Genomic DNA, 140,068 nt, shown 5'->3' with positions numbered 1-140,068 from the left:
GCTTGGCCCCAGGAGGCAGCCGGCTCAATGGGGAGGGGCTGCGTGCTCTCAAGGAAGAGCTGAAATCAGTGGTCATTAACTACCCCATTTCAGAGAGGGACAAACTGAGGCGCTTACTGGAAACAGAGCTAGCTGCTAGATTTTGTCTTGCCCCAGACACCTGCCTGCCCTGTGCTACCCACACAGCAGGCAGACCATGGACTGTATTCTTCCCTTGGTTTTCCAGCACGCCATAGCTGTACTGCCTCCCATCACTCTGCTTAGATTTACACCTTAGTCAAAATTAATTTCCCTTCTTTAGTCAGTATTCACCCATGAGCACTCCAGAGGGACCCATCATGTGTACCATATACCTGAATAAATAGAAATGCTGGTCGTTACAGTATTGTTTCTCTCTCTCTCTCTCTCTCTCTCTCTCTCTCTCTCTCTCTCTCACACACACACACAGAGAGAGAGAGAGAGAGAGAGAGAGAGAGAGAGAGAGAGAGAGAGAGAATAAGAATGTGTGTGTCCGCACACACATATGGGATTGATGTCCACATGCATGTGGAGGCCAGAGGACAACCTTGGGTGTTGTCCTCACAGGCTTCTCATAGTAGGCTAGTCTCGCTGGCCAGTGAACTGCAAGGATCTGCATGCCACCACCACCTCCCAAGTTCTGGGAGTCCAAGCCTCTGCCACCAAACTCATCGTTTTTTGTTTGTTGTAATCAATGGTTTCTCGGGATTAATCTCAGGTCCTCATTCCTTCAGAGCAAGCACTTGTCCAACGGCGCCATCTTCTCATCCCTGGACTTATTATTATTATTGTTATTGTTATTATTATTTTAGAGTCTTAGAGTGATTGACTAGAGCCTTGGGTTACTTGGAGAGGAACCATGGTGGAGCTGGGTCCTGACCAGTAGAGGGGTGTGGGACATGGGTGAGATGTCTCAAGAACTGCAGAGAAATGGTGTGGTTGGCCTAAAGTGGGGGTAGTGGGCAGAATGGAGGCGGGGCCCTGAGCATTGGGCAGGGTGAAATCCCTCTGCACACAGAGAAGACAGTACAGCTGTGTCTCTGGGGGATGGTGGTATGCTGTGTCCCATTGAGCTAGGAATAGGTTAGGGTTGTGTGGGCCACCTCAGTGAATGAGGTGCTAGGGAGAAATTCCAGGCTGTGGGGCCCATATCACCAAGTTCCACAAGGCCACCCTCAGGGCCTCTGTGGGTGTCCCAGCCCTGCTCCTGCTCGAGCCACTTGTAGTCTGAGGGTTCCTATCCCAGGCAGGCAGCTTCCCTCCACATAGATCATTCCAGCCCCTGTCGCTCACTTCTCCTTTAAAAGAAAAAAAAAAAAAGAAAGGGGAAAAAAAAAGCTCTTTTTTTTTTTTTTTTTTTTTTTTTTTAAGATTTTATTTTTAGGATAAGAGAAAAAAAAAAAAGGTTGGGGGAAAGGCTTTTTCAAAAATTCCTTCGGCACAGAATTAATGGCTTGTGAACATCAGGGCGGGCTGCAGGAGTCAGTTCCCAGCCTTTCCACAGCCTCCCCTCTCACCGCGGCCCACAAATCACCCCCAGCCCAGCAGTGGCTTTGCCTTTCCCAGGACCCGCACCCTGGCTGGACGGCCAGGCAGGGCTCAGCAGAATGCCCAGAGCCAACCCCGGGGTCTCCCAGAGCTCACATCCCACAACAGGGGTTTACAATTTTAACTTAAAAAAACAACTTATTTAATGACGCAAGTAAGTAATCTGTATTCAGTGAAAGTTATGTAAGCTGTGGGAGACCATGGTCTCAGCGGGATGGGACAGCTGTAGCCCTTGTGGTGCTGCAGGACAGCTGGGGAGGAGCCCAGCCTTGGGGACAGCTCAGAACCCACGGCTAAGGTCATCTTAGCTCAGATACATCCAGGACAAAGGCAAGTGGGTTGGGGCTGAAGCTCAGGTCAGGAATCAGAGTGTGCAGTGACTCTGTTTGCACAGTCTCACTTACTCTCGGTCAGCCAAGGTCTAAGAATATTAAATGGAAAATTCCAGAAATAAACAATTCATGATCTTGAAATTGCTTGCTGTGCTTAGTACCACGATGAAATCTTGAGTAGTCCATCCCTACCCTGCATCTGAATCTGGGCTCTGTCCAGCGTTTCCACCCTGCCTAAGCTACCCACCTGGTAGCTGCTCGGTAGTCATGGTTTCTGATGTCCTGTCCCCAAATGCCAGAGCTTTGTTTGCATAGCCCTTATTTTTCTTAAAGTACAAATACATGGTGGTGGCAATTTGATACATCACAAGAAGCTATGACAAGCCCGCCTTGGGAGAAAGGTGGAGATTCTTGAGTTGAGCTGCCGAAGTGTGTGGTACAGTAAGAGTGTGAGGCAGAGCCCACACTCACTGCACTCCGTTGTGGTATTCAGCGAGTGTTCCGTTATCGCCTCTCAGAAACAACTGATGAACTCTTACAGGGAGATGAGATACATATGAGACCAAACTATGTATATGGGACTTGGTCCTTGTGTTTTCTAACATCCCCCAGAGGACTTGGGATGTGTTCGTGTCAGGCGCCTCTGTGCAGCAACCTGATAGACAGGGAGAGAGATAATGGCCCTGAAACAGGACTGGCTTGTGAGGTATAGATACAGGTTAGATGACTGGAAGAGAGACCTGAGTGAGCTGAGGGCTGGGGTCAGAGAAGCCCCATCGAGGCGGGCGAGGCCACGGGCTTAGGAGTAGGCAGCTTCTGTGTGCTGGGCAAATAAATTCTGCCACTGAACTTATCACAGCATCTCAGACTCCACCCATGTAGGAGCGTGTGTCTGGGGGTCAGAGGACAACTTTCAGGCCTCTGTTCTTGATGTCCAGGTTGAGGAAGTGACTCTCTTGTTGCTTATGTGAAGTTGGGATGAGTCTCCTATCTCTGCCTACCATCTCTCCATAAGAGTTCTGGGGTTAGGATGTAACCAACTTTTTGGAGTCCACTGACACACTCAGGTCAAATTAAATTTTGACACACTCAAGTTAAATTTTTTATTTAATTTCATACAAAATATTTTGATCATATTCTTTCCCCTCCCCAAGTCCTCCCAGATTCTCCCAGTCTCTCTACCCATCCAGGTGTTCTCTCACTAGCTTAGAACTCACCAAGCAGCCATGATGGCTACCTAGTAGTTCCCAGGGAACCCACCTGTCTGTTCCTGCAGCATTGGGATCCCAAGAGTGCTACACTGTATCTGGCTTTCAAACTCGGTCATCATGCTTGTGTGGCAAGTCCTTTTCTGACTGAGCCATACCACAGCCTTCAAATCTCTTCTGTTATTGGATTAGCACCAGTCATATGAGACCGGAAGGTGTCTGGTCCCAGCACCAGCTGAAGACCTTGACCTCTGCAAATTCAGTCCACCATGGAGCTTGTCCCAAATCCATCCCCCCCCCCCCCACCAAGGGGAAGTATGTGCACATGCCCATTTTATAGCTGAGTAAACGGGGGTTCAGAAAAGCAAAGTGACATGACAGGGTCAGCCATAGCGACCCTCCAGGACACAATTTGCCCATGGATTTTAGGCCAGGGCGCCTCAGCCCCAACCCGTATCTGGGTGGGATACAGATGCTAGAACTGTGGGGAAACACAGTGGAGATGGAGGAATGCCTCTTGGGTGTCACTTCAGTAGTGAACTAAGACCAGGATGACCTCAGTGACCAAATATGGGCTCTTTTGGCCTCTCCGCTGAGTCTGGCCAGGAGGAATGATGTGGCCAGGTATGTGGCTCTGCTGTATTGCTCAGGCTGGGCTGAAATTCCCAGGGTCAGACCAGCGTCTCCTGCCTCAGCTTCCCCAGTATCTGGGCCTGCAAGTGTGTACTCCTGTACCTTTAGTCTCTTAAAAGCCAAACTGACCAGTCCTTTGGCCAGCCTTCCTTGCCTGCCTCCCTCCCTCCCTCCCTCCCTCCCTCCCTCCCTCCCTCCCTCCCTCCCTCCCTACCCACACCCAGTCTAGAACCCACACACTTTAAACAACAGCCGGTTCCTATAGCTGTGTCACCCAAGGTCAAGGCTAGACCCAGGTCGAATTTGGGGATCTTTTTAGCCGGGCTTCTGCTTGGAGCGGGGTGTTCAAGCAGGGTCTGAGAGCTGAGATCTGTCTGTGTGGACAAGCAGGGAGCCATAGAAGGTTCCAGAACTGAGGTCTAACCTGCCCTGTCTCCACAGCTGCAGCCGGAGCAGCTGGATTGCGGAGCGGCCCACCTGCAGCACCCACTGACCATCCTGCAGCCACTGAGGGCATCGCCCGTGTTCCGTGCTCCAGGGCTCACAGCCGTGGCTGTGGCCAGTGCTAACAACTACACGGCCGTCTTTCTGGGCACCGCCACAGGAAGGCTCCTCAAGGTAAGCATGCACGACGTGAGTGCCTCAGGAAGGGCCACAGAGGACCAGTCACTCTGCTTTCTTCAGTTTTCCCTCTAGGCTCCCACAGCAGCCTGTCATGGAGGGAGGAACTGGCCTGAGCAATGTCTGCATCTGCTTTCAGCATCTCCTAGCCTGGGGCCTGCTGCCTGGCCTGCAGCTTCTTGACCTATGCAATGCACATGGTCTCTCTGGGCCTCTGTTTCCCTACTGGATGCAGCTGTTGGGGGATTTCATTGAGGGAGGCAACAGCACTGCTGGCCACCACCTCAGAGGTCCAGTTTCTGGGTTGACCATGAGGCCTACCACCTTGCAAGTTCCAGAGCTAAGGAAGGGCAAGGAGCTGCTTCTCTTACCTCAGAGCAGACTGGACACCCTTGCCCACTGCCTCTCCACGACTCTGGGGAAAGTCAGCCTTCCAGCCAGGTCCAGCCTAATTGACTCAGAGTCCATAATCTAATTCCCTTTGGCAGCTGCCTGGGTGGGATGGGGTGGGGCTTGGGCCCCACAGGCCTAGAACCACCTGTGGTGCCCAGGGAGCACGCAGGGCCCCAGTGCCTGCTGGTTACCCAGCTTCAACCCATCCCGGCTCAGGCTCAGCTTTGCGGTCAGAGGAGTGGCTTCTACTTTTGACGGTTACTGCTTGCTGTGTGACCTGAGGACATAGCTTGTCTCCTCTGGACTCCAGGCTCTCTGTCCATTGAGGAGAAATGAGGCAGAGCAGGACTGTGGTCAGAGCCCTCTCCCCCTTCTACCCGAAAAGCTGCAGTCATTAGGCACCTGCTGTTTACCCAGTACCTCAGGATACATCACAGGCACCATATCCTTTAGCTCTCACACCAAGCCAAGGATTCTACTCCAAAGAAGCAGGCCACTGAGGTCCTTCGAGAGAGGTGACCACCCCCAGAGTGACCAGATAGCCAGAGATGGGGTCCTAGCTTTTTATTTTTAATTGATTTCTATGTGCCATGCTTGGGATGGAATACAGGGCCTTAGTGATGGACAAGTTGGTGTCTCTCCTGCCAGCCCTTTCTGCGTTTGGACGTCTATCTTAATCCTCAGCTGGGGTCCCAGGACTCAGTGACTCTGAGGAAGTGGAAATGAGCTGGTGTCTGGGGTAGGTGGGCATGGTGTGAGCCGTGGTCAAGCCCCTCCCAGCATCCCTGGAGGCTTCCTGGCAACATCTCAGAGGCCAAACCTGAGTCTGGGGGAACCTGGGGAGGGCACAGTGTTGACCTGGTACACCCTAGAATGAAAAGGATAGAGATACTGGCAGGAAGGCATGTGGCAAAGGTGAGGCAGGCCTGACTGGGCCAGGGTGGATAGTGTATAACAATGGGAGCAAAATGAGAAAGGGGTGGGGGTGTGGCTGGGGTGTGGCTGGGGGTGTGGCTAGGTGGATCCTCAAGGCATGCAATGCCACAGCCAGGTTCTTGCTGCAGGGAACCTCCGCAGGTTTTAAAAACCCAGAGGAAGGTGAGTGGGCGGCCCCAAAGGGGTCCAGACCACCAGCCTTTGCCCTCCGATTGGCATCTTGGCGCCTTGAGCACCCGGCCTGCCGAGATGGGAGAGGAACACAGACAGCAGGGCTTTGCCAGTCCTTGGAGAGCCACTTGGAGAGCCAGAGGGGCCTGAGACTGCGCCCGGGACTCTGTTTGTCTTATCCCCACAGCCCTGTGGAACGATGACCAACCTGACTCTTATTCACTGGGGGAAACTGAGGCTCAGGGAGGGAAAACAACTCATTTGGATTATACATGAGTGCATGTCAGAAACAGAATTCGAGTCTTGCTATTAGCCATGACAACCAGCAGCCTCCCAGAGAATGGTTTGGGAAACTACAGCCTACACACACACACACACCTAGGGGGAAATGTTGGAGTCGGGCAGGGAGTTAGTTCCTGGTGGGGGCGCTGTTGAGTCGGTGAGGAGAGTATGGCACCCACGCATTCCACCTAGGAGCCCTGGTTCCCCTTTTACCCAGGACCATCTGAGCAGGAGGGGAGGGGAAAGAGGCCCCAACCCTGGAGCAGCCTGACCTTGTGGGTGGCAGTCCCAGGCACCAGAAGATGATGGCCTTTTCTTCCACAGATCAGCCTGAACGAGAGCATGCAGGTAGTAAGCAGGCGGGTGCTGACTGTGGCCTATGGGGAGCCCGTGCACCATGTCATGCAATTTGACCCCATGGATCCTGGCTACCTGTACCTGATGACATCCCACCAGGTAAGGAACTGTAGCCAGCCAGCTTTGACGCAAGGCCTTTGCACATGCTGACCCTCCTGTTGAGGCTTCAAAGAGGCTATGTTTCCCCCACATGCCCTCTACTAATGCCTCCAGCCTTAGCTACCCTAGCCTCACGAGAGAGGGGTGGCTCCCTTGCTCAACTGGACCCCCTCTGCCTGCAGATGGCCCGAGTGAAGGTGGCGGCGTGTGAGGTACACTCCACCTGTGGGGACTGTGTGGGCGCAGCCGATGCCTACTGTGGCTGGTGCACTCTGGAGACCCGGTGAGGCCCCTGAGGTGATGGCAGGGCAGGGAGGGCTAGGGGACAGTGGCTTTGGCATAGGACCTGACCCCATGGTGCCTACAGGTGCACACTCCAGCAGGATTGCACCAACTCCAGCCAGCCGCATTTCTGGACCAGTGCCAGTGAGGGCCCCAGCCGCTGCCCTGCCATGACAGTACTGCCCTCTGAGATTGATGTGCACCAGGACTACACAGTGAGTGGAGCCACACCAGCATACAGTCTGCAGTCACACAGAAAGAACAGTGGCAGCCAGGCTTTAGGAAGCTCACCACAAGGACCAGGCACCATCTCCATTGCTGGGCCACCTCTTTAAGGTTCTGCCATGGACTTCTGCAGGACCTAGTCTACAGTTAGGACCATGCGACCCCGAGTACATGGCAGTACACAGGGACACTGCTGGTGTCTAAAGGGCAGTTTCTGAATGTGCTAACGGGGGACACTCAGATAGAGAATAAGCCCTTCGTGTCTTCTTCCTGGGAGTGTTAGTGACCGTCACTTAACCCTGATATGGGACAGTCAGGGGTGGTAGCTAGTGTCAGGAGAACCATCCCTGCAGCATGGTGGGTGGCCCTGCAGCCTGGGTCCCTCCCAGGTCCCTCCTCACTGACTCCTCTAAGGAAAGAGCCCTCCTGTGTCACCCCAAGGGGTTCCAGTGGTTCAGCCAGTCTACTCCACCAGATCACATATCAGTCCTGCCCTGGCCTCGTCCCTGGGCAGCCTGGGGGTAGGCATGGTCGTTCATCTCCTCATTCATTCACATCGTACTAAGCACTTATTGGGTGCCCTGTGTGTACATACTCTGGAGACCGACCGTTGGCCTGGGAAGAGGGAGAGAATATGACAGATAAAATGTAGAGGTGAACAGAGTGGGGTGGGGCACAAGGGTAGGCAGGAAAACAGAGCAGACCAGCCTTGCTCTGGGAGAGTGTGTGGAGTATGAGGAGGAAGAGCTTCATAGGACACTACAGTCCAGGGGCCCTAAGGTGGGAGTGAGGTCCACATGGACCTGGGAGTGGAGAATGGGGTCATAGCAACCATTTGCTGCAGAGGCCTTCTGTTTTTGAGACACCATATCCCAGTCCAGCCTTGAACTTGTAGCAATCCTCCTGCCCCAGCTTCCCAGGTGCTGGGATTGCAGGCTGTGTCGCAATGCCTGGTTGACAGAGCCCGTGTGACCTCTGAGACAAGGAGCCTCAAATGGAAAAACTAAAACCCCAGGGTGTCTTACAGGTAGACAGACTTGAATTCCCTCAAGACAAACCGTTTTCTGAGAGACACTCTGGCGGGATCAGACAGATGCTCTTTTGCAATAGGATCTGTAAGGGGCATGACCTGGGCCTCACCTGAGGGCATCTCTCCCCCAGGGTATGATCTTACAGATCTCAGGAAGCCTGCCCAGCCTCAGCGGTATGGAGATGGCTTGTGACTATGGAAATGGCGTTCGAACAGTGGCCCGAGTACCCGGCCCCGCCTATGATCATCAGATTGCCTATTGCAATCTCCTGCCCAGAGCCCAGTTCCCATCCTTCCCTGCTGGCCAGGGTGAGTGCCTGGCTGTGATGCCAGCCCAAGGGTGGGATCCTGCCACCATCACATGCAGCATCACATGCCAGCATCACATGCAGATGCAGACTTTTATATCTCTGATCACTTTCCAGACCATGTGACCGTTGAGATGTCTGTAAGGGTCAAAGGACACAACATTGTCTCAGCCAATTTCACCATCTACGACTGCAGCCGAATTGGACAAGTCTACCCCCATACAGCGTGAGTGGACCATGGGACGGGGAACAGGCCTCAGCTTGGAGAGCAGCTTCAGACCCTGGAACACACAACAGATAGGACCCAGTGCACACAGCAGACAGGATCACACATCCTTCCCTTGCCAGGAGCAAGCTTTGACTAGCCAGGCTCTACAGACTGACACCACACTGGCAGAGGCAGAGGGAACTAAAGAGTCTACCTGTTTCTCCCTTGCATACCTCTCATTAGTGGGAAGCTCACTACCTTACAAGATGGCCCATCTGCCCCCTTTCTCCAAGGCACTAGGATCATCCTTCTGGGGCCCAGCTAAGGGTGGGCAAGCAGGGATCTGAGGGGCTCCCTTGTCTTCCAGCTGTACCAGCTGCCTGTCAACACAGTGGCCTTGCTCCTGGTGCATCCAGCTGCATTCATGCGTCTCCAACCAGTCTCAGTGCCAGGACTCACCAAACCCCACGGTAAGCCTTGTCTCGGGCATACCCCCTCCCACGGCTTTAGTACCCACTTCTGTATTTAAGTTACCGTTGTCCTGGCGTTGCACTAACAGCCAGGGGTGGGGTGGGGCAGGGGACTCATCACTGCATGTTCAGTCAATCCCCTGTGACTGGACGAGCTGGTTGCGTTTTTTCCCTCCCCTGCCTTTGAATCTCTCTGGGTTATTACTCCAGGAAGGCCGGTTCTTAGAGGCGACACTTCGGGGCTACAGTGTGACCTTCTGGAAAGCCTGAGCCAGGCTGACACTGTGCCCTATGTGCCAGCTGCCTCCACCCTCCGCAGATGCTAAGGGTGGAACATTGTCATCCTGTGTTTTCAGTTTCTCAGACACTTCAGGCATTTGTCCCTGTGGCTTTGAGAGGAGGTGGCTTCTTGAAGGCTACCTACCTGGGGAGCAATGGGCTTGGGCCTTGAACCCAGCTCCCCCTTGCCTTTCTTCAAAATTCAGAGTTGGGTACTAAAGACCCAACTAAGACCAGGATACCCCCAACCCCAGAGCCACAGGGGTGATGGGCCTAGACTAACTGTATCCCAACACCCAGCTCTGGGGTTGGGGGCATCCTGGTTACGGCACGTCCTTACCTACACCCCTAAGCTGCATACACAGCAGGGACTTGGTGACTGCTAAAGACTAGACATGTCCATTGCATCTGGCTGCTACATGCCCACCCTGAAGGGCCAGGTCTCCTTACAGTCTAACACTCACTGAGTGCTTGTTGTATACTTGAGTCTGTGCTAAGCACTGAGGAAAAGCCAATTAGATATAGTTCTGTCGTTTCTACCACAGGCTCAAAGCCTTAGCTCTGACCTGGGGCTGTGTGATCCCAGGCAAGCTACTGACCCTTTTTGTGTCTTTCTCCCTCTGTAAAGTGAGGCCCAGAGCAAGGGCTAGAGCAGAGATCTGGAATTACTCCAGGAGGCACCAACCCTGTGCTCGGCACATAGATGATTTTATAAACTGTGGCTACCGCGCATGGGTGACCAAGAGAGACATCTCTTAAAAGGATTTTGTGTGGGGTCTTGACACCTGCATAGGAGCTCAACAGCTGGGGGGCAGGATGTCTGATGCTGGCAGTCAGCCTGTTCTCCCCAGGTCTGTAGCTCTCCCTCAGGGCAGGAGTGGGCCGGCCCCAGAGGGGCTGTCTTAGAGCATTACTGTAATCTGGCAGGAGAAGAGGCAGCTTCACCAAGGCCTGTGCAAGGTTCTGAACCAGTGCTCGACCTGGCATTTAATTAAGTGCCAGTTAGCTGTGGAGGCGCCAGGCCTCCCGGGCAGACGGCTGGCAAGAGGGTCTGCATGTCCTCCAGGACCTCTGGCTCCTGGAAAGGAGGCCCTGAAGGTTGTGCTTGCAGCCACGTGTGCATGGTCCCCATGGTTCCCACGGGGAGGCTGCTAGGGCTGGCTCCGGGGTTGGGATGAGGAGAGGCAGCAAGGTGCCAGGTGTTCTGGGGCCAGTGCTGCCTCTCAGAGCATAATGCTCCCAGGGCAGCGTGATGTCAAGCTTTGGAAGCAGGATGGGAAGCGGTAGCTGGATCAGAGCCTGGCGTGTTCCAAACCACAGGGCGGCACAGTGCCGGAGCCAGTGGCTGAGTGGCTTGATGGGTATTGACGGCCATCATGGACTGTGGGCTGGACCACAGCAAGTGGCAGCAGGCCAGGGGGCTCCGGTCACAAAGTCTATTGATGCTTGTTGGCTTGGGATGCCAGCACTTGCCCCCTTGAGCTTGGAGACACTGTAGGAGTTCTGGGCACTCGCACGGCTCCATTTTTCCAGGAGCACGTTTGGGATCCTAGCCACCTAGCTTTGTTCCCTGGCAGTTCCAGCACGGTGAGGAGAGGTCCGTGCCAACCTGTGTGAGCTAGAGCAGGCTCTGCGCACAGCTGCATGATGGTAGCTGCTGACCTCTCCCCCTTTCCTGTGCTCTCATCCCTGTCCTATGTGTAACCATACACAGCCTGCAGGTCAGGTCAGCAAATGGGAAAAGCCATCTGAGGCCTAGAAGCCATCTGATGGCCTGGAAAGGGAAGCCCAGAAGGGAAGAGCCCAGGCTGGCTCTGGTCATTGGAGTTAATCAGCTACTGCTACTGACCAGTCATCTTCAGGCACCACTGGACCCAGGAGTTCAACGGTGGTATAAGGGGCTTCTCAACAGGCTCTTCACTGGGGCTCGCTTGGTCGGGGTCTCCCTTAAGGGGAATGTCCCCTGTGTGATTAAGAACTAATAGTAATATGAAATGTCCCATGGCTACCTACCTGTGATCTCAGCATCAGGGAGGCTGAAGCAGGAAAAGGCAAATCTGAGGTCAGCTTGGGCCATGTGCCAAGCACTTAGCAGGTGGAAGCTAGAGAGGCTGATGGGAGTTGTAGTCCACATGTGTGACCCCAGTACCTGAGGCCAGCCTGCCCAAACAGCATACTACCTCCAAAGAGAGAGGGCAAGGGGGGAGAACAGAGGAAAACCAGTACCCCAGGAGAAGGTGTCCTTGTCCCAGAGGGTGATCTCATGTACACACAGGTGTCCTAACTCTAATGCTTTCCCTGATAGATGTAACCAGGAGACCCCCTGGCTAAAGTGACCTTAGGGTGCATGGCTGCCCCTGGTCCCTATGACCTCTTGCTCTCATAGGTCAGATATCAAGGCGCCAATAGGCAGGACTTGAAAGTTCCAGCAGATATGGTTCCCAGTGTTCTGCTGAGGAATGTGGAGAAAGCGTAGCCATGACCCTCACTGTCTCTGCTCCTTCCTGTGCAGTTTCTTTTGTACAGTGTGGTACGGTCTCTGAGAGCCCAGGTCTGGCCTAGTGTTATGTGTTCTGGAAGGTTGAGTCCTAAAGACCCCAGCCACCAAGGGCTCCCCACCACACAATACCCAGGCACTCTGGGTCTAAGGAGCACATTCAGGAGGAAGACTCCGCCTAGATGGAACATTTTACCTCGCTTTCCTCATTTAGAAAGTGGGGCTGAAGGCATTGCTATGGAGACTGTTGGCACCCTGGGGAGGCACAGCTGTCTGTGGGGATGGGGGCTCTGAAATATCCTATTTGAGCCCCCTCCTGTGTTTGGTCTGCAGAGTCCTCAGGACTGTCCCCAGATCCTGCCCTCGCCCCTGGCACCTGTGCCCACAGGTGGCTCTCAAGACATCCTGGTGCCTCTGACTAAGGCCGCCTTCTTCCATGTAAGTAGAGGCTGAGCAGGGTCTTTGTGGGTTTCAGACTATCCCAGCGCCCATAATGGTGGCCCAGCTTTTCTCTCTGAGCCCCATTCCAGCTGTGTAAGACTTGGAGCAGGGAAGCAAGGCTGATGGGGGACAGCAGGCAGCCAACAGCTGCCAAGGGAACGCTGGCCCAGGCCCCAGTACTCCTGCCCTGGAGGCTCCCTGACATAGTGGCCCAGCCCCCTGCCTAGCACCCCAGTCCATGGGTATGAGGTCCATGTGGGCCCTGCCTGCCCTGCCTAGGCTGAGCAAGACCCTATGAGTCCAAGCTCTGTGAAACATACTGGCCCAGTTCAAGGCTCCCATGTCTTTCCCAGGGATGGCCAGAAGAGGCCATGCCCCTAATTCCCATGGTCTAGAGAGGACACTGAGGGAGAAAGTGTTCTGGGGGAGGGGATGTGGCCATCTCTGCCACCCCCCCCCCCACCGGAGGAGTGTGACAGAGGGGGGTTGATGAGTTTTGGAAGGATGCCAGCTTTCCTAATTCCTGGGACATGCCATCTGTCACTGCCACGCAGGAGTTGAGGCCTGTGACGGTTGTCACACGTGGGGGCCACGTGCCAGGCATCTGGGATGTGTCAGGGAGCCTCTGTGGGGTAGGGGCTCTTGAGAGCCAGGGTAGAGCTGCCTTCCACCAAAAAGCCTACCCTGCCAAGGCCTGGTGGGTCACAGGAGCAGAGTGGGAAGGCTTTTGCCCCAGTTTGGCCCTGGCTGATTCTCTCCAGCTGTGTGGCACTCTTGGCACAGTCTCTGCTTTTACCAGACACAGGAATCCCCACCCTCCGTGCTACCCCACCCCTAGTGCTGTCCGCCTGCTCTCCTCAACCTGGTCCATGCTTCTGAATCACTGGTGGTCAGGACTAGGGCCCGGCCACTGAGCAGCCCTGCTGCCAACTGCTCTGCCATGTGCTTGGGGAGGGGACCCACCTCCAGCTCTGCACACTGGGAACAGAACCAGCATTTGGCCCTGTCAGCAGCCTCTTTCCTGTGTTAGCTTCCGGCTAGGACCCCAGGAAGAAGAGGTTGACCTGCTTTCTTCTCAGGGTGTCACATCTGCCAACGGCAGGGACATAAACAGGAAACATGAAACCCAAGTTTATCACTCAGTAAATATTTATTGATATGACTCTTGAGGGAGCAAGATGAGACTGAGGAATTAGACCTAACTTAATGTGTTAACATTTATTGAGTACTTCCTGCAAGCACACATGCGGCACCTGTGTATGCAAGCCTCTGAAACACAGGGCGCTTACTTTGCCCAGCAGACCTATTCACATACCTGCATGAGGCCACGCAATGAACACGTAAAGGTGGGATTTATGTGAGGTTGAACCCAAGCTTCCCACCAACGTCTGCTGGTCTTAAGGGTATATAAGGGGCCTGCAGTCAGCTAGGACCTTCACCTAGGTGCCAAGAGATAGGTGCAAGCAGACTAAGCCAGTGAACAGGACATTTGACCAGCAGGGCAGGGCAGGCTTTGGGAGTAAAATAGGTCCCTCAGCTCAGCCCCCTACTGCTGGGGACTGGATCAAGTGTGAGGTGTCCTGATCCAAGGGGGCCTTGGGGATCCAGGGGCTCTGCAGCTGGCATTTGGACACTGTGGTGATTTTCACTGGTGGCAAAAGGTGACCAGCCCAGGCAGAGGCCTGGCACATGCCACATGGAGGTTGATGGGGTGCCTAGGGTTTACCTCTGCAGGGCAGAGACCAGCGAGTCAATCCAAGGGCCTGGCAAAGTCTCCTAGATCTGGGGCATCAGGAACTGGTTTAGGCCACTGGTGGGTGGTGGGGAGCCTGTCAGAGGCCTCTTAAATGACAGCCATCATTTCAAACACAGAGGTAACCCAGGACCTCATAGCCCAGGCACTGGGAACAGTCAGGACTTCCCATAGCACAACTGTGGACACAGGACAGCACAGTGAGCCTGTAGCAAGGCATCTCCGGGGTCAGCATCCATAAGGTTCTTGGCCAGCTCCTACCTATGCTGCCAGGGTTCCCAGTATCTGTGCAGTCCCTGACATGATGGCCAGGAAGGAGATTCTGGCAGCAAAAGCCTGGTGGAGTCCCTAGCCCACTTGTCAGCATAGAGGTTGCCATGTTTTGATGGAGGTATAGGGACGGGTGTGAGTGAGTCTACTCCGCTGTGTCTGCAGGGCACCCCCCTCGAGTGCAGCTTTGGCCTGGAGGAGGGCTTTGAGGCCGTGTGGGCGAATGAGTCACTGGTCCGCTGCAACCAAGTGGTGGTAAGTGGTATGGCCCAGCAGGGCAGGAGAAACCCACTTTCTCCTCACCTCGCCTGCTTCTGCCTCTTGGTCCCCTCCCCCTGCTCTCATCCATCTTGGTGACACCCTTGCCCCCTCGAAAGGCAGACCCCACCTTTGCCCTTCCTCGTTTTGCAGCTGCACACAACTCAGAAGAGTCAGGTGTTTCCACTGAGCCTGAAGCTGAAGGGGCCACCAGACCGATTCCTAGACAGCCCTAACCCCATGACAGGTGAGTGTCCCATCTATCCCACATGGCCAGTGGGAGGGGCCCAGCCTTTGGGGGCTCATTGGTAGCCACAAACACCATACCCCATAGGTGGCCAGCACTCACTGAGATACCTGAGCCAGCCCCTCTGCTGTGGCCAGCCTCACACCAATGACCTCCAGGACCTTTCCTCTCTGAACCCTGTTGTCCCTAAGTCAAGTGAGGCCTTAGGCCTTTACCACAAGACTGACCAGGACTCAGTGAGCCAATCCCTATAAATCTTGTCTATAAAATGGGGGAAGTCAGTAATTCCTCTGCACGGGGTCCTCATGAGGAGAACGAGTGTTGATGAAGCTGGGAGCTGGACACAGGGTAGCATAGGTAGGAGCTGACCAAGAACCTTAAGGATGCTGACCCCAGAGTTGCCTTGCCTCGGGCTCACCGTGCTGTCCTGTGTCCACAGTTGTGGTCTACAATTGTGCTATGGGTAGCCCTGACTGTTCCCAGTGCCTGGGCCGTGAGGACCTGGGTCACCTCTGTGTTTGGAATGATGGCTGTCGTCTGAGAGGGCCCCTGCAGCCACTCCCTGGCACCTGCCCAGCCCCTGAAATCCGAGCGGTAAGCACACGACACACCAGGCACACACAGCATTCTTGGCTCATGGGTTACCTCCCAGGGCTAATGTCTTAATGGGGCACAGACTCTGGGAGGTGGAGGTGGAGGACGCCGGGCTTTGATCCGTTGAGATTTCACAGTCACCCAGGAAACCTCTGACCTGGTGACCGTTGAGGATTTCAGCAGTTCAGCAGCCTGATTAGTTAGGGAGAGAAAAAAAAAAAATCACAGGGAAGGATTTTGATTGGCTTAGCATGGGCCAAATGCCCATCTTTAGCCCAATCAGCTTCTGGCTTAGATGTTGAATTCTATGGTCAGGCATGGCCACCAGGAGCCACATGGCATCAGCCTTGGGACCCATGCAGGCCAGCCACCAGTTACCCCAGGCCTCAGGACACTCTGAGCCAACATGTCCTCTGCTAAGCAGAGGGTCTGTGTCCCTACCTCCTGTGGGCACATGTGACAGTGAGAAAGACACCCAGGCCTCAGACCCTCACTTGTTTTGGTTCCCCCTCCCCCGGCAGATTGAGCCTCTGAGTGGCCCCTTGGACGGTGGGACTTTGCTGACCATCCGTGGCAGGAACCTGGGCCGTCGGCTCAGTGATGTGGCACGTGGTGTGTGGATTGGCAATGTGGCCTGTGAACCCCTGGCTGACAGATACACAGTTTCAGAGGAGTAAGTGTCAGGCATTGCCAACCTAATCCTCTTCCCCCCCTCCCCCAGCCCTGTCTCCTACCCACCAAAGCACATTGCTGTGACTGGGCTTCCCCACAGTCTCTGCCTGAGTCACTCCTTTATCCTGCCAGCTCTCAGCTGCCTCCTCTGGGAAGCCCTCGGGGCTCTGCCTCCTGCCACATAAGCCTAGCTTTGATGAGAACCATTTGCTACTAGTAAAGTTTGGGGGGCCCTGATGGGGAATAAAGGTCAGGTGCAACAGCTGCCCTGACAGGGGATGTCTGCAAGAAGGTAATTAGCTGGGCTTCCTGTTGGAAGACTCTGGGCCAGGCTTGCAGATAAGGGCATCAGGTGGCCAGCCAGGCTAGCTGGGCAAACTGCCTGGTGATCAGAGACCATCTGAGCCAGTGATCTGGAGGGACAGCAGAGTGGCGTGCCTCTCTTGGCCAAACCTACAGTGACCATCTTTGGAGAACATTGTTGGTTCAGCATTCTGGCCCCAGTGGGAATGGGAGGCAGAGGCCCTGGCGGATACAGGCACTGGCTCACCTTCTGCCCGTATGCCTGCCCGCCCTCAGGATCGTGTGTGCCACAGGGCCCGCCCCAGGGGCCTTCTCAGACATAGTAACCGTGAATGTCTCCAAGGAAGGCAGGTCTCGGGAACAGTTCTCCTATGTGGTAAGTAGGCCAACCCTCCTCACCGTCCAGCTCACTCCCTACAAGCCTGCAGCCAGAGCCTAATCCCTTTCCTTCTCTCTAGCTGCCCATGGTCCACTCGCTGGAGCCTTCCATGGGCCCAAAGGCAGGGGGTACAAGGATCACTATTCACGGCAGTGACCTCAATGTGGGCTCCATGCTCCAGGTCCTGGTGAATGACACGGACCTCTGCACTGACCTTACGTAAGCCATACCCATAGCCTGGCAGCTGAGCATGCTCTGTCCCGCCTTGGCTTGGGGTGGATCTGGGAAGAAGCTGGGCATAACCCAAGCCAGCACGTGGCAGAGGGAAGGAGAAATCGTACAGAATCTGAGAACACAAGGCTGAGGCACCTGCAGTGGGTGAACAATGGGGAAGGACCACACTCATGTCACCTGTTTGTCACCCCCCACAGGCGCACGGCCACCAGCATCACCTGCACTGTGCCAGGGGGCACCCTGCCCTCCCCAGTGCCTGTGTGTGTGCGCTTCGAGAGCAGGGGCTGCGTGCGTGGAAACCTCACCTTCTGGTACATGCGGAACCCAGTCATCACGGCCATCAGCCCAGGCCGCAGCCCCGTCAGGTGAGATCCAGAGCCACCCCTGCCCACTCTGTCTCACTGCCCGGGCTGCAGGGAGCCTGACAGGTCCTGCTGTTCCCTCAGTGGCGGCAGAACCATCACTGTGGCTGGCGAACGTTTCCACATGGTGCAGAACGTATCAATGGCTGTACACCACATTGGCCGGGAGCCCACGGTAAGGGGGCGGGGTAAGTGGGGGTGAGGAGGGGCTTTGGAGGTGAGATGGTCCTGTGCGGCCAGGGTCCTGAAGTTCCTGCCTGTCTGCTCCACTTGCCTTCTCCCTCTCTCTCTCCTTTACCCTTTCCCTTCACTTCTCCACTCCCATGATTTCATCGTGACCCGCCCTTGCAGTTCTGCAAGGTTCTCAACTCCACGCTCATCACCTGCCCGTCTCCTGGAGCCCTGAGAAATGCGTCGGCACCTGTAGACTTCTTCATCAATGGCCGGGCGTATGCAGACGAGGCGGCCGAGGAGCTGCTGGACCCTGCAGAGGCACAGCGGGGCAGCCGGTTCCGCCTAGACTACCTCCCCAACCCACAGTTCTCCACAGCCAAGAGGGAGAAGTGGATCAAACATCACCCAGGAGAGCCGCTCACCCTCGTCATCCACGTGAGCACCTGACTGGGAGGACGGGTAGTGGGAGGAGTGGGCAACTGACCTGGGAACCCCACCCCCATCCCAGCATCCCATGTACACCCACAGAAGGAGCAAGACAGCCTGGGGCTCGAGAGCCATGAGTACCACATCAAGATTGGCCAGGTGTCCTGCGACATCCAGATCATCTCAGACAGAGTCATCCACTGCTCAGTCAATGAGTCGCTGGGCACAGCTGAAGGACAGCTGCCCATCACAGTGAGTGGGTGGGGCTCTGGGGGTGGGCCCGGTTTCTGGGTACAGAAACCACCGAGCGTTTCATTATCCGATAACTCTGGCCAGCAAAGTAGAGCGTTATATCCTTGACAGATGGAGAAACTGAAGCCCAAACCATTGGTTAGTGCCAGAAGCTATTAAACAGTTGGCTTCCATGTGTTTTGGTGTCCCACCTGTAGAGTGGCCCACTAGTCATTGTGAAGAATCCTCGAGTAGAACAAGACAGCCCAGGGGGTGGGGTCGCTCTGTATGACCTCTGCTTTATACTTCCTGCTGAGTCACCCCTCACTGCTCCAGGACAGCATCTCTGAAACCCCTCCTAGGCTGTCATTACCACAGCCCTGTACTAAGTTGGCCTCTGCGCCAAACTCTGGATCACAGTCTGCCACTTCCTCTTTGACCGGGAGTCACTGTGGTCATCTGTGGTCTGTGAGGCTCAGAGTACACACCAGTGAGAAGAGCTGAGGCATATAGCTCCAGCAAAGCCTGATGGGCTGCCCCACCCCCACTGTGCACAGATCCAGGTGGGGAACTTCAACCAGACCATCGCCACTCTGCAGCTGGGAGGCAGCGAGACGGCCATTGTGGTGTCCATCGTCATTTGCAGTGTCCTGTTGCTGCTGTCTGTGGTTGGTAGGTAGCCTGTACTTAGGAGAGTTTGGAGACCATATCAGAATCCCTTTGTGAGTGGCAGTGGGTAAGGGGTGGGTAGTTAGGCACCCTGGGGTAGGACAGGTAGGAGGTGGCAAATATTGATAGGGTCCTCTGTGCTCAGGCCATTGGCTTTGGATGCAAGGCAGAGGAATTTGGGGCCTACTAAAGTTTGTCCAGGGAAAATGATCCTGTGTGTTTAATGTACTCAATGTGGCATAAAGAACAGAGCTCCCCTGTGGTGCTGGGGGGACAAAGGTACACTGGCCTCGGGAAATGGCCTGTCAGTTCCTAAAAGTCCTTAGGTTAGGTGTAGATGGCCTGGGTATCTACTCAAGAGAAAGAAAACATGTCCACATAAAGTCTCGCACACAGAGGTTTGTAGCAATATCACCTACCCTAACCAAGAGGTCACAACAGCCCAGTGGCCATCAAATGATAAGAGGGTAGTTAGGGTGTGGTATAGCCATACAATGCCGTTCTCAGCCGTAGAAAAGAATGAATTGCCAGAACAGCCCACAATCTAGATGGGCTTTGAAAACATGGAACATGAAAGAGATAGACACAAAAGGATGCCCTTTTATTTTGAAGGTTTTATTTGAAGTTTTCGGAATAGGCAAATCCATAGAGACAAATCGATTGATTAGCGGTTATCTGGGTGAGAGAGGTAGGGACCCACTACCTACCGGGTAAGGATTGCCCTTGGACAGTAAGAACATTCTAAAGTTCTGTGGTGCTGATGGTCACATGGTATGTGAGTGAACTCAGACACCTGGCCTGGAAATGGATGGATTCTACAGTATGTGCATTTGGAAGTCAGAGGTGTCGCACCTCAGTGTCTGTCATCTGTGTTTTGAGACAGGATCTAGCTGATTTTACCTAGGCTTGCTGGACAGCGAGCTCCAGGCGTCTACCTTTCCATCTTCCCATCACTCAGATTACAGGTTCATGCCACCATGCCCTGCTTCATATGAGTCCTGGGGATCCCCAGGTCCGCACAAGTGCTTTGCCAAGTGAGCCAGCTCCCCTGCTCCCACATCTTGTTTTAATTTAAATTACTATGTTCAATATAAAAAAGCTATGAGAGAACACAGGAGGAAGAGGAACACCCTGGGTATTTTGTTCCTAAAAATACTATTACACATATATATGATATTATACACACACACACACATACATATCAATGGATATACTACACCCCTCCCAAGAAAGGCAGGTTCTGTATACTGCTTTGAAAAAGTTTAACTCACAAGTACATCAGGGCAGAAGAAGCAAATTGCCCATAATTCTTCTACCCAGAGAAAGCCCCCAATGAGTGCCATTTGACACGTTTCTTTTTCTTTTTTCTTTTTGGTTTTTCGAGACAAGGTTTCTCTGTGTAGCCCTGGCTGTCCTGGAACTCACACTGTAGACCAGGCTGGCCTCGAACTCAGAAATCTGCCTGCCTCTGCCTCCCAGGTGCTGGGATTAAAGGCGTGCGCCACCACCGCCTGGCACATTTCTCTTTCTAAGAGACATCAAGAGTTGTCCTGCTGGCTGCTCCCCAAGCCCTGTTGTCAGGGAGGGACAGATAGCAGAAAGGCTAAGGACACCTGCTTGCCTCCTCCCCAGAGGCACTGAGGACAATGGGTAGAGCCTGTCCCTCCAGGCTCGTAAGCTGCATACAGCAGGTGCCCACTGATGCCTTCTCATGGGTCCTGGGGACCTGAGCCGCCCCTCTGCTGCCCACAGCTCTGTTCGTCTTCTGCACCAAGAGCCGCCGTGCCGAGCGCTACTGGCAGAAGACCCTGCTGCAGATGGAAGAGATGGAGTCTCAGATCCGAGAGGAGATCCGCAAAGGTAAATGTGTGTGTGGGGTGGGGGGTGAGGGGGGCACTGCGCATGGCTGGGCAGGATTGCTCACAGTCGCTGGTCTGTCCCACAGGCTTTGCGGAGCTGCAGACAGACATGACGGACCTCACCAAGGAGCTGAACCGCAGCCAGGGCATCCCCTTCTTAGAGTACAAGCACTTTGTGACTCGTACCTTCTTTCCCAAGGTACACACGCCCTCCCACAAGCCGGTCACCACCGTCACCACCGGGAGTTGGATCAAGGCACCTTTCGGGGGGCCTGTTCTCCCGGCCACACCAATCCTGGCTCCCTTTCTCCCCCACTTTCTTTCTCTGCTTATTTGATGCTCAGCTTTCTGTATAGAAAGCTGCTTTCCTGGCCTCCGTGTTGACCTGTCTCTCCCCTCACTGAGGGAGCTGAACAGTGAGGCAAGGACTCTCCCAGGCCCCTGCTAGACTTCTTGGTCTCCATGTTCCCTTTTCTTCTTGGTGGTCTAGGATCTGTGGGCTAACTGTGCCCTGTGCAATAGCCCAAGGAAACACGTGGCTTTACCTTTTTTTTTTTTTTTTTTGGTTTTTCGAGACAGGGTTTCTCTGTATAGCCCTGGCTGTCCTGGAACTCACTGTGTAGACCAGGCTGGCCTCAAACTCAGAAATCCACCTGCCTCTGCCTCCCAAGTGCTGGTATTAAAGGCGTGCGCCACCACCGGCTGTGCCTTTACCATTTTAAAAGCCACCCCCCAGCTTTTCCGAACTTCCGAACATAGCAGCTTGCCTGCCACATTTTCAGTGGCCCTTGTTCACCCCTGAGCCTCGAGTCCCTTGCTAGGCTACACACTGGATTCATGGCCACCGTGTGGCCCTGCTACACTTCTCCACGTGTGGCGACTCCAGCTGCCAGGCAATGTGCAGCGCTAAAGCAGTGGTTTCTCTCTGCAGTGCTCTTCCCTCTATGAGGAGCGATATGTGCTGCCCTCGAAGACCCTCAACTCCCAAGGCGGCTCCCCACCACAGGAAACCCACCCACTGCTGGGAGAGTGGAACGTGAGTATCCTGGCCCCAAGGGCTTCCACACACCCTGTGATCTGAATCATTAGAAGGTAGTTAGTTAGCCTTCCTTCCCTTCTAGGAGGCATTCACTCAGCGTTCAGGGTGCTGTCCTCCCACCCTCAGACCAGCTATTCGCCCGCTAGTCACAAATAGAAAGTGATACAGAGTGGATGTGGGGTTCCCTGCTGCTGTCCTTGTGGTCATTTGTCACCCTGCTGTTCCGCTGGCTCTCCAGCAGGAGAGGTTCAGGGGCACACATCGTGGCAGGTAGTGAATGCCGTATTCCAGGAGGCATCTACACAGCTGGCACGGGCACTGGGGCCTGCTGGACACAAACCATCGCGTGTTTCTTTCCACTTCCACAGATCCCTGAACACTGTCGGCCCAGCATGGAGGAGGGGATCAGCCTGTTCTCCTCGCTGCTCAACAACAAGCACTTCCTTATCGTCTTTGTTCATGCTCTGGAGCAGCAGAAGGACTTCGCTGTGCGTGACAGGTCAGGCTGAGAGAGAGAGAGACACACAGGGACACAGGGGTCCCCAGCTGTCACCCACTGAGAGTCAAACTGCAGGCTCTGGGACCCCCCCCCCAGGCATTCCTCATTGCCCCACATAGGCTCCCAATGTGGGCAGAGTCTTTTGGCCATCCGTAGGAGCCGCCATGGAAGGCCACTCCGGTCCAGCAGGGAGGCGGCTCAGCCTTACTGACCCTGTGCCTGCAGGTGCAGCCTGGCATCCCTGCTGACCATCGCCCTGCACGGCAAGCTGGAATACTACACGAGCATCATGAAAGAGCTGCTGGTGGATCTCATTGACGCCTCAGCGGCCAAGAATCCCAAGCTCATGCTGAGGCGCACGGAGTCTGTGGTGGAGAAGATGCTCACCAACTGGATGTCCATCTGCATGTATGGCTGCCTGAGGGTGAGGCCCCTCTCCGCCCAGAAGCCCCACCCCCTACCGGAAAACCTAATTTCATTAAGGCCTGCGTCTTAATGGGACCCTGAAGGGAAGGGTTGCGTCTTGCCAATGGGACCCTGAAGCATGAAAATCGGCTGGCTGGCTGCGGGGGCACACAGCATTCCCAGGGCAGACTGGAGGCTGCCTGGGTCTTGTCCTGTAGCCTTAGTCCTCAAGCCCTCTGGGGGGGAGGAGCAGGGTCTTAGGAGGAGCATCAGGTCCCTGAGCTTTCCTCTCCTAGCAAAACTGCAGTAGAACAGAGCTTGGTCCAGTTTGGCTGATGGCTCTGGTTGGGAAAAGCCAAGAGGTTTCCTGGAGCAGGTGACTCACCCTGAGCCCCAAGGGAGCAGTGGGAAGGAGACAAGGGTTCCGGGCCAACAGTGCAGTCCAGATGTAGGGTACATTGTGGGCAAAGATCAGGATGAGGAGACATCACAGAGTTTTCAGCAGCTGAGGCCTCTCTCTGGAGTAAGGCCTGTCAGGACATTAGCAAGCACAACTCAAGGGCCTGCGCCATAGTGACAGAGGGTCCAGTGGTTACCTGAGGATCCTCTAAGAAAGGCAAAAGCCTGGGATAGGACCCAGAACCAGAGCCCTAACTGTTCTGGGTTTGTGACTAGTCTTGGCTGCAACCTGGCTGTGAGGTTCTAGCAAGTTATTACCCTCCCTGGTCCTTAGTTTCATTTTGTCAAATGAGGGACAGAGAGTAGAAAAGAAATGGGGATCCTAGGAGAGAAGCCAATGTTCTGAGCTACCAGGGTTTCTCAGCCACTGTGGGTGACCTCAGCCTGGCCTTCCCCTGCCAGACAGTGGGGTACTGGTGACTCTAAGCCAGACCACTACAGCAGGAAGCAGGGCGGCAGCTGCCGTGGCACTGCTGCCAAAGCGTTATTACAAATTTAATTTTTCCTCCAAACCTATTCGCCATGGGTTGTTCTGTACCCCCATCCACAGAACAGCTGGGCTAGAGTGGTGGGGAGGGCTAGCCTGGGACTGCAGTGATGGTAGTGGCCATGGCAGGAGGTAGGACGTGAAGCCTGATTGGACTGACGATCCCTAAGAGGCATTCATCTTGGGTTTCCTGGAGGCTTCTTCCTGGTCCTGCTTCCACTCAGCTATATCTGGGCAGGCTCCAACTTTGTAGAAAGACTCCATCTCAGGCATAGGAGTCCATGGGTCAAGTCCCATGTTACTTGTTCCTTCTGTGCATTGCTGTGCAGGGTGCTTGCCCTCTCTGAGCTTCAGTGATAAGGGCCAGTCCCTGGGTGTGTGGCTGGGATGCGGCAGAGACACCCTGGAGTGGATGTGGGTGTCAGCATCTGTAGGAGGGAGCATGAGAGACGCCAGCAGGCCAGCACTTGGAGGCTGGAACACAGAGGGGAGAGTGGTGAGATGAGGTCCTGACCCCTGACCCCTGCTCACAGGAAACAGTAGGTGAGCCGTTCTTCCTGCTGCTGTGCGCCATCAAGCAGCAGATCAACAAAGGTTCCATCGACGCCATCACAGGCAAAGCCCGCTACACACTTAATGAGGAGTGGCTGCTGAGGGAGAACATTGAGGCCAAGCCCCGGGTGAGCCAGGGGCAGGGCACTGGTCCTGGGTGGGTGGGTGCTCTTAGCTGGGCCATCCTGAGCCTCCCCAGTAGATCACCAGGCCTCATGATGACAATGGCCCTCACTGACACCCCCTCTCTTGTGCAGAACCTGAACGTGTCCTTCCAGGGCTGTGGTATGGACTCCCTGAGTGTGCGGGCCATGGACACTGACACGCTGACGCAGGTGAAGGAGAAGATCCTGGAAGCCTTCTGCAAGAATGTACCCTACTCACAGTGGCCACGGGCGGAGGACGTGGACCTCGGTGGGCAAGGGCGGGCACCATGCCTGGCAGCTGGCTGCTGCAGCCTCTTTCCCTGTGTTAGTCAAGGCCCGGGGTTTCCCATGAGGAAGAAACCCTTGTTCTGCAGCTGTGGGCAACAGCAAAAAGAGATCAAGAAAAGCTTCTCAAAGAGGGTTTGGGGGTTGGGTTTTGAAGGATGTGTAGGAGTCATGGTCAGACCGTTTACCAGAAACTGTTCCTAAAGTTCACCCTGAACCAGGCCCTGCCCTGTACTCTGGACTCTGTTGGGGTGAAGAGCCGGGCTCCCAGAGGGCTGTGGCTTGCTTCTGATTCTAGGAGAATGGGAAGTTTCTTTTGCTAATGGCTGCCTCTGGGGCCACCTCTTCCGTAGTCCTGATGCCTCTTTTCTCCTCCAGAATGGTTTGCCTCAAGCACCGAGAGCTACACCCTCCGGGACCTGGATGACACGTCAGTGGTAGAGGACGGCCGTAAGAAACTGAACACGCTGGCCCACTATAAGGTGCCTAACCCGACCCAGCCGCCCTGCCACCTCTCCTCTAAGCTCAGACCTCTAACCTCATCCCCTTTCCTCTGTCAGATACCTGAGGGCGCCTCCCTAGCCATGAGCCTCACGGACAAGAAGGACAATACCCTGGGCCGAGGTATGGCTTGTAGCTAGGGAGGTGATCCAGGCGTGGCGTGAGAGCGCTCCCTTCTTGGGCCCTTTCTGAGCTATGCTGGGGGCAACTGAGGTTTGGAGAGGGGGTCCTCACCTCCATTCTGCTGGAGCAAAGATGCTTGCTTTCAGCAACTACAGCAAGGCCGCAGGAGGGCATATGCCCTTCCAAGAGGCCTGGGCCATGGTCAGGTCTGAGCTGGTTGCATGACCCTTGGGCTCCAGGCCACACCTCTGCCTCCAACTCTAGACCATATCCTCACAGGCCCTAGGCCCAGATCCATGGGGGTCCCAGGGTCCATCCTGAAGTAGAAAGCCAGATCTTGGCTCTCCCCCAAGTCTTCCCCCTTCAAATTCCCCCCACCATGTGTGCTTGGGTTACCTTCCCCACCCCCCTCATTTGTTTATCCTGTGTTTCCCTTTTGCAGTGAAAGACTTGGACACAGAAAAGTATTTCCATTTGGTGAGTGCCCAGCCTCGGGGCTCTGGGGAGCAGGCTTTGCTGGGCGGGGCTTTGGCTTTCTGCCTCCCCGAGCCTCCAGGAAAGTGCTCCTAGGCCCTGGGAAAAGCCAGGGTGGGTGAGGGAACAGGGGTGGGCCTGATGCCGAGTAGTACAGGGCAGACTTCCGTGGAAGAACTAACCCTGCCCACCTTGCAGGTGCTGCCCACGGATGAGCTGGTAGAACCTAAGAAATCTCACCGACAGAGCCATCGCAAGAAAGTGTTGCCAGAGATCTACCTGACCCGTCTGCTGTCCACCAAGGTGGGCCCATCCTCCATGTCCACCCAGTAGGGGCTCAAAGGGAGCCTCGTGCTCCAAGAAGAAGTCTGTGTATTCTTCCCGCCATCCAGTAGGCAGCAGAGGACCCAGGGGGTACTTTCACGGCCTCAGGTCACAAGACTCAGACCTACACCCAGAGGCCACATCCCTGCTACCCAAGTCCCACCCACTCCTCCAAGAAAGCATCACTGACACAACTCAGTCAAGAATCTTGAGGCTCAAAAATGTCCTGAAGCTGGGCTAATGTCTCACATCTTCCCTGCAGGGCACGCTGCAGAAGTTCCTGGATGACCTGTTTAAGGCTATCCTGAGCATCCGAGAGGACAAGCCCCCGCTGGCTGTCAAGTATTTCTTTGACTTCCTAGAGGAACAGGCAGAGAAGAGAGGCATCTCTGACCCTGACACCCTGCACATCTGGAAGACCAATAGGTGGTGTCTGGGTCAGGGAGGCACCAGGGGGTTAGGGTACCAATGGTATGATGGCATCACTTAGCCAAGTCAGGGCCTGGCCTGGATGCTTCCTGTCAGCTCCTACTTGACCATTTCCCCACTGTGTGGTCCCGGTGAGAGACTTAGCTCTCCGTGCTGCAGTGTCTCCTCTGTGAAACCAGGAAACATCATATAGGCTTGCCTTTGCTCTCCCTCACGCCCCATCATACAGAGCGAAATGAAGGCCCATAGTGCAGCAGTCATCCAGGCCCAAGGGCACACACTGGGAAGTGGCAGTGCACATTGTTGGTGACTCCCATGCTTAATTTGTAGCTTCCCTTGAGGCCCATCTTAGTTTTCTGGGGTCACATACTACCCCACCAAGAAGGTCCCAGAACTCAGCCTGGCCCTCAGAGAAACAAACGCCCGTGCAAATTCAGTTGCAGAGTCTCTCTGCTCAGGGTGAGGGTGGGGGTGGGGGAGCAGGCACCCCAGGCTCTGCAGGGCTGAGCAGGTTGTCCCTAACCCTCTCTGGCCTCCTGAGGACAGCCTTCTTCGTGCAAGGCTGAATGGGGGAGGAGCGTGGATGCAGGCAGCAGGGTGGGGGCTTCTAATGAGAACCAGGAGTCTGCGTGCGAAGGGGAGGAAGGCACGCTGGAGTGAGGGTTGGCCCCTAGCTAGCAGGGGAAGGACTACATACCCAGAGGCTGCAGGGGCTGTGAGGTTCAGCATTGTCTACTTCTCCAGCCCTCCACTGAGCTCTGAACCCCACTGTCCTCGCCCCCACAGCCTTCCCCTGCGCTTCTGGGTGAACATCTTAAAGAATCCCCAGTTTGTCTTCGACATAGAGAAGACAGATCACATCGATGCCTGCCTGTCTGTCATCGCTCAGGCCTTCATCGATGCCTGCTCCATCTCTGACCTGCAGCTGGGCAAGGTTAGCTATTCTAGCTCCTCCTGAGTGGGAGGGGGGTTGTGTGGTGCCTGAACTCTGCAAGAGTCATTCAAGATGGGCAGAGAGCAGATGGCAGGCCAGAGGGAGCTCTGCAGGCACCTGCCAAGGGCAGAAGACATGCTGGTTCAGTGGCTAGAAGCCATAAAGGCCTTCTGAGAAGAGAGGTGACCTAGGTAGCCCAGAACTCCGAGGCCATGAGCACCCATGGGGTCACAGAGCTGGGCTGGCTCTGTGGGGTGAGGGCAGGCCTCAGGAGTCTCAGCCCACAAGGGAAGTGAAATGTCACCATTTCACACATGCATTCCCGTGACAACACAGAGCTGCCAGCATGCGTCTTAGCACATGGTGCTTTTGGGGTGTTGGAAGTGCAGGGTGGGAACCATTCCCAACCATCTCAGCCACCAAATCCTATCACCCTAATAAGGGAGTAAACAAGACAGGCTGCGGGCTGCGTGCAGGGGAGGACTGCTGGCACTCGGCCTAGGAGCTCTTCCCATCAAATCAAAGTCCCCATGTGGGTCACCATCCTGACAGCTCCAGCATGGTGGGGCAGGGCCTCTACGCAGGAGGGAGGGAAGGAGGGCCAGAAGAGACCAAGAGACCCTGGTCCAAAGTCTGACTGAATGGGGGTTGTTTAGCCACGGTTGAGGATCCACCAAGGCCCTCTAGGTGGCAGTGGGGACAAGTCCCATCTTTCAGCCACCCAAACTTCTGGGCTCTCCCTACCCAGGACTCACCCACCAACAAGCTTCTATATGCGAAGGAGATTCCCGAGTACCGGAAGATAGTACAACGCTATTACAAACAGATCCAGGACATGACACCACTCAGCGAGCAGGAAATGAACGCACACCTGGCCGAGGAGTCTCGGGTAGGTGGCCTTTGGGGCCTAGGCCAGGAGATAGTAACAATATCCTTGGCCTTGAAGGGTAGCCAAAACCAGCACCGTTAGGATGCGGCGGGAGACAGTAGGAATTTTTGGAGCCATCTCCGTTTCCCACTTTTGCCTGCACCGTCATCACAATGTATGTTCCTAAAGTCCAAGGATGAGGTGGGATGTGCTCCTGAAGACGTGAGAGTTAGAATCCTGGGTCCAGGAAGCCAGTGTGTGCCTGTGTCGGAGGGGCCTAAGTGAATTTTGTCAACAGGGCTGTGGGAAGGAGAGGGCTGGATCCTCATCTATAGGGGTAAACCTCCCCTTTTGCCAGTTGGTGGTGGCACACACCTTTAATCCCAGTGCTTGGAAGGTAGAAGCAGGTGGATCTCTGAGTCCAGGGCCTTGGTCTACAGAGCAAGTTTCAGGACCGCCATGGCTATGCAGGAAAAACCCTGCCTCAAACAAACAACAAACAAAAACACCTCCCCTTTCTTCTTGCATCACTTTTATAGAAATACCAGAATGAGTTCAACACAAACGTGGCCATGGCTGAGATCTATAAATATGCTAAGAGGTATCGCCCACAGGTGAGTTCCCCCTCCTAACATTTGCCCATTTCAGCCCGTAAAAATGAACTTCCCGCTTTCGGTTTGTCTGGGGTGTTGGCACTTGGACGAGGTCGCTGGTGGGTGACCTCCCAGGATCTCAGGCATGGCACACCTGACTCACTGCAACTCCCCTCAGATCATGGCTGCCCTGGAAGCCAACCCCACTGCCCGCAGGACCCAGCTACAGCACAAGTTTGAACAGGTGGTGGCTCTGATGGAAAACAATATCTATGAGTGTTACAGCGAGGCCTGATGCAGAGGACTGACCAGGAACTACTGCCAGGGCGACGGCACGCAGGCTGCTTGGGCCTCCACTTGGTTTCTTCCCCACACCTCTCACTTGGGCTGGGAACTGACAAAAGAGGAGCCTGCTTGGCTAGGAGGGGGGACACTGCCCTCTTAGTGCCTGGCTGCAGAGCTCTCAGCCTTGTCCCCTGGGGCATCTCTGTTCCCTCCACCTGCCCAAGACCCGACTCTAGGACGAAGGCCTTGAATATCGATCGCTGCCAGTCCCTGATAAGACTTTCCCTGCTAACCAGGACCGCCTGGACCAGGCCTGCCTGCTCACTTTGTTCCAGGCTGCTCAGCACACATTGGGAGAGGTGGCCATTTCCCAGAACACTACCTACCTCATCCACCTGGCAGGGGGGACTTCTGCTTCAGCCACCAAGCAATTGTCTATGTCCCTCATCCAGAGGGGGCCCTGGCCACCAACAGTTCCAAGCAGGGTCAGCTGTTAGCTGGCCCAGTGGCCAGCGGCAGCATGGGCAGTGCCCATTGACCACAGAATGGTGGAAAGAGGGGGACAGGCTGGGGGTTCCTGGTCCCCAGGAAAGGGAGGAAGGTGAGGATGCTGGGCTATAGCTGGACTACTCAGTCTTCCTGGAAGTGTTTCTAAAGAGCACCACTTTTTTGTTTTTTAAGAAAAAAATCTTTTATATATTAAAAAAAAAAAAAAACTTATGCACCAACTGTGAATAGCTGCCGCTTGTGCAGATCCCCAGGGGCTCCCGGTGACACACTGGAAATGACTGTTCCAGGGGACAGAAAATACTCATCTGTCCCCAGCACAATCCCCTCCCCCCCATTAGCTACTGGGACTGGCTCACTGCCCAAGGGGGCTGGGCTGGAGGGGAAGGCTGGGACTCCCTGGAACATTCTTTATAATAAAAGCCTGCCGGGAAAACCTACTATGGGCTTCAGCCTTTGTCCTGAGATGGCGACGAGGGGAAATAGGGCTGTCTCTGTCTGTGGCGGAGAGGAAGTGCAGAGCCTAACCTCACACCCTGCCTCAGACGCAGCCTAAGGGAAGACCTCTCCCTTTTGCCTGCCAGGAGTTTGTGGCTGCACCCTGTGGACACACAGCTTCATGGACAGCCCTGACACCTAGAAGGATGTCAGCACCTCATGTACTTTCCAAGTGGGTGCCCCTCACGTTTGTGCTATATGGAACATGGAACCCAGAGCCCTGTGCTGTCTTGAGTATGCGAGATCCACTGAGCTGCACCCAGCCCCCACATCCTGGTCTTTATTCAAACCTAAGGGAGGCAGACATTTTGTCCTCATTTTGCAAATGTAAACAGTGTCAAGGGTAATGACGGTTTCAAGAGGTCACACAGCCAAGAAGGACAAAATGGGGGCCAGACAGCTGGGTCCCCTTCTCTCAGCCAAGCTCCTCCAGGCAAGTCTCTACCTCCAAAATGGAAGGGGTTCCAAACTGACCATACTCACACCCCCAAATCTTTCATCTAAACTTAGGACAGCCACCCAATATTTCAGACAAGGACACTCACTTTCTCCGAGGCCAGCTATGACCTGCACACTTCTCAGCAGAGTCGGCACCTGACCACAGCACATCTGACCTGGGGTGACACCCACTGTCCCGCCTGGGGCCCCAGTTTCTCAAGGCTGAGTCAGTGAGGTTCTCCCCAGAAGCAGGACGTGGCAGGGCCCGCCTGAGTGATGGCCATTCACATGTGCCCCCTCAAGAAGGAACGTCCACCTCGCGCTGGCCAAAAGTGAGCCAGGACCAAAATTCCCAACAACAAAATCCAAGACCCAACCTCAAATTCACCAGCTTCACAAAAAAGTGAACAACCTCTCCAAAACCTCCTTTGCAGGCCGCGGGCAGGGAAGCCATCTTTATCTCCCAGATCTCTGCCGCCGAGGAGTCTTATTAAGGAGCAGATTTGCTAATTTCAATTATTGGCAGATTTGATGGTTTGGATTTTTTTCTTTGATGAGGTGTGACTCCAGAATGAATTCATAAAACCCTGAAAAATCCAACTGCCAAAAAAAAAAAAAAAAAAAAAAGCCCCGAATGCTTGCGGGAACACTTACCCAAAGCCCTGGCCACACACAAGGCCAGGGCTCCTTTCCCTTAGTGGAGCCAGGAGTGAAGATGAATCAGTCCACACTGCATTCTAAACCTGACTTTTCCCTTGCACGACAATATGTCAGGAACATCTTTCGAAGTCATTAAGTATTCTACAGTCTGGCTACACGTCTCATTAACATACAGCTCCTCACTGACGTTCAGAAGGGGGTCTATGCATAGATCTAGTTTCCAGGGTCACTAGCTTTGCCAGGTGGGCAACCTTCATGAACTGCAGTCTTTTCCTGGGGCCCCAAAGACATGCCTGGCAGCCATGGGTACCCAGGCAAGGACCCGGATGGAGCATCCTCAAGCTATGGTTGCAAAGTGGGCGAGACCCACACAGCTGAGGGCTGATCTCCCAGTTCTCTAAGATGGGTGCAAGGTCTAGTCCCACTCTGTCACGGGGCAGGGCTGATAGGTCCCTAGCTTCTGGGGTCAAAAGGCTACAGGCTATCTTCCTCAGCCTCGGGCCTTACCATGCAGGAGCAGAGGCAAAAGCAGAGCCTCTGCTTGAGAAATGCCAGCCTGCCATCTGCTGGGTGCCCCTCGGGGCCTGCTGACAGGCACATTATAGATACCCCAGAGAGCCAGCAGAACTAGACAAAGCTTCCTATGGGACTCCAGAGAGAAGCTGTGGACAGCATAGAGGCCTGAGCCCCATACTGGGCACTTGGTTTCCCTGGTGCTGTCTGGTCCCTTCCCAAGCAATCCATACCCCCCCACCCCCACACACACACACTGAGAATGCCCCTCAGATGTACCTGTTCCTTTGTGCCACCTTCTTGGCCTTGGCAGAGTCCCCACCTCACCAATCAGACCCAGAACTCTGGACACAGCTTTGACCCTTTTCTCCATCAAGCTACCACCAAGCCCCATCTACCATATTGAAGGCCACCTCCTCCCTCATCTTGCTACAACAGGGGAGCTCTGGTGGGCTACATGCTTCTACTATGCTCCTAGGGCCCCTCCCTCCTCCTGTTCTTTGATCTTTCCTTACAACCATGACAGTAAACCCACAGAGCCCATCCTTTGTGACGCCCTTCACGGTGCAGTGCCTGCCAGCAGCTCTGTCCTGTGAGTCCTGTGAGTCACGTCATTTCAACGTTCAGATACCAAGAGTAGCACAAGCAATTTGCTTAGGCATTTGTCACGGGGACATTGTCCATTTCTACCAGGGGTCAGCAGGGAGAGATGGAAGGTGGCACGTGCCTATGGCAGCAGTGACCAGCTCAGCAGGACTGAACTGGATGCCTTGGCTCTCCATGGGTGGTGTGAGCTTCCCTACAGTCTATGAAAATACAAGAACCTCCAAAAATTAAAACTACCAATGTGCATGTATGCGTGCATGCGTGCGTGCATGTGTGTGTGTGTGTAGGTACACTTAGCCTATTTGTGTATGTGTGGAGTCCAGAGGTTGGCACGGGTGGCTTTCTCAATCACTTCTCCACCTTGTTTGCATCTCAGTAGGCACACATGGAGGGTACATGTGCAGTCCCAAGGTTGATGCTAAAAATCATCCGTATTCACCAAGGCAGTCTTAATCAAATGCAGAGCTTGCTGATATGAGTAGTCTTTTTAACCAGCCTGCTCTGAGGGTCCCATCTAAGTTAAGGTTTCTAATGCTGTAATAAAACACCATGACCAAAAGCAACTTGGGGAGAAGGGGTAAGTATTTTAGCTTACAGCTTTACAGTCCATCACTGAAGGAAGTCAGGGCAGGAACTCAAGGCAGGAACTGAAGCAGAAGCCATGGAGGAAAATCTTATTGCCTTGACCAGCCTGTTTTCCTTATACAATCTAGGACCCCCAGCCCAGGAGTAGTGCTTGGGTCCGCCCTCCCATATTGATCACTAGTCAGGAAACTTCCCCACAGGCTAATCTGGTAGGGTTGCCCTCACAGCTGCAGCTGTGTTTTCCTCTCAGGTGACTCTAGCTTGAGCTTATGTTAATGTGACCAAAGCTAAGAACAGAGTCCTACAAGCCAGGACCCAGTCCCCACCTGCTGAGGCTGATGTTAATGGGGAGTTCAACACTCATCTGGCACTTATGTGGTTCTGGGGGAAACAAACTCTGGTCTCAGACACAGCAAGTGCTTTTGCTGCTATAACCACTGAGCCACCTCTTCATCTCTCCACTTTTTTTGAGTCTTTCACCTATAGCTTGCTATTTCAGCCTAGGCTATTTGGGTAGTGAGCCCTGGGGATCCTCCTGTCTCCACCACCTGACACCCGGGGTTACACACATGCACACTACACCCAGCTTTTTATGTGCGTGGTGGGGATTTGAACTCTAGTCCTCATGCTTATGTAGCCAACACTTTACCCACTGAACCATCCTGCCTCCTTCTGAAGCTGAAGTGTTGGATGTGCCCTGACCTTGCCACTGCCCTCTGATCAAGCAATGCAGAGCTCAGACTCAGGACAAGGGAATCGACTCCACCCATTCATGGGAAGTGTCTCAGATGATTTTAAAGCAGAGCAGACTTTATCCCCATGACTTGTCTCACCCTTTGGCCACATAAGGCGTGCAAACGTATCCCTGCTGGAGGGCCACTGGTGGATTACCAACTTGAGCAGATTTGGAATCGCCTAGGGACACCCCGCTGGTTGTGTCTATGAGGCCATTTCCTTCCAGAGATGTGGGAAGACCCACCAGAATTTTGGTGGAACCATCTTGTGGGCTGGAGTCCCACACTGAGTAAAGAGGAGTTGACCCAAGCACCCCATCTCTTTTTCTGTTCCCTGACTGATATAAGGCAGCAGCTCACACGGCTGCTGCTGGGCCTTTTCTGCTGTGATGGACTATGCCCCTGGAAGCCATGAGCTTTATAAAATAAACCCTCCCATGATTAACTCTCTTATGTCTGGCATTTTGTCATAGCAATATGGACAGTAATCAATACAGGTCCTTTGTGACCTCCCCTTCTCTTACTGAATATGCTTCCATCTAGACTTGGGGTCCTGCTCAGCACCCTCCCCTACCTAAAATTGCACGAAGGGCTAGCAAGATGGCCCACTGGACAAAGGTGCTTGCTGTCAAACTCAATACCCCAAATTCCACGGGGCTCACAAAGTGGAAGGAGAGGACCCCCTTCAAATTGTCATCTGACCCCCACGCATACACCATGACACATGTACACGCGTACATACTAAATAAACCACAGTTGCAGCCAGCACTGTGCTCCTTGGCAGACAACATGCTGGTTCCTCAAGCCGTAGTCTGCCTGCCTCTCTGGGCTGAGGCTTGATGGTCATGCTCAGGAAGCTTACAGTGGTCTCTGGCCCCTCAAGTCCTTCATCCTTCCTGCAGACAGGAGGCTCTTTGTAAAGACATCAACCACACCATAGCCTGCACTGTTCCCTGGCTCCCAAGTGCTCAAAACCCACCTCTGCCTTCCTGCCCACAGTCCAGTGTCCAACATACCAGTGTGTGAATACAAAGAGACGTCTTTATTGATAAATAAATTATGATTAAACATTATGACATTTTTAGAGAATAAAAGCTTCAGAGTCGCCGTCTCCCCAACCCTGACCCTAGCTACTAGCCTCAGCCTTCTTGCTGGGAGCTTTGGATGAAGTCTTGGGGGGTAACTCAGGTCTTTTGGGGTTCTCGGGAGTCTTTGTCTTCCTGACCCTAGGTGTGGGTTGTGCTTTGTGTCCCATGTCCTGGGAAGGAATGGGCGCTTTGGTCTTCTGTACTGTCTTAGCCCCCTGAACAACTGTCTCAGTATTGGCGAGAGAAGCAACACTATTCTGGACCTGTAAGAAAGCAAGCCCAGTGTCGGGGAGATGGCTCAGCCAGCAGAGTGCTCACTTCATAAGCACAAAGGCGCAAGCTTACTTCCCAGAGTCCCACATAAGCCTGGAAAGACTTGAGACTCAGTGGGCAACAGGCGCCTACCAACCTTGTTGGCCGAGGGCTTTGATTTCTCACACACACCTTTGGTTTTCCCACGGGCATCTGCTCCTGCAAGATGGAGGGAGTAGTGAGGCGCAGAGGATCTACAGGCTCTAGCGTTCTCAGCCTGCCTAGATCACAGGTTGTCACCTGGACACCTGAAGGCCGTGTGACCTGGGCCAGCTATTTTACCCCTAGTCTCAGGCCCCAATTTGCAAATCGGACAGGATGTTCTCCTTACACAACATGGGAAATTAGCTTTGTTGCCTACCTGCCAATGGTGGTACTTTGATGGGATTTCTGTTTTGGTTTTTTGGCAGGAGGGTAGGGTTGTTTGCAACAGAGTCTTATGTGACCCAGGCCAATTTCAAGCTCCATATAAGGGTAAAGATGTTGCCTTGAACTTCTGATCTTCCTGCCTCTCATCCCCAAGTACTTTGGATTATGGGTGTGCACCAGCTTCCTTGATTGTCATGGCTCCCTGACAGAACCCTCTCATGGCTGCTCACTGCCTTAGGATGAGCCTAGACTCCTCTTTGCAAAACCCCCTTGGGTTTCTTCTGACCCCACTGCAGATAGACACACCCACTGGCAGCTCTTCAGCCTTTATTGCACAGATGCTTCCTCCAGGAAGCCTTCCTGACCCTTTCTCAAGGCTGCTATGGGCTCTCCATTCCTTTATCCAGGTCTAACACTCAAGGCCCACTTCCTAGGAAGGGAAGCCCCTCCCATCCTACCCTGGGGGCTGCTGCCCCCCCCATCCCTGCCACCCATTCACAAACCTACCTTGCTTGCTCTCACTGTGTTTGACCTTCTGGCCTTTGCTGGTGAGAGGGTCCCTAGCAACTTTGCCTTGTTTTAGGGGGGCCTTTCTGACCTCTCTTGGTTTTGCCTTGGCTTTCTTGGGCGCCAACTCCAGCGTAACTGCTGAGCAAGGATAAGCCTTCCTCTTCTGCCCGGGTTTTAGAGCCGCTTTCTTGGACTTGCCGACTTGGTCTTTCTTCAGCAATCCAGATTTCTTGGGGCCTGTCTCCTTGGTGCCTGCAGCTCCCCTGCAGGCTTTCGGGGCACAGGGTTTCTTTTGCTTGGGCTTGGAAACTAGCTAAAGAGGAAGTATACAAGGGTTAGGGTGAGAACAGGAGCTCTGGATATCCCTATACCTCATAAAGGACACCAAAGGGGCCATGCTCCCAACAACAGGGTTAAGAAGAGGAGAGGTGAGAGGAGACACATCCACCTCATTGCATTCCACCTGGGGTTAGTCTCTTGTCTCCTTGAGGTGCCCTGCTGCTCACTTCTAAGGATCTGTATCTTGCCCTCTGCCTATCACTTAGCCTCAAGCCTCACTCTGCCCTGCTCCCTGAAGTCCTACCTCTTCTTAATGTCTCCAAGAATACAGGCTGAGAGATGACTGATTTCCCAGCTTCCCATGGGCCTGTACAATCCAGGCTCTATTGAGCCACCTGACCCCCCCCCCCACACACACACACACACACTCCAACTAGGCCCCAGTAGAGCTCTCTAGGCTTCAGCAGAGCTCCCCGGTATTGGGACTTTCTGAGATGGACACCCCAGTAACCACAGGTATCATATGAGGTTAGTAGAGACAGCCCCACAGTGCTCCCTGGAAGCTGTGGATCAGTGGCTGTGGTGGACACCAGCAAGAAGCCACACACACAGACCCTGATACTGTGCAGGCTTCTCACACCACACAATATGGGTCAGCAGAGGGCTGTGGAGATGTGGGCTGTGGTGAGAAGCAGCATGTGCTAAGGGTCTGGTGTCTAAACTTTGCACCAAGGCCTCCCTCTCCTTGTCTTTAGCTCACTTTGAAGCTGCCAGTGGCACCCTTGGCCTTGGAGTTGGCAGGCCTGGTGAGGAGGCCGCGACGCACGCCGGTTTCCAGAGCCTGCTTCAACAGGTACTTGAAGCGGGTGGTGTCCACTGTTGGGTACTTATGTTGGATGTAGACCTTGATGGCTACGACTGATGTGCCCTGGCGCTTCTCCCTGGCCCTTAGAGCCTCCAGCACCATGCGTAGCATCGTTGGGTTCCGTTGGCCTACTTGGATTCTGCTGCAACTTGGACCTGTGGGGGGAGACAGAAGGGTATCACCCAGACTGCCCTCTGCCCCAGTCAAGGCTTGCTTTGGTGGGGCGGAGCACACGCTGAGAACCAACTTCCTGTGAGCATCGCTGGCTGCCAATCTGCGAGTCTTACACAGACCACTGTCCCTACCGGGCTCATCAAGTTCTCTCCTTTCAAAGAATATTGTCCTGAAGAGGCAATCCTGGGTAAGTGAGCTGCCCAAGGGCATCACAGCTCTAGCTGTACTGTACCCGCAGAAGCAAATCAGGAAGCTCAGCGAGGCCCACATTGGCTTCTCTTACACACAAGTCACCTCAAAGAAGGCACCGAAGTCCATGGGGACAAAAACACTTGAAAGCAACATCTCTGTCAAATACCACAGGGCCCTGTTCAGACTCTGAAGGACTTAAAACAACCACCCTGGAAATCCAGGCATGGTGGAGACACACCTCTTACCCCAGGACTCCAGACACTTAAGTGGAAAGATTGTTATTTCCAGACCAGCCTGGGGCTATAAAACAAGATGGAACCTCAAAAATAGGACATACACAAACTCAAGATCCAACTGGACAAAGAAATAACCAAATATTCATAGGTGCTGGGAGGAAAAGGCAGCACTGAAGTGTTGTTTATACTGCTCATGACCCAACCCAAGGCTTTGCGCACACATGCCAGGCAAGTAGTCTAGTACTGAGCTGGACCCCAGGCCTGACAGCGCTTTCTTAAAGGTTCATATCTTTGGAAATCAACCCTGGACTATTTCCAGCTGAAATGCTGGGCCTGGCGTGTGTCTGAGAAAAGCCGGTGGGTAAGCAAAAGCAGCCACAGCTGAGGCCACTGAGCCTGAGGGGCACAGGGGAGGGACACAGCTGTCCCCAGCCCGATTTCCTCTCAGTCTGAGAAGTTTTCCTAACAAGATATTAGCATCATCTGTGAGTCCTAGACTTTGTAGATATAAAGTCTGTGTCCACAGCTGGAAAGAAGGTAGAAGTGAAATTCTCTGGGGAGCAAAGGGGTGAGAAGGGGGAGGGGAGGAGGGTTTGGAGGAATATACTCATACGCAAAGCATATTGTATGCGTGCTTGTAAAAGGCCTCTTGTGCAGAGTAATAAAGGTGAAAATCAAGGGAGCCTTACTACGCAGCTCTCACTAGCCTGGAATTCACTCTGTAGATCAGGTTGGCCTTGAACTTAAGAAATCCTCCTGTTCCTGCAAGTGTGAGCCACCATGCCCAATCCAAAAATGTTTAAAAAGACGTATTTGGGGAAAAGGAAAAGTAAAAACAGTCACATTCCTAGAAACACGCCCCCCAGAAGTGAAAATGGAAGCAAAGGCATGCATGAGGGTGAAAGAGCCTGGTGTGCCAAGCACGCCTGAGGCCCCGGGCCGTCCCTAGCCTGACCAGCCATGTGCATGGGTGTTTCTCCCCAACAGCCCAAATGCCCGTGACCACGGATGATACGCTTACGCAACGGAACACTACTTGGCCATAAAGGACTGAAACGTGAGGGGCTACAGCATGGAGTGTTTCTAAATATAAGCCAGCAAAAAAGCCAGTCACAAAGCGTTGTACGAAAGGATGAGAGCCCACAGACACAGGTGGAGTGAGGCTGGGGCATGACTGTTAATAGCACAAGTCAGCGTTTCTTCTCAGGAAATGACTCAATTCTGAAACAGATTGTGGCGCTGGACACGCATGATGACACACTAAAGGTCACTCCTCGTTGAACTCGGGAGAGCGATGCCATACAGGAATGTTTTGAGATGGGCTGTTACTTTTGAAAAGCAGCAAGAAAAGGGAGGATTTGGGAGAGAGAAATGGGAGAACCTGTCAGCCACAGGTGCATGATTAAAACTCAGAGTGAAGCTATAAAACTTATTTGCAAAATTCAGACTCAAAAGTAGAGAAGTTTTTAAGCAGAAAGAAAAAGCCATCGACTGGAGAGCTGGTTCAGTGGTTAGAACACTGGGTGCTGTCCCAGAGGACCTGGGTTCAACTCCCATCACCCACAAGGCAGCTCACAACTGTCTGAACTCCAGCTCTCTGTAATTCTAGTTCCGTTGGGTCCAACACCCACACACAGACATACGTGCAGGCAAAACACCAATGCATGTAAAAGAAAAACATACAAAACTACAAGCCACAAGCCTAAGAGAATCCTAGAGCAGGACCACATGGCAGCCTGTACCTGACACCTGACGAAATCCTCATTGTGAGTCCCAAACCAGGAAATGGGCTCATCCTGCTTTATCCCCCTCCAGGACTGGGTCTTCTCTTCCAATCTGAGTGGTGGGAACCAGCCTTTACAGCAGCAGGCACCTTCTCAGCTGCTGTCACCGGGTTTCCAGGGACCTTGGCCTAACCTGGAAATTCCACTCTGTTGCTTACCTGGCTCATCAGCCCCAGGGAGCCCACATTGTCCAGAAGGTGATGTGTCCGTGGAGGGAGAACAGGAGGAGGAAGAAACACTGGAGACACTCCCTGGAGCCATGGCACAGGCAGCGGCAGGCCAGGCCGGTGCGCACTCAGGTGGCAGCTGCCAAACCTCCTGCCTTAAATACTTAACCAATGACCAACAGGCCTACCACCTGAGCAGCTGAAAGCTGCCAATCAGGCCTAGAGGGGAAGACTCACTCTGAACACAGAACCCACCTCAACCCTGTGAGACCTGAGGCCATGGAAAAAGTAGGGAGGCAGAGTCACTGTGGCCTACCTAGCCAACGGAGCCGGCATAGAATGGGAGACACCTGAGTTGTGGGGGTGCTAACTAGGCCCCTCCTAATCCCACCAAATGGGCAGGGGTCTGTCTACCTTGTTCCAGACTACTGCTAGCCTCAGATTTCCACAAAGTAGCGACTGTGCCCAAGAGAGGGAGCATATGGAGGCAGTGTCCTCTCCTGAGCCAGGACGCTGGCTCTCAGATCTCTTCCTTCTGTGTCATTTTAATGTTTTAGATTAGAATGCAGTTTGAGATGCAGGGAGGGGAAGGTGTGCCAGGGTCTTTATATGGCCTTGGCTGATGGCCACTGTCTTCAGTGTCCTTGGCATTCAAAGACACACTGGGACAGACATAAGTCACTGTTTTCCATCACATTACCCAACACTGGCTAGGGTGAGGGAACCGGCCAGCTGCCCCACCAGGGCTATGACTTGGGAAGGGATCTCCTGAGCCCAGCCATTCCGCCCCTTTCCTAGGAAGGCTGAGTCATCAAGATGAAAGACAGACGTGACTTCTCAGTGGAACCACACGGGCCTGAGCAAATTACTCCATCGCTGTAAAACACACTACAGCCTTTATGACAGGGTCTGATAAAGACCCAGTGATTCGTGCTTGTTCCCACACTGGGGAAACTGAGGCAGGAGGCTAGGGCATTTGAGGCTAGCCTAGACTGCAAACCCCTGACTCGAAAACAGTCAAACCAAATAGAAACAAAACAGAGTGGATTGCAACAAGCTGAATCTCTCTCCTGGATGAATGAATGTCAATATTGCTTATGAAATATAAGAGAAGCATTTCTTGTCGTGACTGTCAAGGATATATGGAAATCACACAGAGGAGATTTCTGGGAGAGCTGATAGGCTAGCCACCTGAAAGGCAACTCAACATTTTATGGAGCAAAGACAAACTTGCTCCATGGCACAGCCATCCCTCCCTGGGGAGAAACAAAGGAATTAACAAGCAGGAACTTTGCCCCAGTATCAGCAGAAATCCAGGGCAAACTAAAAACTTATCGGGTAGAAACAGGTTAAGTCAATTGTGGCCTGTTCACAGTGGGATAGAACACAGCTGCGAGAATAGAGAGGCCAGCTCTGACTCAGGCCTTCCTCCTCCTGTGGTAAGGCTCACTCAGGATGGCTGCATTTACAGCAATGCCTTACAGCCCTGACTCTTGAGCTCTGTGTGGATCAGGGCTGTCTCTGGCACCTAGCCCCAATACTAGCACACAGTAGGCCCTCCAGACTTGTGGAAGTATGGCTCTAAGGAGTGAACGAAGACCTGCAAATGCCCAGTGCTAGACAGGGGAGGAGCTACGGGAGGCGAAGAGGCAATCGGGAGCTGGCACACAGGGGGCTGCAATTTTGATCCATTTGTGGGGCGTTTCCAAGAACTGAGAAATGCAGAGACTCTGTGGTGTAAACATTCCCACGAGCTTTGCTGAAACCCTGCTCCCAGGCTGTGCCAGGATCGAGTTTTGTGTCGGGAAGGGAGTTTGGGAAAAACTCAGAGATCTAAAAATTCTCAGGGGTTTGCCACTTGACAGGGAGATGAGAGCAAGTTAGGGAGACTGCTGGCTGAAGTGTGGCCTCTGCCAGCCTCCTGACTTCTCTGTGGGGCCAGGCAGGGGGTACTGCCTTCCTTCTGGAACCTTCTCCTCCCATCTTAGGACATGCTTCATTTTCAGAGATACATGTCCTGAACTCTGAGATGACCAGAGAGTCTCTGCTTTGTATGGTGCGAGCTCCTGTGCCATCAGGACATTGGGACATTGATTTCCTAATCAGTGCATCAGGGTGGAGTGAAGTTGCAGCCACTGGCATGCCTGTATAAACTGTATAATTGATATTATACAGTTGTATAAATTGGCATCTTCATCATTTTACACATGAAGAGGCTGAAGTCCAGAAGTGTGGCCCACTCCACACTCAGATCCTAGGCTGCATCCTGGAAGCCCTCTGTACTAAAGAGAAGTGTGGTAATCCCCTCTTGACGCCTTCCCTTCAGAACGTCTTTAAGTTGCCCTGGCTGGTAAAGCTCCAACTGTCGAAATAGCCTTGGGGAGCCAGACCCTGTCTCTTCTTTGACTTAGGGCCCATTTCATGATCCAATAATACTGTTGCAGCTCCAGTCACTATGATCACATTCCAGCCAACAAGGAAAGCAGAGGAAAGTAGAGGGCCTTCTGGTCTCCGAAGTTCACAAGCCAGAGTCTGCATGCTTCTGAGCCATGGAAGAGGAGAGGGTGACAGTGGTAATGCCATCAGGTGCCCAGCTACAACATCAGAGAACATGACCAACAGAAGGGAAAAAAACCAAAGCCGAGGCACCTAGCACTCTTCCTCTTTCCCTGGGTCCTCATCAAACTCTGCATGTGCCCCTCCTCTTCCAGGGCTGCTGCTTCTGAACACTGCCTCATCCCTAGGCAGGGAACCTGTGTGATTGAACAGCTGCTGTCTGAAGTGCCATCCATACTGGTGTCTTCTTGATCCTTCAGACACTATTTCTTAGGTTCCGGGTCATAAGTCCACACAGGACACTACTCCTGAATTTGGGGTATGATAGAAACTCTAGGAACAGTAAAAAGTTTCTGAACATACAAAGATCAAGAAGTAATTCAAGGGGAGGCAAGATGGCTCCTCTGGAGAGGCATTTCATAGCAAACTGGACGACCCAAGTTTCATGCCTGGGATCCATGTGGCAAAAGGGAGCTGACTTCCAAAACCTGCCGTCTGATGTCCACATTCACATTGTGACGTGCATGTGTTCCCTCTCCTCTGATGGGTACAATAAACAAAAGGTAACACAATTTTTTACATTAACTCAAAGTCAATGAATCTGAGGTGTTTTGGGTGGTGCTCACCAGTGTTGAATCATGTGGCTTCACAAAGCCGTGGTTCTGCACGTACTTGTGCACTTTGGACTGCACTTGCCTTCGTACCCCAGTGCCAACAAACTGCCTGAACGACAGCGCAGATTCCAGACTATTGGATGCTGTGAACTACAGTGTTTTGTTTGGTTGTTTGGTTTGGTTGTACACGCAAAGTTTTTCTGTGTTATTGGAACAATAAGAGTTGAATTGTGGAAAAGAAAGACTTTCAATGCTTTCTTACCGTCACTTCTCAGCATGTAAGGATTAAATTAGTGTATTTTGGGGTTGCATTGTGTTAGAATGTTTGATCTTTAAAATTGCTGTTTGAATGGCTGACTTGAAGATGGGAATCATTTGCTCGGGAGCTGGGGTGGTCAGGAACACTTGCTGTGCATGGATGAGGACCTGAGTCTGGAACGCCAGCACCGTGGAAAAGCTGGATGTGGCCCCATTTGTTACCTCAGCTTTTCCACTTTCTTATACACAGGTGACAGCACCTCCACATATACGTGGGCACACGGGTATATGCACATATGCATGCACACACACACACACACTGTTCAGTGAATTTCGGATTAGGATAATGAAACAATTTCCAACACTTTCTGAAATGGCCTAGACACACTTCTTCATGTTATGCTATGTATTTATGCAAAGAGGCATTCTCAGCATGGATGATTATAAAATCAAAATATCAACCAACTCTAAAGAATGTTGTATATGTCGTGTCCTATATCATTAAATATTCAGCTAAGATCTATTCCTTGTGAAAAAGCAAGCAGATCCATCTCATTAGCATGCAAATTTATTTTCATCTTTAATCAATTGTAAAATTGCATATATACCAAAGACTTATTTTACATTAGGTTTCTTTATGATTATCAGTAGGTGTTTGACTTTTGCTCTTATTTAATTCCCTAGATATCAGGGGTCACACTCAATGTTCTCAGAGGTAAAGGGGCCATGGGTGGAAACAATTACAGAAATAAACCTTCCACCAGCTAAGATGTCTCTCACTTTCGGCTCAGAGCCATGGCCTGTGTAGTCCAAGGACTTACCCTGGGACTGGTACTGTGTTTCTCCAGAGCACCTCAGGCTACCTGATACCCCAGATGTCTCTTTATTGGGGTGACAGCCCTGTCTGACCTGTGATTGGCTGAGTGCACTGTATGCTTCACAAATGCTGCTTGCTTAGAGCCTGGCAGGTGACCCTGTGGGGACTCCAGATCCCAGCTCAGGTCAGGAGCTCTTCCATCTACACTCACAGTGACTTCCAATGGGAGGCTGACAACAAGAGCATTCTGGTTCTAAAGGGGTAATTTTTCTGGACAAGAGAAGGCAGGAGTAAAGGTGACACTCCACAGGTCAAGTGAACTGGGCATGGAGGAGTGAGACAGGACAAGGCCAGGCAGATAAAGTAGCCTACCAACAGCCACTCCTGGCCCATAAAGCATGAGAAACAACCTGAGGTGTGGCAGCCATGGAATCCCCTTCATCCATGACACCTAGAAACCTTGTCTAGCACCCAGTCCCCACCCCTCTGGGCTGGTCCCGATCCTGTTCCCCTGGTTTTTTTTGGGAAACACATCCTACAGACTCCTTAACTATGTGGAGTCAACTTTATCTTGTAGTGTAGGAACACATGATAAATGAGGGAGGTCTATATCAGTGATTGGTGAGAGGTGATCATGTGACTCAGGTCTAGCTAATCAGAAGAAGAATCTCCATCTCAACCATGGTGATTGATTTAGAGGTAACCAGGTGACTCAGCTCTGGCCAATCAAATGAATCTCTATCTTAGACATGATGATTGGGCTTAAAGTTAATCAGGTGACCTAGATCTGCCCAATATGAACCTGAACTGCCACCACTATTATAAAGGGAAGGAAAGCCCTTTCTGGAGGGATTTCTGGCCCTGGGACTGTTGCAGACAATTCTGCTACCTCTGGGGATAGGCCTGTGAGTAAAGTCAACACAGAAGAGAGACACAAAGGGTTGCAGGTCTGAGGTTTTACATCTAGCCACCCTGAAGTGGAGGGGAGCAGGGTTTCATGTCCATAAGCCAAGGAGATCAGCCTCTGTTGCAGCAATTGGGGTGAATTTCTTGTCACTTGTGACAAAATGAAACCTCACTCATGGAGAGAACAAGCAAATAACCTTTTGCTGTCACCTACCCTTGCCCAACATAGCACTGAGGGGCTTTCATCCCAGACCCTGGCACCTTTTCCTCCATGGAAGATGGTGTCACTCCATATTTGAGGCTCCATCCCATTCTTTGCTAAGGGGGTGGGGGGGTTGTCCTGGTAAGGGCAGCTCTGAGCCAAGGTCTAGAATACCAGAGTGTGCCAATATCTTCAGCATGCTAGGAAGTAGGCTGGCCACATAAGTCCCTTAAATCTCATATAATCCCTTCAAGGGCAGGTCTAAGCTCCTCTTTGCAGATACGGAGGCTTAGAGAGGTCACCATGTCTCTATACTGCTCAAGTTGGGTGTCTAAAACTGATAGAGCTGCTCTATCACATTCCCCAGGGACTCTGGACTGCTTGTCTCCACATGGTCTACTCCTCCCTAGCCAGGGATCAGGGAAACTTCTTAGTTTCCATCCATTTTGAAAGAGCTTGAGAGCAACAGACCACCACTGCCACCAAGTGTAGGAGCTGAGCTTTTAATGCCTCTGTTTGCCTTTGTCCCCATGCAGAGCTCCTGTTGGCCTCAAAGCCAAAACTTTCTGGAATAAAGAAAAGACCAAATCCCAAGGAAAACAGCATATCCATCAAGGGATCTGGGAACTGGATCCATGAGTATCCTAAGGTTGAGGCCTGGTCAGGTCTTGCACTGTGTTTCTGAGCTCTTCAGAACAAGGGTGGCATCAAGGACTCAGCTGCTCCCTGAAGGTGGGCATATTGGCATGGCTTCTAAAACTCCATACTGGCCTGGAACTGTTGCCACATGGTTGCTGGTGTAGAAGAGCAAATATATCCAGAAGCCAAGAGGAAGGGCTGGGTCTCTACAGGCCAAGTAAGCTGAGAGACATGAGCCAAGGTTTCCATCCTGAAGGGAGGACCTCGGCCTTGCCTGAGACCTCTGGTCTCAATGTGTTCTCGGTCCTAACGGTTGCAGCCCACATTGCTGTCACTGTCATCTCTGTGATCCAGCTCCAGCCCTGCACAGGCTGAAGGCCTGGGTCATTTGCAAAAGCCTACTGAGACTGGGGGAAATACCTTATCTGAGTGCTTGGGCATTGCCCAATTCCCAAGCAGTCACTAACAAGCAGAGACCATTAGGATGGTTAATTAATTATATTAGTTGGTGTTACTTATAACACAACTACCAGCTGTGCTCTTTATACGCAAAGTGTTTGCACACACACACACACACACACACACACACATTTTCTGTGTCTCCCTCCCTCTATCCCTCCCCCAGCTCCCCCCCCCCCATCATCTCTAGCAGCCACATTCTATCAGGGCCCCAGATTTGGGAGAACCATCTGGGGTAAGGGTGGGGGCGGAGAAAACCAGGGCGGGTATATAAAACTGCTTATAGATTCCAGCCAAACATGACTGGATCTGCCAGATTGGGCACCTGAGGACATCTGTGTTCCCTTCCATGAATCTCTTCATTCGTATATCCACCCATTCAGTCACTCATTCCTCCCTTCATCCAGCTAGCATTTATTAATCAGCTACTATGTGTTCCATTCTGTCCTAGACACTTAGCCCTAAGCCGGGACACTTGTCATGTTCCTGAGAGACAAGCTGAGGGGAGGGGTACAGATCCCACTGGCTCCCCAGGAATAGGAGACTCCTACAGTCAGCCACAGTCTCTGGCCAGGCTTAGGCTGGAGCCACCTGGCTGGTCTCTGTCTTGGAGACAGTGGCAGAGGCCTCGTCATCTCCCAGTGGATTCTTGCCGCAGCAGAGCGTGGTGAGCATGCAGTTCCGGAACTGGAAGACAAGAGGCACCAGTCAGGACAGGGCCCTACCACTTGCCTAGCCTCAGCCCCACCCTCCAGCATGTCCACTCAGTAAGCCTGGCTCTCTGCGGGAGCTTGCTAATGTATGTTGACCCTCAACCAGAGATGCCAGAGAACACGGCACAAGGGGTTTTGTCAAATGACATTCCGTGTGTCCTATGGATGCATAGGACCTTCTGAGAATGAGCTCATCTCACTCGAGAGTTTGAGATTTGGCCCTTCCTATAAATAGGAATACCGAAGCCCAGATGGGGAAATATCTGACTCACCCAAGGTCACCCAGCCTGAATGTGGCACAACTAGAACTTGAACCCAGAGTCTAGGTCCAGAGACCACATCCTTTCTGCAGAGAAACTGTGGCTTTTAACAGTGGCTTAATCCATCTTCCCAGAACTAGCAATTTTTTTTTTTTTTTTAGCAATTTCTTCAGCTTTACAGTGAGACCATTCTATTCCTAACCTTGGAACTACTTGATATTTTCTAGTTGCTTCTTGAGACAGACTCTCATGTAGCCCAGGTTGACTCCCAAATCACTGTATGGCCAAAGAAAACTTGGAATTTCTAATGTGCCTACCTCAGCCTCCTGAATACTGAGATATAGCAGTGGTACTACGACAGCCTGTTTTTTGGGGGGGAGGAGAGCACACATTCACTATTTAGCCCAGGCTGACCTCGAGCTCAAGATCCTCCTGCCTCAGTATTAAGATTACAAACATGTGCTTCTAGCTGACTCCTAAAGCAGACTTCCAGAACCATTTGGTCAAGCTGTATCTCATAGGAGTGAGTGCATGGCAGGTCACCTGGAGGACTGACTCCAAGAGATTGGGGGGTTGCCAGCCCAAGAGCTCATGGCAGGCCTGCCAGCAGTCTGAGTGGAATGCCTTCCCTGCCCCATCACCCCCCCCATTCCCTCCCTCACTGTCCACATGCCCGGCCTCGGCCCAGGCACCTGCTTGTTCAGCATGATGTAGATGACGGGGTTGTAGATGGCAGACGACTTAGCAAAGAAAGCCGGTATGGTCATGAAGATGGGGCCAAAGTTGGAGCCCTGGTGGGTAAAGATGTAGATGGCCACACTCGCGTAGGGAAGCCAGCAGATCAGGAAGAAGATGACCATGATGATGACCATGCGGGTGACCTCTTTTTCTGCCTTCTGGGTAGTGGCCGACTCCTGCTGCTGGGCAGCGGCCTGCAGGGGTACAGACTTGTGTCTAGCTCACGGTGTCCATACAAACCCTGGCACCCAGCTCTGGTCACCCAGCATCGGGCTGGGGAGACCCCCACTCATACCTCCTTGACTGTGAAGACCAGCTGCCCATAGCAGAAGAAGATGATGATCAGAGGGATGGAGAAGTGGACCACGAACATGTACATGACGAAGGACTCGTTGTTGACCTCGGGCTTGAGTGTGTAGTAGTCAATCCCACATGAGCACTGCATGCCCTCAGGGATGTACCTGAGGGTCAGTGTGAGGGACGATAAAGCAGGAAGAAAAGCACCTGCCCAGCCCGACATAAGGGTGGGCTCCACTTCTGTGGGCCTCAGGAAGCATGGTTATTACCTGCTGGCCCCATCACCAGGGGAGACTTATCCATCTCTGGCCTTGGACAATTCTCGAGCTCCCTGTCACTTGACCACACAGCTCTCCTCCATCAGCCCACTGCCCTTTGGTGGTTAAGTAGGCAGAGGATGCTGTGGAGGGGAGCTGAGGCCTTCCCTGTGAAGGCTGCAGTTTGTGCATGTAACAGCAATGCTTTCTACAATGAGGGTGGGCCTGCTGCTGTCATCAGGACCGTGTGCAGCTTCTAGAGGCAAGGATGTTGGGATGATGATATCTGAGGACAGTGACATTGGGCTGCACTCAGAAACCAGAGTGTCCATTGAGTGTGTTTGTAGAGGCCTGTCAGGTGGGTGAAGGTAAGGGAAGAAGCCAGTGAGGAATGAGGGGCTCTGACTCAATCAGGGCCACTGGGTGGGCTCTTGGGATGGGGAAGATGTGGCCAGAGAATGGAGATTCTCTGAGGCTCTGTGTACCTCATAGTCTGTCCAGGTGTCCAAACCACTGTACCCACCCTCTCTCGGAGGCTAGATGGGACCCAGCTCCTGGGGCTGCAGTGTCACCATGCATGTTGGGGAGGTTCAGCTTCTCCAGGGGCTAAGGTCCAAGGTGTGTGTGTGTGTGTGTGTGTGTGTGTGTGTGTGTGTGAGAGAGAGAGAGAGAGAGAGAGAGAGAGAGAGAGAGAGAACTGCCCATGCCCAGAACTCAACCAAAGAGGATTGTGGTTTGGCCTTGGCTTAGCTGAGGATTAGGGACTTGGCCAAGGTGAAGGGTTGGGATATCCAGGGCCCTCCTTGCTATGGGGCTCAGAGATGGAATCAGACTCTGCACCATTACAGTCCCTCTCTTCTTCCCTGTCTTAGACCTTAGCCAAGGAAAGTCACCAGGATGGTTTTAGGGGGCAAGACCACGTTACATTATGCCTGGAACCAATCTGAGGCCTCTGTGTTCTGAATGGGAATCCCACAAAGACCTTGCCAGACCCAATATTCTGTGCTATTACCTGGACCAGCCAACGAGTGGGGGAACAGCACAGGCCAACGCCATGACCCAGGTGAAGGCCACACCCATGATGGCATGATTCTCCCCGAAGCGGAAGTTGCTCATGGGCTTGCATACCACCACGTAGCGCTCAATGGCCAGGACCACCAGGGACCACAGGGCGATTTCACCTGCAAGGCAGTTAGTAGCCATCAGTCCTCCAGCTCTAACTTCATGCCAGTGGTTTGAGACTTGAACCAGGCCTCAGGGATTGCAGTGAGCTTGGGCTGGCCAGGAGGGAGGGAGGGGCGAAGAGCCCATGGCAGACAAAGTGAGCAAAGGAACAGAACCAGAGTCTTCTGTTTGGTTAGAGCTTTAGGCTCACGAGAGACACCGCCTCCCTGAACACGGGGAGATAAGACAGCACCTTTGGGACTCATGCAAACTAGACCCACCCCTGGCTTTGGGCTTTGTTACACTCACTTCTCCTGTTTCCTCCTACGTCCACTGGAAACATTTCTGAGTTCCAGCCAGTAGATCCGGCTCTGGCCCTGGCCCTCCCATATCTCTAAATGTAACTTTTGCCTGCTCCCTGCTTCCGTTCTCTCAGCTAAAAAGGCTCCATTGTTCCTTGAGATAGCCTCACTGATTTTCCAGTCAAGTGAGAGAAAAATGTTTGGAAACACCTGGTGTAGCATAGTGGTCCATGCCTGTGATCACAGCACTTGAGAGGGTGAGGCAGGAGGATCACGAGTTCAAGTACACCTCAGCCGCAGAATTTAAGGCCAGTCTGGACTGGACTATGTGAGACTGTGCTGCACTCCAAAGATAGAAAAAGAAAAGAAACGGATGAATCCTTTGAGATTCCTGGTGTATGGAGCATGCTTTCTGGTAGAAGATGACAGAGCTGGCCAGGCAGTTAGATGTGCAGTCCACTGAGCCAATTTTTACCTGGACCAGGGACAGTTCTAAAGGACCTAGACCTATGTGTCTTTTCTAGCTCACTCCCAGTGCTCAGTCTACCTCAGCGCCAGCTCAGCTGCCTCAGAGGACACCCACATACACTGTGACTCCCCAGTGAGTCCTTGGCCTCTCTGAACCCATGTTTCTTGCATTACTCAAACTGAGATAGATGAATGAACGTTCAGTGCCTGCTTTCAACAACAGCCTAGCTTGGGGTCACAAGTGTGTGTCAATGAATAAGCTAGGCCTTTAGATGATACCATTAAGCGCTTGCTCCTAAGCTGCAGACCCTCCCCAGGCCCTTTCATGTCCCCTTGGCTCCCATGCTCATACCTCCAAGTGTGGCAAAGAAGCCCTCAATGTTGCAGCCCGTGGGGCCGAAGACAAAGTAGCCATGCAGTGAGGTGTAGAGGGTGGTGGTGAACCCTCCGAGGACCATGAAGAGGTCAGCCACAGCCAAGTTGAGCAGGATGTAGTTGAGTGGTGTGCGCAGCTTCTTGTGCTGTACGGTGACGTAGAGCGTGAGGAAGTTGATGGGGAAGCCCAGCATGATGAGCATGAACATGTAAGCTGCCAGCATGGAGAACTGCCACGGTTCTGCCAGGTAGTACTGAGGCTGCTCAAAGGGGCTGCGCACAATGCCCGTGACGTTGGAGAAGGGCACGTAAAAATTGGGGCCTTCTGTGCCGTTCATGGCTGCGGCCCTCGAGGCTGCCCCACGGGCTGTTCGTAGACAGAGACCAAGGCTGCCTGGCGAGCTCAGCCACCTACGGCTCCCACAGCGCAACTCCACGCACTGACCCCCCCCCAGACCCTTATAAAGTGACCTTCTCCCCCTAAGCCAGAGGCTGATTCAGCATCCGGGAGATATCATACTAATACTAATCCCACTGCTTGCCATTGGGGCCTAATTGGCTTGCAGAGGGGCCAAGGTGACATCAGGTGGAGGCCCTTAGGTAAAGAAAGGGTGTCTCATCTTGTCTGCCCCAGAGTCCCCCAGGAATTCCTCCCCATGTCAGTCTGGTGGCCTCAGACTGCGACTGGAATATTTGGGCCCTAAATTCACTTCTTCACATTACTCCAGTTGACAGTGTCTCCTCCTGAACTCACCCATCCCACCTCTTCCCAGGATACCCCCTCCTCCAACTTACCCGGTCCCCAGGCCCTGACAATAGCTCGCTTGACAGATCTTTGTGTACAGTCAGTTCAGTCCATCACCTCCAGTCTCACCCCACCCTCGGCCCGGCAGCTCGATAACTATTTGTTGTGTTCAATTGGAATTTGCTCACTCACTTGTTCATTAAACATTCATGAGCCAGCCACCTGGGAGATGAAGGAGGCGCCCATGGCCCAGCTCAGATGCTTCTAGCTTGAGCAAGACTCAGCCAGGGGAGGAGGAAACACATTCCGGTCCAGGGAGGGATGACCATGGGCTACGGAGATGGGCTGGGCTGCTGGGTGCGGCAAGACACTGTTCTTGCATGAGGGAGCAGGCTGCCAGGTTATTCAGGAGAACATGTGGGGCCTGGAGGCCATGGTGAGGGGCACAAGAAGTTCTGTCTTACCTAGAAGGCAATGGGCATCCAGCGGGGTGAATCTCAAGGGCAGAGAGGATGACCAGGGACCTGGGGCTCTGAGGTTTCAGAACTCTGTGTAGGCTGAGGAATGATCCTACTGGCCTGTTGGGGATGCCAATCTGAGGAAGAGGTCCTGGGCTAGGCCTAGTGTCTGAGAATGTTAGGCCAGCATCTCTGCCATGTAGCTGTGATGCCCAGAGCCCCCCTCTCCCTCTCCACCCCTCGTGAAGGATGCTTCAGAATGACTGTCAGGCTGATATATGTGTGGAACATCCACTGAGTCCCAGAGGAAGGATTTGATTCTGGGGGCCCAAGGGAGACAAGAAAGCACTGGATGCAAGAAGCCAGCACCCTATGAGAAAGATGGTTCTAAGTAGTAGTTAGCAGGGTAGGCAGGGAATAAAAGAAAAGTTCCCACTGTGGAGTTACACTGCACAGCCTTTCTGAGAAGGTAAGGTTGAGCTGAGAGCTGATGGTGGGAGAAAATAGGTTGCCCCTTGACACATAGGTATCCAGACAGTACAAAGACCCTGGAGACTGGGCACAGGCTGATCAGGGAAGCACTCATCTCTGAGTCTCGAGGCCCTTAAGCACTCCCTTGCTTAGTCTCCTCACTCTGCACCTGGGATTCCTATATGTTTGCTTAGAAAAGCAACCCACTTCCTTCCATGCAGGCGTCTTGTTTGAAAAAAGGAACACAGGGCAGGTATTTGTGTCAGAGACAGGGAATGGGCCTCTAGCAGTTTAAGGAGCTTGCCTTGGTGATTAAGACCAGCGTTAATGAGGTCAAGGTGGAGGTTTTGATTCTGACATGACCCTGGTGGTCACCCCAAGATCTACCCTGTCCCCTCTCCAGCTCAGCAGTGCCTCAGCAGCCTCTGCAGCCAGCTTGTGCTTGAGATAGCTGGGAAGCTTCATTATGGTCTCGGAGACTTTGCCCATCTCCTAGGCTCTAATGTGAGCCTGCAAGGTGGACTGGGTATATAGCAGGTAAACATCTGTTGACCCAGTGAGAAAGTGGGCAAGCAAGGTTACCTCTGGGAGCACTGCCCTTCTCTAACTTGGGTAACAGAGCTGTCACTGAGTTGAGGGGACACTGGAGTCTGTACAGGGTGTTGGGTCAATGAGACAAGCTCTGGGTGAGTTAAGAGCGTTGTTGGAAGTCATTAGCTGATTGGCTGGCGCTGTGTATCTGCACTTGAAGAGACTGAGGCCTAGGGTCTGCAGTGGGACACCAAGGTCCCATATTTAGCCAGTAACAGCCAGGGTTATAACCACACAGTCTACAGAATTCTACTGCCATTCCCCGTGTCCCCCTTCCCACCCCCCACCGCCCCCCCCCCCAATCAAAACATAGTTCTTAGGAGAGGGTTGTCTGTTGGCCTCCTCAAAGCAAGTCAGGGCCTAGAGGTCAGGGCCTGGACTGGGTCACATGGACTCAGATAGGGCAGTGAGCACCCAAGGCAGAGTCTAGCCTGTGTCTCTGAGTCACCCTGATACCCTGGAAAGCTCTACTTCCCACTCTGGGCCTCTGTTTGCTGGGTCTGGGGAATCTGGGGCATCACAGTCTGTCCCTCTCAGTGCAATTAAGGCCGCATGGCTTGTTTGCATGACTTGATTTCCCACTCAGGCCCTGAGCCAGTGCAGTGGCACCCCTTCCTTGAACGCTTGCCTCTGCAGGCTGATAAAACTCACCACCTCTCCTTCTCCCTTCAGGTCTCCAAGGAGAGCCAACCCCATCAGGGCCCAGCCCCACTGCATATATTGTTTGCTAACTACGTTGACACCACCTAGACCATTTTGTTGCCCTCCTGATCCACACACATTTGTGTATCCAGAATGCTGGTCAGCTGAGCCTGTTTCTCTGTGTTCAGCCCTTGGTCCATAGCAGCGGGTATTCAAGACACACTGTCCCTGCAAGCCAGGAACCCTCAGCAGAGGTGCAGCTTGCACAGTCTAGCTGACATGTAGTTTGAGTTCTCTTTAAGTCAGGGTCATTGAAAAGACCAGTGCTACACAGGAGTCTGGTCAGTGAAGAACTGTGAGGTGCTTGGATGCTGGGGCCTGAGAAGCTGTCTCTGAGGTTAGCTGCAGCCATGTTGGCCCTTCAGAAGCAGGGGCAGTCGCAGGGCATTGAACGGAGGATTAGGGACTTAGTCACCTACACTAATAGCTCTTAGACCTCAGAAGGAAAAAGTGCTGCTGGGTCAGCAGGCCCCTCCTTTCTCCTCACCTGTGGCTTAGTCCTCCCGGTTGTGTCACCACAGCCTTGCTGAGGACGTCAAGGGACGTCATTCCTTTCCTTCCTTACAGGCCTGATGCTTGCTACACACACTCTTATTAAGTGTGGTGGCATCTCAGGGCAGCAGACAAATGAACAAGAGAGAAGCAGCAGTTAGCTCCCAGCTGTACAAGGCCTGCTCGGCCCCGTCTTCAGTGTGGAACTGAGCTAGCAAAGAGGCAGAGCTGAGGGACACTAACTCTGAGGCAGAGCTGAGGGACACTAACTCTGAGGCAGAGCTGAGGGACACTAACTCTGAGGCAGAGCTGGGGGACACTAACTCTGAGGCAGAGCTGAGGGACATTAACTCTGAGGCAGAGCTGGGGGAGGGGGGAGGAGGGAGCTTCTGGCCTCAGCAGCCTTTCAGACTCCGTGGAGATGGTAAGTGTCACAGGAGTGAGCATAAGTGGCCAGGAGGGCACATGCAGACCTCAGACAGGTAGCCCCAGGCAGGGCTTGTGGGCAAGCCCACGAGTCTGGGGGCTGACTGGCTCACACTGAGAAGTCACTGTGGGTCCCACACAGAGGAGGAGAAATTGCACCTGTGCTCTAGGCAGGTGCTTGAAGTCTGGGTGGAGGATGGGGAGCAGATGGGTTAGAGCCTTGCCTGGTGGTGCCCCAATATCCCATCACACCTCAGTCATTACTATGTAAGCACCAGGCAGGGGAGAGGCATAACAAAGGGGTGTCAAACCTCTGAGGCAGAGCATGGTGGGGGCAGGGCTCCTAGCTTCAGCAGTTAGAGAGGGATGGTTAGGAAGCAGACCCACAAGGACAACTCACTCACCGGTTGTGACCCTGCCAGTCATCTCCCACCTTCCTCTTCCTTACTGTGGTCAGGACATGTAGGACGCAGGCCCTGACTAGTCTTTCCAAGCTGTGTGCTCCAGCAGTCACCTGTCCCTGGTCTCAGCCTCTTCCTGCCAAAGCTCCAGGCCCCTGTCCTAACTGCCTTCCGTCAGGGTCACTGAGCTCCACTCAGATGCTGGCTATAGCTGAAAACACTGTATTCAAGCTGAAGAAGGGCCTTGTGTACCGAGTGCGCTGGGCTGAGTCCAGGTAGGGAAGAGAGCAGAACATGGTGCCCAGTGGTCTGCAAATGGGTGTGGGTCCAACTTGGGTTCAGCATGTATGCTTGTTCAGTGACGCAGTCACTGAGCCTCAGTTTCACTGTCTGTAAAAGGGTACCTCTAGAGGCTGCTCGAATCATCAGCAGATATTGGAGCTGTGGCCAGGCTCAGCCTCAGGGCCTTGGCTCCCCGCAGGAGTCACCTGAACTTTTGTGATGGATTGAGAGGATGCCTGCCGGCATCTCAGACAGCCCCCCTGCCTCCAGCCAGGGACCATCTGATCTGTCACTGTGATTGACGCCTGTTGGGTAGCTGGCACTGTTTCCTCCCTCGCCCCATTTTTTTCTCAGCCATATGCAAATGATTTCAGTTCAAGGCACGTGCTAATGGAAATCCTAACACATTAATAAATGTTTAGTGGGAGAGAGAGCATGCATGATCATAAGCAATCAGACACTTGACGGAGGAGTTGTGTTGGCACAACTGTCTGGCTCTCTCCTTCATTCCCCCATCATCTCCACAGAGACAGAGGGGGTGGGGAGGGCCTGGACCTTGCCTGGCTCCCTCTTTCATCTCCACAGAGGCAGAGGAAGTCTGGAAGGGCCTGGACCTTGCCTGGCCTCTGCCACTCACTCTGCCCTCATCTCTTCATCCCAGCAATGGGCATGCTACCACCAGCCTCACATGGGGATCTTCAGGATGGCTCCTGGCTGCTCCATCTCCCTGTTTCTTCTGCTTAAGACAGTGTGGGAAGAGTGCCGTGTTGCTGTCTGTCCCTGGGCAGGTGGCATGCGAGAGGACTCTAAGGATTACAAGTCTAGGTGCTCTCCTCATGACTGGAAGCTTACAGGCTCTAGAACCCGCTGCTCTTCCAGTTATAACCAACACAGGGGCTATGGCTGAACAGTTTTCCAATGTGTGTGAGTTCTCTTTCCAGATTCTGCCTGAGGCCCACAGCATTCTGTGGATCCCAACTGGCGCCCCCATGCTTCATGCCCTGGAGAAAAGGCTGAGTACCTGGTGGGAACACTCCTGAGGCTCCAGGGACGAGACTGTCAAGATGGATCCTCATTAAACCAAAATAAATAAATAAACAACAACAAAAACACCCATGCCCCCGCCCCTTCCCATGGTGCCATTTGATTAGATTACATTTTAAGAGCACGAAAAAGCAATGTTCCTTTCAGATCAAAATAGAAACAGGTGCACTTTTGCATAAGGAAATTAAGTTGCAGACAATATGAGGGTTTGCCGAAACACAGACACTGATGAAAACGAGTGGCCCTTTTATTTGTCGTTATTGAGGCAATCTGTTGGCAGAGTGTGCACGGTGACGGTCTGACGGATCCACGAACTCCAGCAGGCTGCTATGAACACATGAGCCCTTCTAAAAGTAACAGATTTTTTTTTTCTTAGAAAATATATGTGCGTTCTCTTCCCCATCTCCTGGTGCTATTTACAAGGAATGAAATGCCATAAATAGGAAATCTGTGGTTATACAAGGCAAGGCCCCTCCCCAAAATACACACTTCATCTGGGCAGGAGACGTGTTCTGAGGGTTTAATTCTTTCTCCCCAACAGTTTAGGGACAGCAAAGAGACCATGGGAGCAGGTGATCCCAGAGGCTGTCACTGCTCACGGGCCAGTGTCGTCGATACGCCTTCGGCAGTAAGGGCAGCAGGCATGCTGGAGCACCAGCAGCTCATAGTCCTCTGAATGGAACATCTGAGGAGAGACAGCCCATGACACAGGGAAGCAGGGCCATGTGCCCCTCAAGCCCTGAGCCTGGGCTGGGACATGCTGCCCTGAGAAGCAGCTGTGTGTTGCAGCAGCAACCGCAGACCTGCAGTGGGTTGACCTGAGGACTGGAGGGCTCTTTATCTGAATGAGGCTCACAGGTGCAGCACCCCTCATTCAGGGGAGTGCAGAGCAGGAACCAGCTAAGGTCCACTGCAACCAGCTGGGCAGATGCAAGTGAGAGGGCAGGCTGTGGACAGCTCACAATTCCCCCCACATGCCCAGCTTCCTAAGGGAGATATGGAGAACAGAGGAGCAGGAGAGACCACCAGCTGTAGGCTGGGTACCTGGAAGCAGGAGGGGCACATGGTGATGGAGGCGTCAGGCAGCAGCGAGCGGAAGTACTGCCATTGCAGCGGCGGGGGCCAGCGCTTGATGAGAACATCCCTTCGGCTCATGGAGCGGAGTACCGACCGGTTCACCACCACAGGCACAAACTCAGAGCTGCCTTGCTGTGAGGGACGGGAGGTACCTGGGAGTTATGCCCTTGGCCTGATCCACCACATCTTAACTCCCTAACAGTGACATGCTCCACACCAGCACTGAAGTAGTCTCAGAACCACCCCGTCATTACAGAAAGCTATCTCGTTCTTTCTCACTGCCATGTCTGAGGTAGTGGCTGATTGCCACACTGAGGGTCCCTGTGTGCCTGGGGAAGCACTGGACGCATCCCACCAGGCCTCACGCATTGTCTCACCTCAAAGCTCAACTTGGCTGTAAATGGGTCATCTTCTCCTATGGAGTCTATGGTCTCATCCAGCCTCAGTGTCTGGGAATCTGGAAAGTTCTGGTCAAGGATGGAGCTGGAAGTCCAGTAAGGCACAGGTATCATCAACCCTCCGGCCCACACATCCACTCCCTGGAGCTCAGCCAGGTGTTACCTCTCACAGACTTGGGGAGACTAGTACAGTGTCTGGACGAGGAAAAGAGAGAAGGGCCCTATCCTCTAGTCACACACAGCAAGTGTCCCTCCAAGGGTCCTGAGGGGGTGGAGACCATAGGCCTAGAGCTGCCACTTAAGAAACTCAGCAGTCACAGCCATAGAGTGAAGGGCAAGAACCATCACAGAACCCAGTCTTATCAGCCTCCCTCTGCCCAGTGGTGATAGAGCTGGCTGAAACACAGTGGGGGAGGTCCTCACGTAGGGACTAGGTGGGTGTGGCCAACTGTCCATCGAGGACCACAGGTGTTGAAATACCTACCACCTGTCCTAGAGCCATATCACTGGTGTCCACCTCTGTAACTGCTATGGAGGTGGGATGAACTACCCAAGGAAAGCAACCAAGGGAACGTAGAGGCCTTCGGGACAGTGGGATGGGCACCTGGGAGCCTCACACTCTATTTTCCTCAGCCTGAATACATGCTGTCTCTGCATGAAAAAGCTACCTGAACAGAAAGGTAGAGATCCCCCAAGTACATATACTATAGCTTCTGCTGAGCTATGAGCCAGAAGCAGGGTAGGGAGTCCTCACAGGAAGCTGAAGGTGCCACTCTCCTCGTGCCTGCAGGCTCTGGCTAGCTCTCTGCCCACCTCTGATGTTGGTCCTCATTGTGTGGGGACCTCCCCAGCCTTTCTTGATCTTATCCTTTTGTCCTTGCCTGCTGCCACAGCACATGCTGCATCCCTCCCCGCCTCCCCATCCCCGCCTCCCCATCCCCGCCTGGCCCAAGCCAAGAGCATTGGATACTGTTGCTTGAGGTCTCCCGCCATTTGCCCTCCCTCTTGTGTCTTGGTGCCTCCAGATCAATGAGGGCAACAGCTTCTTCATCAGTGATCCCCTCTTCCAGGTAGAATTCCACCAGGTGCAGCACCTCTGGGGGGATAAGGAGGGGCTGGGGATGGCTTCAGGAGAGCTTTGAGACTGTCACTTACACCGGGCAGTGTGTGAGCAGGCAGAACAGCCAGAGCACGTCCCCTTTCCCAAGCAGCCTCTACGGAGGCAAGGGGTGCAGTGCATGTGAGACGAGCAGGTCTCCAGCAGCCCCGCCCCACAGGGCCTGTTTTGGAAGAGTTGGGTCAGGACAGCTCCCTCAGTCTCTCTGACTGAGCAGTGGACCCCAGGTGAGGCTTCTGGCTGGGGACATGCTGGGCTTTGCCTCTGTGGATTCTGACAGCAATTCTGCATCTAAGGCATGGTGGCATCACCTTCTGTACAATGTCACATGTCTGTAAAGCCGTGGGGTAGCTCACCATAGGAAGAGGCAGAGAAGATGAAGGGCTGGCGGCAGTTGATGCAGACGTTGCCAAGGTTGTTCAACAGTGGGTTGTTGGTAGAACAGCGGTAGCACAAGGGCACCAGCTCCTATAAAACAAGGACACGTCTGCCAGGCTGAACCAGAAGCGTGCAGACCTCCCCCTCCGCCCAGGGACAAACACTGCATGCTGTGGGGAGGCTGGCCAACGGAAGACTCCACCTAGGCTCACTAGCCCAGACACCAACTCCAAGCCAGGCCTCAGCAGGATGCTGTCTTCACAGGGACAACTGTATCCACTGTCAACTCCTGCCACTCACCAGGTTCTAGGCACTGTGTCAGGCACATCATTTATGCTGCACAAGTACCTCCTACCACCTGTGGGGAAGGGGGTATACATACCCACCTGACAAAGCAGGAAACTGAGGCACTGAAAGCCTAAGGCACAGCTAGGAAGTGATAGAGCTGGGATTTAAACCCAGTCTATCCCAGTGCACTGACAGGGGAGCCAAGAACAAGCAGCCATCTTCTAACAGAACCCAGACTAGGTTCAAGGGCATGCCCTTACCTCACTGTCATGGAAGGGCTTGGAGCGGATGGTCAGGGTACCCAGCTCAATGGACTTCTGGATCCTGGCGGGGATCTGCAGCCCCCGTAGCTTGTCATAGGCATGCCGGGCCAGCTTGTAAGCACCCAGAGCCTTGCTCTGCTTGGCCAGTGTGAACAGTGTATTCCTGCCATTGGCAAGGTTAAGGACAAAAGAGGTGTGACCTGGAGCCAATACACCCACCCCTGGGCTAAAAGGCATCTGGTGTCAGTAGCCACTTCTGTGTTTCTATTGGACAGCACCAGGGGAGGCTAGCACCCAAGTTAACCAACCTGTAAATCAACAGAACTTTTGGGACAAGTTAGACTCAGGTACCAAGGGTAGCAGGGATGGCTCTGGTGGCTCCTTTGGTGAGCCTGACCTGCTGGTCAAACGGGTTATCACAGTGAAGGCCATCTGTTTGGGGTGTTTGCCCTGAAGAGTAAATAATGGTCTGGACCATCCAGGAAATGGGTTCTTAATGGTGAGCTGGGGTGCTTTTCTGGGGCAGGTTCCTACAGGAGGAAGGCCGGCCGGCCAGATGAGAACAGCGAAATGAAATGACTTTCAGGCTTGTGAAATGCTGGACTATTTCTCCTCTGTGCTTCGGACCTTTCTGTAGCTCTGTCAGAGGAGAAGCAGACTCACAGGACTTGAAGTGCCCCACATAGGAGCTGGGCTTGTCCACATCCACCTCATGGGGCCTCCCTCTCTACACCACACACCCTATCTACAGTCTTCCCTGCAGTTCCTGAGCAGACCCAGCCTTGCCTCCATCTTACTTTTGGGCACAGGGTACATATTTCTGAAACAGGTCTTGCCGCTTGTCAACCCTACTAGATGACAGCTTCGTCACCTTGGCTGACATGTCCCCAGATCTAGAGGGCTTCCTGGTCTCAGTCCCACCTTCCTTTGTGAGTTCTGGGAGGCCTGGGACAAGGTGCTGGCCAGAACTGCAGGCCAGATGCAGCTAGCCAACCCTGAAAGCCAAGCTCCCCTTGGCACTGGCTGCTCAGCGGCCCAGCTGAGCCTCTCCCCACTCCCCAGTGGCTGCTGAGATAGGGAGCTTCTGCCAGTAAAGTGCTCTGTGGAGAACTGGGGCCATTAGACAGAGGGCAAGGAGGGTGGGTGGGGGAGGATACACTTTGGAGATGCCCAAGGGGGTGGCCTTGGTCAGGCTGTGCAGCAAGAACTTGGAGATGTTGAAGAGGGTTTCGGGGAGATCAAAGCTGAATGGCTCCTCCTGCAGCAAAAGAACAGGTATAACAGTCCCAACTGGAAGGAGTGGGAGCACACTGAGCACCTACTGTGTGCTGGCTATTACAGCTAGCCCCCCTGGCTTTTAACATAGACTTGTGGGCAATTACTTTCCATCACATTGTACCAGAGAGGAATGTGATGCCCTGATACAGGACAGCCCATGTTATCAGAAGAATAGGGCAGAGTGGAGATTCAAACCCAGAGCTGATCCCTCAACCCTAAAGTATGTGCTTCTCTCAGCTACAGTGTCCCTGGGGATGCTCTACTTCCTGAGCTCACACCTTTATGGGAATGAGGGAATGACCCAGTGAGGAGCTTCACTCCTTCCTGCAGGACATAGCAAGTCTCTTCTTTATCCTTCAACAGCTACCAAAGCAAAATGTGCCACCAAATGCACACAAAGGCCAGGCTGGCCCAAGTTCTAACAGGTCTCCATGACCACTGGATATGAACAGACCTGTACTCAGGGGCTGCCCGCAGTATAGCCCAACCCATCAGGGAAGGCCTGTGCATGATGAAGACCTGCTTTGGGGGACTCTGACACTGCAATCCAGCTACAAATGCAAACCACACTTCAGATGGTGACAGGCTGGCCAGCTCCCCTCCCTCTGGAAGCTCACCCTAAAGGTTTAGTCAGGACTTTATAACAGCCACCAGGATAGCCCCTTGTGAAGCCCAAAGCTGTGGGAAGTGACTTTCTACTTTGGTTCAGAGCCCAGTGGCTTCTCCTGAATTCCTAATCACATGTCTTTCTGGTCTCCCTCCCCCGTTCCAGCCTTTTCCTCCTTTTTGTTTTTATTTTTGAGAAAAGGTCTTTAGCTTAGGTTGGCCTTAACCTTTAGCTTAGGTTGATCTTCCTGCCTCCACCACCTGAGTGCTGGGATTCAGGTGTGTGCTACCATGCTGGTTTATCCATTTATATTCCTATATCCTCTGTTGGCTCCAAGAACTGAGAGGAACCTGAGACTCGTGCTCTCCTGGGTGTGACCTGGAAGAGTCCAGGACTAGGTAAGCAATAGTCCAGATCACCAGCGCTTCTCTAGGAAAGAAGCCATGAGCCTCAGGAAGAATCTGTGTTTCTCTCTGCCTTCTTAGGATCAGCTCCCACCTGGCCCCAATGCCAACTCCTCAACTATGCTGGCCACCAGGCCTTTGCCAGACCACAGCCTGCCTGCCACAAATCCTTTCCCTTCCCCTATCCCTTTTACACTGGTACCCCTCTTTGGTGGAGGGATCACCTCCTCTCAAAGAAGCCACCTCCAAGCTTTTCCCATGAGGGGCTGCCCTGCTTACTATAGGGGGGTTCCTTGTGATAGGAACTTGTGTCTTGCTTACCACTGTGTCCCAGGCCTCATCACAGGAACTGTCACACACAGACACTGGTTGGGGGAATAACTCAAGAAAACAGCAGCTCTGGCCTGGACGCCAGCCTGGGTCCCATGGGTGGCCCCTAGCTTAGTACCATGTTCCATGTGCAGGAGCAGAGCTCAGCTGTCAGGTGAGGAGAGCCCTGCACAGACACAGTGAGCAGGAAGAAGCAGGAGAGCTGGGAATCAGGAGCCCGGGGCTAGGCACCCAAGAAAGCTCAGCACACCCAGCCTAGGCTGGACTGCCTCTAACACCAGCACCCATCTTCATAGCTTCTCAGCTATTTGAGACAAGGGGCCTAAATGAAAGACGGGTCTGCTTGAGCCCACAGATGCTGCTGGGAAAGAGATGTTACCAGGGCTAAGGACAGGCCCAAGTGAGACCTAATGTTTCCCAGAGACGGACAGTGCAGAGAGAACACAGACAAAGAGCAGGACACTCGGGGAAAGCAGGGCCTCTGAGAGGCCAGAGTGGACACTGGACTGAGGTGAGTGGTCTCCTATAGAAGCTACGATGAAACCTCTACCTGAGGGATAATGGGAAGCAGAGTCACATTTCCAAAGTGAATGCACTGGGCTCTCAGAGATCCCCCAGCTAGCATCTCTATTCCATAGAGATGGAGACCAAGTGCAGAGGTGTGGGATTTCCCAAGTTACACATCACAGTGGCACACGAGGCATCCAGAGATAGCTTCTGAAGCTACATCCTAGAAGCTGAGCGCACAGACTGCAATCAGTAGAGACTCAAGCCCAGGCTCTGCCGCTTACTAATGGCCCTATGGGTCAGTGAGACACTATGGCTCTTCTCTGTGTGGCACCTGGGCTTCCTTATCTGCAGATGTACTTATCTCATAGTGTGACTGAAGGACGACATCAGTCCACAGACAAAGACTACAACATATAGCAGGGACTTACTAATGGGGGGCAGGGGACACCACTGTAGCCCAGAGTATCGCCACAGGATAAATTCACAGTGTGGGTTAATCAAGACTGGAGGGCTGAGGAGACACAGGATGAGATAGATGGTAACGAATTTAACAAGGCCTTATCAAAAGAATCATGGAATGGGGATAGATAGTATCCGCACACACCTTTAATCTTAGCACTAGGGAGGCAGAGGCAGACAGATCTCTGTGAGTTTGAGGCCAGCCTGGTCTACAGAGCAAGTTCTAGGACAGCCAGGGTTGTTACACAGAAAAACCCTGTCTCAAAACAAACAAACAAACACCAAATAACAACAAAACAAGTATCAGGGAATGATCTTAAGTAATTTTGTGTCTGTGGAGATCAGGCCAACCCTCTTGTTTTATAGAGGAGACTGAGGGCCAGAGAGAGAGCTTGAGCCTTTACTGATCTAGAGAGGCATCAAATACTGAACTAGAAACTGGAAGGGCCGGTCCCAGCCCTGGACTGTAATTCTGAGCCCCAAGGATTGCTTCATGTCAGAAAAAAAAAAAAAAAAAAAAAAAAGGAAAAAAGAAAGAAAGAAAAAAGAAGAAAAGAAAAGCGGCAGGTGAGGGAGAAGCCCTTCCCTTCCTGAGGAGAGCAGGGTTTCTGGGCAGCTCGTCCCATCTCTCTGAGGCCCTTGCTGAGCATGTGACAACGAAGGTGCCTCATCAGTCTCCTTGCCACCTTACCGTGTATCGGTGAATGGTTTGATAGCCATGATACAGCTCAGCCAGGTGCTGGAAATGGTGAAACTTGTCAAGCATCACATCCTTCTGGGCAGGATCTACTGTGAGGGAGGAGCACAGGAAGGGAGGAGGGAAGGAGCGAAAACTGTGTCAAATGGTATCTTGTCTTCCTATGCTGCTCACTGGGGCCAAGAGGGCAGCGATGGACAAGTGCCCTGTGTAGGAGTAGTCCATCCTGGATGATCCATCTTAGCCGGGCAGAGCTTTTGGCCAGGAAACACCTAAGGATAGATCCCTCCCAGCTCTGTCCACTGGGTCAGCACCTGTTATGTCCAGCAGTGGAGGAGGCCTACAGCCTAGACACACCAAAGGAGTCTGGTGGGATGGGCAGATGGCATCTTCGCTGGCTCTCTGTGCTCACGTTGCATTTCAGCTTGTCAGCTATTTATCTGAGATAGCATATCAATGGCCGGGACAGAAAAACCCCACCTGGCACCTGGGCCTGATGGTGTGACTGGGAGCTGACAGCTGTGACTCAGGGCAGAGCAGCAGCTCAGGATCATGCTGTCGCCCTGCACACCCTGCATCCAGTGCTCAACTACTGCACACAGCCTTGGGTACAGCTACCTCCTTCTGTCTACTTCAGAACTCCTCAGGGGATCGTGGGAAGCCACATGAATGAAAGCAAGTCTAAAACTGTCCTTCTGCCTGGGATGAGGGAGATTCTGGAGTGAGTTATTGTAAGGTGATCTCTTCATCTTTTCATTTAATTAAAAAAAAATTTTTTTTTAAGCCAGGGCTCACTTGGGCCCAGCTCCAGGCTCCCAGGTAGCAAGAGAGGGAGATGCTCTGAATTAGCAATGCAGGGTGGGACCTCCTACCCAGAAGACAGACTGCCAGCAAGTCCTACTTACAGGCAAACTTGAAAGAGATGACAGACCAGATTGTGCCATTGCAAGGCAGGCTCAGGGACAAAACACTCAATAAACAAGCCCAGTGCTTTAATGAAACAGCCCTGCTCTTCTGATTTTATCTGATGCCAAAGAGGGGCCAGGGAAGAGGCCAGCCGGCTGTCACTCACTCACCTTGAGCCATGTCGAGGCACTGCATGGACAGCATCCAGTAATAATAGGCAGCGTCATTAAACCTGCTCTCCACCACGGCATTGTGTGTGAGCTGCTCCAGCACCCGGACTGCTTCTCCCTGCCTCCCGGCCTTGTGGAAGGCTAAGGGCCATGAAAGCATATGCATGTCATAGGGGGCCAACATGGAGCAGGGAAACTGTGCAGGGCTTACATGAGACTGCTCGAGAGGCAGGCCACTCATCGGAGCATCTGTGATGCCTCGTTGCTGAGATGTGCCTCTCAGGCCGCAGGCTATAAATAACCAAGGCTACATCCTGAAATAAGCACAGGGAGATACACTCCTTTTGGCTGGGAAATGGCAACCTACTTTAGCAAGGCACAGCAGAGAGAAAACCTGAAGCATCAAAGCCTGGCACTGTGCACAGAGAACCTGACTCCACTCCAGTCCAGACTGAGACTTTCTGACTCCTGGGTAGCACTAGCAGGTCCCACTATACTGTGGAGCTTGGTGGTTCACAAAATACCTTCACTGTTAATTACACATTAAATCCTCAGGACAAAATTCTAAAGATGGAGAACCAGTTCCCCTACCCCCCTTGTAAAGGAGAACAATGGGCTTTGCCAGGTAGAGACAAAACATCATGCCCAAGGTCAAAGAGCAGCCCAGTACTGAACCCATCGTAAGCTGAGTGCTTTCAGATACCAACCTTGAAAGATCTGGCTCAGTTTGCAAAACCAGACATTTATAAAAAACAAGCAAAGAATTTCTCAATCATGCCTATGTCTAACAGAAACTTCCTGGGCCCCTCACTACCATGTGGCCCACTTCTGGGGACCCTAGGGCTGCCAGAGGACTCAGAGCTCTGACACCTGATCATATGTGAGCATCCCAATGACCACATCTTCAACCTGCAGATTAGGAAAGGTCTGGCCTTGGTTCACTCTCATCTTCTATTTCTTGTCTGAGTACCAAGTTACTATGGCGATGGATTCTTGGAAGGGCGACACAGACAGATGGATAGGTTGATGTGTTTTGCCCAAACATGCAGACACTTCAGCAACTGGGTGCTCTGTAAATGCTGAGGCGGCAGAGAACGCGCTGTCCTTCACAGGGGCTTTTAACCAAGGAGCTCCAACAGGGGACACATTTGTTCTGCAGTGTGTCAGGAGGTGGTAACTGCTACCATATACAAGTGTAAATGAAATGCTACGGAATACGACCCACCCACTTCATTTAGGAGACTTTCTAAACAGGCGTAAGAATTAGGCTCCCAGTTGGACAGATCTGATTCAATCCCGGCTCTGCTGCTCGTGAGCTTCTCACAGCACATGTAGCCCCTGCGTCTCTGCAGGGCTGTTGGCAAGATTCAAGGTTACGCAGGTTAAGTGCCCAGCCAGCACCTGCCACAGCGAAGGCGGTCACATCGCTAACTGATGATGAACGGTATCAGTTAATGTGCCATACTTGCCTTGGCTTCTATTTCAGATGCCGTCACACCCTGTGTACGGCTCATTTCACCAACAGAAGCACCAAGGGGCAGAGAGGCTGTCTGGCTTGCCTGAGTCAGAAACAAAGCCCGTTTCTTCCTCAGTAGAGGAAAATGAAGGTGAGACTATGCTAGACACCAAGGGCTGTCCTCTCACTTTGTCCTGACAATGTATGCTTTGGCTCAAGAAACATCTCTGCAGCTTCCCAGCTAGAGGAATACAGGCAAATTCCTTTACCTCCTTCAACGTCATTGCCTCATTGGCAAAACATAACTAACTGTGGTACCCAAGCCAAGAGCATCCTGCAGACTAAAGGGAAGGCACGAGTGCAGGTGCTCTGCAAGGTTAACAGGGAGCTATTGAAGAACAGGGACCTGTCTGGGGTCCTGAACAAGCCATGCACGGAGCCAGGGGGCGTGGCTTCAATGTCCATGTCCTTGTTCTACAGTCTTTCACCAGCAAACACATCACGAGCCAGGGTGAAGGCACCTGTCCTGGGACCTGCTGAGGAAGGGGCCAGGCAGCCTCTGTGCCATGTCTCCGTAGCCCTCCCCACCCCTTTAACAGTGTGGTCTGTGTGGCCTACCTTTCTGGGCTTCCTCAAAGCGGTCATTCTCTGCTAGCCACTGGGCATAGGGTACATAGATGTCATCCTTGAACTCAGGGTGCTTCTCACCTAAAGCAAAGGCCTAGAAGAAGAAGGAGTGGGGGCACTCTTAATGACGCGGCCCCCTGCAGCCCCTGAGAATGTGGCACTTGGCTGAATCTGTTAGGGATGTCATATTTTGCCAACCTGACAACTAGAAGGGGGAGAGCGTCTCCCCCTCCAACCACCCCCACCAACACAAAAACAAACCAGCTCTTTGAAAACAAAAGGCAATTAACGGCAATATGCAACTGACTGGATTCAATAACAACACAGTCTGTTTCTGGACCACAGAAGCAGCACAAAATCGGAAACATTTTATTTTGAGGGTTTGCGTGGGCTCCTGTAGCGTGGCGAACAGATTTCTTTTAACTGTGGGCGACACCTAAGGAGACAGGGTTGACAGTCCCATCATCAGGGCTTACTAGCTGTCAGAGAGGACTGAGGGCAGTGCTACACGGGACTTGGTGACCACTTCATTAAAGCTCTAAACCACCTGCCAGGCCAGGAGAGCAGTAGACAGGGCATGGGAGGTCTACCACATGCTAACTGCCACAGCTGGATAACCTGCACCTTAAGGAGCCAGTACTGCTTCCAACCTAGCCTGTTTTTCTTGTCAGTGACCTGTCACCTCAGAAAGTGGGGCCACTTGGAGGACAGACAGGAGCCAGGCTGCTTTTACTTAGGTAGTGCCTTGCTATAGCTCTGTAAGAAGAGTGTCATGGTGGGTGGATGTCACTAATTCTATTCAGGTAACGCTCTTTTCCAGGGCACAGGCACAGAGGGGCTCTGCCCTAGCTGCCTAGCTAGCCTTGGCCCCAGGATAGCTGTCTCTCTGATTTGCCTGGCTGATTCTTCTCTCTGGTCCTCTCACCCAGCAGTCAAGACTGGGAAGAGGACAAGGACAGGGAGCAGCTGCCCTAGAAGCAGCTCTGGTAGCTTGTATCTGAAAAATATGGCTGGCATTTTCTGCCAAAATGCCACACAGGCTTTTAATGCCACACTGGTGTGTCCCTTCTTCAGAAGTGAGCTTGAGGCTGTGGCTGGCAAGAGGCGGCTCAGACCAGCAGCAGGTGCTGGAGCTGTCATGCTGACACATTCCTAATGCCTGTCATGGGGCTGGCCTAAAGCTGGCAATTTGTATCAGTTTTTTTTTGTTTGTTTGTTTGTTTTTTGTTTTTTTTTTTTTTTTTGAATGAATGAATGAATGAATGAATGAATGAAAAAACAAATTGGAAGTTTGGTGAAAAGGCCCTCCAAGATATTCTGGCTCAGAGACTTTGAGGTAAAAATCTGATTGCCAGGCAGTGGCCTTCCATCATGAGGGCAGCTTCTCTCCATCTTAACCCCCGTTTACCTGTGGCTAGGGGCTCAGGCAGAGTCCCAACCTAGCAAGTGTACTCTCTCTCACCTCATCCCAGCGCTTGGTGTCCACATACAGCTGTACCAGAGACTTGAGGTCCCCGATCTTCAGGTAGGTCTCAGCAGCATAGCCAGGACTGTCCAGCTTCTTAAAGTAGGAAGCACACATGAGCAAGGGCTCCCGCTCAGCCTTGTCCAGCTTCCGAGCAATGTCTATCAACCTGGAGGGGTAGGGAACACCTGTGAGGTCTTGAGGAACAAGCAGTCTCTGGAGCAGGCTCTGTGCCTGTTCCTTCTGCTTCTCCCCATGCTAACAATATGCTGTGGCCCCTGGGAGAGGTTCCACAGGCAGATACAGAAAGAAAGGATGCACTATCCAAAAGCAATGGCAGAGCCAAGAGTGACTGCAACTGGGGGCACTGCCCATGCCGCACACCCCTTACACCAGTTATAAAGCCATCAGTAAGACCTGGATCCGCTCCAGATACTGAGATGGACTCATGAGATTCCGTATCATCTTTCTCACCCTCCCACCATCCCAAAAGGTGAGATGACGTGAGCTGGAGTCTACGTAAGGGTGGCCCAAGACGCCACGGCAGGAAGGGCCAGAGGGCTTGCTCCAGCACTGTCGGGAATTCCCACAGGAAAGTAGAGGCTGGGGCATGAGACTGCCTTAGCAACTGACAGTCTGGAGGAAGTGACAAATGTGAAGCCTGTCCTAGGCCAGAAGCCCTGGCAGTGTCCTCACTCCAGGGAAGGTCCCCCGCCCCATCACTCAGATCTTCCCAGTAGTGAGCGCCTTCCTACTGCCCGGGTACACGGCAGGATTCAATGTGAGAACAGAAGAGGCTGTAACAGATCTGAATCTCAGACAGGCGGGCTCAGGGAGGCCTGTCAGTCTGTGCTTAGAATAACAATGGCACCTAAAAATAACACTGCCTAGCAGAAAAAGGACATGTTTTTAGGGAAAGGTAGCACAGGCAGCCCTCCAGAGCCTAAGAGCCCTACTCACCAAACTGACATTCCTAGGGGAGAGGTACCTGTAACATCCAGAAAAGGGACAGAACAGACTTAATGTCTCTTCCTTGAACTTGTTAAGTGTCCCCAGGGGAACTTAATACATAGCGCTTGCAAATGAAAGTGGCATAAAAAAACTAGTGGGAAAAGTAGAGACCATGAGCCTGCCTGGCTCCCTTAGCACCGCCCCTTTTTGTAGAAAGAATTCTTGGGGCACAATCTAAGACCTAAGCGAGTGTCTTTCTGATACTATTCCTAGACAAGGGGAGGTTGGGGGTAGGTTAGCCACTAAGGTCCCTTGGCAAGGGGCCCACACGCCTGCCTCTCCTCTTCCCCGGGGCCTATGCCACTGGCTACTATGTGAGGAGTACACTGTTGCCTCCTAAGCCACCAGTGTCTTTGCTGTACAAGCTCCTTCGATTCAGCTGCCCCTTGCTCAGCCTCACCTGGAGGATGGGTGCCAAGTCCTAAGACGGAACCATCATGTGGCCTGTCCCCTCCTCCATTCTTTCACATTTAGATGGAACCATCATGTGGCCTGTCCCCTCCTCCATTCTTTCGTATTTAGCTTCCTCTCTGTTCCAGCTCCTCCACGTTCCCTTGAGACTGCAAGCCATCACCATCTCTGCTGGCCTACTGTGTTCCCTTCTAATTGTTTCTACTTGAAGGTTCAGCAAGGCCACTTCACGGAAGGACTCAAGAGAAGAGGCCACAGTTCCTCCCAGAGAGCTGGCGTCCCCGATGACTGAGGGCTGGCTCTCCTGTGCTCCTTTGGTACTCTCGTGCTGTGTTAGGGGCACTGAAACCAGCCATGCCAGCCTAAAGCTTAGCCCTACAACTCCCCAGACGCTTGGTCCTTGAGGACACATCAGTCCCCAGGCTTAATTTCCTCATTTTCCAGATGAATGTGGATACTGATCTGGAAGCACAGGGGATAATCAGAGGCCTGGAAGGTCAACACAGTGCCCGGGGGCGTCTGTGTATGTTCCCTAGGTCCCCTTCTCATACTCCTCAAAGGCAACGCTACCTTGTTCAAGTTCTTCATCTCCTAGACAACCTAGTCATTTTTATGTTTGGTGCAGATATTCAGAGAAACACTTTTTCTCTTGTCAGTCAAAAACCTCAAGAGTCACCACACTGCCCAGTGTCGCCAGGCCAGGGCTGAGACCTACATGTCAACCCAGCCGTGGCTGCCGCTGATCTCTATGGCCTTGGTGTGCTCCCCGGCCGAGATGTACATCTCTACCGCAGCTTTGGGCTCGTTGATGTTCCTGGCCCAGTCGGCCTGCTTGGTGATGAGCATCTTTGTTTCTTTAGGGTCTCCAGATCCAAGGAAATCCTGAGGAAGCACAACAAACAAAACCATTCCGGATCAGGACTTCCTGTGCCAGCATTATGTCAGCTCCAGAGAGTAGAGTAGGAGAGGGCTCTACTGGCTGTGTGAAGCAGCGGTGTGCACAAGAGCCCAGCTCTGTGTGACTGTGTGGGGTTAGTCCCAGGTGTCCAGGAAGGGAGTGTGCATGGGCCATCCAACAGTGCTTCTGGGGCCCAGCGACACGTCAAGGACTGCACCCCCCATGTCTCCTTCCCTTCACACTTGTTCTAAATACCTCACAGACTCTGCAGAGAGGGGCTGAGAGTGGTTAATTTGTGACCTCCACACAGTTGGATAGAAACATGACTGGCTGTGAAATTACAAACACTAATCCTATAATCACTAGTCACACACTGAGATGACACCAGATGCCCCAGACTGGTGCTGAGCACATAGTTCTAAACTTAAGCACACACAGTGATGCAGAGTTTTGGGGCTGGCCCCTTGTGCCCTCCTTTGCTGTCACACTGAAGTGCTTTTCTCATCTCTTTTTCTCAGATGCTCTGTGGCCTGAACTCGGCTCATTCTGTTGGCTTTGCCCCTAAGATATGTCTATGGCCGACAGCTGACAAAACACTCCTTGGCTCATTTCCCCCCACCACCACCACCTTTTTTTTTTTTTGAAGCAGGGTCTCACTATGTTGCTCTGGCTGGCTTGGAACTCAGAGAGATCTGCCTGCTTCTGCCTCCCAGTGCTTAACTGAGTGACATCAGATCTTGTCTTGAGGTCAGATCTGCACAAGTAGGACTATGACCCAAGAAGGGACAGCAGGAGTCACAGATGAAGAAAATAGTCCTTTCTGGGGGTTCAGAGATTGGGCAGGGCCTGACGTCCTTTTACCCCAATGACAGGAGTGTTGCTGAGGTCACGACCAGCTTCTCTAAGTTACCACCAAAGTGCCCTAAAACCAGACTCAGGTTGTCACCTCTTTTCAGGACAGAGCTGCCACTGTCAAAGCTGCCTCAGTGCTGACACTTTTCAAGGTGGGGCTTTTCAAAATGGGGAACTGAAAGACATAGATCTGCACTGCTAGTGAGAAGTGGTTTGTCTTAGGAGAATGTATCCTACAGAGAGTGCTCTGTCAACCTCACTAAGTATAAAAAAAGCACTCCTTTCCTCGAGATTAACACTCATTTGTCAGAAAAGTGCAGTCAATGCATGCAGAAACCCACTTGAACAATTAGCTCATTTCTTTTTCCATTTGCTTTCAGGGTAATTATGTAACCCTCCAAACCATATATTAGGTTGGCCTAAGACAACCAAATAGTTCAGGAAGGGGAGGAAGGGCATCTTTTACCTGTTACAGAACAGATAAAGAGAGGGTCCCTACAGCTGTCCTCTGCCTCCCCTTGGGGCACATAGAGAAGGAGCTGGGGAGCAGCCACTGAGGACACCTAGCTTGGGCTATGACAGACACTTCCCTTTTGGCAGTTAGGATGACATCAACTCTTCATGCACACAAAGCTTTCCTGCTCAGCTAGCTGCATGAGGTTAGCAACAGAGACAGGCATTCTAAAAGCACAGAAGTGTCCTTCAAAGGGACTTTGGTGAATGAATGCTCAGTGAGATAACAGAGGGAACAGGCCAAAAGCTATGAGGGGGCCACAATGTGAGGCACCTCCCAGGGGGACCATGTGGGCACATGGCTCACTGGGACAGGGGCACACCTCCTCCATCCCAGCAGCCAACTCGAGGCTGATTTAACTCAAGCTGAGTCTAAACAGTTCCTTCAAAGCTCAACCAAGTGGGTTTTCAAAGGCTTTTGGTTCTATGAAGCCAATTTACACGTTATCTGGGGGCCACAGCATAGACTCTGTCCTGGAGTGGACAGAAAGAGGCCGTGCTGAGTGATGAATGAGACTGAACAGGGTTCTCATGCTCGGTGCTTCTGATAAGGACACACTATACAAGAGTTAAGAGCACTGTAATCCCTTTATCACCACATAAACATGTCACTTGTCCGGAAAGCATACAATTTATTTGTACGTGGGAATGTAATTTAAAATTTTTCCAAAAACCAGATTGAATCTTGGAAAGCAATTTCAAGTAAACAAAAACATGCCATGTTAATAAGCACTGTATCTCCAACCCCCAACATAATGTGTATGTGTGCACACATTTCCCAACTGCAGATTACCAAGCCAGAGTGGTGTGTGTGTGTGTGTGTGTGTGTGTGTGTGTGTGTGTGTCTGTAGGTTTGAGATGGAACCAACATACTGGGAATTGTGATCAAAAATGAAAATCAAAACAAGCCCAGAGTATTTACCTTCATGGGGAGCCACACCAGATGGAGTGTATGAACAGGCTGCACTGCTGGGCAGGAGCCCATGGGTGCAAGAAGTGCAGGTGAACCATGAAAAGAAGCCAAAATGGGAACAAGGGTGGCTAGAGAGAGGTCTAAAGGCATCCACCCTGGAGTCATACCTGGCCCTCCCATTTTCCTATTATTTTTATTTATTTATTTATTTATGTGTGTGTATGTACGTGTATGAGTGTGTATGTGTATGTGCATGTATGTGTGTGTGCATGCGTGCATGTGTGTGTGCGCATGTATGAGCGTGTGTGTGTGTGTGTGTGTGTGTGTGTGTGTGTGTGTTACTGTGACTGAACCCAGGGTACCTGTGCTACTACCGAGGCACATCCCTGGATGTGGACTTGTAATTTAATTCAGTCACATTCTTCATTTTTCTTCCTTTTTTTCATTTTTTATATTTTATTTTATTGTATTTTATTTTATTTGACAGGGTCTCTCTATGTGACCCTGGCTGTCCTGGCACTCACTCTGGAGACCAGACTGGTCTTGAACTCACAGAGATCTACCTGCTTCTGCCTCCTAAGTGCTGAGATCGAAGGCATGCACTATCAAGCCTGGCTACTCATCTTTCTACATCACTACATGTTAGGGTTTATGCATCATTCTATATAATTCTTAGAACTACAGTGAGCTGTATTTATATAGCATACTCTGCTATGCTCTGAGGAAGCAGCAGAGGCTTGGCTGTGTGAGTCTTCACCCACTGGTGACGTGTGGGTTCCATAACCACGCCTCACTCTGGATGCCAAGCAGGGGCCGCCAGCAGGCTCTGAGGGCTCAGTCTCAGAGAACTGGGCTGGCCAGCTGTGCGGCATAAACTCTATCCTGGGGTCTGTCCCTTTAAGTGGAAAAAGGGTTTCATGTAATATGGGATGTACATGGCTGGGAGCATGGAAGAGGCTAAGGAAGATGAAGAGGCAGAGGAAGTCTGAAGCCCAGATCTGAGGTGTAAAGGGGAGGAACCAGGAACAGCTCAGTGGTTCATCATTATGTGAAGGAGCCACAGGACCTGACAGATGTGGTTGCGCACAGACACAGACAAAAATGGGGAAGCTGTCCTTCTTGGAACTTGTGAGCTAGGTGATTAGCAGTAACAGCCATTGAAATGGCTGTGGCTAGGACTTGAGGATTCCACAGGATTTTGAGGGCCTCAAAGCCCCTTTGTGGAAGAACCTCACAGTTTCACACCTAGGCTTTAAGCCTTGTTGGAGGCTAAGCTGTTGACATCTGGAGAACTCTGGCTCTTTAGTGGGGTTCATATGTCTACAAAGCTCCCTCAAACATCTAAAGTACCTAGGGACTAACCTTGAGGGGCCACCCTTTAGACACAAAAGGGGACATTCTTGAGTAAGCTGTCATAAGGAAGCCACTCCACCTGCCAGGCTCAGGAAGGCACTCTGCATGCAAACTGCTGAGAGCAGGCTCTCGTGTGTGTGTGTGTGTGTGTGTGTGTGTGTGTGTGTGCGTGCTGGCTTTAGGGATTCACAGCATCCTGCTGTTGTAGTTTCAGCTTGTCACTTAGGACACTAAACCTTGGTGGCTCCTGACCCAGGTCTGAGGGAATCTGTGGAGACTTCCCTAAGCCCTCAGTACCAGGTGACAGCACCACGCTGGTGTGCTCAAAGCCCACACAGCTGTTGCTGACAGGTACTCTGTATGTGGTGCTGTCCCTCTACACACAGCTGCTGCTGACTGACAGGTACTCTATATGTGGTGCTGTCCCTCTACACACAGCTGCTGACTGACAGGTACTCTATGTGGTGCTGTCCCTCTACACACAGCTGCTGACAGGTGCTCTGTATGTGGTGCTGTCCCTCTACACACAGCTGCTGACAGGTGCTCTGTATGTGGTGCTGTCCCTCTACACACAGCTGCTGCTGACTGACAGGTACTCTGTATGTGGTGCTGTCCCTCTACACACAGCTGCTGACAGGTGCTCTGTATGTGGTGCTGTCCCTCTACACACAGCTGCTGCTGACAGGTACTCTGTATGTGGTGCTGTCCCTCTACACACAGCTGCTGCTGACTGACAGGTGCTCTGTATGTGGTATTGTCCCTCTACACACAGCTGCTGACTGACAGGTACTCTGTATGTGGTGCTGTCCCTCTACACACAGCTGCTGACTGACAGGTGCTCTGTATGTGGTGCTGTCCCTCTACACACAGCTGCTGACTGACAGGTACTCTATATGTGGTGCTGTCCCTCTACACACAGCTGCTGACTGACAGGTACTCTATATGTGGTGCTGTCCCTCTACACACAGCTGCTGACTGACAGGTACTCTGTATGTGGTGCTGTCCCTCTACACACAACTGCTGACTGACAGGTACTCTGTATGTGGTGCTGTCCCTCTACACATAGCTGCTGCTGACAGGTACTCTGTATGTGGTGCTGTCCCTCTACACACAGCTGCTGACTGACAGGTGCTCTGTATGTGGTGCTGTCCCTCTACACACAGCTGCTGCTGACTGACAGGTACTCTGTATGTGATATTGTCCCTCTACACACAGCTGCTGACTGACAGGTACTCTGTATGTGGTGCTGTCCCTCTACACACAGCTGCTGCTGACTGACAGGTACTCTGTATGTGATATTGTCCCTCTACACACAGCTGCTGACTGACAGGTACTCTGTATGTGGTGCTGTCCCTCTACACACAGCTGCTGCTGACTGACAGGTACTCTGCATGTGATATTGTCCCTCTACACACAGCTGCTGACTGACAGGTACTCTATATGTGGTGCTGTCCCTCTACACACAGCTGCTGACTGACAGGTGCTCTGTATGTGGTGCTGTCCCTCTACACACAGCTGCTGCTGACAGGTACTCTGTATGTGGTGCTGTCCCTCTACACACAGCTGCTGACTGACAGGTACTCTGTATGTGGTGCTGTCCCTCTACACACAGCTGCTGCTGACTGACAGGTACTCTGTATGTGGTATTGTCCCTCTACACACAGCTGCTGACTGACAGGTACTCTGTATGTGGTGCTGTCCCTCTACACACAGCTGCTGACTGACAGGTACTCTATATGTGGTGCTGTCCCTCTACACACAGCTGCTGCTGACTGACAGGTACTCTGTATGTGGTGCTGTCCCTCTACACACAGCTGCTGCTGACTGACAGGTGCTCTGTATGTGGTGCTATCCCTCTACACACAGCTGCTGACTGACAGGTACTCTATATGTGGTGCTGTCCCTCTACACACAGCTGCTGCTGACTGACAGGTACTCTGTATGTGGTGCTGTCCCTCTACACACAGCTGCTGCTGACTGACAGGTACTCTGTATGTGATACTGTCCCTCTACACACAGCTGCTGCTGACTGACAGGTGCTCTGTATGTGATACTGTCCCTCTACACACAGCTGCTGCTGACTGACAGGTGCTCCGTATATGGTGCTGTCCCTCTACACACAGCTGCTGACTGACAGGTACTCTGTATGTGGTGCTGTCCCTCTACACACAGCTGCTGCTGACTGACAGGTGCTCTGTATGTGGTGCTGTCCCTCTACACACAGCTGCTGCTGACTGACAGGTACTCTGTATGTGGTGCTGTCCCTCTACACACAGCTGCTGACTGACAGGTGCTCTGTATGTGGTGCTGTCCCTCTACACACAGCTGCTGCTGACTGACAGGTACTCTATATGTAGTGCTGTCCCTCTAACATCTACCTTCAGAGTCAGCTTCAGGCCCCGTTTATTCCTGCCCACCCTCTTCCTGATGTCATCCCCATTTTATTAACTAATTTATTTACTTTTGGGTTTTTAAAACAGGGTTTCTTGTGTATTCCTTGCTGTTCGGAAACTCACTCTGTAGACTGGGTGGGCCCAAACTCACATAGATCCACCTGCCTCTGCCTCCTGAGTGCTGGGATTAAAGGTGTGTGCCACCACCAACCACATTCATCCCCATGTTCTGTCTCTATCATTCCTTGGATACATGACTTAAGTCACTGCAGGTCAGAGCTTTGGGAACTGCCCATGGCAGGCTGGGCCCAGGACATGGGTGGATTACCTTGGCATACTCAAACATGCAGAGGTCAGTATACATGTCGAGGGCGAGGTTCTCATGCCCGCTCCTCTTGTACAGTTTGGCGGCTTCATGGAACTTCCCCTGGTAGGAAAACACATCTGCCAGAAACAGGTCATTGTTGGTCTCTCCCCTCTTCTTCCTCTCCTGGAAAAATTAGAAGCACAGGAAATGGCCTCCACAGCCTCAGCAGGAAGCAGCCTGTACAAAGGCTAGCTGCTGCTATTTCAGGTCTTCCTACTGGAGCCTACACTTGGCTCCTGGGCTGCTATGTATCTCACCTATGTCTCTATTGGGAATTCTCAACAACAAAAGCAGACTTTTCCTTTTTTCAGACCACTGAAGATCAAACAAGAGGCAGACCTTTGTTTGCTCAGTGGAAATTCCACAGGACTGTTTTCCTGTATGCTTGCCCAAGGCAACTGGTGGATAACTTGAACAGTGTGCACTGTCAAGAGTCAGGGACAGCCCCTGCATTCTCAAGATTTCCCAAAGCCCCAGACACCTGGGTGGCAGAGCTGTGACCCACAGTGATGACAAACAAGGACAAAGTCTGGGATTTTCAACCAAGATGGAAGCTGTAAAACAGGATCACAAATCTGACTATGTTCCTGTTTCTAAGAGATGAGGAGACATTATGTGTGCTGTCTGGTTTTATGTCAATTTGACACAAGCTCCTCAATTGAGAAAATGACCCCACCACATTGTCTAGTGGGTAAGCCTGTGGTGTGCTCTCTTGATTGATGTGGGGAAGTCCAGCTCACTGTGGGTGGTGCTACCCCAGGGCTGGTACTCCTGGGTGCTACAAGAAAGCAAGCTGAGCAAGCCTAAGGAGCAAGCCAGTGAGTAGCACCCCTTCATGTCTTTGTTTCAGCTTCTATCTCCAGGTTTCTGCCCCGAATTTCTTCATTGATGGACTGTGATGTGGAAATTTAAGCTGACGTAAACCCTTTGCTTTCCAGGTTGCTTTTGGTTAGGGTGTTACATCACAGCAGCAGAAACCCTAACTAAGACACTGTGTGCACTAATGTCCACTTCATACAGGAGACTTCTACTGTTCTCAGTGACTCCAGCACCACCAAGCATTGCAGAGAAGGAAGGTAAGATACAAATCAGGTATAGTCAAGGTCACACAGAGCTCACTCTTCATAACCCATGATTCTACCATCTCACCCGGTTCCTAACACACACCTGGTGTGCACATATATGTGAAAATGCAAGTGCACGCACACTGAAGGAGCCCCACACCTTCCTTCCGCCTGTGTTCGTCTAAAGCTCCAGTATTTGTAAACACTTGCCAGCACTCAGCCCCTCGGCCCCGGCACTTGCCATGTGCTTGTTTTCTATCAAGTACATCACACTGAAGGAAGATGAGACATGGAATCAAACGTCTCGACAAGCTGGTACAAGTTTCAGCAGCTGGAGACAACATGCCTCATCAGTGGCAGAAATAGTTTTTAAACCTTCACATAGTGCAGGCTAATCAACCAAGTGAGCTGACATTAAAACTTAGGAGTGAATTCAACTCTTGTAGAGAGACAGGTGTCAGTTGGAGTGGAATGTGGGCTACAGAAAAACATGTTTGTAAAGGACTGTCAATATGGACAGATTATTCTGCCACCAGTATGCTATCATCTCAGGTATTCAACAGGAGCCCACTGAGGCACACAGCTCCCTGGTTAATGCTGGCTACTTAGAATCCAGAAGCTAAGGCCTCAGGACAGTCACTAGAGATCAACTGAGTACTCTCTGCTTTTCCCCAGAGATAGTTCCTTAGTTTCTCAGCTCACAGATCATAAGCAAAGGTAGCCCTTTTGAACTAACTAAGACATGACAAGTGATAAGAGTCAGCTTCCTCTATGGCCAGTTACTTTTGTGCAAAGAAAAGTGATGTCCTGTAGCATTGGATGAAGATTCCAAAGCCCCACTGGCTAACATCAAGCATCATCCCTGAAAGCCAGCAGCATGGGACAATAGCACCCAACTAGCCCTCGCCCACCTGTGTGGGACGACACTGACAACCAGTGATCTGTTCTGCTGAAGGGGCAGGGAGGGCTCACAAGGCAAAAGTGGCAAAGCTTAGGGAAAAGCAAGGGGATCGTCTGGGTTTCCTCTGAGGTCTTGAACACGAGGATGCACCCCATCCTCTCCTAACTCTCCTCTCTCCCCTGAACAGGGCTGACACCGCCACCTGGCTCATCACACTGAGGACCTTGTGTGTGGACACGAGGATGCACCCCATCCTCTCCTAACTCTCCTCTCTCTCCTGAACAGGGCTGACACCACCACCTGGCTCATCACACTGAGGACCTTGTGTGTGGACACGAGGATGCACCCCATCCTCTCCTAACTCTCCTCTCTCCCCTGAACAGGGCTGACACCACCACCTGGCTCATCACACTGAGGACCTTGTGTGTGGCTCATACTTTGGTTGCTCACGAACAGACTCAGTGAACAACACCTATCATATTGTAGTCTCCCTTGGCTCAGCTCTGCTCGCTGCACCCTGCCCTCCCCACCCCACACAAAGCTGAGGCCCACGATAAGCGTGTACTCCGTTGAACTCGTTGAACTGAGTTAGGGGGCAGGACACTTGCAGTTTCTTCACTGCTCCCATCTGGGAGCTCCAATGTGTCTCACATTCCCTTAGCCTCACAATAAATCTGTTCTGGAGAAAGAAATATGTATGCCTTTTTACAGACAGTCAGACAGCACTGAGATACACAGAAATTAAAAATAGCGTTTTCCATCACCCATAAATGGTGCAGTCAGACCAGATTCTTTAGCCTACCACAGGCCTTCTGGGCAGGAGGATGCCTTAGTAGGCCATGTTGGGAACATTTGGGAAATGCCTTATTCACTGGCAGATTACTTGTGCCCAGGGGAATGGCAATAGCTACTCATTCCAGAGGGGTACACCAGGGTCTAAGAGCCTGGCTCTGCCTTACAGCAGTACCAGAGAAGGATAGACGCGCCCCTCCCCCACCCCCCCCAATCTGGGATTTTTGCAACAGGGTTTCTCTGTGTAGCTCTGGCTGTCCTGGAACTCACTCTGTAGACCAGGCTGGCCTTGACCTCAGAGATCCACCTGTCTCTGCCTCCTGAGTGCTGGGATCAAAGGTGTGCACCACCGCTGCCTGTCGTACAGATCAAAGGTGTGCACCACCACTGCCTGTCGCACAGATCAAAGGTGTGTGCCACCACTGCCTGTCGCACAGATTACATCTTAGAAACAAGGAACCAAAGCTTAGAGAGACCCAAACCTTCTGCCTCATTCAACTACCAAGTGGCTAACCAGGTGTTGCTTCTATGGGTCACTCTATCCCCCAAACAGACTACAGGGCCTGCGTCCCCATGTCCTCAGGGTTATGGCCACTGTGTCCTGTGATGGAAGATGCTTTGATCAGTTACCTCAATACTGCTGATCAGCTCAAGGTATCGAAGGTCCTGGACTCTGGTGAAGGCCTATGGGAAAAGAGTAAGAATAGAGTCAGCTGTCTTCTTGTTCTCCACAGGCTGATGGGGGTGGGATACACCAAGCTCAAAAAAGAGAGCCAGCAAGCAGGGGAGGGAAGCTCGATTCATCATTGTGTGCTTGGGAGGTGTGCCACCCGGAGAGGCTCAGCCTGTCTTCATCTCAAGGATTAGTCCTTACAAAGAACTGTAAAGAAGTCCTGGGAGCATCAATCATTTTGGGATTAGGTAAAACAGAACTATGATCCTGTAGTCTACAGTGGAACCCCTTGCCAGACACTGTCATAATGGAAAGGCAAGCGGGGCTGGTTCCAGTCAATGGCATCTGCAGAGTAGGCAGACAGAGACAAGAGGCTGCATGCTTCTCCCTGTCATCTGGATGGGAAGCAGTAGACAGCTCTGCTAACTCAACGGTGCTATACGCATAGGGCACACAGGGAGAGGAGGAAAGAGCTCGGGAAAGAACGGTTCTGAAGGAGGATGGCAGAAAGTAATCTCCTGATCTCTAGAAAGTAAACTTGCATGTTGATCCTGAATGCACATCCTCTGCTTGGACTCCCAGTAGGGTAGAGACTTCTGATGCATGAGTTTCTAGAAAGTCATGAGGGTTAGGCAGACTGGTGCCAGTGAGGTGCCTTTTGCTGCTCTTGGGTACCACGAGGGACGTAGGGGAACTGAATCTGTGTGCTCTGCTGGCAACATCTCTGCCCAGCTGTGCTTTCTGTGTTGTCCATGTGAAATGGACTGACACTGCCCAGAGTGGCAGCTTCTGAGCCATTATGGTTTAGAATGCACAACAGCCCTTGGCCACTGCTAGGCCTCTATGCTAGAAGAATGGGGGAAAATGATCAAGTCATCCAGTTTCTGGCTGCCTCACAGATGGCTGCAGGGTGACCCTACAGGGCCAGGATCTATTCAAAGGCTGGGGACATAGGAATTTCACTTGGCCTCTGTCCCCTTCCCTAGTTCAGGGGTTCACAGTGGAAAGGGGAAGCTTGGCAGATTAAACAGAGAGCTAAATCTCCCTGAGCCAAGAGCCACACAGTATGAGGCAGATACCCTAGGGAGGACACTTCCTGTCTGAGCATGAGCAGTGGCAGACAGCAGGATTAGGCAAAGCACTGCCTGGGAGGGACCTGGCAAGTGGCTTTCTTTCTGAAACAGGGACTTACTATGTTGCCTAGGCTGACTTTGAACATCTGCACTCAAGGGATCTTCCTGTCACAGCCTGCTGAAAAGCTGGGGTGACAGGCACACTGCACGGTACCCAGTACTTGGCTTTTCTTGAGGAACTGGTAAAAGGGTCAATCAGGCAGCGTGAACAAAAGTAAAAGCTGCCTTCCTGGCTTGTGTTTCTTGAACCATGTACAGAAGCAGGTCCCTGGTAATGGGCAGAGTAGGAAAAAAAGACTCAGGTCTCAGCCCAACAAGACCTTGAGTTATCTCCTTCCTAAGAACGGGCTCCAGCAAACTTCTTTGTGGTCAGGCAAGCAAATGACGCCTCTCCAAGGGTCTTTCTGGTTCTGAGCACTGGATTCTTAAGTGTGGCATGTCTGTCACTGACATCCTTTAGCCCTGATATACTGCAGAGTCAGAGTGCTATTCGGAGTGGTCAGTCACAAGACTGTGAATAACTTCCACAGAGGGAAGTGGGGAGCAGGGAACAGATGCAGCTGGCAGCACTAAGCAGCTCTCCTGTGCCATCTAGTGGGAGTACCCTCCACTAGATTGTGGAGTAGGCCAGGCCCCTCCTTCCACAAGTCTGAGTCCTGAATGACTAGCATCCAGCGGAGAGGAAAGCCAAGGATTCAGGATTAAGACAAAATATCAGTCAAGGTCTATGGTCAAAGCTCTATGACTTTTCTAAATATCATGCTGCCCACAAGAAACACACACACACACAATTTTCATTTGTCAAGTAAAATTACTAAAGAAATACCATTCTAACAAAGAACCCAATGCTTTGATATGATCGTGTCTATTCTCAAGTGTTCTGGGATGCAAGGTGGGGTATGAAATGAATAGAAATTTATATCCCAGTTTCAGTTCCCTTTGTCTGGACATGTGCTCAGTGACTCACAGAGGCCACATGCTCTATTACAGGACAATGCTAACACCAGCTGGCTCTTAGGCTCTTGGTGTGAAGGGACAACTATCTAGATGGAATATAACTTTATTTCTAGCTATAGACCGAAGACATCCTGAGAACCTGTTGGTATTCCTTACAGGCTTGCATTTCTAGGTGGGGCAGGAAAAGGAACTCCCCTCCTCTCCGAATTCCCAAAGCACTAGTCTGATACTTTCCAATGCTTTTCTGATCTAAAACCATATAGGTAATTATTAGGTAACTTTACTTTTCTTCATGTGCTGTGTATTGAAACGGGGCCTTATGCATGCTAGCCAGGGCTCTACCACTGAGCTGTGACACCTCCAACTCTGTGTGATAGAGTTGGCATTGGCACAGCTACTCCAGACTCCTCTTTACCAGGCCTGAGGAGGCCTCAAAAGTGAGTACAAAACAGAGGATGAGTGTTATGCAATTTAGAAGCAGGGGTAAAGAAATCAGGTTGAAAGAAAAGGCTGGGGAAAAGCCCAGCTCTGAAGTGTGCTCTGGTTCGGTGGTCCTTTGTTTAACAGGTACCACATACATCTGCAGGTGCTTCAATATCAGTAGCCTGGACAAAAGGAGACGTTCCACTTAGCTATGGGAGAGAAAGCAGGGAAAGAGGACAGGAGAGGCTGGAAGCCATTCCTCCTCCTCCTTCAATCTATTTGATGGGCACTTACAAGTCTAGGAAAGACTAAATGTTTTTGACCATTTCTTTAGCTTTTTTGGCTAAACTAGAAGTGACATTATGAATCATGCCATTATGAACATTATGAATCAGGGTGTGGGATGCTACTACATTGCTGTGGGAACCAGAAATCCTGACCACCTCCTTTGCACTAATCCAGTGCTAAGAACAATGGTGGTGTGATAAATGGCTGGTGCTCACACCCAGCCTGAGATACTTGATTAATAAATAGCTTCCATGCACAGGCTTTATCTAGGTTCTTTACATAAATGATTGCTACCAAGACTGACAGCCAGAATCAACCAGCTGTTTCACTGACATTATCTGCTTAGATCTTCCCAACTTCATGAGAACAGGGCCTAGTCTGCCAGAACCCTCCAGAGAAACAACCTTGGGAAGGTTGTTATCACCACTGTGAAAGGGGTGACTGAGGAGACTTCAGAGCCCATTATAGTAGGTTTCTGCCCCTTTGGTGTTACTGGGACCCTTTTGCCTCAAGGACCAAATTCTATTTCACACTACTAAATGCATACCTTCTTGGCAGTTTCAAACTCTAGTCCTTCTAGAGCTTCCATGGCCAGTTCACGCCAATCAGTGTCTGTCACTCCCAAGCAAGCGATCTGGTATGCTTCTTTGAACATCTTCCTATCAAGGTACTGGTACATCGGTGCAGACTGCAGAGTTTAAGGAAGAAAGAGAATAGTCTATTCAGAGAGATGGAAAGAGTCAGACTACAACCAGATGTTAACAGTGACACCACCAGAACAACCTCAAACTTTAGCCATCAATCAGCATCTTTGCAGCCTCGCCCTGGCCACCTGGGTACCCCCTTTCTGCCACCTCTCCTGAGCTACAGTGCTCTCATCACACACTTTCAGCAGTCATCTGCCTTCCCCTTCCCTAGGTCTACCTAACCCTAATGTCACCTTCTCTGGGAAGGATCTACCCTGCTCACCCTCCCACCCCCATGGAAAATCCCTACTTGGCTTTTTAAAGCTCTGTTGACAGGTCCTTCCTGGAAGCTCTACCTTGCTTTCTCCTCATGCTCCAAGAGAAGGAATCTAAGCTGTCCTTGGCCTCTGTACAGATAAATCTTGTGCTGTACTCTAATTCCATGTGGGTCTCTGGGGTAGAGCCCTGCCCAGCCCATGGCAGCAGCAGGGCTCTAGTCATTCCCATCAGTCCCTCCACCCAGGCCAGAGAAACAAGTTAATTGGCCAGAAGGGAGAGATCTGGGATGGCCTCTTCTCAAAGAGACTATGTCTGAAAAGGGCACAGGTATGGAGTTTGCTCCAGACAACCCAGAAAGCTCTGAGGCCAAGTCCCTGAGGTCTGCGGTGCTGAAGACCAACTCTCCTCTCAAGACCAAGCTGCCTAGCTGAGAATATCTACAAGTATTCCCTAACGACTTCTTTTTTTTTTTTTTTTTTTTTTTTTTTTTTTTTTTTTTTTTTTTTTTTTTTGCTCTAAAGACTGTTGCAGTTGTCCAAACAGTCCTGTGTAAGGAGGTGTTATTTATTACCTTTGATAACACCTCAGAAGAGGGAGACTCCTGGAGGAGACCTGACTTGCTTGAGGACACAAACCTAACAAATAAAAAACCTGAGGCTAGAGCAAGAGGTGACCTAATATTCTTGGTCCTGTGCTCCTTCTTGGTGTGTGTGTGTCCACGAATACATGCATACATATCAGGCTAAAGCTGAGCTGGGCCTGGTATCTTTAGCAATAAAGACCCTGTCTTGATTTGAGACCAGTCAATATGCTTCAGGGACCCTTGTCTCCCTTCTGGATTCCTGGGCAGTAAAGATCAATCGGCCAGTACCTCTGCACTAATGGTTCCCAAATGTGAACCTGGAAGTGCTGTTTTCTCCATTTTGGGGCCTTTATCTTGGAAATTTCTGGTCCTCATTTTTCCCTCTTTAGAATTAAACCTTTTTCCTTTCAAGCTGATCTATCCTCTGACAGCAAGACACAGCTGTTCCCAGGGGCTTGGTTTTTCTGTGGTAATGCACCATACACTTCCCTTTACTGTAGGGCAGCAGCTGGCCACAGACTAGGAGCAGCTGAGCTAGCAGCCAGGCTCAGCCACATCCTATCTAGGTGCCTTCTGTTCAGAGAGTGCCCAGGTCAGGATTCTGTGGGCCAAAGTGGCACTTTGAACAAGACAAAGCACCCATCTTCCTGGACACAGGTTTCATCGTCTCCTTGAGCTTTCCCAAACTCCACCTACTCTGCCCTCACAATGAGCTCTCTTCTCTAGACTCCTCTGGTCCACTTTAGTTCTGTTTTGTGGCTTTTGATATTTCACGACTGTCTGTAATAAGAAAGAATAATAACAGGAATTGGGGCAGGCAAAACCTGAAAATGGGTGTAATTAACCCCATTCCATAGTGGCAAAGCCTGGAATCTTGGCTGCTCTGGGGAGCATCACTTTAGCCCTGGAGTTCAAGACTACTGTGAGCAACAAAACAAAACAAAGCAAAAACAAAACACAATGATCCTATTACACAGAAAAGAAATGAGGCCTCAGAAAGGGAGATATGGTGTTCAGAATGCAATTGGATCAGGTTACAGAGTCAGAATCCAAAACCGGGGCTCCTTTTCCCAAACTGCAGAACTTCCTTCAACAACTGACTCTCCATGACAAGGGAACATTAAAATGCCGTACACGATGAGCTGATGTACAGCAGAGTTACAACCTGAGTGAGGATTTGAAAAACATACTAACAAACCAGTCCCCTCTGAGCTACCCCTTATCTGGCTGCTGTATTCTAAGCATGACATCATGGAGCACAACTCGGGTTTACTGCCCTACTTGGCAGCTTGGACACACCAGTTCTTGCACAAGATGATACAAATTTCGAAAGGAAACCAAAAGTCCCAAGAGGAAAAATGGGGCTTTTTGCCTGGTCTGGAGGCCCAAACCACAAGAAGACTGGAGGCAAGTCGACAGATAAACAGCCTTTGTCTCAAGATCGCCTTTCCCAATGCTTGGCAGCTCTGGCCTGCTGTATCAGCAGGAAGGCTGGCTGCAACCAACAGAGACTTTGGCTACTGACTCTTGAGGCTCTGGCAGGAGGAGCCCCGGCAGCCCCCCTGGCTCCTCTTGGCCAGCCAGAATCAGGGAGCAGCAACTGCATTTATTTTTGAGGTTAGGATGGCAGTCTGGGGAGAAAACCTTTTAATAAGCAAAGCCTGTTTGGCACAGATGAGGAAGAGTGGGCTCCCAGCAGATATGGTGCTTGGGGTTAGGATGCTGCTGGGGAGCAGATAAGGACATCAAGGAGAGAGTCAAGTAGGCAGGCTATCCTCAGCTGCCACCACACATCGCCCTGTTCCCATCTCTCATGCTCTCTTTCCACTGTTCATTCACATCAGAATTCACTGCCATTGCTTGAATCCTCAGTATGGATCAAGAGCTGATGTGGACACTGCTGCAGTAAATCCCTGCAGCAACAAGTAACAAGGGCTTCCATGGCTCCAGGGAAGAAGGCGGCAGAGTCTGTAGGCCAGGTGTATGTGTATGTAGGCAGGCGGACTAACAGAGCATTCTAGAGGAAAGGCAGTCTAGAATGTATGAACATCTTTCAATATATAAGGCCTCTGGCCCAGAAATTTCAGTTCTTAGAATTTATACTAAGTCAGGACATACACAAGGAAGATACCCACTATTTGCAAGAGCAAAATGCTATGGGCAGCCAGGTGTGGGGACTCACACCTTTAATCCCAGCACTCTGAGGCAAAGACAGGAAGATCACTGTGGGTTTGAGACCAGTCTGATCCACACAGTCACAGGGCAGCCAGGACCAATAATGAGACCCTGTTTCCAAAAAAGGAAAGAAAAAAAAAAAAAAAAAGGCTGTGGGTAATATAAATGTAGGGCCAGCCTGTAGAGCATTTTCTTAATTAATAATTGATGGGGAAGGGCCTAGCCCATTGTGAGTGGGGCCACTTCTAGGCTGGTAGTCCTGGGCTCTGTAAGAAATCAGGCTGAGCAAGTCATGGGGAGCTAACCTGTAAGAAACACTCACTCCACAGTCTTGGCATCAGCTCCTGCCTCTAGGTTCCTGCCTGGTTTGAGTTCCTGTCCTGACTTCCTTCAGTGATGGACTACAATGTGAAACTATAAGCTGAATAAATCCTCTCCTCCCCAGCTTGCTTTTTTGGTCATGGTTTTTCATCACAGCAACAGAAACCTTAACTAAGACAATGGGGCTGATGTTCTTGTCACACACGGCTACACACAGGCACCCACGTCCACAGCACCTTGAGACATCAGATTCTTCCCCACCTCCTCCTACTCCTCTTTGCTGCTCTTAGCACCAGTCTGAGGGCCTGACCATTCTGTTTTGTGTGTCCTACAGCTGCAGAGGAGTGAGAGGCATCAGGGTTACCTGTGGCACCTCCACAGCAGACATGGAGAAGACATGAAGGCAGAAGATCTTGGAGCCGTTGTAACCAACCACAAAGCCCTGCAGCTTCTGCTGGTGCACTGGGAAGGTGCTGGCCTTGATGTTGAGGTAACCTCCTCCGGAGAAGCAAAGCATATCCTCACACTGGGTGTTCCAGGCCACACTGTTGGCATTTGGTTCCTGAGGGACAGAGGCCTGTGAGGCTCTGACAGCACTCTCACTTTTCACTCCCACCCATTCTTAAAGCCTGGGTGGCCCTGAAGTCCAGACAGCAGGATGAAGAGAAAGAGGGAAGGGGTCAGAAAGAAGGGACAAGGCAAACTCCTCTATGTACTATAAGAGTGACAGAATTTTAGGATCTGTGCTATTTTCACAATAAATTATCACCTCTCCATATTTCAACCACTCTACAGTAAGTGGAAATGGAGAAGCATTCCATTCTATTAAAGGAAGTGGGTGGGGTGCTGCTCTGTGGAGCTGACTAGCATGTGTAAGAGCCTGGGTTCACTCCCAACAGGAGTGTGTGCATACCCACCTCCATACATTCCTACCTGCCCGGGAAGATTAACAGTGACGGCTTTGGGTGAGTGGGATTGTGAGGGATTTCTATTTTCTATTTTTTTTTTTTTTCTTGTTGCTTGTCTGGTTTCTTTGGTCATGAATTTCCATTGTTTTTTATAATAAGCAAGAGAATGGGGAGTTCTTTTCAAAATTAGAAAATAATACACTGTCTCTGCATGTATAACTCTTACACTAAAAACACAATGACATCAGGAGGTGCCCTTTCCTTTCCACCAGTATTCTGCTCAACTCTAGAGGCCTGGGACCAACAAAGACTCATCCTTCCCTGCCCTGAGTGTTCTACCCTCAGCGGAGACTATGTTTTAATGAGGAATATTGGTACTTTCCATTTGAGGGGGCAAACACAGTGGATGACAGACTAGGAAGGTTGTGTCTCCAGGCAAGACCTTTGCTATTTCTCCAGAGAAGCTGCAGTAAGGGCCATGCACTTTTCTAACCTCCACACAGGACAAACTGAGGGGCTTCTAACCACCTCCAGGTCCAGGCAGTGGTGGTGTTGAGGCTGGGGAGAAGGGCAACATTTAAGGCTAGTTATGCCTAGCACTGAGCACACAGGAACATCTTGTTTGCTCCTGGGTTGTTCCTGTGACAATTCTGTAAGAATGTAACTTCTAGCTTCATGTTAGCATGGGGAAGGAATGTGGTTTAGTTAGCATGCAAAAGGTCCTGGGTTTGATGTCAGCATAATGTAACATCTCTAGCCCCAGTACTTAGGAAGTGGAGATAAGGGATAAGGGATCTCCTAAAGCTCATCCTCACCTGGAGGCTAGCCTGAGCTATGGAGAGATCCTGTCTCAAAAAAAAGGTAGTTTCATGTTAGCCAGAGATTGAGACTCACAGAGATCCATGAATGCAGGTCAGTCTGAAGACAATGGGTATGTGTTCTTTCCCCTAAACCCTCTGCTTCCTACGTGACATGATGTGATAATAACTGAAGTCATTTTGGGCTATTGGTAGCCATGTAGCCCTGTCCAACTGACTGAGGAAAGACAGCCACTTCTACCGTGCTGGCTCTGTTGCCAAGGGCAAGGAGGGCCTTGGAAGAGGACCCATGTCTACCTATGGCATTGGGAAACCGTGCAGAAGAAACCAGAGAGCAGAGGCTCCAGTCGCAGGGGGTCCTCACTTTACATAAATTAACTCTGACTGTTCACAATGCCCCAAAGAGGCCAAGAGCAGCCCTAGTGTGGCAGAAAGCCAGCCAGGAGATGGGAGTTTAGACTGCTCAGTGACACACTTCTTTTAGCCACATGACCAAAGACTGTGGACACAATGCCCATCCCCAGTAGTCCATGCAGCTACTGTGCTGTAGTGTCCTGGGGAGAAGCTTAGGTGAGCTTCTACATGTCCCTCCTAGTGTGCCTCCTAAGGCACTGGTAGCCACTAGCAAGTCCTGGGTAAGAGACTCACAGACTTCATCAAAAGAGTTACCACCACTTATTAACTTGACCAGACTTGTCACTGTCCACTCAAGTACTGCTTATGGCTATGTGAAATGTGGGTTATCTGCCCATCATCTTCCTGACAAAAACAAAAAACAAAAACAAAAACAAAAACAAACAAACAAACAAACAAACAAACAGTGCTCAAGAGGCTAGCCTAGCTCCTCCTTGGGCCTTTTTGGAATCTACTCCTGTGCTGGGTCCCAGGCCCTTGCTGTTCCTCCCAGATGGGGCTGGGCGCTTCCTTGCATGACTGGAAAGCTCAAGGTGGCTCCCTGTTCCAAGGACTGTGTCTCCATCTAGGACTCAACCTGAAAAAGCAGCTCCTTCGTGTGGATGTCATACACCAGGCATGTGTCATTTTCATCCACCACAGCCAGCTTGTTCCGGGAGGCACTCATGTCCAAGCAGCGCACGGCTGTGGCCTGCTTCAGCAGGACAATAGCAAAGAGATTGTCCACAAAGATCTTCAGGATCTGGCGAAATTTCAGAGAAATAAGTGTGAGTTACCACGGCAACCAAACCCTGGACCACTGCCAGACTCTTGGCATCCCATGTGTTCTACAAGAACAACACCCACTAACTCCTCCAGAAGCTGTGTGCAGAGAAAAGACTCATTAAATAAAGCAGGGGATGGGGTGGGGGAAGTGGGTACCATCCTGAAGAGTCCAAAAGCATGGTTCATAGGAGGTCACTGAAGCAACAACAGGCCTGAGACATGCCAAACTCACTCTAATGTCTGTGTGAACCGGGGACATTTTTAATGATACTGTTTAAACTGCAGGGTAGAGGAGTCATACACTAACACAGGAAGGGCTACTGTAAACACAGGGGAGAGACATCTGGTATAAAGTAATAATGACGGTGCTGATGGTGACAGCTGCCATTCACTGACATCCCTGTTTCTGACAGCCCTGGGAAGAAACAGTATTGTCCTTATTTGGACAACTTGAGCCTCAGAGAGGCAAACTCATCCGCCCAGGGCCATATAGCTAGTAAGAAGGAGTGTGGTCCCAGGTTAACCTGACCCCACAGTCATGGTCTCAGCCTCCCATGAGACCTGACAGCTGACTGAGGAAGTTGCAGATTCTCCCCAACTTGGGTGCTGCTCCTTGTCAGCTCCTACCAATCTCAGGCTCCGCCACTTCCGTCCCCAACAAAGACCTGACAAGCTTCAGCCACGGCCATCTGCTACACAGCTTGGCTCTCAGGCTAATGCAGTTATATTTTCACTTTCAAATTTCTATGTAGCCCACATAGAACTTTCTTATTTTAAGCAAAGAATGTAGATGAACACACAGAGAATCTGTTCAACTTCATGTAGCCTAGATTTGCTAATCGATTTGTCCAAACAGTCCATTCTTCTTTTAGGTTCTAATAACACCCTAAGGACCAGCATCATCTAGGCCCCAGACAGGAATACTGATTAATCCAGGCACTGCCTAATAAGGCTCTGACCTTGTGAACAATCTCTGCCTGCCTTTCCAGCAATCCACTAAAGCTGTGTCTACAATAAATCCCACCTTTGGGGTGACCTTAAGCATACTGATCCCTGCTACGTGCAGCTTCAAAGTCCTGGCACCAACTCTGCCAGGTGTGAGCATCCGGTGAGGCTGAGAGCCACAGTATTTTGGCCTAAAGCTGTCTTTACGAAAGTAAACTCTAGACTGTCTACAACCCATTGCTTGTCATCCCAGACAGGAAACCTGTGCCTGCCTGGATAGCAAGCTTGATGGTAGCACAGGAAGACTCACCTGGCCGTTTTTCAGGCCTACCAACAGACCTTCTCTTCCAGCAGGGCCACCGATCACCTTGATGTAGCGAATGAGAGACTCCATCTGCCATTCCCTTTCCTTCACTCCACTGAAGGACAGGCACTGTAGCCGTTTCTCCTAGGAAACAACCCAAGCTCAGCACGGAGGTTCAGAGAAAGAGTGCTTGCAGCCCTCTTGGGGAAACCATTCTACACTATCAGTGGTAATCTAACCGTGGCTTTTCCCCATCCTGCCATCACTAATCCACCACAGGCTTCCTCAGGGGTTATCTTCAGCATGGACCTCCAGAGCCAGCAGCAGTAGGCCACTGACTTGCCACAACTGTTCTCTAACTTGTGGTAGCCCTAAGTGGCAAGAGGCTTGAGACCCTCACACAGGTTTTGATACTAGCTTTACACTAGAATGGCTCCTAAACAGTTTCTTCCTTTTTATTTTTACTAACAGGCCTGGGCAATATCAAGTCCACCCACAGCAGGCATTTTTTTCAAAGTCATTCCAAAACTCCTCTTGAAACTGACCTAGGGACTTTTAGAGACCTATGATCAGGAGAAAAATTTCTTTTGAAAAACAAAACCAAACAAAAACTCTCTTAGAGTAGTGGCTCTCAACATGTGAGTCATGACTCCTTTGGGGTTACATATCCTGCATACCAGATATTGACACTATGATTCATAACAATAGTAAAATTACAGTTATGAAGTAGCATAGAAATAATTTTATGGGGGGGGGGGCGACACTACAACATGAGAAAGGGTCTTAGAGGGTTGCAGCACTTAGGAAGAGAGACTTAGAGACTTTTTTTTTCTTTTGGTGGCACAGATCTATAGTTCCAAGTACTCTGGAGGCTGGGGCAGGAGCATTGCAAGTTCAAGGCTTGCCTGGGCTACAGAGTGAGTTCAAGGACAACCTGGTAAACTTAGTAAAACCTAGTCTCAAAAAGTAATTAAAAAAAAAAAAAAGGGGTAGGGAAAGAGGATTGGGGATATGGTTCCACTGTCGGGGACTTTCCTATTGGAGGCAAGGCCCTGGGTTCAATTCCTAATGCCTCAAGAGAAAAAAGAAAGAAAGAAAATAATTCTCTTAGGAGGTAAAACTTCCACTTACAAAAATTTATCCTAGATGGGTGTGACACATGCCTTCAACTCAGCACTCAGGAGGTAAATTGGGGACCATGAGCTTGAGGCCAGCTTGAGCAACTTGGTAAAACACTACTATCTCAAAACAAAACAAAGCTGCATTGCAAGACACTTTACAATACATCTAATCCCAGTGTATCAAACATGCTCCACAGTCCAAAACCATCCCAGCCATAGACGTCATTTCTCTAAAAACAAGATTCATCTAGATGCCAAGGACCAGCCACTGAGTCATGACCATCTTTTTTCCCTGAGGAAGACCCCTGCCCTTGGGAGGAGGGATGAGCTGCCCACCTGGCACAGGATGATGTGGTCAGCACACACCACCAGCAGGTTGCACTCAAACTTCTTGACAATTTTCTCCTTCACCCGGTAGTGCATGTCTGCCGAGTCATCAGAGTACAGCTCATAGATGAGGATCTTCTCTGGCAGCTGGATAGCTAATCGATTTTTGTAGATGGCAATTTTCTTGACAAGCTCTCTGCATTTAATCCGAACTGTCAACGAAGGGAAAGAGACTCTAGCAAAAGGTTGTTAAGTAAGGTGAAAGGCAGAGAAATTAAAAGCCATCATTTATTTATTTAATGCTCCTGACAATTAAAGTGACACAGTCTTATTACAAAAATCTTTAACAGGGGTTGGAGAGACATGTTAAGAGCACTGCTGCTCTCTGAAGACTTGGGTTTGAGCCCCAGTAGCCATCTTAACTCCAGTGCCTGGGGATCTGTCGCCCTCTTCTGGCCTCCTCAGGCACTGCACACACACATGGCACACAGACATGCAGGCACTCAGACATACATATCAAGTAAAAGTAGATCAATCTTAAAAGTTCTCCCTAGAGCACCTGCCATGTGCAGGCAGCCGTGTTGAGTGGGGTGCAGAGCTACATATGCTACCATTTCTGGGAGAAACAGAGAGATCAAGCAGTCAATGCTACTGACACTTGTCCTACATGTCTGAGGACATCTATACTTCTTACTCTGTACAGCAAAGAAGGCCCCCTAGTGATCAGAAGCCCACCATAATGACACATTTCATAGCTGGCCACACCCCTGCAACCTTCCTGACCACAGGGACTTCCATGCAGACTCTGCCTCTCTATAGACCAAGTGGGGTAAACAACACAAAGAGGACTTGCTGAGCTGTCCCAGTGGCTACAATCCCACCACCTAGATGGAATTTTCAGAATACAGATCTACCCTGGCAGGGACAAAAGAAGTCACACTGAATCTACAGGATGGTCCCCAACTGGGACCCCTATGCAGAAACACCTGGCCATATCTGGTCAGCACATCCAGACAGCATATGTGCTCAGCACATCAGATATAGATACAGCTGAGTGAAACTTGACCTCCTTACATGAACAGAAGGGAACTGTCAGAGTTTAGACTGTGAGAGGCTGGATCCCTGATGCTCTGCCCAAGCCTGAGCCTATCTACTGCCCCTCCTTGTCTAGTATTAGGGCCACCAAGAGGTGAGTAGAGGCTGATGGCAAAGTATGCCAAAGTGGCTCTGGCCAGAGATGGTCAATGTCCACAAAGCCCCATTCAGGTCAGCCGTTACAGATCTGACTTGTCACCCTCTGTGTCTCAGGAAGTCCATTTACATCATGGAATTATTTGTGAAATGTAAAGGTTTTACTGCTTTTGCTAGATCCTCAAAGAGATCTTCATCCTTCTACTGCCAGAAGCTAAAAGCAAGGCCAGGGTAGATATTTCCTATTATTTCGCATGTGCTGTCACCAGCCCAGTCCCCACCACCCCTTTTGCTAGTGTCTATAGGCAAAGGCAAGCTTGCCTCTTACCTTTCTGCTCTGTGATCAGGTGTTGCACGATGACATCTGTCATGCTGTCCCTATAGGCATACCGATCCTTATAGAGTCCGTGGACTGTGCTGAAGACAAGCTGGTAGAAGGAAATGGTGCCGTCCTGGCAGCCTACCACCTGTATAGAACACAGCTGTCATCCTGGGCTGAGGGAGAAGCAGTCTCCCCTCCACCTGGTAGGAGACTCAGTGGCTGACCTGATGCTCAGGGCCTCCTCTGGGATGCTCTGCAGGATGCACTTCCTCTACTCACCACATAGTTGGAGTCAGGCTTCACTCTACAGGTCCACACCCAGGAGTGCTGTTCCCCCACTGTCTCCAGCCGCACTCCATCCTTGGTGAAGAGAGACACCTGCTTGTCTGAACCCCCCACCAAAATGTACTCTCCTTTAGTGAAGTAGCTGATGCAACAGGGGTCAAAGTTCAGGGGGCGATCCTTCCCAATCTGAGGAAAAAGAACATACACCAAGTGAAAGACCAGTCCACACCCACAATCAGTAAGGGCTTCCCCACCAACATTAGCCAGGAAGGGGGAATGTTAGGAAGGCAAGGGGGGCTGCCTAGCGGTATCTCCTGAGCTATCCCACTTCCTACCCAGGTCTCTCCTCCTCTGGAAACCACTCTTCCCCTCAACCCAGACACACCCTTGGCCCCTAAAGTCTGCCATGCCTGACCTAAATGTTGGGAAGTTAGCAAGACCTCCTCAGCCAACCTGGAGGCCAGAGAGTTTTTCCCTCGTTTACCCACCTCACATATGGTCAGCAGCTCACCTCAGCTTCTCTCTCTCTTTTTTCTGAGCTTATTCACTTGAAAAGACTGCCCTTTATTCTTTATTCAATTTAAGAAAAATAACCCTAAAAACCTAGTTTTTGCTTAAGGCTTAGGGTCAATTTACACGTTTTCCTACAAATCTGGTAAAAGTGAGCAGTCGGTTGATGCTGACAGTTTAATGAATGCGATTTGAATGTATAAAACCACTGAAGTAGTCAGCTCCAATTTCAACTTAGTTAATTCCCTTCAACTAATTTAAACTACAATTATAAATTTAGTATGTTCACTTTTCTTTCCTTTTTAGGAATTTCAAATGCCTAACAACCGAAAGCTTTCCTCCTACCTCCCAATGCTCCAAAGTTTAATAAGAAAACTCCGGCAGCTGTCATGACACTGAGGGCTGAAGCTGCTGACGGGGCTTAGGACTTCTCTTCCAAGTAACAACCATCAGCTCTAGACTAATTACAGGGAACAACTGAAGGTGGAAGTGACCAAAGCAGGCAGAAACTGAGCAAGGGGACAGCCTCAGGCAAGAGTCTCTCAACACTGGCATGTCAGTTCCTTTTCAGATGGGCATAGAGTCTGTAGGTGAGGTGGGATATTGTAGAAAGGCAGGCCAGAAGGAAGCCATTCTACATGTGAGCTCTGCTCACCATCTGGAATCTTTCGCTACCTACCCACATGACTCACAGGTGAAGCCAAAGACCTGTACTAGGATCTCAGCTGCTGCTGCCCATTGAAAATACTGAACAGAGCACAGCAAAGCCAGTTGGCTCCCTCCCTCTCTCTATCCCTCCCTCTCTTCCCCACCCCTCCAACACTTGCCTTCAGGGGAATCTGAGAGAAGTCAGTTTCTATGGTGTACAATTTACAATTCCTGGAATATAATTCAATTTTTCAAAAAGCAGGACAATATGGGGTTGGAGGGACGTTTCAGAGGTTAAAAGCACTGGTTGCTCTTGCAGAGGACCCGGGTTTGGTTCTCAGCACCTACATGGTAGCTTACTGGAGTCTGGAACTCCTCTTCCAGGAATCTAATGCCCTCTGTTGGCCACTGTGAGCACTGCACACATGAGGTGCATAGATGCATGCAGGCAAAGCATCCATACATATAACAATAAAACATTTCTAAGTAGGAAAATGTGAATTTTATTTGAGAAAAGACAATCAGCAAGGTCAGACCCATGATAGCCCAGATGCTGGAACGACCAGATGAAAACTCTAAACCATCTGGGATAACATGCTTCACAATATTAAGGAAGGGGCTGGAGATGGCTCAGTGGGTAAGAACATGAACTGCTCCCGCAGACGGCTTGAACTGGGCTCCCACGTGAAAATGAAAAATGTAGTGACTAGAATAACTCACTGGATGAACTTAACAGACATGGAGAGTCAAGTAAGTGACTTGAAGCTGAAGGAATAGAAAGAATGAAAAAGTATCTGAAGAGTTTTATCACCTTTTAATTTTTTTTAACCCTTCCCTTCATCATGCTTTTTAAAAGAATAAATATAAAGTTTTTTTGTTTTTTTAAGCCTAATGAATCCCAAGCAGGAAAACAAATGAATCTCTTTAAAGTCTAATATTCCTTAGGCACCTAATTAAAATTTTTGGTCTTTCCATTGAAAATCATTTGCATAAAAATCAGGGCTTTTGTTTGTTCGTTTGTTTTTGTTTTGTGTTTTTGGAGACAAGGTTTCTTTGTGTAGCCTCGGCTGTCCTGGAACTCAAGAGATCTGCCTGCCTCTGCCTCTCTACCTCCCTCCCTGCCTCTCTCTCTGCCTCCCTCTCTGTCTCCCTCTCTGCCTCCCTCCCTGCCTCTCTCTCTGCCTCCCTCTCTGCTTCTCTCTCTGCCTCCCTCCCTGCTTCTCTCTCTGCCTCCCTCCCTACCTCCCTCTCTGCCTCCCTCTCTGCCTCCCTCTCTGCTTCTCTCTCTGCCTCCCTCCCTGCCTCTCTCTCTGCCTCCCTCTCTGCCTCCCTCTCTGCTTCTCTCTCTGCCTCCCTCCCTGCTTCTCTCCCTGCTTCTCTCTCTGCCTCCCTCCCTGCCTCCCTCTCTGCCTCCCTCTCTGCCTCCCTCTCTGCTTCTCTCTCTGCCTCCCTCCCTGCCTCTCTCTGCCTCTCTCTCTGCCTCCCTCTCTGCCTCCCTCTCTGCCTCTCTCTCTGCCTCCCTCTCTGCCTCCCTCTCTGCCTCCCTCTCTACCTCCCTCTCTGCCTCTCTCTCTGCCTCCCTCTCTGCCTCTCTCTCTGCCTCCCTCTCTGCCTCTCTCTCTGCCTCCCTCTCTGCCTCTCTCTCTGACTCCCTCTCTGCCTCCCTCTCTGCTTCTCTCTCTGCCTCCCTCCCTGCCTCCCTCTCTGCCTCCCTCCCTGCCTCCCTCTCTGCCTCCCTCTCTCTGCGTGCCTCTGCCCGCCTCTGCCCTCTGGCCTCTGCCCTCTGGCATCTGCCTCTGCTTCCTGAGGACTGGGATTAAGGGTGTGTGCCACAACCACCTAGCTAAAAATCAGTTTTTAATTCAATTTTACCTTTTAAATAGTCGTCACTAGACTAATTTGACAGACTTCTGTCTGGTCAGGTCCCAAACTAGCCGTGGCCACATACTAAACCATGTTCTTGAAGCCAGCCTCTCAAGACCTCAATTTTCTTACACACTCAGTAGCAGTGGTAGCAGTTCCTCCAGAGTAATTTGAGGACTGAAAGAGCTAGTCCTGTAAACAGCGTAACAATGTCTGCACCAAGGAATACCAGCTGTGGCCACTAAGCCACAGGTCATCAAACACTACAAATGTCTACAAGGTCAGAATTACACAAATGTTACCTAAGCCTGACAAGAACGTTGATTTTGTTTGAGCAATCCTTATCCTATGTTTAATGCCCAAATCACTCCAGAGCTGAAAAGATACTTCAAAACCAAGAAATAACTTCACTGTCCCAAACAGGTTGGAGTTACCATCTGTACCACGGTTTGGACTTTAAATGACTCTCAGAAACTCTGTGTCAAAGGCTCGGTCCCCAGCCAATAGCATTATGGAAAGGAGGATGAAGTTCAAAGGTTGGGACCTAGTTGAAAGAAATATGCCATTGGACATATCCTCTTAAAAGCATATTGGAAATTCTCAAAGAACTAGTAAAGTAATGCAATCTGGGCTTCAATTCCACGCTCCACCATTTTCCAACTGTGTGGTACTTACTGCTCTGGTCTTGGTCTCCCATTTCTAAAAGTGCATAATTAAAGTCTCTTTTCACAGTGCTGAACAGTTAAAGAAGAGAAGACAAAGTATTGGACACAGGACCTGAAGTCAAGCTCAATATGCAAATGCTAACAAATGATCATGTGTAGTCACTGATAACAATCTCAGAAGCACACTATCAAAATGTACTCCAGCTGACATATGTAACTGGGTTTGCATTAGTCACTGATAACAATCTCAGAAGCACACTATCAAAATGTACTCCAGCTGACATATGTAACTGGGTTTGCATACTGCTACATACCTGTTTTCCACTCAGCTGGTAGAAGGAAAGTTTCTGTCCCCAGTCAGCTACAGCCAGGATGTCATTATGTTCCTCTCTAATCAACAGAAGACAAAAGAGGTTATAAGGGGGCACAGCCTGCTGATGACTGTGGCTAGGGGCTCAACAAACAACAGGAAAAAGAAAGCCCTGGCCAGGCTGTCAGGGAGCCAAGTACTACACAGCCATACTGGGGTCAGCATTACAATCAGGCCAACCATCAATCAGCCCAGAGACAAGTTTGACCCTCCTGGGATCTGCTATTGCACTGACTCCTAGCCGTGAATGGTCTGGGCTAGGACATGGCTACAGAGGCCTATAGATCTGTGCCATGGAATGGGACTTCAGGTCCAGAACCTAGGAGAAAGGCCTCCACTCAGATGGGAAGCCAACAACTCAGAATGCAGACAGAGAGGTTTCCCAGCCTTAATGCTGGAACAAAATTCTCCCCAAGTGACTGAGCCTCTATTAATGCCTGCTTCCCTAAGCCCAGGGTCTGACAGTCACCTGGCAGCACCAGTAGCCACATAAGCATGCTCTGTGCAGCATGGTCTGTAAAACCCAGCCAGGATAGCAGTGAGGAAAACGCCATAGACATTAATTCAGAATTCAGAAAAGAGGAAAGGTAAGGAAGATGCCAGCAGAAGGCTTACAGATGAACTATGCTTACTGACGCTATAGTCCAAACCCTAGCCACCAGTGAAGCCCCTGTAGAAAGGCTGCATGTGGCACTGGGTTAGGCTAAGCTGCTAGACACTACACCAGGAGTTTCCAATCCAGCCCATAATGGTGGGCAGTGGGCTTTGCCAAAACACCCACGTTGATAATAAAATAGGGCTGAAGCTCAGATAGGAACCTGAGGACCACCTTCTTCCTTTCTTTGTCCCCCCACTTCCCACCCCACAAACCTGGATTCCTCTAATGAGTCTTAGGTGTCAGGGGTACAGTGAGGAGGGTCCCAAGCTAAACCATGATTGCCCAGTCACATCACCCTGGCTGTCTCAGCTTTTCCCATTCTACTGAAAGGATTTCCCTTACAGATCATATCGACTGAGAGAAGAGAGACTGCCCAGCAGTCAGGACTATGGGTGTGTAAGGGGGTAAAAGTTAAGGGCTTCCCCTTTGTATATGTCTTAGCCAATGTAAGGCAACGTAGAGTGGGAATAGGCCAAGAAAACACATCCAGTAACGAAAAGCATCAGGTGAATGGTGGTCCTACCAGGGCACTGTAAGTCAAGCTTCTCGGAGAATGTCTAATGTTGCTGGAAGGGGCTCGCTCAGACATTAACTTGAGAAACAGACATGGAAGTCAGAGGGGACATACCCAGGTGCCAAGGGCCTATTCAGAGACGGTAGTTAACAGAGGTGTATCCTCTGTGCTACCCAGTTTCTCCTCCTTTCTCAGAGGATTGCTCTATCTGCCACCCACACATGCTGCTCAGGGGAGCGACCCTTTGTGAGTGCGGGGGCACACCAACAATCCCCCGGCCCCTGTTCTGCTGCCCTTGGTCAAGGAGTTTCTCAGCAGCATTTGCTTCGGCAGGTCTGTGGGGGCCTGGGCCCTCCCGAGGGTCCTCACTCTGTGGGACACACTCACGAATTGCCGTCCCTGGGACTGTCGTCCTCTTCCTCTTGCTCTTCCTCCTCTGCCTCACTACCCTGACTACTGTACACTGTTGACTTCAGAATGGAAGGGATTTCCTGAAAATATCTGTTGACAATGACATCCTCAGCATCCTCGTTCTCTCTGCTCATCCAGATATTCTCCCATCGGCTGTAGACAGTAAGGGGTGTTCACAATCACATCACCTAGGACTGCACTGAAGCTAGCATTTCAAAACCTGCCAAGGAGCCCCTGGACCCTGCCCGGAAGAGGACAGCCACCAGGTACACTGGGCATCCTGCTTCTCATGAATTAAAAATGATAGCTTGAAGCCACAAAGTCATCTGTGGCCACAAAATCAAACAGCAGGAACTCTGGGGTAGGCTAATGGCCTTTGAAGGCATTCTATACATATGAAGGGCCTCTGCTGGACAGAATTATTCAGGAAGAATTACAATAACCTGTTGTAAGAAAGGCAATGGAATTAAACAGCCTCCTCAATCAAGTGGGCGCCCACCTGTAAAATAACTGGGCAGTAAACAATTGAGCCCCTTAATTCACCCTCAGAGAACCCTGTGGGGATGGGTTTAATACCAGTATTGAGTTATTAATATGGCAAAGAGCAGGAGAGCTTTTGTCCACCCTCAAAGTCACATGGCATAAAAGAAAAGAATGTGTGAGGTTTGAGCAGGTAGTGCCAACTGTCTGCAGACCTTTAGGTTTTAGGGGCATTTGTAGGCTTAATTTTAATTTTTTGGCAAGGGAAATTAAAAAGAAAAAGAAAGAAAAAGCACTCAAGAGAGTGCCATTCTATTAACAGTGTAACGGGTTGGGCGGGTGCATGCTTCTGGGCATGAGGGAAGGGCCGATGAAGCAAGAGGAGAAACACGGGAGATCAGAACAATGAGTTCATGAAGAACTCTCTCTCTCTTTCTCTCTCTCTCTCTCTCTCTCTCTCTCTCTCTCTCTCTCTCTCTCTGCTGGCCTAGATAGTTCATCTGCTTAGCTAAATCTCTGGGATTTATTCCAAAATTCAATATAGGCTCTTTTAAAACTTCATTTATAAAAAGCAGGTTCCTAACAGACCAGGAAAGTGGAGAGAAAGGACTTTAAACTACAAAGATGTCAGGAAGAGAGAAAGAACTCAGAAGGCTTCTTCTAACAGTGCCAGCTAGGAGAAACCCAGCCATAGGTACCTTGACGGGTTCCAGCAGATGGACCATATTGGGGAGAGGGAGCCCCCAGGACGCTCGATCTTCACTTTCTCTTCACCATTTTTGTTCCGTATGCTGATGATGCCATTGGCCATCCCCAGAGCCAGGTACTGACCATCGTTTGTCCAGCTGCACACACAACCAACGGAGGGCATGGGAGGTGGGAAGGAGCAAACAGAGGGAGAGCTGTCAGAGGAGCAGCCAGGCTGCGGTTTCATCGCTCCTGCTTATTCCTGACATAGACTCAGTTCAGACCACTACTTATATCTGGAATCAGGGAGACCTTAAGGCAGGGATGTCTACTTCAGATGGCATCTATCCCAACTCTGTGCACACTTCTCCATAGCAGCCTGCACTCCAGACTAGGCCCTGTTTTCTGCTTTACAGTTCAACTCCTTCCCAATCCAAGGGCTCCCAGTAAACAGACTGTCTTGTGCCTTTTTAGCCCTCAAACAGGGCTTGACATGTCATTCAACCAATGCTGAATCAGAGTCTCTTCAGAAGCTGCTCAGTTATAGAGTGCCTAGGCCCACTGGTGCTGTGAGGATTTCTGGAAATGGTTCTGTTATCACCATTGCTCCATGATTTAGTAACCACCCCAAGGTCACAGGCCTATCAGTGACAGGATGCAGATTCTGGTCTAAGTCTAGCACCAGTGTCAGAGGTTCCTGCCTGACTTTCCCAGTGAAGACACCCATGCAGACTCAGCACTTGAAGGTTATCAAAGGCACCAGTCTTTCCCATCAAGGAGACAAGAGAAGGAAAAAGGGAAACACAGAAGCCTATCCCACTGGCCAACACCACACTTTCTCTGTGGGTGAAATTAGAGGCTTGTGGGGGTCTGCTGGGGAGAGAAAGTTGCACAATGCCTGTTGTCAGAGTCTCCCTAACTTACCTGCAGCAGGTGATCTTGCTGCTGGATTTGTGCTTGGAGACAGACTTCTCCTCAGGAGACCACAGCCCTTCAGTATCAGGCAATAGAAAAGAGAGCAAGACTATTCAGCAATAGAGAGGACTAAACTATCCATTTATAAAACTCAAATCTCCAGGGTCTTATGCTGAGTTAAGAAAAAAAAAAAAAGTCAACTTCCAAAGGCTTGACACCATAAAAGTCCATGTATACAACATACTGAATGACAACCACACACCTGCAGAACACATCTATGGCTACTGGGATTGGGGGAACCAAGTGGCAGAGGGTAGTGGGTGGCAGGCACTGGTATGGGAATGGGATCCTGTATTGCAGCAGTCGTACATTGGCACACGTGATTAAAGAACAGAACTAAAATACACTGTGCCCCTCCTCCCTAGTAGGCACCCACTAGGAGAACTGGGTGAAGAATACACGGCATTACTCTGTATTGTCTCTACAGTGTACTGAGAATCTACCATTTAAAAAAAAAGAAAGATGCCGGGCGGTGGTGGCGCACGCCTTTAATCCCAGCACTTGGGAGGCAGAGGCAGGTGGATTTCTGAGTTCGAGGCCAGCCTGGTCTACAGAGTGAGTTCCAGGACAGCCAGGACTACACAGAGAAACTCTGTCTCGAAAAAACAAAAAAAAAAAAAAAAAAAGAAAGAGAGAGAGAGAAAGAAAGAAAGAAAGAAAGGAAAGGAAAAAAAGGCAGATGGTGAAGTTCTAACTAAGTGCCTCAAGACTTAAATCCCAAAGAAAAAGACAACTTAGCTGCTCATAGCTAGGACGTGGCTGCCAGCGACCAACTCAGCATTAAAACAGTGAGTTAAGGAAATGCAAAGTACAGGAGTGAAGCTGTGAAGCTTCCCATTCACCACCCAGTCTCAGACAGACAGACAGACACCATGTTTCCTCATGCCTGCCTGAGATGACCCAGTCTCAGACAGACAGACACCATGTTTGTAAATAAGGGTTGTGACAGTGGGTACAGACAATGAAATTAGTAGGAAACTTTGAGAGGAAAGAAGAGGCTTGGGGGAGGGGAGTGGTAACAGACATAAAAGTGGGAGGACACCAGGAAGAGGGTGGGAATGAGGCAGAGAGGCAGGGAGAAACAACAAAAAAAATGCCACTGTGAAACCTAACTCTTTGTTAAGCTAATAAAAGTAAAACAAGTGGGCTGGTGAGATGGCTCAGCGGTTAAGAGCACTGACTGCTCTTCATGAGTTCAAATCCCAGCAACCATATGGTGGCTCACAACTATCTGTAATGAGATCTGGTGCCCTCTTATGGGGTGTCTGAAGACAGCGACAGTGTACTTACATATAATAAATAAATAAGTTGTTAAAAAAAAAAAAAAGTAAAACAAGTAATGAATGAGCTTTTTGGAGAGTTCCCTTTCTAGGTCTCTGTCACTGCACATGACTGTATATGAGCTGTGCACTGTGCATGGCACACTGGTCAGTTTAGGTTTGCTCCCTCCAATCCCCAGAGATGGTCCAGTGCAAATTCTACCCTGCCTGGGCTGTGAAGTACAGCCATATGAAATACAGAGAACATATAACTTTACACAGCCAACTGCATACACAGAGAGCAGCGGAAGCCATGAGTGAATGAGTCCTAAGTGAATGTGTGAATGTGTGCAATCGCATGGCTTCATGTCAAGCAAGGACACCACAGCTTCAGGGTGAGACTGGGGGAGATGGTAGAGCTATCTATGCTTTATGTGTGGATATTGGCAATGCATGCAGAAAATGTCCACCGCAGCTTTCCTCCCAGATATTTATGGCTTGAGGACTGTGCCCTACAGAGACTGCTCTGACTGAAATTAGCTAAACCTGTCTCCTTGATCCAGCTGTATAGAACTCTGCCTCCTTATTTATAATAACCTGCTTCCTTGACTCAGCTGTGAGCAAGAACCCTGCCTCTATGTTCAACTTTATACAATAAACACACTGGGCTTCTGGAGGCGTGTGGTTCACACAATCCCAGTTTTCCCACCTGGGTCTTATCTTTTCTTCATTCCCTGCTGTCCCCAGAGTCCCCATAGCTAAGCAAGGTTTAAAAGGGAAATGTCTGTAAACACCTGAGTCTTCCCCTCTCTTCTTTCAAACATTTCCACCCCACCCATGCATTTTGTCTGTGCTCCACTGCAAGAGCAGGAAGCTTCAGCTGCAGGAAACCCTCCTGACCAGCCTCCCTCAGGAAGATCTGCACTCAAGCTCCACACATAGTGGCCTAGCCTGGGCCTCAACCCTACTCCTCCAGTGCTGACTAAGTGACCTCAGAACCATACTGAGCCCCTGTCCTTCACCAGAAGAGTGGGAATGAGTGAAACACGACTTCAGAAGTTGGCACAGAGCTCACAATTTTTTTAATGGCTCTCAAACTATAGGAATTCTCTTTTTAAAAATTTCATTGCAAACTATCAGCACAGTGCCACTAAAACACTGTAGGTATGGCTGCATGTGTACATGGTGGTACTGTGGCGAGGATGCTTGCCCTGGGAAGTAGAAGCTGATGGTAAGATGTCTTCTATCACTCTCTATTTTTTAGTCAGGGTCTTTCATGGAAACTAGCGCTCTTCATCTTGGTTTGTCTGTCTGTCCAGCAAGCCTGGCACTGGGGCTGCAGACAAAGCGCCACAGCTGGCTTGTACATGGGTACTTGAGATCTGAACTCAAGCACTTTACCCACTGAGCCATTTCCCTAGCCCAAGTACTTTTATTTAATAAGATGTTTTTACAAATCATACTACCTTCCTCTACCATAAGCTTGAGAGCAGGAATATTTTATTCCCCCCAAACAGGCACTCAGATCAGCACAAGAAGATATGCTAGGTTGTTTTTAAGCAAATGGCAATGTTTCTAGAGAAAACCAGTCCATGCTAGGGTGAGCCAGTCTTCTGTGCCCTCCCATCCATCACACCATTTCTTCCCCTAGGACTCCACTGCTCATTTGTCTCCAATGGCTTACCACCCACAAGGTCATTGCCTCTCACTGTCTCAATGCAACTGTTTTTAAGGCAGGGGTCCTCTGTGTAGCTCCAGTTGTTCTGGGAACTATGTAATCCAGGCTCGCCTTGAACTCACAAGGATCTGCCCGCCTCTGCCTCCCAACCTCTAGGATTAAAGCGTGTGCCACCACTGCCCAACTCTTTCTGCAAACTTAAAGGATCAACCTCCCTTGGCTGCTAGAGGTGGAGAAGAGGCCTCACTCTCTAAGGACAGACCAGTGGGCTCTGTGTGTGTGTGTGTGTGTGTGTGTGTGTGTGTGTGTGTGTGTGTGAGAGCATTCTCCATTAGAGGTGCTAGGAACTGAAACTTACCAAAGTCACTGGAGGAGCAAGATGCCAGCTGGTGGGTAACAGGATTGTAGGAGACACACTGTATAGAGTCATTGTGCCTAGAAGTTGAAGAACTGAAGATTATTCCACAACAAACCACAAATGTCTCGGTAGCTACAAGATTCAAAGCAGGCTTGAAGGGGCTGGAGAGAGGGCTCACCAGTTAAGCCACTTACTACTCTTTCAGAGGACCAGAATTAAATCCCAGTACCTAAATGACAGCTCACAGCTGTCTGTAACTCCAGTTCCAAACGATCTGATGCCCTCTTCTAACCTCTACAGGCAAAATACCTATACACATAAAATAAATTGTAAAAAATCAAAACCAAAATAAAACAAGCAAAAAAAAAAAAAAAAAAAAAAAAACAGCCTCAAGACTGAAGCCTCAGGTGACACACTGCGAGCCCTTCTCTAGGGGGACCAACAGCACAGGGCCTCATTGACAGGACTGACTTCAACACCAGTTTCCACCCACCCAGCATCCCACACAACTCAAACTTCTCCTCCAGGGCTCTCCTCCTGATACCTCCAGTGTGTGCCTGAGACAAAGACAGAGAAGCCAGCCCACTGCAAGGTGCAGACAGCATGCTTTATTGGTGGCTCTAATTGACAATTTCTGGTGCCCAGAAATATAGGGTGGAGTGTGATGAACACAGTGCAGGCCAAGGTCTGGAAACACGGCCAATGCTGAGGTGCACTCCATGGCCTCTCAGCCCAGCTCTAGCCCTTCACTTCTTAGGAACACTGTATGCATTGTCTCACTGTTCATCTAAACTTCGCTTCCTGTGTTCAGGGCAGCATGGCTGACAGCAGGCAACAGGTGGGAGCAATCCAAGTGTTCATTAGCTGACGAGCTATCCAAACAGAATACATCCACACAGTGGCATATTACTCAGCCATGAGGACATTACATGAAATAAGCTATGGTGGTCTGAACATGCGTGGCCCAAGGAATGGCACTATTAGGAGGTGTGACCTTGTTGGAGGAAGTGTGTCACTGTGGGGTCGGTTTAGAGACCCTCCTTCTAGCCACATGGGAACTAGTCTTCTCCCAGCTGCCTTCTGATAAAGATGTAGTAGAACTCTCAGCTCCTCTAGCACCACGAAACTGCCTGGACACTGCCATGCTCCCTGGCATGATGACAATGGACTGAACCTCTGAACCTGTAACAGGTTCAACTGCAATTAAATATTATCCTTTATAAGAGTTGCCTTGGTCATGTGTTTCTTCACAGCAATGGAAACCCTAAGACAGAAGTCAACCACAAAACACCAAATACTATATGATCCCACTTATATGAGGCACCTAGAGGAGTCAAACTTCTCAGAAAGGACAAAGACAGTTGCCAGGGCTGAGAGGAGGCAGAACGGAAGATGTTAAGCACTGAGTTTAAAGTTCAGGAAGGTGAAAGGGTCTAAAGACTTTACTTGCCAAAATTTGACTGCACAACAGTGTTAATGCACCTAACACCTGGTGGCTATGGCACAGTTTACATCTGGGTATTTCTCTATAATTGAAAATAACAAAAGTTGTTCGTCAAGTATTTCCTGTGGACCAGGTATGGTGTTAGGTGCCAGAAATATAAGCATGTAAAAACAGGGATAGTGTCTACCTTCCAGAGCCCACAGGCCAGTGGGTGACATTAATCAATCAGGATATGTAAGACCACATCTGTAAGAAATGCTCAGGAGAGGTATTCCTGGGAAGCTTAAAGCACACTGGCCTGTCTAGCTTTTGACTCTGGGTAAATGCAAAACCATTCGCAGAGGCAGAGACACTGAACGGGACAAGCTGGGTGAGAGGGGAATGACAGGAATCTGTGGGGTCAGATTAGCTGAAATACATAACATGAAACACAGCTCAGTGCTGGTCGAGCTGGCTGTTCATCATTCCCTACTGACCCATCCCTCTGCTTAATTCAAGTCCATGTTAGAGAGGAAAGTTCTTTCATACATTCTTCCCACGAGGGTGTGGCTACAGTGAATGACAGTCAGAGCAGAGTTGGGTGTGCTCGATGGGCAACCCTTGTAAACCCAGTCACCTGAGGCTGAAGTAAAGTTCTAAGCTTGGGGCCTGCCTTATAGAGGGAAACCTGTCTCAAGCAAACAAAACAACTGTCACCCACGGGGTCACTTACGTGTACTTCAGAATGCCTTCCAGTTTTGAGGTCCAGATAATGATGCTCTTGTCGGCAGATCCGGATGCAAAGCGTTTGCCTAAAGAGTTTTTAAAAAGAAAATTCTCACATGTATTTTAAACCAGAATTTTCCAGATAGAATGTCCAAGAAAACTAATTCTTCAAGGCTCAGCTAGAAAAGTATTTCAGTTGACAGAGTAGCTGTCTATATGTATGAGGCCCAGGTTCAAATCCCAGCATTGTACGGAGTAGTAGTGTACTCCCGTCACCCATCACATGTGGTGGCAAGATCAGAGGTTCAGAGTCATCCTTGGCTACAGAATGAGTTGGCGGCCAGCCTGGACTACAAGAGACCCTGTCTGAAAAATACTTTTAAAGGGCAGTAAGTGTCCCTCTCTTCTCTAGCACTGTTTTTGGATGTGGTGTAGGGATGGGACCTGGGGCCTACATATGCTGAGTACATAACTCATGGAGACGCTGTACCCCAGCCCTCCCACTGATCCTCCTCAACACTGGCAACAAGGGATCTGCAGTTTGGACTTTGAGCTTCTAACCTGCTCTTCCTGGCACTAAGCATGCCCAGACTCACTGAGGGTCAGCTACATCTGTATGCCATGTTCTGCAATAAGGGCTGAGCAGTGATTCATTTACGCGTCATTTCCATGGTGTCTAGTCCAAGAAGCAGACACTAAGTTTATCCACCACAGATAAAATATGGGAGGGAGGGAGTCCTATGAAGGAGAGTAACTGGGGGAAATAACATTACAAACTTTATTTTTTTAAGATTTTACTTATTTCTATTTTATGTATATGGGCGTTTACTAACATGTCTATGTACCATGTGCATGCTTGGTGACAGAATAGGCCAAAAGATGACATCAGATTCCCTGAAACTAGAGTTGTAGGTAGTTGTGAGCCACCATGTAGGTGCTGGGAATTGAACCTGGATCCTCTGCTTTAGCACCTCTCCAGCCTCCTATTTTTTTTTTTAAATTTACAGTTATATATCTATTTATCTATTCATGTGTTTGTGTGATATATGTGAGCACACATACACATATGTTCATAAGAGGGTGGAGTAAGGCTGATGTAGCTTCCTCTCCTGCTCTCCTCGGCTGCACTAACCCTGGAGCTCACAGACCTAGCTATATTAGCTGTCCAAAGAGCTTGTCCTGTCTCCACCTCCCTAATGCAGTGACAGCAGGCACACACCACTGTGCACAAGCTTTTATGTGGATGCTGGAGACACAAATTCAGGCCTTCATGCTTTCGCAGCAACACTCAACCAACTGAGCTATCCCCAGACCCCAAAGTTGTATATATTCATGGAGTGCAGTACAGTGTTTTGATATATTTAGTCAAATAATTATATCAAGCAAATTAACATATTTATCACCTAGGATACTTATATTTTTAGCGTTGAGAACTTAAAGTCTGTTCTCTTAGCAGTTTTAAATATATATTATTGTTAATTATAATTACCACTCTGTGCAACAGATCTCAAAAACCTACCCACCCTGTCTGACTGAAACTGTGCTCTTGGGTCAGCATCTCCTAGAACAGCGGTTCTCAACTGGTGGGTCGAGACCACTTTGGGGGTCAAATGACACTTTCCTAGAGGTCACCTAAGACCATCAGAAAACACAGATATTTACATTATAATTCATAACAGTACCAACATTACAGTTATGAAATAGAAGTTATGAAGTAGAAGGAAAGTAATTTTATAGTTAGGGGTCACTACAACAGGAGAACTGTACTGACAGGTGCAGCATCAGGAAGGTTGAGAACCACTGCCCTGGAGGATGGAGATGAGATCCTTCAGGGGAGATCTAAAGGATACGCAGAGCTGACCCAAGTACACAGGAGAGCAAGATGTGTACATGGTGAAACATGGACAAAGGCCCTGAGGCAGCAAAGGCTGGCATGGCTGAGGGGCCATGAGATTCACAGCTTGGAGCAGGTAGCAAGGAATGCAGCAGATCAGTGAAGGAGCTCTCGGGCCTTTGGAGCCATAATGCAGACAGATTGTACCTTTACCCTCAAGCAGTGGGACCAGAGGCAGGCCTGAAGGGAAGAGTGCCAGATGTGCCTTACACTTCCACATATTTAAGAATTTAAGAAAACGATTTAAGAAAGAATGGGCTAAAGAGGCCACATATTCCAAGTAATTCCTTATTTACTCCATGGATACCAACTTAAAGTAGGAAGAAGAGTCGGGTACCTTGTAGAAAATCCCAGGAGCCTTCACGAGGTAAGCATAGGACAGGATTTGCACACCCAGCTACAGAGTTTTGTTACGTTTTTATTAACTTGTGACTATATATGGGAGAGGCACATAGACACCATGGTGCACTCTGGGACAACTTTTGGGAGTTCTCTCCTTCTACCATGTGGGTTCCACTGATCAAACTTAGGTTGTAAGGCTTGGTGGCAAAGTCAAAGGCCCTGGCCTGCTGTGCCATCTCAACAGCCCAATCTGTTTATTTTCAGACTTTAATCTTATGGCAAGGGGAAGGTGACCTTCTGAAGCCACTGCTCCTAGAGGCTCAGTGTCCCCAGTTGAAACAGAGAGGGAGCAGAAGTCCTCACTCAGAGGCTATGCAAAGATAACATCTGCAAAGTACCTTTTGCAGCAGCTAAAATGGGAGGTTGTAGGTGAGCCACATGCCACATGGCATTGTAGCAAAAGCTAATCAAACAAAGACTCTACTCTCAGGTATACCCTCCCCATTTCCTGACCTGGTAAGTATTAAGGATGACAAGTATAGGCTCCAGGCCCAGAGTCTCTGTGTCAGAATCCCTAATGATGTCACTGAGCAGCTGTGTGACCGGAACTAGTTCCTGGACACCTCCAGGGTTTCATTTCCGCATGTGAAAATGGACATTAATAGGATTTACTTCATAGTTGATGGGAAGAAAGAGCATGCATATGTGCACACACATATGAGATGTTCAGAACAATGCCTGGAATAGAATTGTGCTAAAAACATAGCTACCGTTACTCTCTTCATGCTGGTTTATGCTGCTCTTGAACAAGGGGGCTCTATCTTTCACACCTTTAATCATGATAGCTCTTTTTAATTACTTAGGAAACTTCAGAAGTCAGAAACAAGCAGGCTTAAAGAGTAAAACCAACCATAATCTGTAGGTCTCAATTTTCAGATCTAAGGGTGTAGACAAGTTTGGATGTAGACAACTAAGACTTCCTAATCATTATGTGTCACAAAAAGCATGATACACCAGGAAGACCCAGGCACAGTAGTCGGAGGACAGCAGTCAGGCTCTGTAATTGCTCCAGGCCTGTTTGCCCCTCTGCCCGAGGAAATAAGAGTGCTCTTGTTTCGTGTTTCAGAGGATTACAAAAAGGGTCACATGGAATGACATGTGTGACAGAGTTCTACAGAGTGCTGACAAATACCACTACTCACAGGGCTACAGGCCACAGGCCTTCTCTCACACTCAGGAACCCAGCAGCCTCTGACCTATGTACAGATACTTTAGCTACCTAGGCAGTCTGCCACTGGTCTCCTTGGAACATCACTCTCGACTTGAACTCAAACTGTCACAGCACAGACACCTGACCATGAAGTAAGAAATGTGTGCTGTCTTGCTAACTTGTCCCAGGACTTAACCATTAAGTGTTTTCCCAAAGTGTGTCAACGAGGCTGTCAGGCGAGAGCTGATGACGCTGCATACACATGAAGTGTGTGCATTTACCTGCAGAGCAGCCTGCAGCATGCATCTAATTCTTAAACAAGTCCTCCATCCAAAGAAATCACAAAACTGGGTCTTAGGCTCAGCTAAGCTTTGTACCCTTGGATATAGGGACTCTGACTGCACCATCTCCAGCCCTGCATCTGACACAGGAAGTAGCAGAGATGATAATGAGCCCAAAGTCAGGGCTTGAGCCAGAAGTTGGCTCAGCAGGTAAAGGCACTGCCACACAAGCTTCATAACCTGAGCTCAGTCCCCAGAATCCAAGTAAAAGTGGACAGAGAGGACAGTCTCCATAAAGTTTTCCTCTAACTTCCACGTGTGTCATGAAAACATGCCCACATGTGTGTGTACACACAAAAATTATGCATTAATTTGGATATTTTAATATCTAATTTAGATATTCTATTTTGTGTGTGAATGTGTATTGTGTGGACTTGCATGCCACAGTATTCATCTGGAGGTCAGAGAACAACTTGCAAGAGTAGGTTCTCTCTTTCCACCACATGGTTACCATTGATCAAACTCAAATCAGGCTCAATGCACACGCCTTACCCTGGTGAGTCATCTGCCCGTTCCAATAAATAAACAGAAGACAGCTTTTGGGTTGGGCTAAGGTTAGAACTTCCATGGCATAGCACCCTGTCTGTCTATCTATTTATATACCTACCTACCTATCTATCTACCATTTTACTACAATTTTTGCAGTGCTGTGGAAGGAACTCAGGGCCTTGAGCAAGAGAATGCTAGCCAAGTGCTCTACCGCTCAGCTATGCCCCCAGTCCACATGAAATTAAGTCACAATCCAATTTCACACAGCAATTCTCTGACCACCTCCTCTCCAAGCCTTCCAGGTACCACAGTGTAATAATCCCTCAAGCCCAGAAGAACCCACCTCCTCTCCACTGCCCCTCTCCCTTACGGCTCATCTCCACTCATCCCAATATAGTATAGTCATATGACTCTCTGCTCTGCTCTCACTTCACCTTGCCTGTAAATCTGCTCCTTGGACTAAACCCACCTCTCCTCCTATTTACCATGTAGTTCAGAGTGGCTGGAGAAGACAAGCCACATAAAATGATGTCACCTGTAATTCCTGACCACCGGCTTCAAGTGCTTCCTCTGGTCCCTGGAGGTCTCACTCCCAAGTCCATTCATCCACCCACTCTCTGATGCTGCCATTTTTTTTCTTTTCTCTTCAACTCTGAAGTACTTCCTTCCCAGTCCTCACTCTCACTGCCATTGGCTTCTCATTACACTAAAACCATGGAAGAACCAGCAAGAAGATCCCTTAGCTCCCTACCTTCATAGCCCCTCCTGCCACTGCTCCCTTCTGAAGCAAAGCCCTACCTGTGTCCTAGGTCCCACATCCTTGCACTCAATGCATCCACAATCTTCTGCCCTCTTTCCTGCATCAACCTTCCACAGTGGAAATGTGCACACCCGAAGTTTGGATCTTCGACACCCACATCAGTGGAGAGTAACTCCATCATTCTGTCATTCAGGTCAAAAGCTGTGGCGCTACTCGAAGTGTTCACACCCACATCCAACCTGCCTGGAAACCCCATCTCCTCCATACTCAAACAATATCCAGAACCTGATTGCTTCTTCCCACTTCTTTGGCCAATGTCACTCCTGTCATGAAAGATGCTTGTCACTCAGCTTTCTGAACCCCTTAACTTTGGTAAGCTGTTTCCAACACAAATATAAAATAGAAGGCTGATCGGGCCCCTGCTCTGCTCAGATCCTCCAACAGTGCACTCTTTTCACTGAGGATCAGAACCAGTGTTCTAACAATGTTGATACCATCTGGTCACCCCAAACCTGTCCTTTTCTATCCCCTCTCTTATTTCTCCCCAATTCTTTCTGCCTTAGCTCTGGAGAGGTGCATTCCCACCCAAGGGCTTCTGCAATGGCTTTTCCGTCTTTGAGAAGCTCTTTTCTCCCAAAGGCCTGATGCCAAAAATCTCTCCATCTCAGGCCACAAGTCTTTGTTCAGCTGCCCTATCTGAATGGGCCCATCTCACAATCAGACTGGATAATGCACCAGACCTCTGTCCCGCCCAGCACTCCCAATTCTCATATTCTGTCCACCTTACTGCCTGTCAGCCTAGCGCTTGGCTATCTTATTGACTATGCTCATGCTATGTGTTGCCTGCTCCCTCCTTCCTCTCCAGCTTCCCCACAAGCCCTTTTCCTATTTTGTTCTTTGAAACAACCCAAGCACTTAAGACAGTGCCTGACACACAGATACCTAAGGACTAGAGTTGTGACTCAGTAGCAGTGCATGTACCTGGTGTGCCCAAGGCCCTGGGCTTAATCCCTCACAAAAACCAACCAAACAAACAAACTTGTTTCAGTGAATAGCTAAAGCCTAAGCTATTTCATATCCTCTGAACATGTAGGTTGTATTTTAAAGATGATTACAGAGTTCCTAAGTAGAAAGCTGAGCAACTACAAGGCCATCACAGAGACCAGAACCCAGAGCAGCCCCTTACCATCCTTTGCATATGCCACACAGTACACAGTATCTTTGTGTCCCTTCAGGGGCTGAAGTAAGGTGCCATCCGAGGTGTCATAAACCTGTCAAAAGGAGTAAAAATATCGATTATCTGTGTGACATCCATTATTCAGAATTCCTGCAGGGTGTTACTGCTGCTATTTTTGTTTTTATAACACAACAGTTGTTGATTTGCTAAATTAGTATCAAGTAGAGACAGCACTGCATAACAAGAATGATTATGTCTTAATGTAGGGCAAGCAGGAAGTGGAAGTCCAGCTTATGCTCTGTGTGGCCGGGCACATAATGATGTATGTGATGGTATGTGATGGGCACATACCATCAAAGCTGGAGAAACAGCAACTACACTGATTCTCACTTCAGGCCAAGTTCTGCAAGCTTTACCCGTTCTCCCCAGCCCTCGCCTCCCCACCCAGGATTGGGAACTGAATCTGGACATTGTACAATGCCAGACAAGCCCTCGGCTTCTGAGCTATATTCCTAGCCTTCTCTCTTAGTTTTTATTTTGAAACATGTTTGACTAAGTTGCCCAGGCTGGGTCTGAACTCCTTCGGCCCAGGTTGGCCTTGAAACTTTGATCCTCCTGCCTCTGCCTCTCAAGTAGCTGAGATTATGAGCCTGCACAACTAAGCCCCAGTACATTTCACTCCTCATTACAAGGGCTTGGATGAGTGATCCATCAAGGCAGGCCCTTGTCAACAAAGCCAGCAGCTACAAAGAGCTGGTGGACAACATGGTTAACTGTCAGGGACAACACTGACACTAGTGTCAGCACACACAGATGCGTCATACTTGCTACCACGGCCTGAAAGTCACAGATCTAACAAACGTGGGGTTTGCAAGTGGGAGGGAGTGTTATAAAAGCCAGCTGCAATGTGCATTTAGAATAGTTTATAGTTGTGCAACATGGCCAAATATGTGGAGATGTAAAAAACACAGCCTCTGAGAAATGAGGACAGAGCTCTCCCACACAGGCAGAATATTGGAGAAACCAGGACGGGAAGTGAAAAGGATCTAAGTTGTTTACCCTGGAGAGAAGTCTGCAGAACAACCCAACCACAATTCTAAGACTATGCAGTTAGCACGCAGAACATGGGCATCAGTCCATCTGTGTTTCTGGACATACACAGAATATGGACATCAGTCCATCTGTGTATCTGGACACAGCAGAGAGGAAGACCGTGTCTTAGGGGAGGAACAGCTATGACAGAGGTTTTGGGTCAAACAGAAAGGTGTCTCTGAGATAATTCTTATGTACTAGGATAGGTTCCTGAGGGTGCCTGTGGCCTTTGAAGCTATGAACAATAGGACAACATTCATATGGAATTGCTTAGACCCAGCAGATCCCAGAAGTGGAAGTCAGGCTTTCTGGCTTCTCATGGAAAGATAGCCTTTAGCCTTGTTAATTCACTTTGGTCCAACAAAATATGAACTGACACCCACTCAGTTTCAAAGGCATTTTGATTAATTGTCTGCACCCATTTCATGAGTGTCTCAAAGGGAAAGACAAATGACTCCAAAGGAGGCATTGTTCATGGGTTCCTATCTGATAGACAGTTTACTTACCTGTTTTAAATAGACATTTCCTTCCTTATTAAAAAGTAATGGCTGGTTTTTCCGCCCTTGCCTTTTTTATCTCAAAATAAGGAGGTCAAATTTCAGAGTACTTAAAAGAGGGAGAGAGGAAAAAAGCACTCAGAATGGAAACACAGACAAAAATCCTACCAGCAATCTGTTTCCTGCAGCCAGAATCAGTTGCGTTCCATCAGGCTTAAATGCGAGGTCGTAGATACTAACAGGAGACAAGACAAAAAGACAATTAGGAACTGAAATGAGGTCTGCTAATGGCCAAGAAAGCAAACTTTATTTCCATTATGAAACACTATGTGTGTGCTGGGGAAAAAATAATGGCTAAAAATTGCATCTGGTTGCAAATTCCACTCAACCACCACACCTTGGCAGCCCATTCAATCATGATCTGCTCTACAGTCAGCTCGGTCCTGGTTTCCTCTTGTCCAGAAGCCAGAAATGATTCAAAGGGTCAACAGCTGAGGGCACAGGCTTTCCCAATCATGCCATGGAAAGGCAAGACACACCAGCTAGAGTGTGAGGCAGGACAGCTACACAGACATTTTATCAATTACCTGTTAGGTGTAAGGCACCAACAGACGGGTGGGTCGGAGGAAGGGGCTTGGCAGAGTCTCTCTCTGCCTTTAGGAATTTCCTCGAGTAGGAAACTATAAAGCAGACATGTTGGCCAAGGACTTCTTCCATGGCACCAAGTTTAAGGAATATCCTTTTCATCTTTTAATCTGAGTTTTCAATGTTCTATGTGTCAGTGAAATATGACTGTGTTTTGTTTGTTTGCTTGCTTGCTTGCTTTCATACTGATGTGCGTACAATGGTCTTATAATCAAGGCCCTCTGAGTGTGGGTGAGATAATGTGGAATACTTTGAGACTGCTGAGGGAGCTGCATGGAAACTGTGCTGCTTTGCACGGTTCAAAGAAGATCCCCCATTCTGACCTGTGGAAGAGAAGAAGCTCCATGAAGAATACAGTATCGGAATGAGGGGCAACTCCAAGCCATGCAGCACAGTGGCAAGTACAGCTCTTTGGAAAAGAAATCAAGCAAGGAAGTGGAGGCAGCAAGGAGTGTAAACAATGAAACTAGACTGAACTATCTGATTATGTTCAAAGTGGTGGTAGTGGGGCTATCAAATCAGCATCACTGAGATTCTCCAATGTCCCAGCCAGATGAGTCACTATTGAGGAGAATAGTGACAAGGCAGTGAGTGTCCACTGTGAAAATATGGCTGAAATAAACCACATGGACTTGTCAGTAGTCTAAAAACACACTTTTCATATTATCATAGCACTTGGTTCTTCCAACACAATTTTATTTCATCTTCACAATAAACCCATGGGGCAAGGATGATTAAAGTCAACCCTTTGCCCAGTGGATTCTTCATCTATAAATTCAAATAACTGTTGATCAAAAATATATTTTAAATTTTAAATATTTTTTTTTAAATCCCAGCACTCAGGAGTCAAAGGCAGATCTTTGTGAGTTCAAGGCCAAGCTGGTCTACATAGTGAGTTCCAGGCCAGCCAGAGCTACACAATCAGACTGTGTGGGTGTGTATACACACACACCCATATGTGTGTACACAGACATATATGCACATACACAAGCATGCATGCACACACCCTCAAGGAAAAGCCATGCTTGTATGTGAGCACATGCACTTTCCCCTTATCATTGTTCTATAACAGCAGAGTATACAGTGATTTCTGCAGCACTCCCATGTTATCCAGAGGTGATTTACAGCTGAGTGGCAGGACTAGGCTCTGTAAGTCTCTAGACAGACATTATGCCATCTGAAAGAGAGGACTTGAACATCTGTCAGTTTGGTGTCTTTGGGGTTTCTGAAACAACTCTACCGTGATCATGAAAGAAGAAAGTGGGCTCTGGTTTATAGACCACAGCTTGGTTCAGGCTGAGAAGAAGCCTCCCACACTCAGCAAGTAAAAGGGCCTCTGGAGCCTGGGACCCTAACTACCCTACTGCACTGCCTCTACTCACTTGGAGTATTGCCAGCTATGTCAAATGTTTTCCCAAATGCTTTTCCAGTGGCTGACATTTATTGAGTACATTTGTTACTGCGTACAGGATACAGTTTAAATGCTCAATTGTATAAATTCTCTCAACCTCATGACTCTAAGCCTATCTTGCAGATAAAAAAACTACAAAGCTAAACAACTCGCCCTGAAAGTAAACTGCTGCAGAGAAGAGGTGAAGCCAGGATTCTGGTCCCAGCAGCCTAACCCTAAAGCCCATGTGTCAACCCTCAGGCTGTGTAGCCCTCATTATTGCTACTGGTGTATATCATAGTTGATGAAGCAATTCATAATGGCTTTCTTGCCTTCTCAGAACCCCATCCCCCCCCCCAAAAAGTATTATCATTTACTCAAGGGATTCCATGTAGAATTTGGAAAGTAACTGAAAAATAATAACTGTGTATATTTATGGGGTGCAATATGATGTTTATATAATATATAAATATATATTACAAAGAACTAATTAACATGTTTATCACCTCAAAGACATTGTTTACTGCAATGAGATATTAAAAAACTATCCATTAGCCATTTTAACATATAACTGTGGCCCTCATGAGGCTGCTAAAATATATTCCTCCATTCATTTTAACTGAAGCCCAGTGCCCTCTGGTTACTACCTCCCTTCTCCCATCCTCTTTTCTGTAGTTTTAGTATTATTTTACTTACTTCCTGTGTCTTTGTATGTGGTTCATGTGGAGAGTCAGAGAAGACTCCTAGAAGATTCCTTAAATAAAAACTCGTCACACTTGCAAACAGTTGAGAGCTGTGACAGAGAAAGTGTATGCTAACCCCACATGCACATACCACAGCACAATGGAGCCAATGGGGTGAGTCCGCTGAGGAAATGAAAGGATCCACAGGCAGCTGACAGAGGCTGAGCAAGGTAAGCCTGTCTGGCTTTCCAGCTCAGCATACTGCATTCTCTATCAAATCCTGGCACGAGTTCTGCATTGTCCTTCTTCATTGTTTTGTAGAAACAGGCCTGGGCTTCCTTGACATGTTTCACATTCAAAAAAGCAAGTGGTAGGCTAAAAGGTAGATGAGAACTGGGGCCAGGACTATAAAACAAGGTAGAGAGCTGCCTCCTAATGCTAGTGGTCATGGGCCACCCTTGTGTAAAGCACGTGGCTCTGTGTATCTTCATGCTGAGACATTAGCTTGAAATGAGTTTGCACCTTTCATCTAGTCCTTGGTATGGCTTCCTTCCTACCTGTACACATCTGGACCAGTCATAATAATTCTCCAACCTCTTCTCCAAGAGTTGACACTGGCTGAATTAGTTCTACTTATATTTGTTTGTTAGGGCAGGGTCTTACTCTGGCCCAGGCTGATCTAGGACTCTTTTGTAGTCTAGGGTGGCCTTAAACTTCTGGTACTCCTACCAAATGCTGGAATTATCTGGCATTTTTTTGTTGTTGTTGGTTTTTACACGGTCTAATATGTAAAATGGTCTGGTCTGGTCCCAGACTTTCCATGTAATTGATGTAGCTGAGGATGACCTTGAACTTCTGATCCTCCTGCCTCCACTACTCAAGTGCTGGGATTATAGGCATGTGCCACCACTCTGGCTTCAGCTCATTTTCTTTTACATGTATCTACTTATTTTAGGAGGCAAACAAATGCTGGGTACAGGTGTGATCAGAGAAAACTGGCAGGAGTTGGTTCTCTCCAGAGTATCATGCTGGTCCCAGGGATCAAACTCAGGTCACCTGACTCAGTAGGAAGCATATTTACCTCCTAAGCCATCCCCATGTTTGGCGTTTGATTTGTGCTAATCCTGACAATCTTCTCAGATGTGAAAGTTCACTTTCTGGATGTCCTGAAATGTACTTTCTTAAATGACAACATATACGTATCTAATTTGTGACTATGCATCATCCAACATGGGTGCTGGGAACCAAACTTGGGGCCACTGAAAGGAAGAGCAGCAAGCGCTGTGCTGCCCCAATTCAACTACTGCTGTACTTGGAATCTAAAAAACTGAGCTTCACTCTCAAGCACATAGTCTTCTGTATTTGATTGTTTCATAACATGCCTCCTTAATACACTTGTCTTCAACCTGAGGGCAATAAGTAAGTTTTACCTTATATGTTAGACCAGGAGCCTGACACGCTGATCATAACTGACAACCTGCCAGAATTTTATGTTTAAATCCCACCCCTGGGCTTTAATGATATCAAAACGTCACAGAATTCCCAAATTGGAAAGGACTCAGACTTTATGATGGACTCTTAACACCCCACCCAGGGCAAATGTTCCCTCCACATGACCATCTAGCCTCAGCCAGCACTAAGGCTACAGACTTGCTGCCCTTTGGCAGTCTCTGCTACCATGGCAGGCTCTCTCCCAATTTGTCCTCTTTTATGAAAAAGATAAACTGTCAAACTTGCATGCTCAGATTTCACTGCTGAGAGATGAGAGGTGAGCCCTGCCAACTGTCCTCTGCATACTGAAGTCCCAGGTGCCCTTCAAACCCACTACAAGTTACACAAGCTACTCTGCTTACTCTTTGTTGTCCTCCCCTGACAACCCCATGCTTGAAGCCCAAGACTTCCCTCTACGTGTTCTGAGATGAGCCCTCTCCTAGGCTGAGGAACTTAGCTTCCTGAGTAGCAGGGATTTGCAATCTCAGACAAATTATATCACTTCATTAAATTTTTAATGTGGTGCTAAGAATGCTGGGCCTCCCACATGCCGGGGGAGCTCTCTACCACTGACCCACATTCCTAGCTTCCTCAATCAATCACAATATCTCAATGCTAGCTAGCCTGCCTGGAATATGGTGGGCTAGCCTAATAAAGCATTGTGGTTGAAACGAACCTAGAGCAGCATATTTAAGGAAGAAAAATAAAAGTTCAGAAAGAAAAAAAATAAAGAGAGAAAGCATTTAGAAGTCAGGAGATCGACGAGCGGTGGTAGTGCACGCCTTTAATCCCAGCAGTTGGGAGGCAGAGGCAGGCGGATTTCTGAGTTCGAGGCCAGCCTGGTCTACAGAGTGAGTTCCAGGACAGCCAGGGCTACACAGAGAAACCCTGTCTCGAAAAACAAAAAACAAACAAACAAAAAAGTCAGGAGATAGCTCAATGAGTAAAGTGCTTGCTCTGCAAGCAAGCATGAGGACCTGAGTTTAGATCCCCAGTACGCCATGGAAAGCCGGGGCACAACGCGTCATACCTGTAACCCCAGTGACTGAGATGTGGAAACAGGCAGATCCCATGGGCTTGATGGCGAACCAGTCTAGCTTAAATGGTGAATTCAAATTCACTGTTAAAACTTTATCTCAATAAATAAATAAATAAATAAATAAGGTTGGGGTCTGGAAGAATAGCACAGCATTTAAGAGTACTCTTAACGTCTACTTTAAATGTCTACTCTTGCAGCGGACATGGGTTCCCAGCTCCTACAAGGTGGCTCACAATTGTCTGAAACTGCAGTTCCAGGGGATCTGATGCCCTCCTTCTTTTGGCATCTGCTCGTACCAGGCACGCACATGGTGCACAGTCATACATGCAGGCACAACACCTATATACATGACATAAAAAATAAATAATAAAATAAGGTGGACAGAAATAAAGATACCAATGTCAACCTCTGACCAGTAGGTTGCCCATGCACAGTCAAGTTCATTTGCATACACGCATGCATGCACATCACACACACACACAAAGAAAGAGCAAAAGGGGGGAGGGGAAGAAAGAGGGAGAAAGGAGATGGAAAGAATCAGGTAAGGATCTTTGGGTAGGAAAATGGAGTCTTTGGCTAAGCTCCAAAGCATAATCTAAATGTTAGCAAGCCGAGAGGCAAGAAGGCCAGGGGAACCATGCAGCAAAAGACATGAAAGGGGTCACTCTGGGTTTATGAAAAGCAGAGCAACAGAATCACAGTAACAGATCCTGAGTGAATTCTTTTGCTGGGTGAAGAACAGACCAGAAGCAAAAGCACAGAGGAGGCGGCTGTGGCTGACTGGGGGTGAGGCTAGTCAAGGACATCTGGGACTGCTGGATTCTATCTAGGTGTGAGTTTTGTTCTGTTTTGTTCCATTACATCAGCTGGCATATGCAGCCATCATCAGGCTACTGGCCTGCAGAATCTCTGCACTTCCTGCTCTAATAGCTTGTTTCAAATCTGTAATAGCCCTAAAAGCAGATAGCCAGTCTCCACTGGTCACTCATTCACTTGATTACTCCTCCATGAACACACACATCTACTCACTAAATACTAACAGGCTCCAGGAACATTTGGAAATAAAATACAGCCATTGCTTTTACAAAGTTTCTAGACTTCTGGAATAAATAGATTAAAAAACAACTCTTACACCCAACAGACGCGTAAGTACCACAAGAGCGGAATGAACAAAATTCTGTGCCAGGGGCTGAGAACAGAGCAGATCAGGCTGCACTTGACCAGCAAATGTTTTGTTTGGCTCACATGGTGTTTTACTTTGTCTTTTTCTAATTAGGTGCCAACATTTAAAAATTAGGACATTTCACACTAAAAGGCAGATTCCTAGCTTCTGGTAAAGACAGGAAGATCTGCATACACCAGGCCAAATTTCTACCCATGATAACTGGCAGGAGCCGAGCAGCAGCTGCCCCTTTCATGCAGAGTGGGAGCCTTCCAGTTTGCCATAGTCCTTGCTACTCCCTATTGCTCTCTGACATGGAAGCCAATGCTTGGTTACCAGTTATTGCCAGTTTGTGCTATGGGTGTTCTTTTTTGTTTGGTTGGTTGGTTGTTTCATTATGTAGCCCTGGCTGTGCTGGAACTCACTATGTAGACCAGGCTGGTCTCAAACTTAAGAGATCCAACTGCTCTGTCTCCTGAGTGCTTAGATGAAAGGCATGGACCACCACCCCTGGCTGTGGGAAATCTTATACTAGAGTAAAGAGAAAAGTAATAAAACTATGTTATTACCTTAGCACTGCTGAGGTTGAGACAGGAGGACCAGAAGCTCAAGGCCAGCTGGGTTACGTGAGACCCTATCTCAAAACAAGTAAGAGCAGAGCCTTTTTAATGTTGAACTATCTACTGGGGCATGTGTACCGTGGAGCACTTTTGGAGGTCAGAGGACAACTTGGTTCTCTCCTTTCACAACGTGAGCCCTAGGGATCAAACTCAGGTCATTATGCTTGGCAGTGAGCACTGCCGAGCACGCTCCTGCTAATCACCACAAAGTTGTATGTTAAATGGAAGACACTGGCAAGGTGACGAGTTTCAAGTAGGATGGAGGAGAATGTCCTTCGAGTAACAGAAATAAATCCCTTCTATTTAATATGCAAGTAAGGACTGCCTACTCCCACTACTCACCTAACTGAAATCAGAGCCTGAGGGAACTGGTTTTGGAATCGGGCCTCCTGAGCTTGAAAGCTGGCTCCGCCACACACAGAGATGTGCCCCTATCTACCCTTTCCATCAGTCGGTTTTCTGGTCTGTAAAGTGGAGATAATTACAGTACCTACCTAGAGCTGCTTTGAAGAGACAATGAGGTAAAGGACACAAGTTCTTAGCTAGTGCTGACTCATGCCAGCATTCGCTGTTATTTGTGCATGTCCCTCCAAAGCCAGCCTTGAGGGACATTTAGGATCTCAGGGTTACACAAGGAAAGGCCTCAGGGCAGACAGAGTGGTGTGAAGCAGAACAGACCATCTAGGAAGACTCTGAGTCAAGCTGAGAATTATTCAATAAGCCAGAATTTCCTGAATTGTGTTCCTGGCTGGTAGATTTCAATGACAAAATAGAATAGGACATCAAATCACACTGAATTAATTTAAGATGACAAAGTCATTCTATTGTCATTCTCTCTTTTTAAAACATTTTTAGTATCTTTTTTTTTTTCTGTTTTTGATTTTTGTTTTTCTGAGTTTTTTTTTTTTTTTTAAATAGTCTTCCTTGGGGACGAGCAGAACTATGGGGTTTTTTTAAAAAGCATTTATTTATTTTCTATGTATGTAAGTACATTGTAGCTATCCTCAGACATTCCAGAAAAGGGCATCAGATCCCATTATAGACGGTTGTGAACCACCATGTGGTTGCTGGGAATTTAACTCAGGACCTCTGGAAGAGTAGTCAGTGCTCTTAAATGCTGAGCCACTGAGAGACAGCCTAAGACAGGGTTTCTTTGTGTAGACTTGGCTGTCCTGGAACTCACTTTGTAGACCAGGCTGGCCTCATATTCAGAGATCTGCCTGCTTCGGACTCCCATGTGCTAGGATTAAAGGTGTGCACCACCATGCCCAGCCATTTTTTTAACCATGTATGTGTAACACTGTGTGGGTAAATGATTTGGGGGTATACATGCCATGGAACTGGTATGAAGGTCAGAGGACAACTTTATGGACTTGTTTTTTTCTTCTAACAGGTTTCATCACTGGGCAGCAAGTGCTTTTGTCTGATAAGGCATTTTCCCATCCAGTTTCTTTTGATTTTTGAGGCATGGTCTCACAGAGCCTAGGTTGGCCTTGAACTCATTAGGTATGAGGACTCCACATCCTCCTGCTTCCTTCTCTAGGCATGCAAGGATTACGAGCTTGGGCCCAGCTTTCTTTCCATCCCTTTTCAAACTATTTTTATTTGCTTGTGTGTAATGTGTGGGTAGGTATGTCAGTATAAAACGTGCATGAATATACATGTGTGTACACATGTGTTCTGCAGAGGCCAGAGGGCATCAGGTGTCCACCTCTCCTCTTCTGACTTGTTCCTCTGAGGCAGGGTCCTCCCGTTTAACTTGGAGCCCCCGCTTTTTGGCTAAGTTGGTGGCCAGCAAACCCTATCAATTATTCTGTCTCAACTCCGCTCTGTACCACTGTTACAGGCTTACATAGGACCACACCTGTCTTTTATATGGGTGCTGGGATCAGAACTCTGGACCTTATACTCACTCTAAGTGCTCACTCTTAAATACTAAGTCTTAATCCTCAGTATTTTAATTAAGTATTAAATTAAGCTCACTCATAAGTACTAATTTTGAAGATACTCTTCAAACTTTCTAATCAGGAGAATGTCTTGATTTGATGTGCATCTTACATGTTTCTCTGACCTTAATGGAAATGTCTTACTGCAGACACAGTAGATCTCAGCTCAGGTGGAAATGCTCTCTTTTAACAGTACCTAGATGCAAGTTATTCACAGTATTTGTTCCTGGCTTGAAAGTTTTTAATCCCAGCACTGGGGAGGCAGAAGCAGATGTATCTCTGTAAATTCAGTGCCAGCTTGGTCAACATAGTGAATTCCAGATTAGCCAGAGCTCTAAAGTGAGAGTCTATCTCAAAAACAAACAAACACAAACAGAAGAAACTTAAAGAATGTCAGAGAAACAAAAAGTGTGACCACTTTGATGATGTAGCAAAGGTTAGGAAGCTGAGAAAACACTGGTGGATGAGAGAAGACCAATAGGGTTTTTGTGAAGAGAGAAGCGAGACTGGATGATGCTGACGTATACACTGCTCCAGCGGACCGCCACCTTCAGATGGTCCTTAACCCTCTCCAGGATTCTCGGTTTCTCTTCCATTGGAGAGTTGTAGGCACAGAATTAGATTCCTCGACCCAGGCCGCAGGCCCGTTGCCATGGCAACGCGCCGGTTCCCGCCACCTCTCCCGCCATCCCCGAGCTTCCCGCTCCTCACCACTGCTCCGCTTTGTCTCTCCACGTCAACACGGCCCTCATCGCTGTTTCCCTCACGCCTCGGGCCCCTCCTCCCAGTCTCGGCAGCAACAGGCGTCTCTCCACAAACCACTTCAGCTACCTGCGCTACCCTTAGCAACGCACATGCGCAATGAACCGCGCGTGAGGTTTCCCAAAGCTCCAAGTGCGCATGTTCAAACGGGAGCCCCGCTTCTCCGCTGAAGCGCCGAGCACGTAGAGACGCAGGAGGCGGAAGCGTAAGTATGACACGAGCGATTGGTCAGGGCAGGTGGGTGGGGCAGGGAGTCTTGATGACCGAGGGTTTGATTGGCGGGCCCCTGGTTGTGGCTTCTGTAGCAGAAGCAGTGGCGGGAAGGTTGCTAGGGATTGACTGACACTTTCACGTCAGGGTTTGGGTTCCGACTAGTGCTTTGAGTTGTGTTTTACTCCACCTCTCGGCCTGGAGCTGCAGCTGCGCCCCAGTGGACCAAAGGAGCAGGGATGGAGAGCCCAAACGTTGGGGACAACAAAGTCCCCTCCGTCACCGCTGGAGAGAGCCTAGTTCCAGACCCGCCTTGGGATCGCTGGCAAGTTTTTAAACCTCTCTCGGGCCTCAGAGGCCTCAGAGAGCTCATGTGTGGGTCTTCCTAATCTTCAGCACGAGGTGACGGACACCTAGAGCTGTCGCCCTGTGGGAACAGACTAGGGTGTACCCGATTCCTTGGCTGAATTGACTGGGGAGCTTGGAGGACAAGGGAGGTTTTATGATGCATGCAGGTTAGCCTGGGCCTGAAGGGCCTCTCAAAAATAGCCCTATGAAAAGTCACAGAGGAAGCTACTGTTGTGTCCGGGCTAAAATGATGCACTTATTTGCATGTCCCAAAACTTGGCCGTTCAAACAATTTTAAGGTCTGGGCATTTAACTAAGTTGGTAGTGTTTACGTAGTAAACCCAAAGCAGCCGTGGGTTCGAGCATCAGCACCGAAATACCCGGGCTTGGGGGCGTATGCCTTTGGAGGCAGGAGGATCAGAAGTTGAAGATGATCCTCTGGTACGTCGTGGGTTTAAAGCTAACCTGGGGTGCATAACCTGGGTCCTGTCTCCAAAGCAAACAACAACAAAACTTTTTTTTTTTTTTTTAACGTTGCTTCCTTTTTACAGATGGAGAAAGGAGGTTTTTTAACTCAAAGTGACTTTCTCTTTGGAAGCTCAGCTAATAATAAATAGCAGAGCTGGGATTTTGATCCATTTTGTTAATCTAACATTTGTAGTGATAACCTCAAGTTTCAGTTACTATGTCTCCCTATAAGATTCTTCTAGCTGATATTAAACCCCAAATTCCATCAGAAGAGTGTCATGGTTCTAATTGTTGTTAGTCTCTAGGTCTTGCTTAGTTTGCCTATTTGTAGAAAGTAGATTGGGTTAGAAGTTCTCTGTAGAGACTGACTTTTATTTATGTGTTGGTATATGTATATTGGTGTTGGTGGAGACTAGAGGAGGTGTCAGATTCCCTGCAGCTGGAGTTGCAGGCTATTATAAACTGCCTGATGTGGGTGCTGAGGTCCTCTGGAATATGCCCTCTTCAGCACTGAGCTATCCTCTAGCCCCTCACTCACCTTTAAAATATATAGGTTAGTGATTAAAATACACTGTACTCAAAGCTGGAGAAATAGTTCAATTGTTTAAAGCATTTATTGCTCTTCTGTAGGATTGAGGTTTGGTTTCCAATACCCACAGCAGAGGCTCACAATCATCTATTGGGCCTCAGCACCTGCATGGTGCACATAAAAGAATAAAGAAATTCCTTTAAAGGGGAAGGATCTACTGCACTGAAGGTTTTGTGGGAGCTATCGTGTCTCTCCCCCCTCCCCCCCCAACAGAATGGGAGAAGTATTAGGTAGGCCTGGGGTTTTGGAATCACCTCTGCAGGTGATTTGATTTTGTTGTCACACAATTTGTCAATGAGAGTTAAAAAAAATTTTAAGAGATTCATTTTCAGTTAGAAGACTGTGAACCACCCTGTGGATGCTGGGAATTGAACTCAGGACCTCTGGAAGAGCAGTTAGTGTTCTTAACAGCTAAGCCATCTCTTCAGCACCCAATGAGAGTAAATTTTAACCTTTGTGAGTGATGAGAATCAATTTCAAGATTTGGACGTTATTATCAGAAATTATGTACCTTTTGGAGGGCCACACCATTGTATGGAAGTGGTAGCTGTTGTTCCTCAAAAATGGACACATATGTCAAGTGTTCCCTTTAGATGTTTGCAGGAGAGAGAGGTGACTCATTTAAGCAGTTTGGCTGATCTCAGATGAAGAGTTCAGTTACTGGCTCGTATCTCAAACTTCCAACAACCATTATCAGAACCCTTTATAATAGCCCCATGGTGTGAATTTAAAAAAAAGTTTAGCAGGTATCTTTAACCGTTACTGTGCAGAAATTCCTAACATTTAAAAACCCCATGTTGAGCCGAGCAGTGGTGGTACAGTGCCTTCATCCCAACATCTGGGAGGCAGAAGCAAGCGAATTTCTGTTAGTTTGAGGCCAGCCTGGTCTACAGAGAGAGTTCCAGGACAGTCAAGGCTACACAGAGAAACCCTGTCTTGAAAACCAAGGTTGAGGAGAACACCCATGTTAAAGGATGAGAAGTTGTCAGAGATGGGACAATATGCATAGCACAAGACTAGCTCAATGACTTTAATCTGTCTTTTATGCAGTCCCATACTGCTGTGGGTGAAAACTAAGGAAGCAGGGTAAAAGAAATTTTAAATGAGTTCATCATTTGGGTTTTGTTCTTCCAGCAAGGAAGATGTCGCTGTTGGACTGGAAGGAGAGGGAGCCGATGGAAAGGACCTGGTGATGAGCAGTGAGTGCAGCTCCCTTCTCCAGGAGCCCACTGCTGCTACTCTGTCTAGTTGTACTGCAGTGACAGAATGCCACCAGCCTGTCCCATGTGGATGGGAAAGAGTTGTGAAGCAAAGGTTATCTGGGAGAACTGCAGGAAGATTTGATGTATACTTTATCAGGTAAGCATTTAGGGAGGAAAATAACAATGCAGCCAAGTGATTTTTGTCCATAACGGGAAAGGATAGCAAGAACCTAAGGTTTCTGGGCTAAGGAAGTGACTCAGGGAATAAAGCATTTGTCATTGCAAGCATGAGGACCGGAGTTCAGACCCTCGGAATCTGTCTGCAGAGCCGAGTGGGTGGGTACAGCAGCTGCCTGTCACCCTGGCTCTCAGGAGCCAGAGATGTGATCCTCAAGGAAAGCCGCCTAGCTAGACTAGCTGGGCTTAGTGAGTTCTGGGCTCAGTGAGAAACACTGTCTCAATAAATAAAGTAAGCCCGGACACCTAAGTTTGTTCATTTGTTTTTCTGTTTGCTTGTTTTTTCGAGACAGGGTTTCTCTGTATAGCTCTGGCTGTCCTGGATCTCACTCTGTAGACCAGGCTGGCCTCGAACTCAGAAATCCGCCTGCCTCTGCCTCCCAAGTGCTGGGATTAAAGGCGTGTGCCACTGTCCGGAGGACGCCTAATTTTAACTTGAGGCTTCCACGTGCACAGGTAGACATGAGAACACTCATATACACATGCATATACCACACACATACGTTTTAAAAAATGTATTATAAAATCATTATTGTTTCTTCAGTGACGCTGTTTCTATCAAGTGATTTGGGGACAGTCACATATACACAGTGTTGATTCTGTTCTCAATGGTAATGAGACATTTGGATTTAAGCTACGTTTGTATGCTGATTTTATAGTCTCAGAAGAATCTATTGAAAAGGGCCGTTTATCACTTTTTGTTGCTTTAAAATGCCAAACATCTTTGGTGACATTTAGAAACTATTAACTGGAAATCTGAAATGTGGTCCAGTTCTTTTTTAAAAAGTCACTCCTCCTCTTCTTCTTCTTCTTCTTCTTCTTCTTCTTCTTCTTCTTCTTCTTCTTCTTCTTCTTCTTCTTCTTCTTCTCCTTCTCCTTCTCCTCCTCCTCCTTCTCCTCCTCCTCCTCCTCCTCCTCCTCCTCCTCCTCCTCCTTCTTCTTCTTTTTTTGTAGCCCACAAGGATTGAAGTTCAGATCAAAACGTTCACTTGCTAATTATCTTCTCAAAAATGGAGAGATTTTTCTTAAGCCTGAAGATTTTGATTTTACTGTACTGTCTAAAGGGGGCATCAGTCCAGGTTATAAACACCAACGTTTGACAGCTCTAACTTCCCAGCAGCCAAATGAAACTGACATTTCACAGCAGAACCTCAGGACACGAAGCAAGAGGAAAAGAGCTGTGTTGCCTCTGCCCAGTGGTAATTCAGAGTCCCCAGATAGCAGCAGACTGTCTGACTCTAACTCTGCTTGTTTGCTATCGAAAGAACATAAGGGCATTCAGCATGCTGACTCTGGAAAGAAGAGAAAGCCCAAAAGAAAGGTGACTGTTTTGAACGGAATTGCAAGTCCAAAAACCAAACAAAGGTGCAGGAAGAGTCTCTCGTATTCTACTCGAAGAAACAGAAAAAGAAGATCTGTGGTTCAAAAAGCAGGTGCTGATAGTGAGCTGGTTCCACAGGAAAGTCAACTCAACAGAACCCTCTGCCCTGCAGATGCCTGTGCAGGGGAGACTGTCAGCCTGAGTGGAGAAGAAAAGGGCCTGGGACAAGAAAAATCAGCAAACCCAGGATTGGATCTTTGTTTCACACAAGTAACTTCTGACACCACAAACAAATTACATTCAACTGAAGCAGCAGATGATGCAAAGCGTGAGCAGACTTTTTTAGAATCAGAGGAAATGAGATCGAAGGGAGACGGAGAGAGGGAGTCACATTTGCCTATTGACGTTTTACAGGGTGGCTCTGAAATGCCCAGCTGCTCACAAGCCAAGAAACACTTTACTTCTGAGACATTTGGAGGTACTCTGTGCATGAAAGTTCTGTTAGCTGTGTGGTGAACTGTTTACCCTCCAGGATCTTGTATTTCATGCCTGGATATGGTTGAGATAGAGAGTATAGTGAAGAAAAGCCACGCATTAGACATATTCTCCCAGTTGGTCCCAATATCTGCCCTCTCTTAAGTGATTTCTGAGAACAGGCTTTCATGTATCCCAGCTAGGCTGGGCCTCACTATGTAGCTGAAGATACCTTTGACATCGTATCCTTCTGGCTCTGCTGGGTGCTAGGATTAAAGGCATGTGCTACTATGCCGGTTTAAGAGGTGCTGGGCACAGATCCCAGGGCTTAATGCTTGCCAGACAAGCACCCTATCAACTGAGTCATATCTCTATCCAGTAACTGATCTGTGAGCTTGGTCGTCAAGCCCTTAATTATGGCAGAGCAGTAATCAGCTGGCTACAGCCAGGATGCTCAGCAAAAGAAGACTGGTGTGTCGTGGCTGCTACCACCTCTCTCTGGACAGCAGCTAAGAGGTGGAGCTTCCCACACTTGCTATCTTCTTTTTTGGTAGGAATCTTAAGTCTGTAAGGAAAATTCTCTGTGAAGAATGTAGATAAGACTCCTTTTATAAACTGACCAAGAATAGTCAGCATCTTCCTGTCCCTCCTGTGCTGTTGCTGTGTGACTCTCAATTTAATTTCATCTGTATTACATTCTTTTCTTTCTTCTGTTACAGCCTGATGCTTCTCTAAAAGGCCTTGGAGCTTTCAATAATTCAAAAGTATAACCGCTTAGTTCATGTATTATTAGTACTCTGCTCTTCACACAAGAACCCCAGGCTTGGCAGTTTTGCCTATACAATGCCTCAGTGAATAATAGATAAAAAGATCTGAGCAGCTCTGAGGTATTCATTATGCCATAACAGCATAATGAATAACTCCCTTAAAGAAGAATAGTAATTTTAATTTTACTTAGATTCCTTTGGGAACACAGCCTGCACAGATTGGTGGAACCATGATAATGTTTGATTTCTGCTTTCAGTCCCACCCATAATTGTGTGTTTTCTGTGTGCCTGGGATTGGTGCGTCTTTAACAGACGGCCACATATACCTAGAAAATGGATAAGAATTCCTCAATGTATGTCCTTGAGCTTAAAGCATTGGATTGTATAGATATACTACAATTATAATGGGTAGGTTAAATATTAAAAGCATCTTCTCTTAACTAATATAAAAGTGTCCAGCTCATCCTATACTGAAGTCTAGTTCTCAGTGTAAGAGGAAGTGCTGTTGGGTACGAGGTGCCCAGTGGAATGATCATGGCTTGGCTAGAAAGTGTCAAGCCAACAAGTAATAAAGGAGACTGGTTAGTTAGTGTGGGAACCCATGGAAAACATCAACACCCATAAGATCAGTTTCCTTTGTTGTATCTCATGCTTTCTTCTGGGTTTCCCTGCCCAGACTAGAATAGCAAAAGGCACTGACATCATTATGTGGAGACCTGGATACTTGTTAGAGTCTTTAGTCAACTCTGGTATCATTTTTTGGCAACTGCTTTAAGCTTTACTTTCTGAAAATTAAAGGAATACCCCAAATTAGTTCCATTTTTCATATCAAGACATAAGAAAGTAGCTAGAGAGATGGCTCAGCAGTTAAGAGCATTTCCTGCTCTTCCAGAAGACAGGAGTTCCGTTCCCAGCACCAATGTCAGGTGGCTCATAACTACCTGTAACTCCAGCTCCAAGGGATCTAATGCTCTCTGCTGGCCTCCACAGGTATCTACATACATGTAGCACATGTATAAATTAAAATTAAAGAATGTTATTATAAGGTAGCTGAGAATGGTGTTACATGTCTATAGTCCCAACACTTGGAAGTTAGATGTAGAAAGATCGTGGTGAGTTCAAGGCCATCCTCAGTTACATGGCAAGTTTAAGGTGAGCCTGGACTACATGAGACATTGTCTCAAAACAATAACAAAATAGTTTTGAGGTTAAAAAAAAAGTGAAAAAAGATGGTTTTGTAATATACAAATGTAAGTGAGACATTAACTGATACTCAGAGGGTGTAGCTAAAGGGAGTATTATGACCATTTCAACTTGAGAGATTGAAACTTGAGAGGTTTGATAACATTGGTTAAGAATTTTATTTTGTATATGTGGGTGACTGGGTGGGTGTGGATGCCATATATGTGTGGCAGAACAGGGTATTAGATTCCCTAGAGCTGGAGTTACAGGCAGTTGTGAGCCACTCAGCATTGGTATTGCGAACTGAACTTAGGCTCTCTGGAAGAGCAGCAAGTACTCTTAGTGCTGAGCGATCTGTCCTGTTGGATAGCCCAGGCTGGCATCCAGCTCATAGTTCTTCCTCAGCCTCTCCTGTGTGCCTCCCTTTTGGTAAATACAACTGGAGAACCTTTCAAATGTGTGGGGGAAATTACAGAAGAAAGGAAAAATTACCACTTGTAACAACCACTGTACCATCTTAATTCTATTCTTAGTGTCTCTTTTTGGTGTGTGCATACATACACATATAAATTCATGTTTATAAAATTGAGATCATATGTAAAACCTTGCCTCTTTTTCCCTTTTGAAGTAAATATCAGTAGAAAATATTCTTGATAGAGTCTCAACATTCTAATGACCACATTGTACAAATATATTAGAATATTCAGACTGTTTTCCATACTGTGAGCTGGCCATGTAAATCACAGGGCACCAGTAAAGGGCACGGGCTCTTGGGCTACCCTGCCTTGACTTCCTCTGTAACTCTTACACTAGCTGTGTGACCTGGGACTCATTTAGCTTCTCTGTGCCTCAATTTCCTTACGGATAAAGTGGAGATAAAATAATGCCCAACTGATAGGATATATTAGTAGAATTTGGGTAATTTATGTAGCCTAGGCTAGCCCCAGCATTCCCTAAACCATAGACTATAAACTATTTTTACTTTTCAGAAGACAACATCCCACAAACACAAGTAGAAAAAAGGAAAACAAGCCTGTATTTTTCCAGCAAGTACAACAAAGGAGGTACCCACCCTTCCCCAAGCAGAATCGGGGGTGGGGTGGGGGGTTTCTAAGTCTTTTATGAGAACAACTTTGACAACCCTATGTTTTTGTAGCTCTTAGCCCCCCAAGACGCAAAGCCTTCAAGAAATGGACCCCTCCTCGGTCACCTTTTAATCTTGTTCAAGAAATACTTTTCCATGATCCTTGGAAGCTCCTCATCGCGACTATATTTCTCAATCGGACCTCAGGTTTGTGGGTCATTGTCACCTTCTGGTTAGAAAGGAAAAACCCAAACTGACTAAGAGGCCCAAGTTCAAGGTACATTTTGAGTTTGTGATACTGGACAAGGCTTTTCCCTTTTAGCCCTCAGAACTCTTTACCTATGCAAACATTAGACTGGATAACAGCCAACATTCTTTTTAATATAAGGGCCAGGTGGTCATTGATTTCCTGCTAACAGATTAGCTTTGGTTATCAGCAAAGAGCAGTTAATATTTTTTCCTCTGTCAGATAATATTTTTATCTGTCCTGCTTGGAACCTCCGTGTTCATTAGATGCTTATAGTGGTTATCTAATGAGCTGGTTATTTGAAAACTAGGCCAACTTTAGTATAATTTGGACTAATAACCAAGTAGATTAACAGTGTTGGTGTTTGGTTCTGTAAGTGGCTGCTGGTTTGGGTCGTGACTTGACAGTAGTTAAACAAGCAAGGCCGGGCATATAGCTCAGGGATGGAGCCATTGCCAGCATGCAGATGCCCTAATTTCATTCCCAGAGCCACAAACACAGTAACAAAAATGCCACTGCCTGAAGTTTCTATATGTAAAACCATTTAAAAAGAAGTCGGCCTTTCCCAAGACAGGTGTCTGCCTTTGTTTATGCTCCCCAGGCAAGATGGCCATCCCTGTGCTGTGGGAGTTTCTAGAAAAGTACCCTTCAGCTGAAGTGGCCCGAACTGCTGACTGGAGGGACGTGTCAGAGCTTCTTAAGCCTCTTGGTCTCTATGATCTCCGTGCAAAAACCATCATCAAGTTCTCAGGTATGTTCCCCAAGCCCCAGTGGAAGAAGCAAATTGTGCCATTGAAGGCAGCCACACCTTAAACTTTAATGCCCTCGGATGCTACATTAATTGAGATCATTTAGCTCAAGCTCCAAAGACATTTAAAACAGGCCGCTTGCCCCACACCACAGACTCCTTCTGACCCAAACCATAAATCTTTGCCCAATCCTGAATAGCCCTGTATGTAGAAGTATTTCCTCTGTCTATTTAGCAAAGCACAGAAGAGTGGTGTGGAAGAGACAGGTGATAAGGGCATTGGGGAATTGAGGCTACAGTCGGTGCTACGTCAGAGGGAGGGGTCATCTTCCCCATTACAAGTGTGAGGAAGGTGATGACCACGTGTTGGATGTGTATCCCTCAGATGAATATCTGACAAAGCAGTGGCGGTATCCGATTGAGCTTCACGGGATTGGGAAATACGGCAACGACTCCTACCGGATCTTTTGTGTCAATGAATGGAAGCAGGTAAACCCACCACTAGCCATATCCAACATAAGCCAACATAGCCTGCATATTTGCCTCTAGGGCAAAAAAAAAAAAAAAAAAAAAAAAAAAAAAAAACCAGTATGCCTGGATCTATGAGAAAGAAGTCCTGTTGTAGCCCCAACCAGATTTTCCCTCTGTTCAAAGAGCAGCGGGGGCATGAGGTTATGAACTGTAGATATGAACTCTTGAGGTGCACAGGTCCCTGTGCTGGCCTGTGCTCCCACTGACTTGAGCTGTCTGTCACTCCTGACCCTATTACCTATCTGTGTTCTGTTTAATACTGACAGGGTTTCTCCCTGTTAAAAGGAGCCCCTAGTGCTGAGAGGAGATGGCTTAGTTTATAAAGTGCTTGCCATGAAGACTTGAGTTCAGATCCCTAGAACTCACACAAGAGCCAGGCATGGCAGCATACACCTTCAACCTGGTAGTCCCAGCATTGTGGGGCAGAAACAGGAGAATGCCTGGAAGTTTCTAGATAGCCTGTCTGAGCCTAGCCTATGTGGTAAAGCTCCAGGTCAGTGAGAAACCCTTTTTCAAGCAAAAAGTGGAAGGTGGGATAGGAGATGGCTCAGGGTGTAAAGGGGCTTGCTGCACAAGCCTGGAGACCCAAGTTCCATTCCTGGAACCCACATAAAGGTGGAAGAAAGGAGCTGACTCTAAAAAAATTGTACTTCATAGACATGCCTCAGTATACATGTATACACAACTAATAAAATTTAATTTTTTTCTGACGGTAGAAGGTGGCTGAGTCCTCTGGCTGCACACATGCACCAAGAATATACAAGTACCTGTACACACATACAAATCCCCCAAACAGAATCCTCCATAGAAGAGGAAATACTTGGACTTAGAGTGTCTAATTGTCAGATTTCTCCTCATATATCAGACTAGAATGTGGCATCTGGGTCCTATTACAACTACCCATTCCATTGTTCCTGCCCAGCACTGGTGCATTTTGATAGCAACTTGACAGCTGGAGGATATCTTAGCACACTGCCATCTCACAGTATGGCCGTATATTAAGTCAGTGAGGTCTAGAGAAACCCAGGCTTGAAGGGCCACAGTTCTACCCCTTCATCACCAAAGCCATTGGTTAGCTTCACAGGGTCTGTAACCATCACTGCCTTCTGCTCCAGGCCTGGGTTAGATACATTCTTGCTTGCTGCTGGGTTCAATGTCCCTGTTTAGCTCAGGTATATTATCATGATGAATTCCCTCACCAAACCTTTAAACGTGTCTATGGCTGATATGTTGCATTTCTTCCAGGTACACCCTGAAGACCACAAGTTAAATAAATACCACGACTGGCTTTGGGAAAATCATGAAAAACTAAGTCTATCTTAAAGCTGCCTATTTGAAGTTTCCCATGCATTGCTTTGTGCTTCCCTTTCTAAGGGCCTGAGGTGTACAATGAGATCCCTTCCCGGCATGTAGATTTTTTTCAGTTTGTTAGAAGCTAATGTATGTCTTAAGCCTCTGGGGAAAAAAAAATTGTTGGATAATGATCCTAAAAGTGTGTTCAATGTAGTTTTTCTAGTGATGAAATTCAACAAGTCAATGTTCAAAGCCAGTTACCAGCACTCCTGCTGAGGAAAGGCTAAACATGTGTTCTCTTTCTATACAAAGTGAGTGATATTGTCATATGCGGAAAGAATCTGCCATTCCTATAGGTATTGCAGTGTTACAGTTTAAATAGTGAGGCATTTACTTTAGAAAGATATCACTAAATAAAAACCAAGTTGACCTACACATAGTGGCACACACCTGTAATCCCAGCACTCAGGAGACTGAAGGAGAAGGATAGAAAGTTGAGGGCCTGCCTGTACTGTATAAAGAGAGATTCTGTCTCAAAAACAAACAGAGCAGGGCCAGTGAAATGGCCCAGTAAATGAAATCACTTGATGCCTAAACATGATGATTTGACATACGTGTTACAAAATACATAAATTTTTCAGAAATGGTCTGGAGAGAGATGGTTTAATGGCTTAGTATGCTTGCTGCTTTTACAGAGGACCTGAGTTAGTTTTTTAGCACCCATATCAGGCAGCTCACAACCGCGGTAACATCAGCTCCTGGGGATCTGACACCTCCTTTTGGATTCATTGGGTAACCTTAGCACATGTGGCATATATGTGCATAGACATTTAAAAAAATTAAGTCCTAATTACTTAACACTATTTTAAGATGTAGTTTGAAAATTAAATTATATCTCTTCCTCAAGGCAACATCCACTCAAAATGCATAATATTCCATCCCATTTTTCATTAGCAAAATATGTTCTTATATATTCGTCCATGCCAGTCATGGTGGTACACTACTATAGTCCTGACACTTGGGAGTCTGGAGAGGATCATAATCAAGGCCAGCCTGGGCTACATGATAAGACCCTATATCAAAAACAAAAGATCCACTAGTGGCACACACAGAGAAAACTGAACAGATGGGCATTGTAATGTGTATGTGATGAAAATACATATACAGTACCTGGAATGCTGAGGCAAGAGAACCAGTATGAACTCAAGGCAGCCTGGCTTATGAAAGCTTTGGTTACACAGCAAAACCCTGTACAAAAAATACAAGCATAGCTTGTTGGACTAAATAAGCTATGTCTATAGAAGTGTCTGTTTGTCTTGTATAATGGAATTCTTAAGATCCTAATATACTGTGAAGCCTATCACTGTATTAAGTAGTTAATAGAATATTTTTATTAAAAAGGAAGATCCCGGAGCTGTTGAGGTGTGGCTCAGTGGTCAAGAGCTCTGACTGTTCTTCCAGAGGTCCTGAGTTCAATTCCCAGCAACCACATGATGGCTCACAACCATCTGTAATGGGATCTGATCCCCTCTTCTGGTGTGTCTGAAGACAATGCCAGAGTATTTACATACACAAAATAAATTCTTTTTTTTTTGGTTTTTGAGACAGGGTTTCTCTGTATAGCTCTGGCTGTCCTGGAACTCACTCTGTAGACCAGGCTGGCCTCGAACTCAGAAATCTGCCTGCCTCTGCCTCCCAAGTGCTGGGATTAAAGGTGTGCGCACCACCGCCTGGCAACAAAGTAAATTCTTTAAAAAAAAATAAAAAGAGGAAGGTCCCTTTGCCATCATATGTTCTTGACCACATGCATTGGCTCTTAGGAATTTTAGATTTGGCCTTAATATCCCTGTGAGGGGATGGCTTATGGCTCCATTGCAACTCACTCTTTAACCCTAATCCTTTGTGAAACCTCATCTCTCCAGTGAAGAATGGGACCTTTTTATGTTTGGTGCCATTTCCACAATAGGTGGTATACCATCATGGTTCCAATCCCGAGGACCAATTGTTCTAAGGTTTAGTTTGAAAATTAAATTGAATGAAGGCAAAGTAAACCAACTGTCAGGAAGCTATTTGCCATAGGATAGTGTGTGGATATAGGCAGATGTACTATGATGCAGGCTAATTGATTTTTCCCTCTGGTGAACAAGTGGCAGCTGTTAAAGAGGGATACTAGAGAGATGACTGGTGACAGAGTAGTTAGGTTCAGTTCCTAACATCTCTGGAGAATCACAACAGACATTACAGGAACACACATAAGGGCAGAGCCCTGTGCCGGGGAGAGGCAAAAAGATGAAAAGGCTCCATAAAGACCTCCTAGAAAGAGTGCTAACAGTATGACAGAGAAGAGAGTGAGGATGGACATCCAGACACAAGCAGCTCAGAGTACAGAGAAATCTTTGGATCCCTTGGCCACAGCCAAGGTTAGGTGGTAAAGCAAATTTTCCAAATGACAGCTATGAGGTAAGGCTGCAGGGCAGGGCCACTTACAAACCCCCTTTCCCTGGTCACCTTGGAGGGGATCTCTGCCTGGCCGATTGCTGGGGTTCCAGGGCACCTCTTCTCTTTCAGGAGATAAGGTTGTCTGACCTCCATGCCTTCCCTGGCATCTCAGTGAAATCATATTGCTTTGTTGTCATGGTTTTGTAAGTGTTTAAAGGCTGTGGCTCAGAAGGGCCAGTTGAAGCGAGTACCTTTCAGGCTGTAGGGAGTCAGGAAGATGCTAAATCTGGTGAAGGTGGTCCCCAGCACTGAGAACTTCAAATATTGATCTTTATTTTGTGACATGATTTTAGGATCAGGAGTGTAGTTCAACAGTTGAGTTTGCCCAGCATGCACAAGGCTTAGGTCTCAGTGCCCAGTAGTACAAAACAATTTTTTTTTTTTTTTTTTTTTTGAGACAGGATCTTGCTATATAGACCAGGCTGGCCTCCAATTCACAGAGATCCTCTTGTGTACCACTGTACCTGGCCAGAATAAAATTTTAAGTGTTGCAATTAAATGGTTTTGTGTTTAACACATTTACAGCCACTAACACTAACTCCAGGACATTTCCATCACCCAAAAAGTAAACCCCATTCTAATTAATAGTTAATCCTTTCTCACCACTCATCTCTGGTCACCAGCAGCTATGTTGTAGACTTACCTATTCTGGGTATTTCATATAATAGAACCCTTCAGTGTGAGGCCTGAGTCTGGAGTCTTCTGTTTACTAGACTCCATGTAGCATGGGTCATGTGTCTTTCCATGCAGACCCCATATTTCACCTATTAGTGGACATTTCAAAGGTTTATTATTAGGACTGGTTCCAGCCTCCGTTTCTGGCTTTGATTTTTAAAGATAGGCTCTCATCGTGTAGCTCTGGCTGGCCTGGGATTTGTTATGTAACACAAGCTGTCTCATCTCAGCGCTGGGATACAAGTGGTTGCCACCATAACTGTTGATTCCAGACCATAACACCCAG

The 140,068-nt window shown here is 49.5% G+C and overlaps 5 protein-coding genes across 9 annotated transcripts in view; 2 read left to right on the top strand and 3 right to left on the bottom strand.

Moving 5' to 3' along the window:
• The window catches only part of Plxnd1 (plexin D1), a 40,613-nt gene extending 10,494 nt beyond the window's left edge, over positions 1 to 30,119 (top strand). Inside the window, exons 2-36 of the mRNA XM_034511995.2 lie at positions 4,181 to 4,357; positions 6,467 to 6,598; positions 6,781 to 6,881; positions 6,966 to 7,095; positions 8,267 to 8,444; positions 8,561 to 8,669; positions 9,019 to 9,121; positions 12,231 to 12,335; positions 14,527 to 14,616; positions 14,773 to 14,866; positions 15,306 to 15,460; positions 15,982 to 16,133; positions 16,712 to 16,811; positions 16,894 to 17,033; positions 17,246 to 17,413; positions 17,495 to 17,585; positions 17,762 to 18,019; positions 18,113 to 18,262; positions 18,799 to 18,913; positions 20,663 to 20,770; positions 20,856 to 20,968; positions 21,701 to 21,805; positions 22,177 to 22,307; positions 22,533 to 22,731; positions 24,192 to 24,338; positions 24,468 to 24,624; positions 25,020 to 25,123; positions 25,202 to 25,265; positions 25,708 to 25,742; positions 25,938 to 26,042; positions 26,326 to 26,489; positions 27,279 to 27,426; positions 28,175 to 28,315; positions 28,834 to 28,908; positions 29,066 to 30,119. Of these exons, the coding sequence (XP_034367886.2) occupies positions 4,181 to 4,357; positions 6,467 to 6,598; positions 6,781 to 6,881; positions 6,966 to 7,095; positions 8,267 to 8,444; positions 8,561 to 8,669; positions 9,019 to 9,121; positions 12,231 to 12,335; positions 14,527 to 14,616; positions 14,773 to 14,866; positions 15,306 to 15,460; positions 15,982 to 16,133; positions 16,712 to 16,811; positions 16,894 to 17,033; positions 17,246 to 17,413; positions 17,495 to 17,585; positions 17,762 to 18,019; positions 18,113 to 18,262; positions 18,799 to 18,913; positions 20,663 to 20,770; positions 20,856 to 20,968; positions 21,701 to 21,805; positions 22,177 to 22,307; positions 22,533 to 22,731; positions 24,192 to 24,338; positions 24,468 to 24,624; positions 25,020 to 25,123; positions 25,202 to 25,265; positions 25,708 to 25,742; positions 25,938 to 26,042; positions 26,326 to 26,489; positions 27,279 to 27,426; positions 28,175 to 28,315; positions 28,834 to 28,908; positions 29,066 to 29,182 (4,461 nt within the window). The 3' untranslated portion in view covers positions 29,183 to 30,119. The remainder of the gene's footprint in view (positions 1 to 4,180; positions 4,358 to 6,466; positions 6,599 to 6,780; positions 6,882 to 6,965; positions 7,096 to 8,266; positions 8,445 to 8,560; positions 8,670 to 9,018; positions 9,122 to 12,230; positions 12,336 to 14,526; positions 14,617 to 14,772; positions 14,867 to 15,305; positions 15,461 to 15,981; positions 16,134 to 16,711; positions 16,812 to 16,893; positions 17,034 to 17,245; positions 17,414 to 17,494; positions 17,586 to 17,761; positions 18,020 to 18,112; positions 18,263 to 18,798; positions 18,914 to 20,662; positions 20,771 to 20,855; positions 20,969 to 21,700; positions 21,806 to 22,176; positions 22,308 to 22,532; positions 22,732 to 24,191; positions 24,339 to 24,467; positions 24,625 to 25,019; positions 25,124 to 25,201; positions 25,266 to 25,707; positions 25,743 to 25,937; positions 26,043 to 26,325; positions 26,490 to 27,278; positions 27,427 to 28,174; positions 28,316 to 28,833; positions 28,909 to 29,065) is intronic.
• A 4,651-nt stretch (positions 30,120 to 34,770) lies between these two features.
• Positions 34,771 to 41,704, bottom strand: H1-8 (H1.8 linker histone). The gene is made up of 5 exons (XM_034511465.2): positions 39,681 to 41,704; positions 37,032 to 37,291; positions 35,990 to 36,305; positions 35,211 to 35,272; positions 34,771 to 35,064 (listed from the first exon to the last, which is right to left on the bottom strand). Exons 1-5 carry the CDS (start codon positions 39,781 to 39,783, stop codon positions 34,840 to 34,842), a joined length of 966 nt encoding a protein of 321 aa, XP_034367356.1. The 5' UTR covers positions 39,784 to 41,704; the 3' UTR covers positions 34,771 to 34,839.
• Positions 41,705 to 45,529: 3,825 nt separating this feature from the next.
• Positions 45,530 to 51,160, bottom strand: Rho (rhodopsin). Its single transcript, XM_034511464.2, has 5 exons — positions 50,692 to 51,160; positions 49,418 to 49,586; positions 48,147 to 48,312; positions 47,806 to 48,045; positions 45,530 to 46,827 (listed from the first exon to the last, which is right to left on the bottom strand). The coding sequence occupies exons 1-5, from the start codon at positions 51,050 to 51,052 to the stop codon at positions 46,717 to 46,719; spliced, it is 1,047 nt and encodes a 348-aa protein (XP_034367355.1). The 5' UTR covers positions 51,053 to 51,160; the 3' UTR covers positions 45,530 to 46,716.
• Positions 51,161 to 56,555: 5,395 nt separating this feature from the next.
• On the bottom strand, positions 56,556 to 126,031 carry Ift122 (intraflagellar transport 122). Of its 5 annotated transcripts, none has more exons than XM_076940323.1 (30): positions 125,857 to 126,031; positions 116,338 to 116,404; positions 114,590 to 114,674; positions 108,375 to 108,453; positions 106,219 to 106,295; positions 102,873 to 102,939; positions 101,960 to 102,106; positions 100,758 to 100,934; positions 99,143 to 99,218; positions 95,137 to 95,328; positions 94,864 to 95,002; positions 93,354 to 93,556; positions 91,903 to 92,040; positions 90,460 to 90,624; positions 88,107 to 88,304; positions 84,246 to 84,386; positions 80,855 to 80,908; positions 77,429 to 77,590; positions 70,894 to 71,060; positions 68,754 to 68,925; positions 67,283 to 67,385; positions 65,209 to 65,349; positions 64,127 to 64,224; positions 61,005 to 61,105; positions 59,845 to 60,010; positions 59,275 to 59,386; positions 58,772 to 58,897; positions 57,781 to 57,860; positions 57,371 to 57,535; positions 56,556 to 57,011 (listed from the first exon to the last, which is right to left on the bottom strand). In XM_076940323.1, the coding sequence occupies exons 1-30, from the start codon at positions 125,895 to 125,897 to the stop codon at positions 56,922 to 56,924; spliced, it is 3,729 nt and encodes a 1,242-aa protein (XP_076796438.1). In that variant the 5' UTR covers positions 125,898 to 126,031; the 3' UTR covers positions 56,556 to 56,921. The 5 variants fall into 5 exon arrangements, with proteins under 5 accessions (XP_076796438.1, XP_034367348.1, XP_034367350.1 ...); XM_076940324.1 differs by having other exon boundaries at positions 56,558 to 57,011; positions 64,127 to 64,221; XM_034511457.2 differs by lacking the exon at positions 100,758 to 100,934.
• Positions 126,032 to 126,165: 134 nt separating this feature from the next.
• Positions 126,166 to 136,807, top strand: Mbd4 (methyl-CpG binding domain 4, DNA glycosylase). The gene is made up of 8 exons (XM_034511462.2): positions 126,166 to 126,442; positions 128,657 to 128,881; positions 129,916 to 130,760; positions 133,695 to 133,769; positions 133,862 to 133,996; positions 134,638 to 134,787; positions 135,170 to 135,273; positions 136,561 to 136,807. Exons 1-8 carry the CDS (start codon positions 126,357 to 126,359, stop codon positions 136,636 to 136,638), a joined length of 1,698 nt encoding a protein of 565 aa, XP_034367353.1. The 5' UTR covers positions 126,166 to 126,356; the 3' UTR covers positions 136,639 to 136,807.
• Positions 136,808 to 140,068: the final 3,261 nt, after the last annotated feature.

Source organism: Arvicanthis niloticus, chromosome 9 (assembly GCF_011762505.2).
Source record: "Arvicanthis niloticus isolate mArvNil1 chromosome 9, mArvNil1.pat.X, whole genome shotgun sequence".
Lineage (NCBI taxonomy): Eukaryota > Metazoa > Chordata > Mammalia > Rodentia > Muridae > Arvicanthis > Arvicanthis niloticus.
Note: the sequence above shows the minus strand (reverse complement) of the source record. Positions and strands in the feature narration are given on the sequence as shown.

Bases quoted from the DNA above. Each gene is read 5' to 3' on its own strand.
- Ift122 (XM_076940323.1), bottom strand. From the start codon at position 125,897: ATGAGGGCCGTGTTGACGTGGAGAGACAAAGCGGAGCAGTG. The intron at 108,454-114,589 runs GTAAGGGGCTGC...AAAACTCTTTAG, and splicing joins TGTGGCATATGCAAAGGATG to GCAAACGCTTTGCATCCGGA. The intron at 80,909-84,245 runs GTATGCATTTAG...CTTTTCCCATAG, and splicing joins AGTTTGAAACTGCCAAGAAG to GCCTTCACCAGAGTCCAGGA.
- Mbd4 (XM_034511462.2), top strand. From the start codon at position 126,357: ATGGAGAGCCCAAACGTTGGGGACAACAAAGTCCCCTCCGTCACCGCT. The intron at 133,770-133,861 runs GTACCCACCCTT...ATGTTTTTGTAG, and splicing joins CAGCAAGTACAACAAAGGAG to CTCTTAGCCCCCCAAGACGC. The intron at 134,788-135,169 runs GTATGTTCCCCA...TGTATCCCTCAG, and splicing joins AACCATCATCAAGTTCTCAG to ATGAATATCTGACAAAGCAG.
- H1-8 (XM_034511465.2), bottom strand. From the start codon at position 39,783: ATGGCTCCAGGGAGTGTCTCCAGTGTTTCTTCCTCCTCCTGTTCTCCC. The intron at 35,273-35,989 runs GTAGGTTTGTGA...TCCATCTTGCAG, and splicing joins ACACAGTGAGAGCAAGCAAG to GAGCAGATGCCCGTGGGAAA. The intron at 35,065-35,210 runs GTTGGTAGGCGC...GCTTTCTTACAG, and splicing joins CAAAGCCCTCGGCCAACAAG to GTCCAGAATAGTGTTGCTTC.
- Rho (XM_034511464.2), bottom strand. From the start codon at position 51,052: ATGAACGGCACAGAAGGCCCCAATTTTTACGTGCCCTTCTCCAACGTC. The intron at 49,587-50,691 runs GTATGAGCATGG...ACTGCCTTGCAG, and splicing joins CTTCTTTGCCACACTTGGAG to GTGAAATCGCCCTGTGGTCC. The intron at 48,046-48,146 runs GTATGAGTGGGG...GTACCCCTGCAG, and splicing joins TGGTCTTCACAGTCAAGGAG to GCCGCTGCCCAGCAGCAGGA.